This window comes from Carassius gibelio, chromosome B12, assembly GCF_023724105.1.
Source record: "Carassius gibelio isolate Cgi1373 ecotype wild population from Czech Republic chromosome B12, carGib1.2-hapl.c, whole genome shotgun sequence".
In the NCBI taxonomy this organism is placed as follows: Eukaryota; Metazoa; Chordata; class Actinopteri; order Cypriniformes; family Cyprinidae; genus Carassius; species Carassius gibelio.
This window is the reverse complement of record NC_068407.1, coordinates 21,778,337-21,890,824: the sequence shown is the minus strand read 5'-3', so window position 1 is coordinate 21,890,824 and position 112,488 is coordinate 21,778,337. Positions and strand designations below refer to the sequence as shown.

General features: G+C 38.1%; 2 protein-coding genes and 1 long non-coding RNA gene across 3 annotated transcripts; 1 reads left to right on the top strand and 2 right to left on the bottom strand.

Moving 5' to 3' along the window:
* Window positions 1-10,789: 10,789 nt before the first annotated feature.
* LOC127968712 (NXPE family member 3) lies at window positions 10,790-79,133 on the bottom strand. The gene is made up of 9 exons (XM_052570053.1): window positions 78,959-79,133; window positions 27,812-27,920; window positions 27,439-27,509; window positions 26,677-27,081; window positions 26,174-26,589; window positions 26,003-26,079; window positions 25,665-25,868; window positions 13,295-13,632; window positions 10,790-13,201 (listed from the first exon to the last, which is right to left on the bottom strand). Exons 2-9 carry the CDS (start codon window positions 27,846-27,848, stop codon window positions 13,007-13,009), a joined length of 1,743 nt encoding a protein of 580 aa, XP_052426013.1. The 5' UTR covers window positions 27,849-27,920; window positions 78,959-79,133; the 3' UTR covers window positions 10,790-13,006.
* A 6,625-nt stretch (window positions 79,134-85,758) lies between these two features.
* On the bottom strand, window positions 85,759-88,747 carry LOC127969332 (uncharacterized). Its single transcript, XM_052571205.1, has 8 exons — window positions 87,491-88,747; window positions 87,274-87,358; window positions 86,916-87,056; window positions 86,681-86,829; window positions 86,420-86,556; window positions 86,211-86,304; window positions 85,995-86,094; window positions 85,759-85,826 (listed from the first exon to the last, which is right to left on the bottom strand). The coding sequence occupies exons 2-8, from the start codon at window positions 87,353-87,355 to the stop codon at window positions 85,759-85,761; spliced, it is 771 nt and encodes a 256-aa protein (XP_052427165.1). The 5' UTR covers window positions 87,356-87,358; window positions 87,491-88,747.
* Window positions 88,748-90,068: 1,321 nt separating this feature from the next.
* LOC127968735 (uncharacterized) lies at window positions 90,069-93,212 on the top strand. The gene is made up of 3 exons (XR_008156105.1): window positions 90,069-90,632; window positions 91,517-91,551; window positions 91,973-93,212. It is a non-coding gene; the product is annotated as an uncharacterized LOC127968735 (long non-coding RNA).
* Window positions 93,213-112,488: the final 19,276 nt, after the last annotated feature.

Below are 112,488 nucleotides of genomic sequence, written 5' to 3'. Positions count from 1 at the left end.
AGCACTCAGTAGGATACGCTTTACATAACGCTCGCCTCACTTCACTTAAGATTACTGAAATTGAGGACAACAATTTCTAGATATAGCTGAAGAGGCTAGAGAAGAGGCTGAGTGTGAGACAGAGGTGAGGTCTGTCTTCTGGGGGCGTCTTTAATGAGAGAACTTATGTAAGAAACTCAGAGAAACACTCGGCCTGCTGTAATACTCTTTCATCTCAATCCTTCTGGGAAATGTGTAAACAATGATGCAGAAATTTTGTTTTAGAATACGTAGTGGGAGAAAGCAATGAGCTGAATGTTTTGTCGTCCAAGTTGACAAGGCCTTGAAATGATGGAGAGCATTATTGTAGAGCATCTCCTGATTCTTGAATCATTGCTTTCAGATGATAACCGTGTTAATATCCCAGTGATTCTCTCGCTGGTGGGATGTTTAGGGTTGCAGTGGAGATGTTTGTGGCTCATCTGTGTTCTTCTCTGAGTGCACATCCAGATCAGCCGAGGTCTTTGCTAGAACATTTTGTACAGTAGCAGCTGCTTTATTTGTACCTGTATTGTGACAGAATAAAGAAGCTGTTTGGTGTCTACAGTCACTACTGGAAAGGGTTCAAATATATGAAAGAAGCTGGAAAACTGAAGAATCTGCAGGACCTGAAGGATTTTTCTGAGGAACAGTTCTCAGTTTAACTGTTTAGAACAAACAAGGGACTCATGCACAACCATCACAAAACAGAAAGGGGATCATCCTGGTAAAAGCACACAGTATTAAGATCGTCTAGGTTACATATGTAACCCTCGTTCCCTGAAGGAGGGAAAGGAAACTTTATGTCAGAAAGAGACTGACGAATGGGGATCTCGCCCGAGAGCCCAATCACCTTCGAGTGATAACAAAACGAGCCAATGGGACACAGAGTACCTTAGTCTGTGGAATATGCATCGCGAGCTTCGCCCTGTAGAGCGTGTAAATAAGGAGCAGCGCGAGCAACTCGCACTCGAGTCTTTGCTGAGGAGCCGAGCCGAGTGACCCAGCCATTCTGCGGAACCGTGATGTGGCAAAGGAATGTAACGTCTCTGTTCCCTCCTTCAGGGAACAAGGGTTACATACGTAACCTAGACGTTCCCTTTCAGTGGGTCACATTCTACGTTACGTCAGAAAGAGTCTGACAAATGGGGTCCCTTACAAAATGCCACATGGCTGTCTTCCAGTGACTCTTGTGAGTGATAACACCCTGTCATGAGTCCAGCACGAGTGAGGGCCTATACCTGGCACAGAATGCGCTGAGTAGCATGTTCCAGTTGGACGTATGCTAGCAGGCCGCCTGCTCGTAGGAGGACTTACAAAGGAAGGTACCAACCGAGAGGTGGTGATACACATGAACTCTGAGGTACCCAGCCCGCAGGGTGGAAGTTTCAACAACAGAGGTGGCAAGGTGCTTGTCAAAGGGAAAGACACATGCTATGAAGAGACTTACTGTGGAATACACACGTGGGATTGCCCAAAAAGGGGAATCACAACACATGGAGGCACCTAGTCCCACCCAGGGCTGACCGAAGGGCATGCACGCAAGTGCTGGACATCAACAGTGCTGGAGTAAGCCAGGATTCTGAGGGGAATAGAGCACGAATCCAGTCAATGGAGTGGAATGGTGCAGCAAGTGGATTGACACCGAGCAGGTCTTTACTAGCCCGAAGGGTCAAGTACCTTGGAAGACACAGGCTCTACACGGAGTTTATTAAATCTCGCAAATGTGTTAGGTGTCGTCCAGCACGCAGATGTCTGTTGGCAAGGCACCATGCGCCAGTGCCCAGGAGGAAGCTACACTCCTAGTTGAGTTAGCTCTCTCCCCTAAGGGGTATGGCAAGTCTTGAGCCTGATAAGAGCCAGGACAATAGCATCCACTATCCAGTTGGATATCCTCTGCTTGGAGACAGCCTTTCCCTTCTGCTGGCATCGGTAACAAACAAAGAGCTGGTCTGAGGACCTAAGGCACCGACTTTTTGTACACGTACGTCTGGAGCGCACGTACTGGACAGAGCAGCACCATGGCTGGGTCTGCCTCCTCCAAGGGCAGTGCTTGCACGTTCACACCCTGATCTATAGAGGAGTGGTGGGAACATTGGGCAAGTACCCAGGCCGGGGTCTCAATATAACTTGAGTGTTGGCTGGCCCCGAATTCCATGCACGCTTTGTCAACTGAAAATGCCTGCAGGTCCCCGACCCTCTTCTCTGAAGCCATAGCCATCAGGAGCAAACATTTCAATGATAGAAACTTTAGCTCTACTGAGAGCAGGGGTTCGAAGCAGGTCCTTCTGCAGTGCCGATAGAACCACTGTGAGGTACCAAGAGGGAACTTGCTGAGGGCATGGCGGATTGAGCCTCCTGTCCACTCTCCGGAACCTGATGATCAGATCATGCTTCCCAAGAGACTTACCATAAACAGGGTTATGCGGAGCTGAGATGACCCATCCAGAACCCACACATGTAGGTTCCAAAGATCGGGATGTGGGTCCCCTGTCTCTGAGAAAGATGGTCTTTCCTCAGAGGAATTGGCAAGCGAGGGGCTGTTGCGAGGAGTACAAGTTCAGGAAACCAGGTCCTGCTGGGCCCAAAAGGCACAACAATGAGGACGTCTGTGCAAGAAGGCTCACTGGGGGAAACGCATACTTGTGCAGGCCTAGCGGTCAGCTGTGTGCCAGAGCGTCCATGCCAAGGGTGCCCTCGGTCAGGGAGCAAAACAACTGGCAGTGGGAATCTTCTGGAGAGGCAAACATGTCTACCTGAGCATCTCCAAAGCAATCCGTATTGCTAGCAACTCGAAACAATTGACATGCCACTGAAGTCGGGGTCCTGTCCAGGAACCTAACGCAGTATGCCTGTTGTTTAATTAATTTTATTTTGTTGGAACAGCAGCTATGCTAATGATGTCTCTATTTGTTTCTCTGTTTCTGCTGGGATTTACATCCCGTGGTAACTAGGATTTACTCAAGCTCCAGTCTGGATCCAGAACACCTGAGAAGAGATGATGCTAACCCTCAAAGGACCTCAGATGATGCTAACCCTGAATCAACAACAGAACTAACAAATATTGCTACAAGTGTGACTGCATCATATAATAATTGCTGTTAATAATGTTCATCGTCTGGCTGACTACGTCTTGTATTAATTTTTTAATTAATTTCAAACTTACAGTCACCACTTATAAGCTTCTACTAAATATTGTAGAAACGTAAAAAGCGCTTTACAAATAAACTTGAATTGAATTGCGTTGAACTTTACAGAATCTTTTATATTACTGACGATCAAGTGAATCTTGTTTTTCTTGTGTCTCCTGCAATGTATGACAGTAGAATACTGTGCTGTGAGGTTCACGTCTGTCCAGTGTCTGTGTGGGAGTTTGTGTTTTTGCACACCTCAGAAAAGATTGGCTTTGATTAAACGAATCCAGGCCTCCTGTCTGCTTATTACCCACAGCCACAGACCTCTGGAAGCATGTGAAGTGTAACATTTCTTCCACTCGCTCTCGTTTATTAGAAGACTATTTTAAGCCCAAATGAGTCAAATGTCTTTCCTTTTATACCTAGGAGGCAAAACTAAAAACATTTGACATGCTTTTATTATCATACTTCTATAAACCGTGATGTGGTGTCTAATGTACTTAGTGCTAAACTCTGTGCAGTCTTATCAGCTGAACACAATTCTATTAGTTCACTTCTACACTGCCAGTCTTTGCTAGTCTTTTAAAAGGCTGATTTATCCAAAATTAAACGTCTGTCATTTCAACTTTCATAATCTTTCAAACTTATATGAATTTCTTTACCCCTTGAAACAAATGAGAGATTACCATGAAATGAAAATAAAGATGTTCTATTCTCCTATTTATTGTTCCATCCATCTATTATTCTGTTATTCTATTTATCCATCCATCAGTATATCCATTGTTCTGTGTTTCTTTTTATTCATCAATCTGTTCATCGATCCATCTGTCTATCCATCCATCTGTTCATCTGTCCATTGTTCTTCTATTCTATTTATCCATCCATCCATTCCATTCTATTTATCCATCTCTCATCCTTCCATTGTTCTGTTGTTCTGTTATCCATCTATCTGTCCATCCATCCATTCTGTTACTCTATTTATCCATCCATCCATCCATCCATCATCCATTGCTCTTTTGTTCTGTTTATCCATCATCCATCCATCCATTGTTCAGTTATTTTATTTATCCATCTATCTGTTCATCTATCCATCCATTGATCTTTTGTTTTGTTTATCCATCTATCTGTCCATCCATCCATCCATTCATCCATTGTTCTGTTATTCCACCCATCTATCCATCCATTCTATTCTATTTATCCATCTGTCATCCTTCCATTGTCTGTTGTTCTGTTATCCATCTATCTGTCCATCCATCCATCCATCCATTCTGTTATTCTATTTATCCATCCATCCATCCATCTATCCATCATCCATTGTTCTTTTGTTCTGTTTATCCATCATCCATCCATTGTTCTGTTTATCCTTCCATCCATCCATCCATCCATTCTGTTATTATATTAATCCATTTATCTGTCCATCTATCCATCCATTGTTCTTTTGTTCTGTTTATCCATCTATCTGTCCATCCATCCATACATCCATCCATTGTTCTGTTATTCCACCCATCTATCTGTCCATCCATCCATCCATTCATCCTTTGTTGTTATTCCACCCATCTATCCATCCATCCATCCATCCATTGTTCTGTTGTTCTGTTTATCCATCTATCTGTCCATCCATCCATCCATCCGTCCATTGTCCTGTTATTCTGTTTATCCACTCATCCATCCATCCATCCACCCATCCATTTTTCTGTTATTCTATTTATCCACTCATCCATTCATCCATCCATCCATTGTTCTGTTATTCTGTTTATCCATCCATCTATCCATCCATCCATTCATCAATCCCTCCTTCCATCTGTCCATCCATCCATCCTTTGTTCTGTTATTCTATCCATCCGTCCGCCCATCCGTCCATTAATTTATTTTGGTCTTTCTTTTGTTGCAAAAACACCCAGAAATTAAGCAAATTAATGCATTGAAGGGGAAGACTGTAGATTACAAAACTTACTTAAAAAAATAACCTTAAACCTTCAAATCTGTTTTGAAGCTGTCGAAGTTTCAAACAACACACGGCTTATGCAAGCTTAAAAAAAACCTTCAGTTGGTTTTAAAATGTCTAGCAAGGCTTTTACAGTCCGAAATCTTGAAAAACATACTTTGTGAAGTTATGAAACTGAAGTCATAGTGCCTTTGTTATGGTTGTGCCAGAACAGTGACTACCCATTAGCACAGCAGAGCTCTGCAGTGTTTTACCAGAACATGCTGTTCACTGAGCTTCAGTTCATACATACTGGACAGATGTATAGCTCGGATTGGCTGGGAGTTGTTTTATGTGCCAAAGAACACTTTGCTTATCTGATAAATCAGTGACTTGAAGAGCTTGTGCTTTGGTCTTAAATACACCACTTCTCCAAATGTATTTTTAAGAAAGACACAAGGGCTCTATTTGGGTATGCATTTAAAAGGGTTTATTCATTATGATGCATTACATGGCTGTGGCATATAAAAGCTGTTTTTGTAACATCTATTGCAGTGAACTGATTAGATTATGAGTCTTTATGAAGAGAAATGTATTCATAAAATTCCCTAATTATTAATTTTCTTTTAAAATGAACGTGTTTAATTGAATATCTGATGTGTGTTTGGGTATTTATTTATACCTTAATCCAATACTATTATTCAACCTTCATTAAGCCGTTTTTTTTCTCTTTCTCTCTCTCTCTTTTTTTTTTTTTTTTTTTTTTGGTCATGTGGTCACTTATGTCTATAAAGGCAAACAAACAAACATAAACTCTTTAAGAGGTCATGGTGTGAGCAGTATTTTAAGTGAAGACCTTTGTGTTTATTTGGTAGCTTTTATCAAATATTTTTTCTTCCGAAATATCATAAAGCAAACTAACTGCAGAGACAGTCCAGATGAAGTGCCTCACTTAAGGGCACGATGGTGTTGCCTTTATTTCATTTTCTCGTCTCTTCAGAGGTTTTCTGTGCCAAGGGTGAAGTTTCTGAAGTACTGTATGAACTTGCACAAGACTACCACTAATAAACCTCTGTCACTGGTTGGTCTAAGAGTTAGTCCTGCCTCAAACTCACACCATTTGGATGATACAATTTTGCTATTTTTTGCTATTTTTTTTATTATTATTTTTTGGACATGTAATGAAGTGTACAAATGATTTGGACCACTGTTAATAACACTGCACTGTTGTAAAAACATTCTAGTTATGGTTTGTTTTAAACTCCAAACAAACTTCTTTTATAGATGATTTTATGTTATCTTTATTGTAAATGTTATTTATTTATTTATTTTTAAAGAAATCTATGTTTGCAAATCTCCAGTCTTCCCCTTCAATGCATCAGTTTGCTTAATTACGGTTGTTCTTGCAACAAAAAATACATGAATTAATTAATTGATACACAAAAAGGAAAGTGAACTTGAGAAAATGAGAAATTAAATTATTTTACTGATAATATCCACTATCTATTTTGGGATTTGTAAATGTTATGTTTTTAAAAAATTATCTTTGATCTCCATTGACAGAATATTAAGCCTTCAAATGTATGTTTGCCCTTCTACTTTGCATTTATTTGCACACTGAATTGTGACTATTCTTGCATATATTTAACATTTTACAGCTGTCTGTACACTGTGTGGTGACGGCGTTGGTACTTTATTCGAGAACAATCAATAACCAGAGTGGTTATTTACTCTTTTAGCTCTTTTTAAACTTTCCTCTTGGACTGGCAAAGGTGGAGCAGTGCTGATCTACAGCATCTACTACAGCAACATCACATCATGCCTCTCTTAACCTCTGCATGAGCAGGATCCTGCTGCCTCTCAAACACTTTCTTTTGTTCAAATAAGAAGGTATGGATCCATATTTGAGCAGCTCTCTAGTCCAAATCAGGGTTATTATACACTGTCATTTTTTAAGCTCCCTCAGAGCCATGACAAAGACACACAGCAGGATAGCAGCTCTGCCTCTGCTTTTGCAAAACTCTAGAAACATACCTGTTCATGCATTTCACATTTTCCAGCTGGACAATAGTGACAGTAAAACACCTACAACTTTTACTCCTTTTTTGTTTTTTTGTTTGCAAAATTTATGATTTTTTGGCAGTTTCTGCACAATTTCCTTGACCACAGTATGTTATGAAATCAACTTTTACTATAGTGCTTACTTGGTAAATTAATATATTTTAATGTTTGCATTACATAACCAGCTTTTCTTTTTTGTGATCCATTTTTTTCTTTTTCTTTTATACATAAAACAAACAACATCACAACAACCATTCATTACAAAACAAAACAACAACAACAACAAAAGACATTCTCTATATAATCAAGTACTTTAGAAAAAGCACACTGCCAACCATCAACAGTGCCTGGCTCGGCCCCATCAATTCGTACCACTGTACATTAATGAGACATAAGTTTGGTTTAACTGTATAATCTGTTTTAACAAGGATAAAACAAACTTGACATGTGTCCATAGATTATTGAAAGAATAGGACACTCCCCAAACATATGAAGAAAAAGTACCCGCTGACACAGTATTACAGAAATGGCAGTTGTAAATTGGTTGTTGTTTAATTTTGAATCTTTTGCAAGGAGTAAAAGGGTTAGTTCAGCCTAAAAGGAAATTATTTTGTTATCTGGCTCGGCTCGGTGTTCATCTTCAGTTCTCTCTTCACAGCAGTTCAGTCAGTGTACTGTTTGGTATTGGATATTGGTTTGTTTGAACTCAGAGGGAGTGTCAGCCACATTAAAAAAGTTAACAGCTTAAATCATTTGTGGATTAATGCGTATTGGAGATGTGAACCGTTTAAAATGATTCAGTTCAAATTGATGAACTGGTTCAAGAAGATCCGGTTACATCAATCAATCAATCACCTTTATTTATATAGCGCTTTAAACAAAATACATTGCGTCATAGCACTGAACAACATTAATTTGGAAAACAGTGTCTCAATAATGTAAAATGATCGTTAAAGGCAGTTCATCATTGAATTCAGTTATGTCATCTCTGTTCAGTTTAAATAGTGTATGTGCCTTTATTTGCAATCAAGTCAATGATATCGCTGTAGATGAAGTGACCCCAACTAAGCAAGCCAGAGGCGACAGCGGCAAGGAACCGAAACTCCATCGGTGACAGAATGGAGAACAAAACCTTGGGAGAAACCAGGCTCAGTTGGGGGGTCAGTTATCCTCTGACCAGACGAAACCAGTAGTTCAATTCCAGGTTGCAGCAAAGTCAGATTGTGCAGAAGAATCCTCTATTTCCTGTGGTCTTGTCCTGGTGCTCCTCTGAGACAAGGTCTTTACAGGGGATCTGTATCTGGGCTCTAGTTGTCCTGGTCTCCGCTGTCTTTCAGGGCAGTAGAGGTCCTTTCTAGGTGCTGATCCACCATCTGGTCTGGATACGTACTGGATCCGGGTGACTGCAGTGACCCTCTGATCTGGATACAGACTGGATCTGGTGGCTACGGTGACCTCGGAACAAGTACATAGGGTGTTATGTGAAGTGTTTCCGGTTCCAGTTTACCTAATTAATGCAGCCTAAAAATCTTTTAACGGATTTGGATATTAAAAGCATATTAGTATGTTATGTGTATGCCAGGTTAAAAAGATGGGTCTTTAATCTAGATTTAAACTGCAAGAGTGTGTCTGCCTCCCGAACAATGTTAGGTAGGTTATTCTAGAGTTTAGGCGCCAAATAGGAAAAGGATCTGCCGCCCGCAGTTGATTTTGATATTCTAGGTATTATCAAATTGCCTGAGTTTTGAGAACGTAGCGGATGTAGAGGAGTATAATGTAAAAGGAGCTCATTCAAATACTGAGATGCTAAACCATTCAGGGCTTTATAAGTAATAAGCAATATTTTAAAATCTAGACTATGTTTGATAGGGAGCCAGTGCAGTGTTGACAGGACCGGGCTAATATGGTCATACTTCCTGGTTCTAGTAAGAACTCTTGCTGCTGCATTTTGGACTAGCTGTAGTTTGTTTACCAAGCGTGCAGAACAACCACCCAATAAAGCATTACAATAATCTAACCTTGAGGTCATAAATGCATGGATTAACATTTCTGCATTTGACATTGAGGGCATAGGCCGTAATTTAGATATATTTTTTAGATGGAAAAATGCAGTTTTACAAATGCTAGAAACGTGGCTTTCTAAGGAAAGATTGCGATCAAATAGCACACATAGGTTCCTAACTGATGACGAAGAAATGACAGAGCAACCTGTCTTAGACAGTTTTCTAGGTTATTACAAGCAGAGTTTTTTGGTCCTATAATTAACACCTCTGTTTATTCTGAATTTAGCAGTAAGAAATTACTCGTCATCCAATTTTTTATATCGACTATGCATTCCATTAGTTTTTCAAATTGGTGTGTTTCACCGGGCTGCGAAGAAATATAGTGCTGAGTATCATCAGCATAACAGTGAAAGCTAACACCATGTTTCCTGATGATATCACCCAAGGGTAACATATAAAGCGTGAAGAGTAGCGGCCCTAGTACTGAGCCTTGAGGTACTTGTGATCGATATAATACATCTTCATTCACTGCTACGAACTGATGGCGGTCATATAAGTACGATTTAAACCATGCTAATGCACTTCCACTGATGCCAACAAAGTGTTCAAGTCTATGCAATAGAATGCTGTGGTCTATTGTGTCAAACGCAGCACTAAGATCCAATAAAACTAATAGAGAGATACACCCACGATCAGATGATAAGAGCAGATCATTTGTAACTCTAAGGAGAGCAGTTTCAGTACTATGATACGGTCTAAATCCTGACTGGAAATCCTCACATATACCATTTTTCTCTAAGAAGGAATATAATTGTGAGGATACCACCTTTTCTAGTATCTTGGACAGAAAAGGGAGATTCGAGATTGGTCTATAATTAACTAGTTCTTTGGGGTGAAGTTGTTGTTTTTTTTTTGTTTTTTTTTTTATGAGAGGCTTAATAACAGCCAGTTTGAAGGTTTTGGGGACATATCCTAATGACAATGAGGAATTAATAATAGTCAGAAGAGGACCTATAACTTCTGGAAGCACCTCTTTTAGGAGCTTAGATGGTATAGGTTCTAACATACATGTTGTTGGTTTAGATGATTTAACAAGTTTATACAATTCTTCCTCTCCTATAGTAGAGAATGTGTCGAACTGTTCCTCAGGGGGTCTATAGTGGACTGTCTGATGTGATACTGTAGCTGACGGCTGAATGGTTGCAATTTTATCTCTAATAGTATCGATTTTAGAAGTAAAGTAGTTCATAAAGTCATTACTGCTGTGGTGTTGGGAAATGTCAACACTTGTTGAGGCTTTATTTTTTGTTAATTTAGCCACTGAATTGAATAAATACCTGGGGTTATGTTTGTTTTCTTCTAAAAGAGAAGAAAAGTAATCAGATCTAGCAGTTACATCGAGTGATTCGTTCGCGAACCGGATATCACTACACTGCAGCGAACGCGCTCACAACAGACCCTGGAAGAGAAGACAATGCTGAATAAAGTCATAGTTTTTGCAATTTTTGGACCAAAATGTATGCACTCTTCGCTGCCTGGCATCCCACAATCCCAACTACTGGTGTCAACAGCTGTCCTGGGTAGAATACACCCATAACTCCCTTCTGGCCTCTGCCACAGGTATGTCCCCATTCCAGTGTTCTGTTGGATATCAACCTCCCTTGTATCCCACATTGGAACCCAAAGTTGCAGTCCCGTCTGCTTTGGCTTTTGTCCAAAGGTGTCGATGCACCTGCAAGAGGGCTAAGGAGGCCTTGACCCAGGCTAATAGTCGGACCAAATCATAAGGTGTGGCTCTCCACCAAGGACCTGCCTCTCAGGGTAGCCTCACACAAGTTGGCACCCAGGTTCATTGGCCCATACCGGATCACCAAGGTCCTGAGTCCGACAGTGGTGCAGCTCAAGCTCCCTACCACGCTTGGTTGGGTGCACCCTTTTTTCCATGTTTCTAGGGTTAAACCGGTGTTCCATTTCCCTCTTGTTCCCTCTGCCCCCCCCCCCCCCCCCCCCATCTAGTGGATGGCTCCCCGGTCTATATGGTGCGGAAGTTGCTAGATGTCCGATGTAGGGGTCGGGGCTTTCAATATCTTTTGGACTGGGAGGGCTATGGCCCAGAGGAGAGGAGCTGGGTTCCGGCCCGGGACATCTTGGATCAGACACTGGTCGAGGACTTCTACCGGTGACGAGGTGAGCCCCTTCCTGTAGCGCCAGGTGGCGTCCGTCGGAGGGGGGGGGGTCTTGTTATGTCCGCTGTCTGATCACCCTGTTCTTCGGTGTGTGTGTGTTTTTGTATATGTCTGCATTTCATGTACACATGGTGTTTTGTTTTGGTTTTGATCGTTTGTCTTGCACCTATATGTGGTCTCTGCAAGGAGTGAAATGATCTCCTCATGAAATTAACTCCTCAGGAACTCACACAAAACAGATGCCATGCAATAAAACACTAAAACTTAACTGGAGAAGAAATCTCAAAAAAAAGTAAACAACACCTCTCTCCTCGCTCATTTATGAAAGTATAGTAATTATAATTGAAAGTATAGTGAGTCCGGAACAATCAAATATCTAAATTAATATACAATAAATATTTGTGATCATTAAATTTAGGTAATATTTCTAATTAATAACTGATCACTTGAAATTGGAGCCTGATTGAACATGGAGCTAGACTAAAATTTAAACTAAATCCTTATCAATTCAAAAGTGCAAATAAAAGACCAAACACGTATTAAACCTTCGACCTGGCCGCTTGATTCTGCTTTTTTGGGCCGGTGGGTGGATTTCTTTTCTGAGCAACACATTTTTCTGTATAGCTGCATTGGGTAAGATGTGGGTGGCTACAGGAAACAAAACACTGTTGCTCTCATTAAGTAAGAACTGTGCTAATGCCAATGACAAGTCTTACCGATTCATTAAATTTGCAAGTTATAGAAAGAGACACATCATTTACAGAATCTGTGTATGATCATTGGTCCAATCAGAGAACATTCCTGCATGCAACAACTACTATTATTTTCAGCAAAGTGGTAACCACAAAAACGTTACTGAAGTTTTAGAGAACTGAAACATAGGCGATCTGATAGATCTCAGGTACACAAAAATAAAACATTGCATATTACAGCTGAGGCCTGAGCAGCATGCAATGCATCTGCAAGATGAAATGTTCAAAGCGGCCAGTTGATATGTTTTCTATTCTTGAGGTCTGCACAACTTCTTGGTTCTCTAGAAATTGACATGCAAGTAAATAACACCAGTAGGACACCAAATTCCAGTTTAAGGCTATTTTGACTTAGTATTTCATTACTTTGACTTTTAATTTGATGATTATGGTTGTCATAATTTGACTTCTTATATGATAATTTAGCATTTTTATGTGGCAGAAAGAGGCTTCTATATAAATGTCATTACTAAAACAACAATGTGCTCCACGTGTAGGGTGACCATATGAGCCATTTTCCCAGGACGCATCCTTGCCAGGATTTCTATATTGCCTAAAACATCCAAAGTAGTTTGACCAATAACATGCAGGTATGGTACATAATCAACCAATCGTGGTGTGTGAGAAGGTGAGATCTACAGAGAACGATCAGAGCAATGCAAATACACGTACATGTTAGGTGTTTATTCGTTCATTCAACTTGAAGCGTCGCTGTGCACTGATCATTATAAGGCACCAAAGTACGCGTCCTGGAAAAATGGCTCATATGGTCACCCTATCCATGTGTGCTGTGTTGGATGATTATCTTAGCATCCTCTTCATGATCTTTATTAATAAAACAACTTTAAACTTTAAACACTGTCACACAGTATTTCAAGTTTTTTACACATGACCTGGATTTTCAAATGTAGTAAAATTTAGTCATTTAAATTCATTTGGGGCAAATAAAAGAGAGTAAAATGTCAATCTCATTTTTGATGATGACAGGGCCTGGATGGATGTCTTCATCGTTGTAGTGACAGGCAGTCATTTGCCACACATCCAGAATATAAACACCAACATCCTGAAAAGCCCACTGCAGAATTCTGTCCAACTGAAGAGAATACCAGTCACTGCCAAAAATATCCTATTAGAAAGACAGAAACCCAACATCAACCCTAAACTTGGCATCACAGTGTGACCTCCTTGTATGTAGACACTTGATACTGTGTAAGCTTACCTTTCTGCCAGTGTTGACAGTCTTGATTATAACTGTAGTTTCAGGTGCCCGCTGTAACAGTGCTAGAACAGCTTTGCGGATCCTTAACACTCTTTGGGTGAAGAAATCCAGAGGGTAAGTGGTGAAATGAGGCCCCAGATTGAATACAATGACCATGTGGGGTCCTCCAGCCAGGTCATCGATCTCATTACTGATGTAGTGCAGATCGGCAAATGCTGTTTTTCGAGTGCGCAGAGGAACACCGTGAGCTCTCCAGTGTAAGTCAATGTTGTTCTCCACATCCACTGCTAGGAGTGGTCCTGACTGATATTGGACATGCAGATTCATCTGCTTCAGCACTGAAAAACATGAAGTGACACCAATAAATACTGTATGACTCTACAGTTCCTGTATGCATAGCATGCAGAGCTGCCAACTTTGGGTGGGGTGTGTTTTGTTATCAAACACACACATGCAGTTAGCAGATTTTTATTTGACATCCAGATATGCTTTAAAGGCACAGTGACTGGTACAGTTTTTTATTATAGAATTGTGTAAAAGCTGCAAAGCAAATTCCTTTCCACCATAATAAGAATAGCAATGCATAGAGAGAAAATTACAAGATTTACAAGTCATTACTATGGAGCTCCGATTACTACTGCATTCCCTCGATTTACTAATTTGTTCCCTTGATTTGCTGAATTGTGTGCACGGTTTAGCAAATCAAGGGAACACAATAGTAATCATGTGCACATTTTAGTACATTGAGGGAACGTATTAGTAAATCGTGTGCACAATTTATTTATTTTTTCTTGCATGTCATTTGCGGGGTTCCATACATTACTTTTACAAATAATTGCAAAATTAAATCTATCAGTATGCATTTACAATGGGGTCTATTTATCAGATTATATTTATAATCACTTAAAGCTGTTCATTGAAATCTCACAAAGTTATGTTTTAATCAATCAAGCTGGCACAATAGTGAAGTGACATTCAGCCAAGTATGGTGACCCATACTCAGAATTTGTGCTCTGCATTTAACCCATCCGAAATGCACACACACAGATCAGTGAACACACACACACACTGTGAGCACACACCCGGAGTAGTGGGCAGCCATTTATTCTGCGGCGCCTGGGGAGCAGTTGGGGGTTCGATGCCTTGCTCAAGGGCACCTAATTCGTGGTATTGAAGAGTATGTATATATTGTTCCTGTTGTCTACACTTAGTTATATTGAGAGGATTAGCAAACATGCTAATAAGGGTCAAGATCATGTTATCTGCATCTCCTGCGCTCCATCAAGCCACTTCAATAATATCTTTCAGCACTCAAATTAATGCAGCGCCTAGATTAACTGTACAGCATGTAATACACCAATTTACATTTATAAAGTAATTATTACATCACAAATACATTATTCAACAACTAAACCTGGCTATGTCTTGAGGCAAGATGGCGCCTGTGTGTTTGGCATGCCGTCTGCAGCTCACGTGTTTTCTTCTCTTTCCGTTCTGATGGGTCGTTTACCTGCTGTACGCGGCTGGTGTACGCCCGTCAAGCTCTCCTAGACATCCGCATCTCCGTTGGGGATTCATTCGCGAACTTTCACTCCGTGGACGTGGAATGCCCACTTCACAAACCATACGAGCCTCCCCGAACCATCTTCCTGCACGATATCTGGCGGTGGCCGCTAAACACCGTGCGGAGAAAGCAAAGGAGGAAACGAGGTAGCCGCGGAGGTTACATGACGAAACTGAAAGCTTATTTACAAGCTGACATTTCGTTTGGACGCAGATCTGTAGCATGGCACCTGCGGGACGTGGTTTACCGATGTATTCGTCCTGTTTTCCCTCCCATCTGAGTCATGCCACTCAGGTTGATCTCCGCAGTGTTGGCCGACTTGCCCGGCGGAACGGACTAAATCACGGATATCTGTGCTCATTGAGAAAAGCTCCATCATCTCACGTGTCTATTCCTCCACCTAAGTTGGAGCTAATAAACACCTGCTCCGTGGTGAATAAGACCTTTTTATTAAATTACTTCTACTCCTCACACAACTTGGACACAGAATTATGGATAAAGGTCGGTGATTTAACTCCCTTATCAGAACTGGTTCCAGCAAACTGTAAATTTTTTAACTCTCTTCGTCCTAATGGAAGCGGGGTGGGATTTTTGACGGCTGTACTGCGTTTGAGCTCCGTCACTATATTCTTTTCATTGACTATTTTTAACTTAAAAATCAATTTTATACATCATTGTTTCCGTTTATATAACGCGTGAATATATCCTCTATTGTATTCTACAACAAAAACAATCAGAGCGCCTCGCTATCACTAGTTTTATTTTGATCTCCCGGGTCCGCTATTAGCTTTTAGCCAGTTAGCATCAGCAAGCGTGGTTGCTGCTAACTGCGCTTACATTGCTAATACTCTATTCTCACACATTACCACTGCTGTACTCACTGTTACTTGCTTTAATGGCGGATGAATGTCTCCACTCTGTGCAGCTCGAGCTCGAGGCCGTGGGGAAGCAGATTCGCGACCTGGAACATAGGCAGGCCCAGCTGAGAGAGCGGAGAGCCACGCTGGAATCATCCCGGGCTGACACTCACAAGTCCGGGGTAAGTATACAGCGTGCTGTTAACAGTCCCACCACGTCTACTCCGTGTGTTTCTCTGCGCAGGCCCGGTGCACCCAGGACGCGATCTTCCCAGATGTCCTTCACTGCGACGCCGGGACACCACGGACCCTGGGTGCATCCACATTGGAGGACGCGAGCTGGGTCCCGGGCGACGACTTCTCCCCCTCCTGCCTTCGAGATCTCCATCCAGAACCGCTTCGCTCCCCTCCGCGAGACAGAACGCAACGCTGTGATCATCGGAGACTCCATCGTCCGACACGTAAGTGCTACGTTAGCCGACGGTAAAGTGCACACTCATTGTTTGCCTGGTGCTCGTGTTCTCGATGTTTCTGCGCAGATACCCGCGATCCTGAAGGACGGCGAGAGCCCCAGAGCGGTCGTGCTTCACGCCGGGGTTAATGACACCACGCTGCGGCAGACGGAGACGCTGAAGAGGGACTTCAGGAGCCTGATCGAGACGGTTCGCAGCACAACGCCTGCGGCGAAGATCGTCGTGTCAGGACCACTGCCCACGTATCGACGAGGACACGAAAGGTTCAGTAGACTTTTTGCTTTGAATGGTTGTTGTCATGGTGTAAAGAACAGAAACTGCTATTTGTTAATAACTGGAATCTTTTCTGGGAGCGTCCTAGACTGTTTCGCGCTGATGGATTACACCCCAGCAGAATTGGAGCGGAGCTTCTCTCTGACAACATCTCCAGGACACTTCGCTTCATGTGATTAGTAAGACAATTCTCAAATAACCATTATGATGATTTTTGTTCTAACCACTTAAATGCTAAAGGTACTTGCGCTGTAAAACCTATTAAGACTGTGTCTGTTCCCCGAATAGTGAGGTCAAAATATAAATATAATGTAGGATCTAGAAAAAATCTTATCGTAATTAAACCAGAAAAATGTAAAGTAAATGAACAAAAACAATTTTTAAAGTTTGGGCTCATAAATATTAGATCACTCGCACCAAAAGCAGTTATTGTAAATGAAATGATCACAGATAATAGTTTTGATTTACTCTGCTTGACTGAAACCTGGCTAAAACCAAATGATTATTTTGGTCTAAATGAGTCTACTCCACCAAACTACTGTTATAAGCATGAGCCCCGTCAGACTGGTCGTGGCGGGGGTGTTGCAACAATATATAGTGATATTCTCAATGTTACCCAGAAAACAGAATACAGGTTTAACTCTTTTCAAATACTTCTGCTAAATGTTACTCTGTCAGACATGCAAAAGAAATCTAATGTATCTCTTGCTCTGGCTACTGTGTATAGACCACCAGGGCCGTATACAGAATTCCTAAAAGAATTTGCAGATTTCCTCTCAGACCTTCTAGTTACAGTTGATAAAGCGCTAATCATGGGAGATTTTAATATTCACGTTGATAATGCAAATGATACATTAGGACTTGCGTTTACTGACCTAATAAACTCCTTTGGAGTCAAGCAAAATGTCACCGGGCCCACTCATCGTTTTAATCATACACTAGATTTAATTATATCGCATGGAATCGATCTTACTGCTATAGATATTGTACCTCAAAGTGATGATATTACAGACCATTTCCTTGTATCGTGCATGCTGCGTATAACTGATATTAACTATATGTCGCAGCGTTACCGTCTGGGCAGAACTATTGTTCCAGCCACCAAAGAAAGATTCGCAAATAACCTGCCTGATCTATCTCAACTGCTAATTGTACCCAAAAATACACACGAATTAGACGAAATTACTGACAACATGGGCACTATTTTCTCTAATACATTAGAAGCTGTTGCCCCAATCAAATTGAAAAAAGTTAGAGAAAAACGTACTGTACCATGGTATAACAGTAATACTCACTCTCTCAAGAAATTAACTCGTAGTCTTGAACGCAAATGGAGAAAAACTAACTTAGAAGTTTTTAGAATTGCATGGAAAAACAGTATGTCCAGCTATAGACAGGCTCTAAAAACCGCTAGGGCAGAGCATATACACAAACTCATTGAAAATAACCAAAACAATCCAAGGTTTTTATTTAGCACAGTGGCTAAGTTAACAAATTACCAGATGCCACCTGATTCAAATATTCCACCAACGTTAAATAGTAATGACTTTATGAATTTCTTCACTGATAAAATAGATAACATTAGAAATACAATAGCGAATGTAGATTCTACAGCGTCTAACACTTCAGTTTCATCCATAGCACCCAAAGATAAACTGCAGTGCTTTACAACCATAGGACAGGAAGAGCTAAATAAACTTATCACTGTATCTAAACCAACAACATGTTTATTAGATCCTGTACCCTCTAAATTACTGAAAGAGCTGTTACCTGTAGCCGAAGAACCGCTTCTCAATATCATAAACTCGTCGTTAACTTTAGGACACGTCTCAAAACCATTCAAGCTGGCGGTTATCAAGCCTCTTATTAAGAAACCAAAACTAGATCCTAGTGTACTGGCAAATTATAGGCCTATTTCAAATCTTCCATTTATGTCTAAAATTTTAGAGAAAGTTGTGTCTGCTCAATTGAGCAGCTTCCTGCATAAAAATGATATGTATGAAGAATTTCAGTCAGGTTTTAGGCCCCACCATAGCACAGAAACTGCACTTGTTAAAATTACAAATGACCTGCTCCTTGCGTCAGACCAAGGCTGCATCTCATTTCTAGTCTTACTTGATCTTAGTGCTGCGTTCGACACCATAGATCATGACATACTCATAGATCGATTACAAAACTATACAGGTATTCAAGGGCAGGCTCTAAGATGGTTTAGATCCTACCTGTCCGATCGCTACCATTTTGTTTACTTAAATGGGTAGTCATCTCATTTATCATCAGTAAAATATGGAGTGCCACAAGGATCCGTCCTTGGTCCCCTTCTATTTTCAATATATATGTTGCCCCTTGGTAATATTATTAGAAAATACGGAATTAGCTTCCACTGTTATGCTGATGATACTCAGCTATATATCTCAACGAGACCAGATGAAACTTCCCAATTATCTAAGCTAACAGAGTGTGTTAAAAATGTAAAAGATTGGATGACACACAATTTTCTCCAATTAAATTCAGATAAGACAAAGATACTAATTATTGGACCAAAAAACACTACACAGAATCTTGTAGATTACAATCTGCAACTAGACGGATGTACTGTTACTTCCTCTACAGTCAGAAATCTGGGTGTTATATTAGACAGCAATTTGTCTTTTGAAAATCATATTTCCAATGTTACAAAAACTGCATTCTTCCATCTTAGAAACATTGCCAAGCTACGAAACATGTTATCTGTTTCTGATGCAGAAAAGCTAGTTCATGCATTCATGACCTCTAGACTGGACTATTGTAATGCACTTCTAGGTGGTTGTCCTGCTTCTTCAATAAACAAGCTACAGGTAGTCCAAAATGCAGCAGCTAGAGTCCTTACGAGGTCAAGAAAATATGATCATATTACCCCAATTTTACAGTCTCTGCACTGGCTACCTATTAAGTTCCGTATCAGTTACAAATTATCATTACTTACCTATAAGGCCCTAAATGGTTTAGCTCCAGCGTACCTAACTAGCCTTCTACCACGCTACAACCCATCACGCACCCTAAGGTCACAAAACGCTGGACTTTTGGTAGTTCCTAGGATAGCAAAGTCCACTAAAGGAGGTAGAGCTTTCTCACATTTGGCTCCCAAACTATGGAATAGCCTTCCTGATAATGTTCGGGGTTCAGACACACTCTCTCTGTTTAAATCTAGATTAAAAACACATCTCTTTCGCCAAGCATTCGAATAATGTATCTTTTTAATTGTGAGTGTAGTCGCATCTGTTCAAAGGTGCATTTTTATTCATTAGCTTGGGTTAAACTAATTTTACTTAGTTGGATCAGCAGCTATGCTAATGATGTCTGTATTTTGTTTCTATGTTTCACCACGGGATTTACATCCCGTGGTAACTAGGATTTAAACAAGCTCCAGTCTGGATCCAGAACACCTGAGAAGAGATGATGCTGACCCTCAGAGGACCCCAGATGATGCTAACCTTGAATCAACAAACAGAACTAACAATTATTGCTAAATGTGTGACTGAATCATATAATAACTTAATAATATTGATAGTTCATCGTCTAGCTGACTACGTCTTGTATTATTATTATTATTTTTATTTTTTTCTAAAATCCTGTCAAATGTGCACAAACTACTAGCTACTACTAAATATTGTAGAAACATAATTTTCTGTAAAGTTGCTTTGTAACGATTCATTTTGTAAAAAGCGCTATACAAATAAACTTGAATTGAATTGAATTGAATTTTAACTATTTTAAATAACTCTCTCTCCTCATGCTGCCGGCTGGTCCCTGCAACGGCCTTCCCCAGCTTTGAAACTCAGCTTCTCCACCTAGATTGGAATGGTCCCATCTGTATAGGGCTGATATACCACCTTCCACTCTTCACTAAGGATTTTATACTGCAATTCACTGAGTTCATTGGCAACATTGCCACAAACTATGATCGCTTCCTTTTGATGGACGACTTCAATATTCATGTCTGCTGTCATTCAAATTCCCTGTCGCAGGAGTTGCTTGACTTAATAGCTGCTTTTAACCTACTGCAGTGGGTCAAAAACTCTACCCACACTCAGGGCCACACACTTGACCTTGTGTTATCTTATGGGATTGATGTCACTGATATTGTTATCTCTGATTTTCCTCTCTCTGATCACAAGCCTATTTTATTCTCACTGTCTCTTCTGGAGCTTCCTCAACCCATTATTGATCCTGTTATGTCGCGGTTCTATTCTCCTCAGTTCAACACAAACTTCGACTTTTGCTTTACTGAGCTATGCTCTCACTGGCACTAGGACCAACCTTTATCTGACCTGGATGCAGATCAGCATCTTAGCCTTTTAAATTCTGCCTGGCTTAAAGTAGCAAACGTGACTGCTCCTCTTAAGCCTCACAAACCCAAACCAAATTCAGATATGTGGCAAAATCCTGACACTCGTCTCCAAAGACAAATATGTAGGCCAAATAGGCCAAACGCAAATGGAAACGGGACAGGCTTAGTGTCTCCTTCCGCATGTTCAAAGACTCTCTTACAGCATACCAGAACACTGCTAAATCAGCTAAAGCCGCATACTTCTCAAACTTAATTGAATACAATCACTCTAACCCTAAGGTCTTGCTTTCTGTCATTCATTCTGTTTTAAACCCATCTGCTAAATTGTCTGTTGCTTTAGATGCTCTATGTGAAGACTTCCAGAGATTTTTTATTAACAAAATCACTAAATTAAGGAACAGTATCTGCCCCAAATTAACTCTCCCCCCATTATGCCGCGTACCTCCTGTGTTTGGGAGGCTTTTGTTCCCATTAACCTCCAGACACTGAAGGATGTGAGCGACAAGCTCAATACTTCATTCTGCCCAAATGATATCATTCACCCGAGATTTTTAAAATTAATCATCAACTCGGTGGGTACAGGTATGGTATCCCTTATTAACAAGTGTCTAAGCACTGGCTCTGTTCCGGCCAATCTTAAAGTGGCTACGGTCACTCCTCTGCTCAAGAAGCCTTCACTGGATCAATCTTTTTAAAAAAAATTACCAGCCCATCTCTGTCCTACCTTCCATTTCCAAGTTGTTGGAGAAAATCGTATTGGATCAGTTCCAACACTTTTTGTCAAATAACTGTATATTCAACTGTCTTTCAATCTGGGTTTAGGACTGCCCACAGCACTGAGTCCGCTCTCCTGCCAGTGCTAAACAACATTTATCTCTCCACTGACTTTGGAGACACTGTGGTTCTAGTTCTTCTAGATCTGTTGACGGCTTTTGACACCATTGACCACCCTACACTGTTAGCTAGACTGGAGACGTGGGTGGACATAAAAGGCTCTGTCCTGTCATGGTTCCAGTCTTACCTAACTGACAGAAAGTTTTTAGTAAAGATGGGAAACTTTTCCAGCTCCATGGCACCCCTGAGATGTGGTCTTCCACAGGGCTCTATTTTGGCTCCCTCTATATTTTCTCTTTACATGCTACCGCTGGGCACAATTTTTAGGAAACACTGTGTATCATTTCACTTTTATGCAGACGACACCCAAATTTACATTCCAATCAAGCGCAATAATCCTGCAGCATTAAACTCTGTTCATCTATTCTTAGAAGAGGTGAAGGCATGGCTAGCTCAAAATTTCCTATCTCTTAATGATGATAAGACCGAGGTCATTGTTTTCAGCCCGAGTGAAAGGTCCCAGTGCACATGCCCAGACTTGGGGAGTCTATCTCCCTTTAAATCTACAGGAGTGCGGAACTTAGGTGTTCTTGTTGACCAGTCTTTAAAGTTTGATAGACACATCTCATCTGTAGTCAGGTCCGGTTTCTACCAACTTCGCTTACTATCTAAAATCAAGGGCTTTCTCACTCCAATAACTCTGGAAATGGCGGTTCATGCTTTCATCACGTGTCGGCTGGATTATTGCAACTCACTATATTGCGGTATATCAGATTCTCAAATCTCCCGTCTTCAGTTAGTCCAAAATGATGCGGCCAGACTCATCCATAATTGTTGCAAATATAATCATATCTCTCCCATCCTCAGATCTTTACATTGGTCACCAATCTAGAGATCAGAACGGCTCCCAATCTCTCTGTTTTTAAGTCTCTGGTCAAAACGTATTCTCGTTAGCATATTGATTACTTTTCTTAGACTGTTCTTATTATTTTACATTTGTTTCTTTGATTTATAATTAATCTTAGCTTAGTTGTTCTCTATGTGCTTTTGTGAGTTTTGCTGCTTTTATTTTTATATGCTTGTTCTGTAAAGCACTTTGGTCTGTCTAGCGGCTGTTTAAATGAGCTATATAAATAAATAAATTAACTTGAACTATGTCTATAGTGTTGTAGATGATGAATACACATCTTTATAATATTTTTTCAATTATTGTTATTGTAAATTACTGTCCCTGGATCAGTGGGGTACTCTTCTAATAAAGTAGCAGTGGTAGCGGACAGATTTTAAGTATCAGTTCTGCTTACAAAGATGTGATCTAATCATGTTTATGTGGCAGGATCGACTGAATCCAGTCCCTCCTCCCCAATTTGTTACAATGTATTTTATCCTTTCTAGTCGTTTCGCGATTGGCTTGTGGTGTTCTTGGTGGCTGTGGCCGGGGAGGTGTGGTTCAGCGAGGTCTGCGACGGGAGAGCAAGTGAGGAGACGAGCGGTGGTAAGTGGGACAATTGAAAAACGATTAACACCTGGCTCTCGTTGCAGTGATTGGCGTGGGGAACCGGTATTTAGGCTGGCTCAGGACCAGTGAGATCAGAGAGAGCTGGAGACTCGTGGGAGCAAGAAGCTGCTGAGCTGCAACCCAGAGATGAAGACTACAGTAGTGCAAAGTAGACGACCTGCAGGCTGCCCCCGATCTGCCAGGTTGTACCAAATACCTGTGAGTATTAAGTGGGGTCAATATCAGGCCTAGGTGGATTCAGGTTGTAACCAGACCTCCATCCATCAAAGCCTGATACAAGCTGGGGCATTGGATACAGGCCACATGGTTAAGATGAGGTGTGTGCACAGGGTTATAGTGGAATACCCCCGTAAAGGCCATAGCCATCCAATTTAGGGGCCAAAAGCATAATGTGGAGGTGGCTGTTAGTCCGCGCTTCCGGCGCCTGCTAATTTTGGGAACCAATTGGCCAGTGTTTGAGCAGTTATTGGAGTGTTTAAAGGGGGGGTGGAATGCTCGTTTTCACTCAATATCCTGTTAATCTTGAGTACCTATAGAGTAGTACTGCATCCTTCATAACTCCAAAAAGTCTTTAGTTTTATTATATTCATAAGAGAAAGATAGTCTGTACCGATTTTTCCCGGAAAAACACGACCGACTGGAGGCGTGACGTGTGGGCGAAGCTAAAGAATCATGAGCGCCAGTAGGCTTTTGTGTTGAGTGTTTGGAAGCTGTGACTTTACCGTGAGGAAAAACAAACCAAAACAAACCATGGCTAACAGTCAGATTCGGCGTATATTTATGATCCAGAGGCTGAAATTTAACAAGAGCAGCATCAGCAATGACCTCTCTATGTGGTATGTACTGCCCTTACGAAAACTAACCATGGTTTTATTATGGTAAAACTGTAGTAACCCATGGTTTTTTGGCGTGTTGACTACCATTTGTATAACCACAGATTTACTTTAGGTTGCAAGCACGCAGATGGGAACCTTTCCAGCCGCGATGACTTTCCCCTGGAACAGTCCCAGGATGAGACCCTCAAACATGCTTTCAAGCAGGTCCGTGCCATCGCTGGGCAGGTTCTCCACCCTGACCGCGCTCTCTCCCACCCGTATTTTGTCATTATTAAGGACCGGTTGTGTCGAGTGACCCGCGATGTTCAGACCAAGAAAGATACAACCCAAATTGTTAGTACCTCGGAGCCACATTGTACACATTGGCACATTGTAATCCTATGGCAGGGCACTTAGGAGTGACGGCAACACTAAATTGTCTAATGACCCGATTCTTTTGGCCGGGCATTCACGAGAAAGTGCGCAGGTGGTGCGCGTCTTGTCAGGATTGTCAGTTGGTAAACCCACCGGCCACCCCAAAACATGCGGCACAACATGATTGTTTACATGTGGTGTTAACTCTGTAGTAGAGGAGGTTCTCGCAATTCTGCACTGTTTTACCATGCCTGGAAGTTACTGCTGCATTAAAAACTGCTCCAGTACCTCACACGATACATACAACACTTAACACGTCCTGGTTAGATTAGTTATAATGAATGTGTTATGTGATTCAATTGTGATAATTTTAGTGGGTTGTGTGTCTTTGTTTCTTAACATTTATTTCATTTGTCTTGTTTGTTTATTTCATTTATCAGCATTAATGTTGTTTGTAAAGTTATTTCATTTTTTTGTTTCTTTCATTTATTAATATTATTGTTTTGCAATGTCAGTTTATCATTTTCTTTGTGGTCGTTTGTTTGCTTTATCCATACTGTTGTTATTGGTAAAGTTATTTTGTTTTTGGTTCTTGTGGTGTTAGTCTGATTTATGTTGTGAAATTGATCTGTAGTTCATTTGGCTTATTCTGTTTTTGTTTTGTTATATGTTGATGAGCTGAGTGCTGGCGGTGGGGATGGCATGCTCGAGGTGGTGGGCCCTCTTTGGTGTGTAGTGCGGGTACCTTCACCATGTGACCGTTGCTGTGTTGGTTGTGTGGTTGTGCACGCGTGTTGGGGTGGATTGTTTGGATACTCATGCCCGAGTTGCTGGACGCCCACCAGGAGTGTAGTGTTTTAGGAATATGCTGACGTCAGCTTCTGAGTGTTTACTATTTTTGCTGTGAAAATTAATAAATAAAATTTTATCTTTTTTATATGGAACCATTTCTTTGTTTGTTCAGTGCCCGGACCTGATTGCCTAATTCTATAGGAGTCTTGGTGGTTACCTATAGTTCCCCAGGTTCGATAGTCAAATTACAAAACTGCTACATTTACATGAAATAAGCTGCTCCCAAACAGGTTTACATTTACAGACCTGTTGCTATGACAACTCCAGGAGCGTCGAAGGAACCAACCAATCCAAGATCAAATAATCAACAATAAATCCAGCTAACAGAGTTAGCGACATATGAAGAACAGGCCCCAGGGCTACAAAACAACAAACTTTTGATGCTCTCCAGTGGAAACACAAACAGAACATAATAAATTGCCTGTCTCCTCCTGAATTTGTGAGAGCTGGAAGCCCAATAAGTAGCCTTCTATCTCACCTGGTAGTTCATTCACAAAGAACTCAAACCACTGTCTCAGAGTTGAGTCTCCCATCATGTAGATGTCTTTGTCTTTCAGGCACTCTGTTATCTTTTGGGTTGTAAAATGGCGGGTTCTACAGACAAAAGAAGTCCACACATCATTCAGGTAAAAGCCGGCCGGAACTGGAGTGTGTAAACCAGGATGACATTTCTCTGTTACATCTGGAAAAAGAGCAAATTGAGAATGTAAGGTCTGTAAAAAGATGAGTTTTGACTATGTAATTAGCTTCTCTTTTTATGTGCGACACATTTCCCAGCATCTCTATTCCTCTGGGTTAAACTCTTGACCAACATACCAATATTTGTATTTCCATGGGAAGGAACAATTTTGATGATGCTCTTGTCGCCACTGATATCTTTGTTAGTTTGCTTCCTGCCAAAGAGAACACGTTTGTCTGTCATGCTTCCTTCCAGCAATACATTAAATCAATCAAGTATAAATTAAATCAAGAAGCTATTGATCTCACATAAGCATCTTGTCTTTAAAAGTCAAACTGTCTGTATAACCACCCATAGAGTGGTACACAAGGGCACTGCATGGCAGTGATTTGGGTCTCTGGCAGCGCCATGTTTCTCCAGAACGGGGATCGTTGTATTCACAGCAACAGTCTCCAGTTCTTATGCTCTCTAGTCCATTCTTGTCCCACTTCACATTACACTTTACCGTTTCACTCAGTCTGGTCTTATCTGGTCCTGGTCCCTCATAATATCCATTAAAGTACACTCTGTCAGAGTCAGTTTCTCTGTGACGCTTCAGGACCTCCACAGCTTCACTGGAGTGAATCAGACGCACAGCCACCTGAGCTTCACCGACCCACGGCAGGAGGAAACGCACACGGTAGGAGCCATTGCACAGGTCCAGCACCTCCCCAAACACACTGGCCTATGATAGAGGAACATTCTCAGGTGCAGAGCTTAAACACAACAGCTAAGCCGTTCTAGTAAAATAATAATGTGTACAAATACCGACCTTAGATTTAGACCAGAACAGCTTGGCCTGAAAAAAGTCACCTCCATAATGCTTGAATTTGTTGTCAGAGTCCTTCGCGTGTACTGTTACAAAAAGCTCCTCACCAATTTGGTAGCTCTCTTTCAGGTTCTCTATGATGAAAGTGGTGTGGGCTGGACTAGTACTCATGGACACACTTGTGATTGATCTGTCAGGTTCTTCCCAGTAAACAGCCTGCTGTAACCTAGAGTAGGCATCTAAACTGATTCCTAATTCAGAGTAGAAAGAGCTTATTTGTGTATGAAAGTTGATTCCTGCAGGAGACCTGGCGTTTGAAGAGTTGTGGCAACTGTGTTCTACTGAGTGCAGAGACAAAAAGCTGGGTAGAGGGCGTTTCTCTCTTTCTTCTCCCATAAAAGACAAAACCTACAAATACACAGTAGATGGTTATTATCATGCTTGTTGGGAGATCATTGAATTAACATTGTTTTCTAATCATTCAAAGAACTGCATGCATGCATAAAAATAAAAATAAAAGATTTAAATGTTATCTAGAAAGGGCATGCAAGCCAGGACTATATGCATGGGCCTGACCATTGCAGTCGAGTTTCATTCAGCAGATGGTAAAAGTTGCACACCTGCATGCATGTTTTTAGAGAGCCGAAACAGTAGTACTAGCAAACTGTAAAATATCTCAAACCAAAAAACATTCTGGCCTTGTGTACCAGGAAAATACTTCAGATGGTCACACAGCAAGATAAAAATGTATTTTCTTTAACTCACCAGAAAAAACAAGACTACCAGTAGACACAGCCCAGTAAAAAGCTTCCATAAACAAGATCTTTCCTTGTGAACTGTAAAATCAATATTATAGAATAAAGTTTACAAATGTACAAATAATTATATATAAGCCATTTACCCAAAAGACTAAAGGAAAATATAGTCAAATTTGTCTTGCTAACATTCATGAGCTACCATTTAATAAGTTAGTTAAAGTTGGTAAAATGGGAATGCATACTAACTTCATAGAGAAAAAAAAACGACAGCTGAATACAGTTAAATTAATAACGTCATCAGAATCGGCACACTCGTTTGCAAAATGGGTGTTAAAGTGTTAGTTCACCCAAAAATGAAAATTCTGTCGTTAATTACTCACCTTCATGTGATTTCAAACCCATAAGACTTTTTGTCATCTTCGGAACACAGATTAAGATATTTTTGATGAAATCCGAGAGCTCTCTGACCCTCTGTAGACAGCAACTCAACTGTAATGTTCCCAGGTCCAGAAAAGAAGCAAGGACATCGGTAAAATAATCTGTAAAATGTGACATCATTGGCTCAACTGTAACTTTACGAAGCTACAAGAATACTTTTTGTGCGCAGAGAAAATAATTTATTCAACAATTCTTCTCTCCCTTTTTTATTTTATGTAAAATAATTTTCTGTTTTAAATTCATTTTAAATAAGTAATTTTTTTAAATAATTTTTAATAATTTAATTTTTTTAAATTGCTTGTTTTATTCTATTATTATTTTTCTGGTATTATTTTTCTTCAGTATTATTTTACTTTCTTTTATGTAAAGCACTTTGAATTACCATTGTGTACGAAATGTGCTATATAAATAAACGTGCCTTGCCTTGCCTTGATAAAAACATCAGACCAAACATTGGAATGACATAAGGGTGAGTCATTAATAATAGCATTTTTATTTTTGGGTGACCTTTAAGTAATTAAAATGTAATTACTAAAGTGGTAGCCTACTTCAAAACAATGTTGGCAAATTAATAATAAAAAAGTCTCACTTTTTCTTATGTTTCTCATTAAAATTTATTAAGGAATTAGTGTAAGTTGCAGTTATAGTGTCATAGAATATCATAGTTCTAATAATAATGGTGCATATTGTAATGCAGTGTTACAACGTTCCCCACCTTACCTCCTAACTGTCCTATGAATACTACGACCTCGTCTAACATACCCAGTGGCATTAGACAAAGTCTCCACTACAATGGGCTAGGTGCACAAGATGGCGCCAGTGAGCTTCAGTGACGCGAGTGTGTGCATACTTATTTACGGTCCTGCGACGCTCGCATTTACTATAAGGGAAACTTACATACGAAACTTGGCTAGATGTATATAATTAATGTTTTTCAAATTTAACAGCGAATAGTGGTATATCAAAGACACGAGGAAACATCCTCCCTAAATTTTTGCGTACCTCTGTGTGGAAATTAATCAAGATACAACGCGGAGATTGCTTTATTCTTCTGTTGATTATGCAGATCAGCGTCAGTTTCAGGTTTATCAATCCACAGGGATTTCTTCCTTCAAACACAAACCACTCAAATATGCAATACTTTACATTTTCGGAGAGCTGATTTTGTTCTGACTGTTATCTGAGTCATTCCACGAAACCGGTACGATTTGGACTTAAACATTTTTAGATTTTTTACCTATATATATTACTTTTCTGAACACACCACAACATTAATGACATATTCAACTCCCAGAAAAACATATTTTCCCACCTCAGACATCAAATCCCTATTTATTATTAGTTACTATTTTAAAGTAAGGGCACTATTGATCTTCAACCCCGTTATGGACACTATGGGAGCTCTCTGAATATGATTATAAAATTTATTTGTAATGAAATCAACATTTTCCTCTTATTCAGATGTCCCTCACACGTAATTCAATAATTGCAAATATAAAAGTTACATAAAATCTCACTTTTGCTATACTTAAGCCTGAAACGGTCACTTTTTGTGACAGCAACCTCATCATTTTTTTACCAAAGTTGTGGTTTAAATTTAGAATTTGAACTAAAATCAGTATTCTTATTATTGCTCTGAACATTTCAGATTGAGTTCAACAAATATTAAATTACTTTATCATAAACGTAAAAAAATAATTAATAAAAACTTAAGTGTAACAGGGTTGAGACTAGGGTAACGGGGTTGAAGATGGTAACAGTTTAACTTATAAATAGTTGTTTTTTACTCAAATTCACTGTAAGATTTTCTATAAACACTGCATTTCAATATGTTACCAAGAAAGACAACAAATATAAATTACAATTGAACTGAGTTTTATTAACCCGACTGCAGGAAAAACAACAATAACAGCTACAATAGAACATTATAAACTGACAAATCGGACTGATCTGGTTCTCAACTTGTCACTTTTGCAGTTAGATGTCTATCCCTTTCTTTGTTGGTCTGCTGATATTGGTTACTGATGTCTTTAATTAGTGATTGGTGATACAGCAACATCGTCCTGATTCTGGGGTTTACAGGGCAATTTGCTGTTAGCTCATTCACCTTTGACCGAGGTGAATCAGAATTCTTCTTTAAACGTTGGCACCTTTTTTTGTATTTTTCTTTCTGTTTTCTTTCTTTTTCCAGGCTTTCCTGAAGTTCTTCTATTTTCTTCTTCAGCCTGTTGCTTTCTTTTCTTATTTTTTTCTTCCCATCAACATGTTGCCTACAAACAAAATCTATATAATGGTCAATAATGATGAGAAATGGATATGATAAGGTTAATTGGGGAAATAACGCTGGGAAAAGGATGAAAGAAATCAGGGCTCTGTTGAAGGGTAAAAAGTCTTGACAAATCTTTATCCATTTGAAGGATACCAAAACAGCAAGCAGCCATAAATCTGATGGTTTTTTTTTTCAGTCTATCACATGCAAACTAAATTAACTTCACTTTTTTCTAAAGTGTTCAATTTTTCCAAAACTTTCTACCACTCAGCCTAGTCAATTTTTAAACTCTTAAAGGGTTAGTTCACCCAGATAGCAAATTTATGTAATTAATAACTCACCCTCATGTTGTTTCAAACCCGTAAGACCTCCGCTTATCTTCTGAACAAAGTTTAAGATGTTTTAGATTTAGTCCGAGAGCTCTCAGTCCCTCCATTGAAGCTGTGTGTACGGTATACTGTCCATGTCCAGAAACGTAAGAAAAACATCATCAAAGTAGTCCATGTGACATCAGAGGGTCAGTTAGAATTTTCTGAAGCATCGAAAATACATTTTGGTTCACAAAATGGCAAAAATGACGACTTTATTCAGCATTTTCTTCTGTTCCATGTCTGTTGTAAGAGAGAGTTCAAAACATAGCAGTCTGGACATCCGGTTCGCGAACAAATCATTCAGTTCACCAAATCGAACTGAATAGTTTTAAATGGTTCGCATCTCTAATACGCATTAATCCACAAATTACTTAAGCTTTTAACTTTTTTAATGTGGCTGACACTCCCTCTGAGTTCAAACAAACCAACATCCCGGAGTAATTCATGTACTCAAACAGTACACTGACTGAACTGCTGTGAAGATGAACAGCGCTGTTGTCGTTGCTATCACAGACTCATACATTAGATGTCTGTAGATGTTTAAATTGATATTGTAACATGAGGGTTCGGTATGTGGTGGTAGATCACTCTTTATAATAATGAACAGCAGAATGGAGACAGAAGACTTCAGTCAAGCGGCACTTTTACTGAACACCGTCACAACAACAACGCTTCCTTCCACACGGCCTTTCACGTCACATCACTAACCAATCAGAAGCAAGGACTTAGACTGAGATAAACGTGAGTGAATCAGATAGGCAGATTCAGCAGAATATCCTTACTGCATTAAATATGTAAACACATAAAGGTGTAAATAATTAACTGACTAAACATTGTAAATATACTTCTAGTATATTAACTCAAATATAAATCATATTAAATTCTAAACATTACAACTTTCCAACATGAAATATGACCTCCACTTCTAAACCTTACATTTCCTCCCCCACCCACAAAAGAAATGTCCCCGTTTCCCATCAAATAAAAAAGTAACATTCACCACAGCAATAAACCAACTGTATCAGTTCAGAACATAGTCCTTAAGTAATCTTGGAGGTCTAACTGAACGTTTCCCAGGGCGTAGCAAAGAACCAGACGCCTGAGGAGTGGAGCGGACAGTGTCAAACTGGCTTACTGGGCCAAAGGAGGGAGCTGAGCAAGACTGAGTCAGGGGAGAGCGGGATTGGGGCTGTGGTCGGGGTTGTGGATGGCCAGTGGGAGGGACTAATGAGGGAGTGTTGCCCTGGCCAGATAAGGTGTTACTCCTCGTGGCTGCAAACTTTAAAGGCTTAAAGGGCAAAGCACCTGATAATGCAGTCAAATGAGGGAGTTGAGACTGCAAAAAGTCACGTGTAGGTGTCTCATGTCCACAATCTGGCACATGAGCATAGTAGGGTCTGAGACGGTTGTAGTGGACAATCTGGGACTTATCAGACTGATCCAGGAGATAGTGAATCCTGTATGTCACTCCAGGAGAATCCACATCAGATCCTAGGCACTCTAATATTTCAAAGGGGCCTTTCCAGTGAGGAGCAAGTTTTTGTTTTGCTGTAGTGGGGTCATTTAACCAGACAAGGTCTCCCGGAACATAGGGAGTGTGCTTAACACTCTTGTCATACTGTCGTTTCTGCTGATTGTGGGCATAATCTCTGTTCCATGCAGCAGAACTGAAAGCGGACTGAAGTTTCTGTGTCAATTGTGCAACATAGTCAGCAGGAGAACCCGTAATAGACAAAGATGGTGTGTTGTTAGGTAACAGCATGTTGACAGGCATCCTGGCTTCATGACCATGTGTGAGGAAGAATGGTGTGAATCCTGTTGTAGAGTGTGGGTTGGTATTGTAAGCCAAAGCAACTTGGTTTAGGCAGCCATCCCATTCCCCAGACTGCTGAAGAAGTGTCTTGGCTAACTGATCAATAAGTGTCCTGTTGAACCTCTCAATCATGCCGTCACACTGAGGATGATATGGGCTGGTTCGTGTTTTCTGCACGCACAGCAGGTCACACAGATGTTTCACCAGGTCAGATTCAAACTGACGTCCCTGAACAGTGTGAAGCATTTCCGGAATACCATGCTCACAGATGAAGTTTTCAAACAGACATTTCGCTACTTTTATGGCGCGCTGGTCTGGAATGGCATAGAGGTTGACATACTTGGAGAAATAATCTTGGACAACAAGCACATACCTGTTGCCACGACTCGTGATGGGGAGCTCAAGTATGTCAGCTGCGACCTTTTGGAATGGCTCAGTAGCAACAATTGTTTTCATTGGAGCTCTCTGATAAGGTGTGGGACTCCGTCTGGCGTCACATGGAGTACATTGCTTGCACCACATCTTGATGTCACGTGACATAAAGGGCCAGTAGCACAGCTGTTGAGCACGTTTCAGGACCTTATCAGCAGATGAATGACCAGTTACAGGATTTCCATGCAGCATCTGAAGAACAGTGTCTTTCAAAGCATGAGGGACAATCAGTTGATGGAGCACTGATGTTGTGGATGGGTTGAAAACTTTACGGCAGAGCACACCATTATGAAAAGTAAGTCTGTGGAATTCTTGCCAAAATGCTTTCTCAACAAGTGTGCGTTTTTTCATGCGCCAGTATGGGGGTTTCTGTCCCTTAACTGTCCAGCTAATAACCTCTAACAGTACGGGGTCTCGCTGTTGTTCCTTTTTAAAATCCTCTTCAGGGAACTGCAGCACAAATGTGGAGGAGACAGACTGTTGAACACACCGTGAGGAGGTCGGAGGAGATTGTGGTCCAGTCAGGTTACAGCAAACTGGCTTTGTATCAGTACTGCAGACACAGTACAAAACTGACCGGACTAGACAGACTCACAGGACTCAGATTAGAATGTCTCTTGTCAGAGTGCGGATTACCAAAAGCACTGGAGGAGGTGCTCTGCTCAGTTGGTCTGATGTCAGCAGGGCGACGTGACATTGCATCTGCATTGAGGTGACTGTGGCCATCCTTGTAAATTACAGTCCATTCAAAAGGATCAAGTTCAAGGGCCCAGCGTGCACGGCGACCAGTTCTGTCATTGTCAATGGGTATTTTCCTGAGACCCAGGAGAGGTTTGTGATCAGTTACAATAACAAAGGGCTGTTTGTAAAGGTAGTGGCGAAAATGTCGCACGGCCCAGACAATGGCCCAGAGTTCTCTGTCATATGTTGACCATTTACTTTCTGCTTTTGTGAGAACATGACTAGCATAAGCAACCACTTTTTCTTGATCCCCTTGCCTCTGAGCAAGCACAGCACCAATTGCAGAGCCTGAAGCATCTGTGTAGAGGGAGAATGGCACAGTAAAGTCAGGGAAAGAAACCACTGGAGGGTTTGTGAGTGCATGTTTCAGGTAAGTGAATGCATCCTGACATTGAGAAGTCCATTGGAAAGGTGCATTCTTCTCTGTGAGAGCATGTAGAGGAACACTGTGATGTGCAAAGCTTCGGATGAATTTGCGGTAATATGAACAAAGTCCCAGAAATGCTCTTACTTCTGTAGCTGACCGTGGAGTAGGCCAGTCTTGGACACTTTTCACATTCCGCGGGTCTGGCTGAATGTCGTCTTTGGATACAACATGACCCAGAAACTGTACTTGATCCCTGGCAAAACAGCATTTTGAGGGATTCAGCTTCAGGCCACTTGACTGGAATCTGGAGAGAATTTCTTCCAGGTGCTGGAGATGTTCACTGAAAGAGCGGCTGTAGATGAGGACATCATCCAAATACACTAGGCATGTTCTCCATGGGAGGCCACGAAGTACCATTTCCATCAAACGCTGGCATGTGGCTGGAGCGTTGGTGAAACCCATTGGCATAACTTTAAAGTGATAAAGGCCACTACTTGTTGTGAATGCTGTTTTTTCACGGTCTTCCTCCTGCAGCTCGACTTGCCAATAGCCATGTTGTAGGTCCATTGTGGAGAACCAGGCAGAGCCCGACAAAGCATCCAGTGCGTCATCGACTCTCGGAAGAGGGTGGGAATCTTTGATTGTCACTGTATTAAGTTTTCTATAGTCTAGGCAGAAACGCCATGTGCCATTTTTCTTGCGCACCAAAACAACTGGCGCAGCCCAGGGACTGTAGCTTTCTTCAATGACATCTGCCTTTAACAGGTTGTCAACTTGAGTCTGTATTTCAGCTCTCTGTTCTGGTGTCACTCTGTAGGCTCTCTGTTTAATTGGTGTGGCCTCACCAGTGCGGATTTGATGCTTGATGATGCTCGTGCGACCTCTGTCCTCTGAGTGTTTACTGAATACTGCTGAGTATTTCTGAAGCAGTGATTTCAGAGACTGAACTTGGGAAGGGGACAGGTCGCTGTCATTTATCTGGACAGGTGGAGCTATATCATGCACAGGGGAGGTTGCACACCCTGTCCCTTCCCCTGATATGACGTCAACAGATGAAACTGAATGAAACTCACCCAGGTGTTGACCTGAATGCAGCTCAACGTCATCTCGGGAGGGATTTAAGATTCGAACCACAGTAGTACCATTCTGAACCTCACTGAGAGAATGTGCCACAATGATGTCACACAATGGGTTGGGCATGAGAACACCATAATAGTCAGTTGGCATGGGAGAAGCAGGTGTAGCTGCTGACACACAGGCTGTGATGAGAGTTTCACTCATAACTGGAATCTTAGTGGGCGCTAGCACAGATACATTACAGCAGGCGGCCACTTCATGTCCTTTGGGCAGGAGAGGAATTTTCATGTCCCAAAGTTGCAGCATTTTGTTGTTTATGTCAAGGAGGGCATTGTGTTTCCGTAGAAAATCAAACCCAAGAATGACTGGCTGGCAAGCACCTCTGAGAATTTCAAAGTCCTGTTGCCATACCTGATGTCCAAGTCTGATACCAATCGTTAACTTGCCTAAAATGTCCAGGCACTGTCCATCGACTGAGCGAGCTGGCAGAGAGGAGGGTGTCATGGGGCGTTTTTTCAATGCTGGGTGAGAGTTACGAAAATCTTCGCTCACAATGGAAACAGTAGAACCAGAGTCAATTAAAGTGCACACTTCAATGCCCTCAAAAATAGCCAAGATTGTAGAAGAGACAGAATCATCAGAGTGTGAGTCATTTTAGTCAGGCATTAACTTGGGAAAATCCTTTTGGGGCAGTGAGACAGTAGCTGATGTTTGCCCCTCAACAGCAGCTAATGGAAGTTTCCCTGACGGTTGGAATCAGAGTGCGAATATCGTTCAGGAAATTTGAAGCGAACACTACCTCTAGCATGTGGACTGGCATCCCTGTTTCCCTGTGGAGCAGGACTAGGGCTGCGTCTGTATCTGTTCGTATCATCCTTGTCATGGCGACCATACCTGGAGTACTGATAGGACTGGCGTGAGGGAGAGCGATGACGGTCACGTCTGTCATTGTCATGCCATTGACGGTCTCTCTGAGTAACAGGGGAAGGAGGACAACGGTCATAGCAGGACCCTGGATCACGACCATGATACTGCTCAGGTGAGTAATTGTCTCTGCGGTGTTGTCTGTTATAATAGGGTTGTGGAGAGACACTGCGTGCACTGTATCGAGCATCATCAGAGGAAAACCTTTCAGTTTGGGAGTCCAGACGCTGAGCTAGGTGGCTGTGTTTCTCTCTTAATAGGTGTACTTCACTTTGTAAACTGTTGACAGTAAGAGTCAGCTGCTCAACTGCATGCAGAAGCTTATCATCAGTAGATTTAGGACGAACCATAGCTACCTGCTCTGAAGCGTGAGAGTGTGGAGACCCTACAGTTGTCAGTTGGAGTGCTGCACGCGCCCTCTCACACCGGCTGGCGATACGCAGGGCATCCTCAAGATCCTCTGCACCCATCTCATGGACTTTTGACTGAAGATTTGGGTCCAAGCCAGCAACAAAGCGGCAAAATTTTTCACCTTCCAGTGCATTGTGGTCATAGTTTGGAAAGGCTTCTAATACAAGACGAGTGATGTCAGCACTGTACACATCCAAACTTTCACCTGGTCGACGAGGTTGAGCATTCACATGTGTCTGGAAGAATGGCAGGGAGTATATTGGTCCAAAAACGTCCCTGAGTTTCTCCTTTACTGAATCATAGTCCTTCTGGATAGAAGAAGGAAGGCTGTCCCAATACAGAAATGCAGCATCTGCTAGGCGAGTAGGGAGGACAGAAGCCATCACCGTATACAGATCTGTATCAGTTGAACTCATAGCCTGCACTGCCACTTCAAAACGTCGAGACCAACTTGTGAATGATTCAGTCCCATCTCCTTTAAAAGCAGGTGGAAGATCAATTTTTAGGGCACTGGAGACAGCACATGTGGCTAGAGAAACAGCACCTGTTGATGTAACGTTAGCATCGCGCCGTCGTCGCGTGGGGGAAGACTGCAGCCCAGTTTCACTTTCATCAGCCGACATGGTGACAAAATATCCAGTCCCAAAACTCACAAAAAGCACGTAAAGTGGAAAAATAAATAAGTAAACAAATACCGCAATAGTCCCTTAATATCTCCACAGTAGTTGTTAGTAAATCCACTGTTCACAAAGAGTGTAAAATCCAGATAGCGCGCAAAAAAAAAAAAAAAAACCGCATCCACAGTTCGTAGGAATAAAACCACCAAAATAACACCACACTGCCACCAAATGTAACGTGAGGGTTCGGTATGTGGTGGTAGATCACTCTTTATAATAATGAACAGCAGAATGGAGACAGAAGTCTTCAGTCAAGCAGCACTTTTACTGAACACCGTCACAACAACAACGCTTCCTTCCACACGGCCTTTCACGTCACATCACTAACCAATCAGAAGCAAGGACTTAGACTGAGATAAACGTGAGTGAATCAGATAGGCAGATTCAGCAGAATATCCTTACTGCATTAAATATGTAAACACATAAAGGTGTAAATAATTAACTGACTAAACATTGTAAATATACTTCTAGTATATTAACTCAAATATAAATCATATTAAATTCTCAACATTACAACTTTCCAACATGAAATATGACCTCCACTTCTAAACCTCACAATATCATTAAATAAAAAATTTTTTCAGAGGAATTTACTTAACAATGAGGTGTGAAAATCTAGGCAGTAATATATTAATTCATTTAAATTACTGGTAACGTCAGAACCAAAGACTTAAAAACACAACCCCATCACAATCTCACTACCCCGTTAATATTAAATAAGTAACGGGGTTGAGTGTGACGGGGTTGTGATTTTTTGCTCAAAATGGCCACTGCTCTACATGTAGTGAATGATAGGGTAGTACATGGCATGCTTGATTTTAAGAAATTGTGTATATTGTTGAAATAACAAAGATAATTTTCACAAGTAATAGTTATCTTATAGTTATCTTTATTTGATGTAACAGGGTTGAGTCGTTAAGCTTGACAACAACAATATCACAATATAAATAAGTTATAATTAGAAAAGATGGTGGTAATTCGCCTGTGTTTGCTCACAATGTTGGTCAGAAGACTTTAATGGTGTCACTTCCTGTTATTGATACCAGATAAGGATCAGTTCATTATTTTTATGGGGGGAGAATGATATGCGTAATGGGGTTGAGGGGTTACTGAGGGACGGTACTAAATAATGTAATTTTAATGAATAATCATGAACTTATTTAGAAAAAAATCATTAACAGCAAATAAGCACAGACAGATATTTATGGGAAAGGCAAAATGTATGGACTTTTATTTTATTTTATTTTATTGTTCATATTCCAAGTACACTTTCATAGAAGGCCACGAGGGACATGAAAAAATAGGTGGTGTCAACTGAAAAAAAACAAGATAATTTCTAATTTAAAGATAAAATGTATATCATGTTTTCAAACTTTATTAAAGGAGACATTTCAATTGATACAAAAAACTTTTAAAAATAGATTTTGGTGACCCAATAGATAAAATACACTTGAAAAGGTCAGAGAGACTCAAATCGTACCAGTTTCGTGGAATGACTCATCTATAAGATCATAAGGTATCTGACTGTCAAACGAGACAGATATTTCTGATAAAGTATGTATGTTTTATTAACTTTATTTGATAACAGTTTATAACTGTGTACAATTTAACGTAATTATTTATATGGTAGGTTTGCATTAATTAAAAGATCGCTGTTTGCATTCATGTGTGTTTTTATCAATGTTTATCTGTTTTGTAAAATATCTGCAGCATAAATAATTTTGTCTAAGCAGCACATGTATTTTGTTACAAATTCTTCAGATAAAACAAATATTAAAATTAGTCATGTGTTAGTTGTATTATTTTACAGCCCGTTTTTTTTTTTTTTTTTTCATTTTTCTGGAACTTTCGGTGGCGGAAGAGAGAATAAAGGGTGGGTTGTCTCCGACAATTTGATTGATGAGGGTCATAAAAGCCATCTGTTCTGGACACCTGTTTGTACACCCCCTCCCCTCGCTGTACACCCCGGTGACCTAGATATGAACTTATGAACCTAAGATGAACTTACGAACCTAAGAAGGAATTTCGGTGAGGGAGGGTGAAAATGTGTTGGTATCTATGTGCTTTTTTGTTAAACTCTGAAAAGGGTGAAATCATGAAAATGGTATAAGGGGATTTTTTATTAAGGTTTTAAGTACACAGTGCATTTCAAGAAAAAGCTTATAAACACATACGAGGTGGAAACGATGTAATGATTGTTTTCGTAGTTGGAAAAGTGTAAAACGTTGTTAAAGTTGTAACAAATTTAAGAAAACTATTGGTTATTTATCTAAAACAACTAAACAAGTCAAAACTATCAGATGTGTTTTCGTTAAGCAACACGTGAAAAGATGTGAGAGCTTGTAAAAATTTAAAAAGGTGTTTTGTTACCAGCTAGAAAAGAAAGCATTTAGCATTTGTACCTTACCTCAAACTAAAAAAGAAACGAATGTAAAGCGACGATACAAACCAGAAAACTTGGCGTTTGTCATAATGTGAGAAAAAGTTAAAACAAAAGAAAAAAGATGGAAGGCATTACGCGATCTAAAATAAAATCCATCAGACAAGAAAACTTGTCAAATCTATGTTGTACTTTACCACTAACCACCATTTTAAAAATCTAGACTGTTAGTGACAGAGAGTTAGATGAAAGAAAAAAAGATCTCACAGCAAAGTGTCAAGGCATCTCTGTTGAGTGATCCTGACAGCATCGCAGACACACTTAGAATGAGGCTCGGGGAATGCTCCGGAAAAAAACACGCCTCCAGCGCTAGAGACTGCCCCGCTGTAGACTGATAACAGCATCAAATAGATTTAAATGTTAAAATAATTAAACTAAGTAGTTTTTAATAAATAGACATCAATCCTTAATTAGTGAAAACTTTATATCCATTTAAACATAAGATCAATTTGTACTTTTAAATGATGTAGCTTTATGTGATTTTTATTTACTTTTAGTCTTAAAAAATACAAAATAAAAAAAATAATAATAAAAACAGCATTGAAAAAGCATTATTTGTTTTTTAATGTATTAAGTTAATTAATCTACGACTAGTCTAAATTTAGACTATTGCCGTCGATATATCTTTTATTTTTGTCAAGCTTAATTTCTCAAGCTATGACAATTAACACACAAACACACTTTCCATCTGGCCAGTTTGTAAGTTTGTGTTGTGTTATCTAGTAAATAAAACAGACATATGTAGTTAGAAGTAGTCGGTTTAACAATATGGCAGGAAAGAGATGTCATCTCAACATCAAAACGTGACCGGGTCGGGCATCTGGTGCCTGTGTGATTACTGGTACCTGCATATTAGTAAGACATCGAACGCCTGTAAAAACATCGTTTTTGGGGGTTTGCAACTCAACTGTAATCTAATTAGTTTTCCGGGGGTTCTGGTGTTGTAAATGTGCGCTACAGGTCAACTAAAGTTAAAAAATTGTACGTACTCAATGATCAAAGGGGCGACAATTTAAACTTTATGGCTTAGGCCTGTGATCGTGAGGTTATCTGACAGTTCATTTACTGGTCAAATGGATGTGAAATCTTTTAACAAGTCAGACCATATAGGAATATGTAGTTTAATTCGAGTTAATTTAGTTTATTTTAGTTACATTTATAATTTTTATTAACCCCTAGATCTTTCAACCTCAACATAAACGTACCGAGAATGCAAACAAGTACACAAACACAACCACACAATCATAAACACACACACACACACACACACACTTTCCTTCTGCCGAGTTTGTGTCGTGTTATCTAGTAATTAAACCATACATATGTAGTTAAAAGTATCACCCATTTAACAATATGACAGGTAAGAAATATCTCGTCTCAGATTGAAACGTGACAAACTTAGTAGTGATTCTTTAAATCCTGTTTATCAACTCTTTGAGATACTTAATCATTGAAACATTTCTATAGTCACATCTTTATTTAACATTTTCTAAAATGAGGAAGATTCAGGAAGATCACATTTAACACAAAGTCCAGACACATGTTTTTCCTCTTATAAATAATGACTGATTAAGTGCAATGTGTCCAATTCTATGGCGAGAGCTTCCTTTCTATCCCCAAAATTCTCCTTTCATTAAATTTGATGTCTGACATTTTAATGTTTTTATCGGATCCACTACCTTCTATTCCTATATGTGCAGGTATCTATACAAAATAAATATTTGTTTTTGGTTGTATTCTGAACAAACTCTGTAAAATGAATGACAAATTGTCTTGTTGAAGATTCGCCACACTTTAAACTTGGTAGTACTGCAAATGAGTCTGAACATATGACTACTTTAGGTATATTAATGTGTTCAACCCACTGAAGAGCCAAAAATATGACAATCATTTATGTAGTATAAACAGACGCATGATTAGATGTTCTTTCAGGTATTCTATATCTACCCACTTGGAACATATGTGTCCTGTTTCAGGATCTTTAGATACATCTATGTATATGATTACTTTAAAACTATATGCTCTTTATTTTTCATCTAAACAAAAGTCCTTGATGTTTTATTTTATTTTAATAAGCCACTCACACTTACTTTAGTAACCTAAATCATTGAATATGTCTTTTATTTTGTCAATATTAACTTCTGGCACAAAATTCTACATTCATAAATGTATGTTTTTCAAAATCCTCACGTTTAGTGGCATTTAAAGAGGAATTTGTGATGTATTTGGAGACGTTAAAAGAAATGAAAAGTCTCAAAGCAAGATTTTTGTATTCTTCATTAAAGGACTTTGGTTTTTCTTAATGTGAAAATCTGTTACTCCCCTACTTTTTCGTTCTTTATCTTTTTCTTCAGTGTTGTTTTATTTATTTTACATTTTATTTTGTTTTATGATGTACAGAGTGTGAACGAAAATTGAGTGTAATCTCAGACCGTATTTGTAAATCTACCAGTAATGTACGCCTTTATGTTTTTAATGTTTAAAGCATCGAATAAAAAAGAAAAAACACCCACTAACACATCCCCCTAACACCTCCCTAATAACGTTGGTCACAAAGGTTTAAATGTATGTTAAAAGAGTTAAACAAAGTAACGTTTTTAATAAAAACACATCAGTTCTTATTTGATGAAAACATTCTACCTGGTTTTAATATTAGACCGATGTTTTTACTTTAAAATTAGGTTAACCTATACCATTTTATTTTCATCTCAACAAAAATTCCTTGTTGGAAATTTTTTTTGTGTGTTTTATTTCATTTTAATAAGTCACTCACACATACTTTAATAGTCTAAATCCTTGAATACGTCTTTTATTTTGTCAGTATTAACTTCTATCATTGCTATATCGTTGCTATATCAATTAAAACATGCGTTTAGGCATACACAAATCTAACTGGAATAAAATGTTTTGGAATGTCTTTGATTTTCTTGCCAAAGAAACTTTAACAACATTACAGGAGAGGCTAAATATTTCATCTCAAGTAGTGCGTAGAAACGCGTCTGGTGTCTGGAATCTGATGTCTTTGTGTTTACTGTTACGACCATGTCAGCGAAGATTGTAAAACATCTAAAGGTTTTTGGGGTTTCCAACTCAACTGTTATCTAATTAGTTTTCCGGGGGGTTCTGGTGTTGTAAATGGTCTGCTGCAGGTCAGCTAAAGTTTAAAAATGTTATGTATTCACTTATCAAAGGGGTACAATTTAAACTTTATGGTTTAGGCCTGTGATCGTGAGGTTAGCTAAAAGTTCATTTACTGGTCAAATGGACGTGAAATCTTTTAACAAGTCAGACCATATAGGAATATGTAGTTTAATTCGAGTTAATTTAGTTTATTTTAGTTACATTTATAATTTTTATTAACCCCTAGATCTTTCAACCTCAACATAAATGTACCGAGAATGCAAACAAGTACACAAACACAACCATACAATCATAAACACACACACACACACACAAATGTAAACATTACAGAAAACATGAACATGAAAACTAAATAAATACTAATATACACTCAAACAAGTACAAAAATACACAAACAAACAAAATAGGTCACAAACACGAACATATCTACAGTATTGTTCAAAATAATAGCAGTACAATGTGACTAACCAGAATAATCAAGGTTTTTCGTATATTTTTTTATTGCTACGTGGCAAACAAGTTACCAGTAGGTTCAGTAGATTCTCAGAAAACAAATGAGACCCAGCATTCATGATATGCACGCTCTTAAGGCTGTGCAATTGGGCAATTAGTTGAATTAGTTGAAAGGGGTGTGTTCAAAAAAATAGCAGTGTGGCATTCAATCACTGAGGTCATCAATTTTGTGAAGAAACAGGTGTGAATCAGGTGGCCCCTATTTAAGGATGAAGCCAACACTTGTTGAACATGCATTTGAAAGCTGAGGAAAATGGGTCGTTCAAGACATTGTTCAGAAGAACAGCGTACTTTGATTAAAAAGTTGATTAGAGAGGGGAAAACCTATAAAGAGGTGCAAAAAATGATAGGCTGTTCAGCTAAAATGATCTCCAATGCCTTAAAATGGAGAGCAAAACCAGAGAGACGTGGAAGAAAACGGAAGACAACCATCAAAATGGATAGAAGAATAACCAGAATGGCAAAGGCTCAGCCAATGATCCAGGATGATCAAAGACAGTCTGGAGTTACCTGTAAGTACTGTGACAGTTAGAAGACGTCTGTGTGAAGCTAATCTATTTTCAAGAATCCCCCGCAAAGTCCCTCTGTTAAAAAAAAGGCATGTGCAGAAGAGGTTACAATTTGCCAAAGAACACATCAACTGGCCTAAAGAGAAATGGAGGAACATTTTGTGGACTGATGAGAGTAAAATTGTTCTTTTTGGGTCCAAGGGCCACAGGCAGTTTGTGTGACGACCCCCAAACTCTGAATTCAAGCCACAGTACACAGTGAAGACAGTGAAGCATGGAGGTGCAAGCATCATGATATGGGCCTGTTTCTCCTACTATGGTGTTGGGCCTATTTATCGCATACCAGGGATCATGGATCAGTTTGCATATGTTAAAATACTTGAAGAGGTCATGTTGCCCTATGCTGAAGAGGACATGCCCTTGAAATGGTTGTTTCAACAAGACAATGACCCAAAACACACTAGTAAACGGGCAAAGTCTTGGTTCCAAACCAACAAAATTAATGTTATGGAGTGGCCAGCCCAATCTCCAGACCTTAATCCAATTGAGAACTTGTGGGGTGATATCAAAAATGCTGTTTCTGAAGCAAAACCAAGAAATGTGAATGAATTGTGGAATGCTGTTAAAGAATCATGGAGTGGAATAACAGCTGAGAGGTGCCACAAGTTGGTTGACTCCATGCCACACAGATGTCAAGCAGTTTTAAAAAACTGTGGTCATACAACTAAATATTAGTTTAGTGATTCACAGGATTGCTAAATCCTAGAAAAAAAAAAATGTTTGTACAAAATAGTTTTGAGTTTGTACAGTCAAAGGTAGACACTGCTATTTTTTTTGAACACACCCCTTTCAACTAATCGCCCAATTGCACAGCCTTAAGAGCGTGCATATCATGAATGCTGGGTCTTGTTTGTTTTCTGACAATCTACTGAACCTACTGGTAACTTGTTTGCCACGTAGCAATAAAAAATATACTAAAAACCTTGATTATTCTGGTTAGTCACATTGTACTGCTATTATTTTGAACAATACTGTATATAAGATTGAAAATGAGTTGTCCTAAGTTTTCTTTGAAACCAAAAGTGTTTGTTGGTACAAATGTCTGACAGAAATGTATACAATAGATTAGACGTCCTTTCTCACTTTCCAAATGGTGTTCTTAACCATGATGTTTAAAATAGTTTTAAAAAAGTATTATTTTTTAGCTTTCATGCAGGATTCATGTCAGCACTCAAGTGTTTTAACAAGAGTCCAGAGACAGATGAAAATAGATGTGTGAAGAAAAAAAAATGTAAGAGGTTTTTAAGGATAGACTAAATGGTTTAGATTGTTTAAAACAATTGAGTTTACGCATTTCTCTTGAATGTGTGTATGGTAACCGTTGCATACATGAAGCAGAACAAATACATAACTCATAAACACATTGTGGTTAATAAAAAATACTTATTTATCTATCAATCAATCACCTTTATTTATATAGTGCTTTAAACAAAATACATTGCGCCAAAGCACTGAACAACATTCATTTGGAAAACAGTGTCTCAATAATGCAAAATGATAGTTAAAGGCAGTTCATCATTGAATTCATTGATGTCATCTCTGTTCAGTTGAAATAGTGTCTGTTTTAATTTGCAATCAAGTCAACGATATCGCTGTAGATGAAGTGACCCCAACTAAGCAAGCCAGAGGCGACAGCGGCAAGGAACCGAAACTCCATCGGTGACAGAATGGAGAAAAAAAACCTTGGGAGAAACCAGGCTCAGTTGGGGGGCCAGTTCTCCTCTGACCAGACGAAACCAGTAGTTCAATTCCAGGCTGCAGCAAAGTCAGATTGTGCAGAAGAATCATCTGTTTCCTGTGGTCTTGTCCTGGTGCTCCTCTGAGACAAGGTCTTTACAGGGGATCTGTATCTGGGGCTCTAGTTGTCCTGGTCTCCGCTGTCTTTCAGGGCAGTAGAGGTCCTTTCTAGGTGCTGATCCACCATCTGGTCTGGATACGTACTGGATCCGGGTGACTGCAGTGACCCTCTGATCTGGACACAGACTGGATCTGGTGGCCACGGTGACCTCGGAACAAGAGAGAAACAGACAAATATTAGCGTAGATGCCATTCTTCTAATGATGTAGAAAGTACGGTGTTATGTGAAGTGTTCCGGTTCCAGTTTACCTAATTAATGCAGCCTAAAAATCCTTTAACGGATTTGGATATTAAAAGCATATTAGTATGTTATGTGTATGCCAGGTTAAAGAGATGGATCTTTAATCTAGATTTAAACTGCAAGAGTGTGTCTGCCTCCCGAACAATGTTAGGTAGGTTATTCCAGAGTTTAGGCGCCAAATAGGAAAAGGATCTGCCGCCCGCAGTTGATTTTGATATTCTAGGTATTATCAAATTGCCTGAGTTTTGAGAACGTAGCGGACGTAGAGGAGTATAATGTAAAAGGAGCTCATTCAAATACTGAGGTGCTAAACCATTCAGGGCTTTATAAGTAATAAGCAATATTTTAAAATCTATACGATGTTTGATAGGGAGCCAGTGCAGTGTGGACAGGACCGGGCTAATATGGTCATACTTCCTGGTTCTAGTAAGAACTCTTGCTGCTGCATTTTGGACTAGCTGTAGTTTGTTTACCAAGCGTGCAGAACAACCACCCAATAAAGCATTACAGTAGTCTAACCTTGAAGTCATAAATGCATGGATTAACATTTCTGCATTTGACATTGAGAGCATAGGCCGTAATTTAGATATATTTTTGAGATGGAAAAATGCAGTTTTACAAATGCTAGAAACGTGGCTTTCTAAGGAAAGATTGCGATCAAGTAGCACACCTAGGTTCCTAACTGATGACGAAGAATTGACAGAGCAACCATCAAGTCTTAGACAGTGTTCTAGGTTATTACAAGTAGAGTTTTTAGGCCCTATGATTAACACCTCTGTTTTTTCTGAATTTAGCAGTAAGAAATTACTCGTCATCCAATTTTTTATATCGACTATGCATTCCATTAGTTTTTCAAATTGGTGTGTTTCACCGGGCTGCGAGGAAATATAGAGCTGCGTATCATCAGCATAACAGTGAAAGCTAACACCATGTTTCCTGATGATATCTCCCAAGGGTAACATATAAAGCGTGAAGAGTAGCGGCCCTAGAACTGAGCCTTGAGGTACTCCATACTGCACTTGTGATCGATATGATACATCTTCATTCACTGCTACGAACTGATGGCGGTCATATAAGTACGATTTAAACCATGCTAATGCACTTCCACTGATGCCAACAAAGTGTTCAAGTCTATGCAAAAGAATGTTGTGGTCAATTGTGTCAAACGCAGCACTAAGATCCAATAAAACTAATAGAGAGATACACCCACGATCAGATGATAAGAGCAGATCATTTGTAACTCTAAGGAGAGCAGTTTCAGTACTATGATACGGTCTAAATCCTGACTGGAAATCCTCACATATACCATTTTTCTCTAAGAAGGAATATAATTGTGAGGATACCACCTTTTCTAGTATCTTGGACAGAAAAGGGAGATTCGAGATTGGTCTATAATTAAGTAGTTCTCTGGGGTCAAGTTGTGGCTTTTTTATGAGAGGCTTAATAACAGCCAGTTTGAAGGTTTTGGGGACATATCCTAATGACAATGAGGAATTAATAATAGTCAGAAGAGGACCTATGACTTCTGGAAGCACCTCTTTTAAGAGCTTAGATGGTATAGGGTCTAACATGTTGTAAGTTTAGATGATTTAACAAGTTTATACAATTCTTCCTCTCCTATAGTAGAGAATGAGTGGAACTGTTCCTCAGGGGGTCTATAGTGCACTGTCTGATGCGAAACTGTAGCTGACGGCTGAATGGTTGCAATTTTATCTCTAATAGTATCGATTTTAGAAGTAAAGTAGTTCATAAAGTCATTACTGCTGTGGTGTTGGGAAATGTTAACACTTGTTGAGGCTTTATTTTTCGTTAATTTAGCCACTGTATTGAATAAATACCTGGGGTTATGTTTGTTTTCTTCTAAAAGAGAAGAAAAGTAATCAGATCTAGCAGTTTTTAATGCTTTTCGGTAGGATATGCTACTTTCCCGCCAAGCAATACGAAATACCTCTAGTTTTGTTTTCCTCCAGCTGCGCTCCATTTTTTGGGCTGCTCTCTTTAGGGTGCGAGTATGCTCATTATACCATGGTGTCAAACTGTTTTCCTTAACCTTTCTTAAGCGTAAAGGAGCAACTGTATTTAAAGTGCTAGAAAAGAGAGAGTCCATAGTTTCTGTTACATCATCAAGTTGTTCTGAGGTTTTGGATATGCTAAGGAATTCGGATACATCAGGAAGATAACTTAAAAAGCAGTCTTTTGTGGTAGAAGTGATGGTTCTTCGATACTTGTAACAAGAAGTAGAATTTACAATTTTGGCTATATGAAGTTTACACAGAACTAAATAATGATCTGAGATATCATCACTTGGCTGAATAATTTCAACACTATCAACATCAATTCCATGTGACAGTATTAAATCTAGGGTATGATTTCGACAATGAGTAGGTCCTGAAAAGTGTTGTCTAACACCAATAGAGTTCAGAATGTCTATAAATGCTGATCCCAATACATCTTTTTCATTATCGACATGGATATTAAAATCACCAACTATTAAGACTTTATCTGCAGCCAGAACTAACTCGGATGTAAAATCACCAAACTCTTTAATAAAGTCTCTATGGTGCCCTGGTGGCCTGTATACAGTAGCCAGTACAAACATAACAGGGGATTTATCATTAACATTGGTTTCTCTGGATAATGTTATATGAAGCACCATTACTTCAAACGAGTTATACTTGAAGCCTGCCCTCTGAGAAATCCTGAAAACGTTATTATAAATTGAAGCAACACCTCCCCCTTTGCCTTTTAGACGCGGCTCGTGTTTATAACAATAATCTTGGGGGGTGGACTCATTTAAAATAATGTAATCATCAGGTTTTAGCCAGGTTTCTGTCAAGCAGAGCACATCTATATTATGATCAGTTATCATATTATTTACAAAAAGTGTTTTCGTAGAAATGGATCTGATATTCAATAAGCCAATCTTTATCATTTGTTTATCCATATTGCATTTGTTTTTTATTTGTTGAACCTCAATTAAATTGTTAACCTTAACTTGGTTTGGATGTTTTTTGTATTTTCTAGTTCGTGGAACAGACACAGTCTCTATAGTGTGATATCTAGGTGAAAGAGTCTCTATGTGCTGAGAATTAACTGACCTCTGTGACGGGAGGCAGCTAGCAGACGGTCGGTTTAGCCAGTCTGTCTGCTTCCTGACCTGGGCCCCAGTTAGTCAAGTATAAACACTAAGACTATTTGCCATATTTCTAGACAGAAGAGTGGCGCCACCCCAGGAGGGATGAAGACCATCTCTTTTAAACAGGTCAGGTCTGCCCCAAAAGCTCGTCCAATTGTCTATATAACCTATGTTATTCTGTGGGCACCACTTAGACATCCAGCCATTGAGTGATGACAATCTGCTATGCATCTCATCACCACGGTAAGCAGGGAGGGGACCAGAGCATATTACAGTGTCTGACATCGTGCTTGCAAGTTCACACACCTCTTTAAAGTTATTTTTAGTGATCTCCGACTGGCGAAGTCGAACATCATTAGCGCCGGCATGAATAACAATCTTACTGTATTTACGTTTAGCATTAGCCAGCACTTTTAAATTTGCCAAGATGTCAGGCGCTCTGGCTCCCGGTAAACATTTGACTATGGTGGCTGGTGTCTCTATATTCACGTTCCGTACAATAGAATCGCCAATAACTAGAGCACTTTCATCAGGTTTCTCAGTGGGTGCATCACTGAGTGGGGAGAACCTGTTTAATGTTTTGATCGGAACAGAAGAGCGGTGTTTTGACCCACGACTACGCTGCCTCACCGTCACCCAGTTGCCCTGCTGCAGGGGCTCTGCTGGAACCGGACAATGTACAGGAATCCCTGAGCTAGACGCATCCAAAGCCATATCTAGAGCCCTAACATTCTTACTGTCCTCAATTAAAGTTTGGATGCGTGTCTCTAATTCTGAAATCTTCTCTGTCAGCCTAACTGTTTCCCTGCATTTATCACATGTGAATCCCTCATCAGCGACAGAGATAGATAAACTGTACATGTGGCAAGAGTTGCAAATAACAATTGTAGGAGAAGCCATTACTCACCGTGCTTGATGAAATATTCTTACTGCGGTTGTTTGATGAACTTGTGGAAAACTGCAGCGTGAGAGAGGAGAGGAGAGGAGAAAAGAAAACGCTAATGACAAGCTAACGAGTGCTAACGCTTTGCAGGTGTGCTGCAGTCACGGAAGAGTGAACGATCAAAGTTAATCTGATAAGATTGATCGGTAATATCAGAAATATGGTGTGAATTAAGTTATATTTTACAATTAAAAAAAAACAAACAAACAGACAGTGATAGTAAGAAAGATTATAGAGAAAAAATATAAAATAAAAACAGCTACATGGAGCTATGATTAGCTACAGAAGGCCAACAGGAAGTAGAGAAAACACTGTCCAACAGCGACACCAACCTAGCATAACTATCTAGCATAACTTACTTTCTTTTCATAACAATAAACATTCTTACGACTTTAACAACTGCAAACAAACGGTTTGGTTGGAAAATAAAAAAATAAATAAAAACATATTGTGTTTTCTTAGTTAGAATGCTTATAGTTTGTAGTAAAATCGCATATATAAGCTAAAAAAAATTTCTACCAAACCATGCTGCTTTCACACACACACACACACACACACGCATACACACACACACACACACACACCTCAAAAAACTGTCAACAAGGACCTTAAGTTTTTGTTATAACGTTTAGCTGTAGCTGAGACCTTGGTGGAATTATTTTACACAGTTTTGGGGAGGTTACTATGAACGTTGTAATAGGTTATAGATCACAAATTAACCCATTTAAAATCTAAAAGTTTAAAAAGTAATGTAACTGATAACATTTGATTACATGTTTTAAGACTTGTAATGTTTTCAACCGTTAATCTTTTGAAACGTGTAAACAGGACAGGGGTTAACATTAGAGTACTCAACAACTAATGACCGTCAGACTTTTCAAATCCTTCATCACTTAAATTAGGATTGTGATCATTTCATTTTAAAGCACAACCACCACGAAATCAGATTTGCTTGGAGATTAAATACATATTTAAAAACACAACAAGAAAGTTTAACAGCTATGATACTGTTTTTAAATCAGGTTTTTGCACACCTATGAAGGGAAATGCCATGTCATCTAACAACGGTTGGTAAATCGGTTCAATTTAACAAATAAATATACATCGGCCAAATAGGAAATAAGCATACGTCTTTAACTCATGAAACATCTGACTCATATTTTAGAGTATTTAAGGTGGTTTATAAAATATATCAATGAAATCTGTAATCTGTAAAAATATTCAGATGTAACATTTTCATAATTAACCGCAATTTAATTATTTTTCTCACTGATTGTAACTGATTACATTTATTTTTAATCAAATGATATAATATAGCTATATGTAACTAGTTGACCCCCTAACACTGATTATGCGTTCTAACAAGAATAGTTGTTGAAAGAGTTCATTACCCTCTTTAACTTAAAAAATGCGTACAATGTCCACAAACAAGGGTTTGCTCTTAAAACAAGCCCCAGACACCGACTTGGAAGCACCGTAACAAGTATAGCCATTGCAGAAATTTGTTATAGAGATTCAGTAAGTTAAACTCTGGATGCACGATTAACCGACTTACGTTTGCCATATTATTACTTTTTCTAAAGATAAAGACAATTATTTGGTTTCAGGACACACGAATCCTTACGCCCAATGGTTCACAAGATAACATGACAACGGTTGCTCCATTACAGCATAGTCAACCCATTTTAGCCTGTTTTAGCACATGTATATTGTATTATTGTTGAATATAGTCGTCTGGTCTAAATATGTGTTAACAGTTATTTTATTGTTGTTATATGTATTATATGTTCTTGTTTTACAAATTTAATATGTTTACCTAATACCTCATTCAAGCTATGTAGATCTTCAGGTCAGGGAACTACAATACCCATCACACACCTCAGGCTTCAAACATGCCCGTCGTGAATACATACTCATATTGTATGTGGCAACGCTCTAAATCATTGGACATCTGATTAAACGCATACGCAGATAACCTAAATAAAAAGACTCATATTCTTTTCTGTGATCTGTTTTAGCGATGCAAAGTTCGATTCACTTCTGAAAAATTATTTATTTGGACAGTTTGGTTCAATGAACCGATTCATAGGGTCCTTAAGTCATTTTCGCAGTTACGTAGTACACTTTTTTTTTCTTCTAACAACTGAAGAGTCATTTTTATTTCTGTGAATCATCTAAATAAATGTAATTGTGTGAACACATATTGTTGGTTATTATCTTTTGTTCATTTAAGTTAATTCTGAATCATCTAAATAAAGTTAACTGTGTGAACACACATTAGCGGCTATTGTCTTTTGTTCATTTAAGTTAATTCTGAATCATCTAAAAAAAAAAAAAAAAAAAAAAAAAAAGTTAATTGTGTGAACACATATTGGTGGTTATTATCATTTGTTAATTTAAGTTAGTGATGTTTGTGTTTGCAGTTTTATGCACAGTGTCTCTGTCTTTGTTTAGCTTAAACATCAGCTTTTAGTCAGTTACAAAAGTGTCAGGCATTAAGTTTTTGTATTTTTAATTCACCTAATTATGACAGAGTTACAGGTTTCGGGTGTTTTTGAAAGTGTAAGCGGTGAAAACTTAAATGTGACCGTCGAGTAACGTTAGCTACTCAAACGAAGACAAATTGTGTAAGTGTTCATTAAGATGCAGAAATTAAAATAAGCGTACAAATATTCGTCTGGTCAGAGGAGAACTGGCCCCCCAACTGAGCCTGGTTTCTCCCAAGGTTTTTTTCTCCATTCTGTCACCGATGGAGTTTCGGTTCCTTGCCGCTGTCGCCTCTGGCTTGCTTAGTTGGGGTCACTTCATCTACAGCGATATCATTGACTTGATTGCAAATTAAAACAGACACTATTTCAACTGAACAGAGATGACATAACTAAATTCAATGATGAACTGCCTTTAACTATCATTCTGCATTATTGAGACACTGTTTTCCAAATGAATGTTGTTCAGTGCTTTGGCGCAATGTATTTTGTTTAAAGCACTATATAAATAAAGGTGATTGATTGATTGATTGATTCATAATGACAAGTACAATATAACCTAAAAACACTATAGCCCCCTGCTAAGTATACCTAAAATTTTCTAGAGCGGTGAGATATTTACATTTACTGTACATTTATTCATTTAGCAGACGCTTTTATCCAAAGTGACTTACAGATGAGGACGGTGGAAGCAATCAAAAAACAACAAAAAGAGCAATGATATATAAATGTTTTAACAAGTCTCAGTTAGGTTAACACAGTACACGTACCATGGGATTTTAAATAATATCATAAATAAAAAGAAAACCGATTGAATAAAAAAAGAATAGAGCAAGCTAGTGTTAGAGGTCTTTACACACACACACGCACACACACGCATAAATAGATATAAACCGCAATGTTTTTCATAGCGTTACACTTTGAACGATATGTTTCCATGACATTGTTAGCTCTTTCTGTTTGAATCTATTTACAGCAGTTTTCACCATCCTAATTGTAATGGTTTGGTCTTATGCTTAGGGCCTTATACGTTGTATTTTCTAGTTTTTGCTCTCGTGTTAGTGGGTCTCTTTGTTCATACAAATCAATATTTCTGTGGATTTGGGTATTAAAATATTGCTTTAAACATCGTCTTCATTCCAGACGTTTACTTAACAAACATGTTAATCTGCAGAGATTTTCTATTCTGGTTAGATTGCCTGTAATGTCATGAGTAGCCTACTATTTGTTTTTAATGACAATTTGATAATTTTCTTCACTACATCGATATATATTCAACAATATAGTGTTGAAATAAAAGATTGATCCACTCCACTCGCTATTCTGTTCTCTGAGTTCAGCAACTTTTTTGTTTGTTAACAATTAACAATAATAATTAATAATCAACATATCTTATATCTGATATAAACTTGGATGATATAAAGATGTTAAGTAAACGTCTGGAATGAAGACGATGTTTAAAGCAATATTTTAATACCCAAATCCACAGAAATATTGATTTGTATGAACAAAGAGACCCACTAACACGAGAGCAAAAACTAGAAAATACAACGTATAAGGCCCTAAGCATAAGACCAAACCATTACAATTAGGATGGTGAAAACTGCTGTAAATAGATTCAAACAGAAAGAGCTAACAATGTCATGGAAACATATTGTTCAAAGTGTAACGCTATGAAAAACATTGCGGTTTATATCTATTTATGTGTGTGTGTGCGTGTGTGTGTGTAAAGACCTCTAACACTAGCTTGCTCTATTCTTTTTTTATTCAATCGGTTTTCTTTTTATTTATGATATTATTTAAAATCCCATGGTACGTGTACTGTGTTAACCTAACTGAGACTTGTTAAAACATTTATATATCATTGCTCTTTTTGTTGTTTTTTGATTGCTTCCACCGTCCTCATCTGTAAGTCACTTTGGATAAAAGCCTCTGCTAAATGAATAAATGTACAGTAAATGTAAATATCTCACCGCTCTAGAAAATGTTAGGTATACTTAGCAGGGGGCTATAGGGTTTTTAGGTTATATTGTACTTGTCATTATGAATATTTGTACGCTTATTTTAATTTCTGCATCTTAATGAACACTTACACAATTTGTCTTCGTTTGAGTAGCTAACGTTACTCGACGGTCACATTTAAGTTTTCACCGCTTACACTTTCAAAAACACCCGAAACCTGTAACTCTGTCATAATTAGGTAAATTAACAATACAAAAACTTAATGCCTGACACTTTTGTAACTGACTAAAAACTGATGTTTAAGCTAAACAACGACAGAGACACTGTGCATAAAACTGCAAACACAAACATCACTAACTTAAATTAAAAAAAGATAATAACCACCAATATGTGTTCACACAATTAACTTTTTTTTTTTATTTTTTTTTTTTTTTTAGATGATTCAGAATTAACTTAAATGAACAAAAGACAATAACCAACAATATGTGTTCACACAATTACATTTATTTAGATGATTCACAGAAATAAAAATGACTCTTCAGTTGTTAGAAGAAAAAAAAAGTGTACTACGTAACTGCGAAAATGACTTAAGGACCCTATGAATCGGTTCATTGAACCAAACTGTCCAAATAAATAATTTTTCAGAAGTGAATCGAACTTTGCATCGCTAAAACAGATCACAGAAAAGAATATGAGTCTTTTTATTTAGGTTATCTGCGTATGCGTTTAATCAGATGTCCAATGATTTAGAGCGTTGCCACATACAATATGAGTATGTATTCACGACGGGCATGTTTGAAGCCTGAGGTGTGTGATGGGTATTGTAGTTCCCTGACCTGAAGATCTACATAGCTTGAATGAGGTATTAGGTAAACATATTAAATTTTTAAAACAAGAACATATAATACATATAACGACAATAAAATAACTGTTAACACATATTTAGACCAAACGACTATATTCAACAATAATACAATATACATGTGCTAAAACAGGCTAAAATGGGTTGACTATGCTGTAATGGAGTAACCGTTGTCATGTTATCTTGTGAACCATTGGGCGTTAGGATTCGTGTGTCCTGAAACCAAATAATTGTCTTTATCTTTAGAAAAAGTAATAATATGGCAAACTTAAGTCGGTCAATCGTGCATCCAGAGTTTAACTTACTGAATCTCTATAACAAATTTCTGCAATGGCTATACTTGTTACGGTGCTTCCAAGTCGGTGTCTGGGGCTTGTTTTAAGAGCAAACCCTTGTTTGTGGACATTGTACGCATTTTTTTAAGTTAAAGAGGGTAATGAACTCTTTCACCAACTATTCTTGTTAGAACGCATAATCAGTGTTAGGGGGTCAACTAGTTACATATAGCTAAATTATATCATTTGATTAAAAATAAATATAATCAGTTACAATCAGTGAGAAAAATAATTAAATTGCGGTTAATTATGAAAATGTTACATCTGAATATTTTTACAGATTACAGATTTCATTGATATATTTCATAAACCACCTTAAATACTCTAAAATATGAGTCAGATGTTTCATGAGTTAAAGACGTATGCTTATTTCCTATTTGGCCGATGTATATTTATTTGTTAAATTGAACCGATTTACCAACCGTTGTTAGATGCCATGGCATTTCCCTTCATAGGTGTGCAAAAACCTGATTTAAAAACAGTATCATAGCTGTTAAACTTTCTTGTTGTGTTTTTAAATATGTATTTAATCTCCAAGCAAATCTGATTTCGTGGTGGTTGTGCTTTAAAATGAAATGATCACAATCCTAATTTAAGTGATGAAGGATTTGAAAAGTCTGACGGTCATTAGTTGTTGAGTACTCTAATGTTAACCCCTGTCCTGTTTACACGTTTCAAAAGATTAACGGTTGAAAACATTACAAGTCTTAAAACATGTAATCAAATGTTATCAGTTACATTACTTTTTAAACTTTTAGATTTTAAATGGGTTAATTTGTGATCTATAACCTATTACAACGTTCATAGTAACCTCCCCAAAACTGTGTAAAATAATTCCACCAAGGTCTCAGCTACAGCTAAACGTTATAACAAAAACTTAAGGTCCTTGTTGACAGTTTTTTGAGGTGTGTGTGTGTGTGTGTGTGTGTATGTGTGTGTGTGTGTGTGTGTGTGTGTGTGAAAGCAGCATGGTTTGGAAGAATTTTTTTTTAGCTTATATATGTGATTTTACTACAAACTATAAGCATTCTAACTAAGAAAACACAATATGTTTTTATTTATTTTTTTATTTTCCAACCAAACCGTTTGTTTGCAGTTGTTAAAGTCGTAAGAATGTTTATTGTTATGAAAAGAAAGTAAGTTATGCTAGATAAATAAGTATTTTTTATTAACCACAATGTGTTTATGAGTTATGTATTTGTTCTGCTTCATGTATGCAACGGTTACCGTACACACATTCAAGAGAAATGCATAAACTCAATTGTTTTAAACAATCTAAACCATTTAGTCTATCCTTAAAAACCTCTTACATTTTTTTTTCTTCACACATCTATTTTCATCTGTCTCTGGACTCTTGTTAAAACACTTGAGTGCTGACATGAATCCTGCATGAAAGCTAAAAAATAATACTTTTTTAAAACTATTTTAAACATCATGGTTAAGAACACCATTTGGAAAGTGAGAAAGGATGTCTAATCTATTGTATACATTTCTGTCAGACATTTGTACCAACAAACACTTTTGGTTTCAAAGAAAACTTAGGACAACTCATTTTCAATCTTATATAGATATGTTCGTGTTTGTGACCTATTTTGTTTGTTTGTGTATTTTTGTACTTGTTTGAGTGTATATTAGTATTTATTTAGTTTTCATGTTCATGTTTTCTGTAATGTTTACATTTGTGTGTGTGTGTGTGTGTGTGTGTGTGTTTATGATTGTATGGTTGTGTTTGTGTACTTGTTTGCATTCTCGGTACATTTATGTTGAGGTTGAAAGATCTAGGGGTTAATAAAAATTATAAATGTAACTAAAATAAACTAAATTAACTCGAATTAAACTACATATTCCTATATGGTTTGACTTGTTAAAAGATTTCACGTCCATTTGACCAGTAAATGAACTTTTAGCTAACCTCACGATCACAGGCCTAAACCATAAAGTTTAAATTGTACCCCTTTGATAAGTGAATACATAAAATGTTTTAACTTTAGCTGACCTGCAGCAGACCATTTACAACACCAGAACCCCCCGGAAAACTAATTAGATAACAGTTGAGTTGGAAACCCCAAAAACCTTTAGATGTTTTACAATCTTCGCTGACATTGTCATAACAGTAAACACAAAGACATCAGATTCCAGACACCAGACGCGTTTCTACGCACTACTTGAGATGAAATATTTAGCCTCTCCTGTAATGTTGTTAAAGTTTCTTTGGCAAGAAAATCAAAGACATTCCAAAACATTTTATTCCAGTTAGATTTGTGTATGCCTAAACGCATGTTTTAATTGATATAGCAACGATATAGCAATGATAGAAGTTAATACTGACAAAATAAAAGACGTATTCAAGGATTTAGACTATTAAAGTATGTGTGAGTGACTTATTAAAATGAAATAAAACAAAAAAAAAATTTCCAACAAGGAATTTTTGTTGAGATGAAAATAAAATGGTATAGGTTAACCTAATTTTAAAGTAAAAACATCGGTCTAATATTAAAACCAGGTAGAATGTTTTCATCAAATAAGAACTGATGTGTTTTTATTAAAAACGTTACTTTGTTTAACTCTTTTAACATACCTTTAAACCTTTGTGACCAACGTTATTAGGGAGGTGTTAGGGGGATGTGTTAGTGGGTGTTTTTTCTTTTTTATTCGATGCTTTAAACATTAAAAACATAAAGGCGTACATTACTGGTAGATTTACAAATACGGTCTGAGATTACACTCAATTTTGGTTCACACTCTGTACATCATAAAACAAAATAAAATGTAAAATAAATAAAACAACACTGAAGAAAAAGATAAAGAACGAAAAAGTAGGGGAGTAACAGATTTTCACATTAAGAAAAACCAAAGTCCTTTAATGAAGAATACAAAAATCTTGCTTTGAGACTTTTCATTTCTTTTAACGTCTCCAAATACATCACAAATTCCTCTTTAAATGCCACTAAACGTGAGGATTTTGAAAAACATACATTTATGAATGTAGAATTTTGTGCCAGAAGTTAATATTGACAAAATAAAAGACATATTCAATGATTTTGGTTACTAAAGTAAGTGTGAGTGGCTTATTAAAATAAAATAAAACATCAAGGACTTTTGTTTAGATGAAAAATAAAGAGCATATAGTTTTAAAGTAACTCATATACATAGATGTATCTAAAGATCCTGAAACAGGACACATATGTTCCAAGTGGGTAGATATAGAATACCTGAAAGAACATCTAATCATGCGTCTGTTTATACTACATAAATGATTGTCATATTTTTGGCTCTTCAGTGGGTTGAACACATTAATATACCTAAAGTAGTCATATGTTCAGACTCATTTGCAGTACTACCAAGTTTAAAGTGTGGCGAATCTTCAACAAGACAATTTGTCATTCATTTTACAGAGTTTGTTCAGAATACAACCAAAAACAAATATTTATTTTGTATAGATACCTGCACATATAGGAATAGAAGGTAGTGGATCAGATAAAAACATTAAAATGTCAGACATCAAATTTAATGAAAGGAGAATTTTGGGGATAGAAAGGAAGCTCTCGCCATAGAATTGGACACATTGCACTTAATCAGTCATTATTTATAAGAGGAAAAACATGTGTCTGGACTTTGTGTTAAATGTGATCTTCCTGAATCAGTTGAACCTATTTTAATAAAATGTAAAAGATATGACAACGAAAAAATACAACTTACTTACACTTAATATAGAAATAAACCAGATCTCATTTTAGAAAATGTTAAATAAAGATGTGACTATAGAAATATTTCAATGATTAAGTATCTCAAAGAGTTGATAAACAGGATTTAAAGAATCACTACTAAGTTTGTCACGTTTCAATCTGAGACGAGATATTTACGATGTTTTTACAGGCGTTCGATGTCTTACTAATATGCAGGTACCAGTAATCACACAGACACCAGATGCCCGACCCGGTCACGTTTTGATGTTGAGATGACATCTCTTTCCTGCCATATTGTTAAACCGACTACTTTTAACTACATATGTCTGTTTTATTTACTAGATTACACAACACAAACTTACAAACTGGCCAGATGGAAAGTGTGTTTGTGTGTTAATTGTCATAGCTTGAGAAATTAAGCTTGACAAAAATAAAAGATATATCGACGGCAATAGTCTAAATTTAGACTAGTCGTAGATTAATTAACTTAATACATTAAAAAACAAATAATGCTTTTTCAATGCTGTTTTTATTATTATTTTTTTTTATTTTGTATTTTTTAAGACTAAAAGTAAATAAAAATCACATAAAGCTACATCATTTAAAAGTACAAATTGATCTTATGTTTAAACGGATATAAAGTTTTCACTAATTAAGGATTGATGTCTATTTATTAAAAACTACTTAGTTTAATTATTTTAACATTTAAATCTATTTGATGCTGTTATCAGTCTACAGCGGGGCAGTCTCTAGCGCTGGAGGCGTGGTTTTTTTCCGGAGCATTCCCCGAGCCTCATTCTAAGTGTGTCTGCGATGCTGTCAGGATCGCTCAACAGAGATGCCTTGACACTTTGCTGTGAGATCTTTTTTTCTTTCGTCTAACTCTCTGTCACTAACAGTCTAGATTTTTAAAATGGTGGTTAGTGGTAAAGTACAACATAGATTCGACAAGTTTTCTTGTCTGATGGATTTTATTTTAGATCGCGTAATGCCTTCCATCTTTTTTCTTTTGTTTTAACTTTTTCTCACATTATGACAAACGCCAAGTTTTCTGGTTTGTATCGTCGCTTAACATTCGTTTCTTTTTTAGTTTGAGGTAAGGTACAAATGCTAAATGCTTTCTTTTCTAGCTGGTAACAAAACACCTTTTTCAATTTTTACAAGCTCTCACATCTTTTCACGTGTTGCTTAACGAAAACACATCTGATAGTTTTGACTTGTTTAGTTATTTTAGATAAATAACCAATAGTTTTCTTAAATTTGTTACAACTTTAACAACGTTTTACACTTTTCCAACTACGAAAACAATCATTACATCGTTTCCACCTCGTATGTGTTTATAAGCTTTTTCTTGAAATGCACTGTGTACTTAAAACCTTAATAAAAAATCCCCTTATACCATTTTCATGATTTCACCCTTTTCAGAGTTTAACAAAAAAGCACATAGATACCAACACATTTTCACCCTCCCTCACCGAAATTCCTTCTTAGGTTCGTAAGTTCATCTTAGGTTCATAAGTTCATATCTAGGTCACCGGGGTGTACAGCGAGGGGAGGGGGTGTACAAACAGGTGTCCAGAACAGATGGCTTTTATGACCCTCATCAATCAAATTGTCGGAGACAACCCACCCTTTATTCTCTCTGGCGGAACTTTGGCGCTATACATGCTGTTCAATCAGGACCACTTCCGTCAAGTATATTTAATGACAATTATAATTGCATACAGTTAGTGTTGGCGTTATGGTTATGTTCTGGGCAACACTCCACACGCCTGTTCATGCAGCTATGCTTGGACAGAGCGGGGAAAGCAGCAAGACAAACCCCCCTGGGGTACAGAACAGAACCATAAGCATACATAATTACAATTCTCAATTACATGAGTTGTAAACAACGAACAAAAGAAACAACAAGTTATATCAGATTACAGGTTCAGTTGGTGGAGTTGGAGGAGGGAGTTAATTGCAAGCAGCAATGCGATGGAGAGACACTGAATAATGGGAATTTAAATAGACCGCAGGAGATAGGTGTCAAGACTGGATTGGTACACGTCAGGAACAGCTGACTGTCAGCTGATGCAAGCGTGACTCACATGACCTGACTGAACTAACGCAATGCTCGATATTGGTTGAGTTCACCATTAGAGTACCATTTATTCGGATCAACATTTTCAAAATATTACTGTTATTGTGTCATGAAATGTAATTTTAAAAGTATTTCAGGCGTGAATGTAGTTGTTTAAAACTCAAATCTGTTGTTTATTTATAAAGACAGCGCCTATTTAAAAATATGTTTCGCCGATCTCAGAGACGGTGAGCTCCACTCGATCAGCGGGAGCTCAGTCCTCATGTATCCACCGAGAGCAGCCTCACCTCGGCTAGACCTTCTGATATGTGCCGCTGGCTCTGATGTCTCTTTAGTGGTTAAACATAACATATAATTCAGCTGCTGGGTAAATCTAACAGGTTTTCTTTGGTCTGTATTCAATTTATCTATATGTTAAAATGAAAATAAAAAAGGCAAGTCTATATAATACTTCGTTTCATTGTAATGGCTCTATATAACGTTACACATATCCCTGAACTAAGTACATTTCTGCAGCTGTTATTATGTTTAAATGAAAACGAATGGAGGCAGTGGTATTTTATATCCTATTTCGTTTTATTGTAAATATACAGAGGGGAAAATCGCAGTAGCCAAAGCGATCTGAGTTCACGCAGCATTGGTTGAGTTTAAACACTATTTATTCGGATCATTTTCAAATATTTCTGTTATGGTGTATGTAACTTTAAAAGTATTTCAGGCTGTTGTGTATTTAATACTGTTGTGTGTTATGCTGAGAGACCTCTGATAAAGTTAAGAAACGCGTGCCTTGCCTCGTTATTAAAGTACATCACATAATTGGCAACGAGGTAAAATGGATTAGTTCGTGAAAATGGCACACTTTTCCCAAAGACCGGATGAGTTTAAGCCGGAGCACGAAATGTGGTCTGCCTACGTTGAACGCATGGAGTTGCTGTTCGAGGCTCATGATGTCGACGACGGGTAGAAAGTTCCCGTATTGTTGAGTTCAGTCGGCGCAGCAACATATGGTCTTCTACGCAAATTACTCTCGGAGGATAGACTGACTTTTGCGAGAGCTGTGGAGCTTGCTGTTAACATGGAGACAACCCACCGAGATGCACAGCAGTTGCGGAAAGGTGATGATGTCACCGCTGTTCACAAGGTAAAGGGGAGACAGCGATCGCCTTCAAAACAAGAAGGGTGCCATAGATGTAAAGGAAAGAATCATAGCGCCAGTGATTGTTATTACAAAAATTTAAAGTGTCATAAGTGTGGCAAAATCGGGCATATTCAGAAGGCATGCAGGACTGGGGGGCAGACACGTGAGAGGCAGGAGAAAAGAGGAAAGAAAAACAGTGAGCGAAAAGAAAAAAAAAATGACTGTCTACGTACAAGCTGACGAAATAGAAGATGAAATTCTGATGTTTTCTGTGTTCAGTGCAAGTGATTCTGGCCGACGGCCATATAGGGCAATTTTTGATGTAAATGGAAAAAAAGTGCCGATGGAAATTGACACAGGAGCAGGCAGGAGTCAGCATTATCTCGGAAAATGTGTATGAGCAGTCATTCTCACATGTGCCACTGGAGGGCAGCAGCGTCACACTGAAGGGCTATACAGGAGAGACCATTCCAGTGAAAGGACAGTTTATTGCAAAAGTGATTTATGGAAATCAGATTGCTGATCTACCACTCATAGTAGTGGCTAGAGAAGGTCCTTCGCTGTGTGGACTTGCATGGCTGGATAAAATCAAACTGAACTGTAAAATGATTTAAAAAGTCACAGAAAATGTCACACACCTAACAACTAAACCTAAGTCAATCCAAGATGTGTTGGATAAATATGTTGATGTTTTCAAAAATGAGTTGGCAACATTAAAAGGTATTAAAGCAGCAATTTCTGTGAAGCCTGACGCAGTTCCAAGGTTCCAGAAAGCCTGTGTCCTGCCCTTCGCAATGAAAGAAAGGGTAGAAAAAGAACTGGAGCGCCTGGAAAAAGATGGTGTCATCAGCCCTGTGAAGCACAGCGAGTGGGCTGCTCCAGTGGTCCCTGTAACCAAGCGGGACGGTGGACTCCACTTGTGCCGCGACTATAAGGTAACTGTGAACATGGCTACAAACACTGAAAAATACCCACTACCACGCATTGAAGGGGTTCTGGCCGCATTGTGTGGGGGGAAAATATTTTCCAAAATTGACCTGGCAGCCGCCTACCAACAAGTCCTTTTAGATGATGAGTCAAAAAAGTATACAACGGTGAACACGCATAAAGGACTGTTTGTGTACAATCGGCTTTGTTTTGGCATTAATTCTGCTGTCAGTATTTTCCAAAGGATCATGGAGAACGTGATGAAGGACCTCAATGTAGTGGTCTATTTGGATGACCTGCTGGTGATGGGCAGGGACGAAACTGAGCATCTGATGAACCTGGACAGAGTTCTACAGCGGCTGCAAGAAAATGGCCTGAGAGTAAAAAAGGCAAAGTGTGACTTGGGGAAAACACAAATCGAGTACCTAGGTCACATGTTGGATGGAAAAGGAGTCTATCCTTCTAAAGATAAGGTCAGAGCTGTGCATGATGCTCCACCACCCACAAACATCAAAGAGCTCAGAGCTTTCCTGGGGTTGGTAAACTATTATGGTCATTTTTTACCGCAGCAAAGTACAGTTTTGGCCCCGCTTTACAGACTGCTGAAAGAGCAAACAAAATGGGGGTGGAGTAAAGTGGAACAGAACACTTTCGATAGGTGCAAAGAAATGTTAGCCAGTGACAAGGTGTTAGTTCACTATGATCCGAACCTGCCGCTTTCTCTCGCATTTGACGCTTCAGCGTACGGAATTGGAGCCGTTATTCAGCACACAACACCTGATGGACAAGAACATCCAACAGCCTATGCTTCTCGTACGCTCTCACCTGTGGAAAAGAACTATTCGCAAATTGAAAAGGAGGCATTGAGTCTGGTGTATGGAGTGAAGAAATTCCATCAGTATCTGTGGGGGCGGAAATTCAATTTAATCACAGACCATAAACCCCTGCTCACGCTGTTTGGAGAACATAAAGGACTTCCAACAATGGCAGCAGCGCGTATACAGAGATGGGCTATTATACTGTCGGCCTATGACTACCACATAATCTATCGCCAGTCAGAAGAACACGGCACGCAGATGGTCTGTCTCGTGTCCCTCTGCCGGAAACTACAGATGCAGGAACAGAGGCAATGACGGCATACCTACATGCACTAATCTGTGAACACCTGGAAGATGCACCACTAAGTGCAAAACAGATTTCCAATGCAACACGTAAGGATGTGGAGCTATCTAGGCTGCACAGATACATCATGGAAGGGTGGCCAAAAGACGTATCGGAAGAACTGAAAGTGTACTACAAAAAAGAGGAACTATCTGTTGAGCAAGGTTGTGTTCTATGGAGAACAAGAGTAGTGGTGCCGACAAAGCTGAGAACAGCAGTGCTTAATGAGATCCACAGCGGACACCCTGGCATTGTGAAGATGAAGACCATTGCAAGGCAATATGTCTGGTGGCCACATGTAGACATGGACGTTGAAAAAACCTGTAAACAGTGTGATAGGTGCCAGTTGGAGCAGCGTATGCCACGTCTAGTCCCTCTGCACCCCTGGGAGTTTCCAGGAGATGTTTGGAAAAGGCTCCACATTGACTTTGCTGGGCCGTTCATGGGTCACATGTTTATGATAGTTGTCGATGCATATTCTAAGTGGCTGGAAGTTTTCAAGATGCCACAAATAACATCCTCCGCAACCATTTCGAGACTTCGGAGACTTTTTGCGTCATATGGATTGCCAGAGCAAGTTGTCACAGACAACGCCACGACTTTCACATCTAGGGCTGTAGTACTCGAGTCCGGTCTTGGACTCGAGTCCGGACTCGAGACATTTTTCTGTCGTCTCTGACTTGTCTCGGACTCGTTGAATTTGCACTCGGACTTGTCTCGGACTTGGCCATTGGACTCGCCAAGTCTTCTAGTTGGTCTCGACCGAGTCCAGCAAAAAAATAAAATAAAAAATTTCTCCTTCAATACAAAACCACATTTGCATGATGTCGCGACTGAAAACGTGTGGAAAACGTTAGGCGCGCCGCTCTCCTTATTTCCAAAGCACTCTGTAGCCTGCGCTTGCGCTCCAGTGGCGTCTGCTGTTGCTGGGCAACCATGACCCGCTCTCCATGATGACGCAGAAGTTTCAGCAAAGAATAAATGGAATTCCAGCACTTAAAATCACTTGCAGTAGCTCTGCTAATAGATTCATTTAAAAAATGGCTATCCTTGTACAACTATGATCATCTGTTTCTCCATCTTGGCTTTGCTTTCAGTATTGTTCCGGGAAAGGATGGGCATGACCAGTGGTGCACTTACTGCGACCTGAAAAGTTTAGATGTTTCTAATTTAATTTTCTACCTGTTAGATTGTGTTTTATTTACGTCTACACCTAGATAGCCTTTTTTTAATCAATAAACGCGTATTAATGTATAGCCTTATGCAACAATTACATATGTAAATTTTAAAAACTTTATATATGACATTACATATTTACATTTTCATGTAACAGCCAGTATTTGTATCTGTAACAATCACAAAATTTTTCCTATCTGCATTCGGATACAATATCGTACAGTTACTTGATAAGACTGTTATGACTTTTTATATATTTTTTCGTAGTTATCACTGAACAAGTATGTCGTGTTAAACTGAAATAATTATTAATTTCTAAAATAATATTTATCATGCAAGCAGAGAGATGTCATGACAAACGTTTAGTGATCATTTGAACATGACTGAATCCATTCAATGCGCACATTCTCATTACGCAGAACACTTTAAGCTAGTCTTAATGTTAATGAACTTCACTAAACAGATGTGTGTGTTCCGCGCAAACCAGCAAAAGGTAAAGATGCAAACATGTAGGACAAGTAGACAATGTATCCGTATCTAAGCTGATCATTAGCCTACTCTTGAGAGAGAACTGATTTGGTTTTTGAGAGACTGAGACGCGCAGCGCGGCCGTTTGATTGGTGAGCGCGCTGTGCTTATTCCATTCATTCGTATCATGGTAGCCTAAGCTTTCAATATTTGCCTTTTAAATATATACAAATAATATAACGTGTAGCTATGATGTATTATTATAGGTAAAATTACTCTTGCAACGCTCTGATTTCTGAGAGATAAACAGAGAGGCGACAACAATGCGGTGTTTGATTTGCTCTCTTTTCACTCATAAAGATTACATTCATTCACTTCTGGCGCTGATGCCCTGACTCACCTGTTATCTAGCAAACACCAGACTGTGTCAGCTCCAGCCGAGTATTCAGGCAGAATTATTCCTTGTGCGTTATTCGTTTTTTAAGCCATTATCCGTGCCATTCCGATTAAGGTATTCGGCTTCAGGCACAACCCTAACTATTACATTACATATTTTATTTTTACTTGTAACATAGATAAGGTCATATAGTAACAGCTCCACGCAATATTGTAATTCTAAAATTCACGTCGTACTTGCAAACACTTTGTATGCGTTATGGTTAATGCATGCTGGAGTAGTCGATTGTTTCCGACAGAGCTAGACTAGTCTATGCAAGCACAAGCACAGTATGACAAAAATTTCGCTGTATTTATGTGCGCATGTCCAGTAGAGCCAAACATATCCATTCTAGCCTTGCTGCGCGCATTTGTCATATCCCGAGCTTTGCGTGTGTCTGTGCACTGTGCCAAGGCATCAGTCATATACATTTTTGACCACAGATATAATGTCAACAAAAAATAAAGTACATAAAAATTATTTGACCTTACAGTTCCAAACTTTGTTTGTTTATCCAAGTTTAGCTCCCAGGGTCGGACTGGGGGTAAAACCAGTACTCATTACCAGGGCCCCAAAGGAAGAGAGGGCCCTTGAAAAGTATGAATCTGAAATATATATTTTTTACCTGGATATTTTCATGGGTGGGGGCCATGGGGGCCCATCAGGACTGCCTATGCATAGGGCCCAGGATCTTGTTTACGCCCCTGTTAGCTTTAACCCTAATTATACACACTTGAACCTAATCAAGCTCTTACTAGACACACTAATCTTCCAGGTGTTTTAAGGCCAGTTGGAGCTAAACTTTTCAGGACATTGCCATCCAGGATGTAGTTTGGAGACCCCTGTCCTACAGAGTTGTTACTTTGCACATGCTTTTTGATCATTACAAATAATAATGTAAAATGATTTTCTTAGAATAGGAGATATGCCTTCTCTCGCATCACAAACATTATCAGTAGTTAAGTGTGTGGTCTTGAAGAGGACCCTTTTTCCTTTCATTTAGACTCGGTCTTGGACTTGGACTCGAAACTTTTGGACTTGGACTTGACTTGGACTCGAACCTCTTTGGACTCGGTCTTGACTCGGTCTCGACTAGTCCTGGACTTGGACTTGACTTGGACTCGACAAAGCCGGACTTGACTACAGCTCTATTCACATCAGATGAGATTCAGCTGTTCATGAAAAGGAACGGGATCCTTCAAACTACTGGTGCACCGAGGCATCCAGCTACTAATGGCCTCGCTGAGAGGTATGTTGCCACATTCAAAGCAGGCATGAGGAAGCTAAATGGAGAGGATTTGAGTGTTGAGGACAAAATCTCACATTTCCTACTGCGATATCGCACAACCCCCAATAGAGCAACAGGAGAGACACCCGCAGATTTGCATTTGAAGAGACATGTGCGTTCGCGATTGGACTTCCCAAAGCCAAACATCGCCATGAAGGTGAGGAGGAGGCAGTATCAGCAGAAGGAACATGAACATGAGAGACAGTTTGATGGGATGATCCTGTGTATCTAAGCAATACTGCAGGGGATCAACCCAAATGGATCCCTGGAGTAGTTACACAACAGACAGGTCCAGTGTCGTACTGGGTGCAGGGAGAGTTAACTGACCAAGTGACCAAATTTTTCACAACCTTTCATTTTTCTCCAAGTGGTATATTAGGGAACTGCATGTCCAAAATTATCCTTCTTTTTGTAATAACTTTCTACAGCAGGGAGACAGAGACATGAAACCACTGTCAATCAATAGAGGGGGAGAGTGGACATTTTTCACAACCTTTAATTTTACCCCTACTGGTAAAAAAGGGAATTGCATGTCCAAAATAAACCTTCTTTTTGTAATAACTTTCTTCAGCAGTAAGACAGGTACATGAAACCAGTGTAAATCAGTAGAGGGAGAGAGTGGACATTTTTCACAACCCTGAATTTTACCCCTACTGGTAGAAAAGGGAATTGCATGTCCAAAATGAACCTTCTTTTTGTAATAACTTTCTACAGCAGGGAGACAGAGACATGAAACCACTGTCAATCAACAGAGAGGGACAGTGGACATTTTTCACAACCTTTCATTTTACCCCAAGTGGCTTATTATGGAATTGCATGTCCAAAATTAACCTTCTTTTTGTAATCACTTTCTACAGCAGTGAGACAGATACATGAAACCAGTGTCAATCAGTAGAGAGAGGGAGTGGACATTTTTCACAACCTTTAATTTTACCCCAATTGGCAAATTAGGGAACTGCATGTCCAAAATTAACATTATTTTTGTAATAACTTTCTACAGCAGTGAGACAGAGACATGAAACCAGTGTCAATCAATAGAGGGGAAAAGTGGACATTTTTCACAACCTTTCTTTTTCCCCCTTCTGGTAGAAAAGGGATTTGCATGTCCAAAATTAGCCTACTTTTTGTAATAACTTTCTACAGCAGTGAGACAGAGACATGAAACCACTGTCAATCAGTAGAGGGAGAGAGTGGACATTTTTCACAACCTTTCATTTTACCCCAAGTGGCTGATTAGGGAACTGCATGTCCAAAATTATCCTTCTTTTTGTAATAACTTTCTACAGCAGGGAGACAGAGACATGAAACCACTGTCAATCAGTAGAGGGAGAGAGTGGACATTTTTCACAACCTTTCATTTTACCCCAAGTGGCTGATTAGGGAACTGCATGTCCAAAATGATCCTTCTTTTTGTAATAACTTTCTACAGCAGGGAGACAGAGACATGAAACCACTGTCAATCAGTAGAGGGAGAGAGTGGACATTTTTCACAACCTTTCATTTTACCCCAAGTGGCTGATTAGGGAACTGCATGTCCAAAATTATCCTTCTTTTTGTAATAACTTTCTACAGCAGGGAGACAGAGACATGAAACCACTGTCAATCAATAGAGGGAGAGAGTGGACATTTTTCACAACCTTTCGTTTTACCCCAAGTGGCTGATTAGGGAACTGCATGTCCAAAATTATCCTTCTTTTTGTAATAACTTTCTACAGCAGGGAGACAGACACATGAAACCAGTGTCAATCAATAGAAGGGGACAGTGGACATTTTTCACAACCTTATTTTTACCCCTTAATGACTTTTCTTCAACAGTTTTGATTCAACATACTGGTTGATCAAAACATACTTTAACATTACGACAGAAATTTTTATTTAGTTATATTAATAAAAAATTTTTTATTAATTTTTTTTTTTTGCAACACATTATTTATATTTATTAATTTATTATCTGGAAAATTGCATTTGTGTGTATGTGTGTGTCTATATGTATATGATAAGATTTTTTTATGTGTATGTTTTAAGATTTTCAAATCATGTACCTCAAACTTATGGGACATATCTAATCAAAATGTAGCTATGTAAGAGAGAGGGACACATTAATATTCCCTGTTCATAAATGTAGGGGTGTAGTTAAAATCAATCTCGACCAATACAGCAAAACATTTGCAAATTTACAAATAAAATATAAAAGATAAACACACACGCACACACACACACACACACACACACACACACACATATTTATATATATTTGAACATCACTATTAAAAGAAAAAAATCCAAAATTTGTTTTTAAAATAAAAAATTAATTAACATTTAACATTTATTTTATAACATGAAATTTAGAGGTAACGGTTCGGGGCAGCCACCAGCCATTGGAAAGTACCCAAAAAATTATAATTATGATACAGTTTTAAGCTTACTAATATTTTACATTTTATGGGGGGGGGGGGGGGGGGTTAAATAAATAACACAAGGATCTTGGTAAATATCTAATGTTTGAATAACTAAATGCATTTTTCAATTGTTTTTTGGTTGTGGGACATTGCTTGGCACCAATCCTGTGCTGCTCATATTCATATCAGACATTTTAGTTGACAGATGAAGGCTGTGATACTGTAGGTGTTCACTAGATGGATAGTATAATAAATGTGAGCAAGGTCCTGCTAAATTCAAGAAGATACAATGACCAACAAATACATAAATTATGTTAGTATGTACTGTAAGTATAGTATTATTTCTGCACTACTAGATCATTAAAATAATTAAAATAATGTTTTTACATAATTACAAGTTTTGGTAGTATTTTAAAAATAGGTCTAATTTGTTAACACTATTTAATGCATTACTATACATTAACTGAATATGAACAATATATATTTTTAGAGCATTTATCAATCTTTTAATGTTTTAATGTTACTTGATTTATTTTTGTTCATTTTGATTCACGGTACATTAACTTATGTAAACAGATACACAAATGAAAGTTAATAATGTATATTTAGTATGCAATTATAGAATTAATACTATAAAACATATTGTTCAAGTTAACATGCACAGTACTGTTAACATATTAAAGGAACATTCCACTTTTTTGGAAATAGGCTCATTCTCAAACTCCCAGTTTATACCATTTTTAAATCCATTCAGCCGATATCAGGTTTTGAGACCAGCAGCATGGCATTCAGAAATGACCAAAGAGTATGGATATACACAGAAATGTTTTGTTTACTTTAACAACTTTTATAAATACACATTTCTCTGTACATTAGGTCATGGAGAACTATAAAAATTACTTATAGTTTATATATATATATATATATATATATATATATATATATATATATATATATATATATATATATATAAAGTAGATATATCTTGACATACAGCACGATCTAAGTTAGGTTATGGTTAAGTAGTACTGTTATTTTTAATCTCTACATTGTTAATACATCAAATAAATGTATGCATATATACTAACAGTACAGACCAAAAGTTTGGACACACCTTCTCATTAGAAGAGTTTTCTTTATTTTCATGACTATGAAAATTGTAGAGTCACACTGAAGGCATCAAGAGCTATTTGACCAAGAAGGAGAGTGAAGGGGTGCTGCGCCAGATGACCTGGCCTCCACAGTCACCGGACCTGAACCCAATCGAGAAGGTTTAGGGGTGAGCTGGACCGCAGACAGAAGGCAAAAGGCCAACAAGTGCTAAGCATCTCTCGGGGAACTCCTTCAAGACTGTTGGAAGACCATTTCAGGTGACTACCTCTTGAAGCTCATCAAGAGAAAGCCAAGAGCGTGCAAAGCAGTAATCAAAGCAAAAGGTGGCTACTTTGAAGAACCGAGAATATGACATATTTTCAGTTTTTTCACAATATTTTGTTATGTATATAATTCCATATATAATTCCACATTTGTTAATTCATAGTTTTGATGCCTTCAGTGTGAATCTACAATTGTCATAGTCATGAAAATAAAGAAAACTCTTTGAATGAGAAGGTGTGTCCAAACTTTTGGTCTGTACTGTACATTAAATAGATATAAAAATAAATATAAAATAGGTACATATAAATAGTGTTCTTTTTAGTGGATAGCATGTTCTATCCACTAAATCAGAAAGATGTATTTTAATGTTGTCTCATAACATTTTTTTTTCAGGTACCTTTATTTGTAATTGCATAGACATAAAACCATACATTGTTGACAAGGATTGTGCTATATGTAGTGAAGTGAAGTAAAGCAACATGATGGTGAAGTATAATAATAACAAATACTTGGAATTTGTGGAGTTTATCCCATCCACATGCACCTGGCATATACTTTGTATATTTACACATTACTCCTGTCATTGTGTCAACAGTGTATGGTTTATGTCTATCCTTTATGTTTTTGTAAGCATAATGAACTCTTAACTCTACTTATCACAATTTTGTTAGTTTGGACTTAGTCTGTCTTTCATACTTTGTCATTTGACCTATATTTTGTCTCACATTTTGATTACATAAGTTCACCTGTGGTGTTGCTAATTATTTCATTTGTTCTGTCTACGTTACGTTCTTGTCCTTTTAGTTTGACTTTGTCTGGTAATGTTTTAGACCTCATGACTGCTATCTGTGGATACCCTTTTCCTATGTCATGTGGAATAAATACCTTCTGAATCTTCTCCTATGTGCACCTTTTTCTACATCCTAGCTTCAGTGTGAAACTACAAAATATAAGGTTCTTTAAAAGTTTAAAATCTTAAGAACTGAATATGCAGTAACCAAACCACAATAAAATAAAATAACTATTCACTCATGCAAATTAAATACATGTAATTAATTAAAATAATTAGTAACACTATATTTCAGAGTCTATTAACTAGTTGCTTATAAGTATGCATATTTATAGAATATTAGCCATTTATTAGTAGTAAGCACATATTAACAGAGGTGTAAAATAATTGAGTAATTTTACTTGAGGCAGCAAAAAAGTTGCGTTTCCCCCGCAAAAAAAGTTTTGATAGAGCCAGTAGCTATGATAAACTGAATGCACAAAATAGTGCAAATAAAATCTGTGATGAAAATTTAAATACTATTAATATTTTTGTGGGACTTTTTTTCACATGAATCTAATTAGTCACAAATAACAATTTATCAATATTTGCTAGGAAAAAACTATAAATGCCCAAAATAAAAATTGAAAAGATTAATTGTCCTTTTAGACAGTGAAGCTGAATAGACAACACAAATAAAGTGGACTTTAAAAACGTTAACGTTGTTTGTATTAATTCTGTGACTCTACTCATTAATTGAACACATTCTTGTATTCTGTTTCGAATATATTTCTAGCCTCTCCATCACATCTTGCTCTTCTGTCACTGTCTTTTGTGAGTGTTGTGTTTGTTTGGTGCCATGTGCTCTCTCCTGTCTTTTTCTGATCCCACCCACCTTGTTACCTCATTATTGTTTAGTTGCTCCACCTGTGTTTCTCAATTGCTCCCGGACTCATTACCTTCACTCCGCACAGCTGTTTCATCCACTCACACACTTACACACACACACACCTGGTGCCCATTGTCAATGAGTATATATTCTCCACTCTCTAACCACTCTGTCAGGCTGTATTAATTGTGTAATGTAAATTGTGATTTGTAAGTGTTCCTGGATACTCATGTTTTTGCATCTTGGCTGCGTCTGCTCTTGTCTCCGTGATTTGTTTCTGTTTTGTTTTGCCTTGTTGGCCTTTTTGTTCTCATTTATTAAAAAGTAATTTATTCCCTGCACTTGGACCCTGACCCTGTTTTTTCCACTGCTCCGTTTCTACCATGCCCTGACATCTTCAAAGGGATAGTTCACCCATAAATGAAAATTATATCACCATTTACTGACCTCTGTCATCCCAGATGTTTATGACTTTCTTTCTTCACATGAACACAAGCAAATAATTTTTATTTTTATTTTGAACATGCAATTCTCTAATCACCCACTAAAATGAAAAGTTGTGAAAAATGTCCATTGATTGACACTGGTTTCATGTCTCTATCTTCCTGCTGTAGAATGTTACTACAAAAAGAATTCTTCAGGACATCTGAATTCCATCGTGAAGCCTCAGAATATAACGCACGAGTCATACGGAAAAATATCCCCCCTCTCTCTCTATATAGATTAACAGTGGTTTCATGTCTCTGTGTCCCTGCTGTAGAAAGTTATTACAAAGAGAAGGTTAATTTTGGGCATACAATTCCCTTTTCTACCAGTAGGGGTAAAAAGAAAGCTTGTGAAAAATGTCCACTCTCCCCCTCTATTGATTGACAGTGGTTTCATGTCTCTGTCTCCCTGCTGTAGAAAGTTATTACAAAAAGAAGGTTAATTTTTTACATGCAATTCCCTTTTTTACCAGTAGGGGTACAAAGAAAGGTTGTGAAAAATGTCCACTGTCCCCCTCTATTGCTTGACACTGGTTTCATGTCTCTGTCTCACTGCTGTAGAAAGTTATTACAAAAAGAAGGTTCATTTTGGACATGCAGTTCCCTAATCAGCCACTTGGGGTAAAATGAAAGGTTGTGAGAAATGTCCACTCTCTCCCTCTATTGACTGACAGTGGTTTCATGTCTCTGTCTCCCTGCTGTAGAAAGTTATTACAAAAAGAAGGTTAATTTTGGACATGCAATTCCCTTTTTTTACCAGTAGGGGTAAAAAGAAAGGTTGTGAAAAATGTCCACTGTCTCCGACTATTGATTGACACTGGTTTCATGTATCTGTCTCTTTGCTGTAGAAAGTTATTACAAAACGAAGGTTAATTTTGGACATGCAATTACCTTTTTTACCAGTAGGGGTAAAAAGAAAGGTTGTGAAAATTGACAACTGTCGCCCTCTATTGATTGACACTGGTTTCATGTCTCTGCGTCCCAGCTGTAGAAAGTTATTACAAAAAGAAGGTTAAATTTGGACATGCAATTCCCTTATCAGCCACTTGGGGTAAAATGAAAGGATGTGAAAAATGTCCACTGTCCGCCACTATTGATTGACACTCGTTTCATTTCTCTGTCTCACTGCTGTAGAAAGTTATTACAAAAAGAAGGTTAAATTTGGACATCTAATTCCCTTATCAGCCACTTGGGGTAAAATGAAAGGATGTGAAAAATATCCACTCTCTCCCTCTATTGATTGACACTGGTTTCATCTCTCTATCTTCCTTCTGTAGAAAGTTATTACAAAAAAAAGGTTAATTTTGGACATGCAATTCCCTTTTCTACGAGTAGTGGTAAAAAGAAAGGTTGTGAAAAATGTCCATTCTCTCTCTCTACTAATTGACACTGGTTTCATGTATCTGTCTCACTGCTGTAGAAAGTTATTACAAAAAGAATGTCAATTTTGGACATGCAATTCCCCTTTCTACCAGTAGGGGTAAAATTCAGGGTTGTGAAAAATGTCCACTCTCTCCCTCTACTGATTGACACTGGTTTCATGTACCTGTCTCACTGCTGTAGAAAGTTATTACAAAAAGAAGGTTTATTTTGGACATGCAATTCCCTTTTTTACCAGTAGGGGTAAAAAGAAAGGTTGTGAAAAATGTCCACTCTCGCCCTCTATTGATTGACAGTGGTTTCATGTCTCTGTCTCCCTGCTGTAGAAAGTTATTACAAAAAGAAGGTTAATTTTTGAAATGCAATTCCCTTTTTTACCAGTAGGGGTAAAAAGAAAGGTTGTGAAAAATGTCCACTGTCCCCCTCTATTGCTTGACACTGGTTTCATGTCTCTGTCTCACTGCTGTAGAAAGTTATTACAAATAGAAGGTAAATTTTGGACATGCAGTTCCCTAATCAGCCACTTGGGGTAAAATTAAAGGTTGTGAAAAATGTCCACTCTCTCTCTCTACTAATTGACACTGGTTTCATGTATCTGTCTCACTGCTGTAGAAAGTTATTGCAAAAAGAAGGTTAATTTTGGACATGCAATTCCCTAATAAGCCACTTGGGGAAAAACGAAAGGTTGTGAAAAATGTCCACTTTTCCCTTTCTATTGATTGAAACTGGTTTCATGTCTCTGTCTCACTGCTGTAGAAAGTTATTACAAATAGAAGGTTAATTTTGGACATGCAATTCCCTAATAAGCAACTTGGGGTAAAACGAAAGGTTGTGAAAAATGTCCACTCTCTCACTCTATTGATTGACACTGGTTTCATGTCTCTGTCTCCCTGCTGTAGAAAGTTATTACAAAAAGAAGGTTAAATTTGGACATGCAACTCCCTTATCAGCCACTTGGGGTAAAATAAAAGGATGTGAAAAATGTCCACTGTCCGCCACTATTGATTGACACTCGTTTCATGTCTCTGTCTCACTGCTGTAGAAAGTTATTACAAAAAGAAGGTTAAATTTGGACATCTAATTCCCTTATCAGCCACTTGGGGTAAAATGAAAGGATGTGAAAAATATCCACTCTCTCCCTCTATTGATTGACACTGGTTTCATCTCTCTATCTTCTTTCTGTAGAAAGTTATTACAAAAAGAAGGTTAATTTTGGACATGCAATTCCCTTTTCTACCAGTAGTGGTAAAAAGAAAGGTTGTTAAAAATGTCCACTGTCCCCCTCTATTGATTGACAGTGGTTTCATGTCTCTGTCTCCCTGCTGTAGAAAGTTATTACAAAAAGAAGGTTCATTTTGGACATGCAATTCCCTTTTTTACCAGTAGGGGTAAAATTCAGGGTTGTGAAAAATGTCCATTCTCTCCCTCTACTGATTGACACTGGTTTCATGTACCTGTCTCACTGCTGTAGAAAGTTATTACAAAAAGAAAGTTTATTTTGGACATGCAATTCCCTTTTTTACCAGTAGGGGTAAAAAGAAAGGTTGTGAAAAATGTCCACTCTCGCCCTCTATTGATTGACAGTGGTTTCATGTCTCTGTCTCCCTGCTGTAGAAAGTTATTACAAAAGAAGGTTAATTTTTGAAATGCAATTCCCTTTTTTACCAGTAGGGGTAAAAAGAAAGGTTGTGAAAAATGTCCACTGTCCCCCTCTATTGCTTGACACTGGTTTCATGTCTCTGTCTCACTGCTGTAGAAAGTTATTACAAATAGAAGGTAAATTTTGGACATGCAATTCCCTAATAAGCAACTTGGGGTAAAACGAAAGGTTGTGAAAAATGTCCACTCTCCCACTCTATTGATTGACACTGGTTTCATGTCTCTGTCTCCCTGCTGTAGAAAGTTATTACAAAAAGAAGGTTAAATTTGGACATGCAACTCCCTTATCAGCCACTTGGGGTAAAATAAAAGGATGTGAAAAATGTCCACTGTCCGCCACTATTGATTGACACTCGTTTCATGTCTCTGTCTCACTGCTGTAGAAAGTTATTACAAAAAGAAGGTTAAATTTGGACATCTAATTCCCTTATCAGCCACTTGGGGTAAAATGAAAGGATGTGAAAAATATCCACTCTCTCCCTCTATTGATTGACAGTGGTTTCATGTCTCTGTCTCCCTGCTGTAGAAAGTTATTACAAAAAGAAGAATAATTTGGGACATGCAATTCCCTAATCAGCCACTTGGGGTAAAATGAAAGGTTGTGAAAAATGTCCACTCTCTCCCTCTATTGATTGACACTGGTTTCATGTCTCTGTCTCACTGCTGTAGAAAGTTATTACAAAAAGAAGGTTAATTTTGGACATGCAATTCCCTTTTTTACCAGTAGGGGTAAAAAAAAAAAAAGGTTGTGAAAAATGTCCACTGTCCCCCTCTATTGATTGACAGTGGTTTCATGTATCTGTCTCTTTGCTGTAGAAAGTTATTACAAAACGAAGGTTAATTTTGGACATGCAATTCCCTTTTTTACCAGTAGGGGTAAAAAAAAAAAAAAAGGTTGTGAAAAATGTCCACTGTCCCCCTCTATTGATTGACAGTGGTTTCATGTATCTGTCTCTTTGCTGTAGAAAGTTATTACAAAACGAAGGTTAATTTTGGACATGCAATTACCTTTTTTACCAGTAGGGGTAAAAAGAAAGGTTATGAAAAATGACAACTGTCGCCCTCTATTGATTGACACTGGTTTCATGTCTCTGTGTCCCTGCTGTAGAAAGTTATTACAAAAAGAAGGTTAAATTTGGACATGCAATTCCCTTATCAGGCACTTGGGGTAAAAAGAAAGGTTGTTAAAAATGTCCACTGTCCCCCACTATTGATTGACACTGGTTTCATGTCTATATGCCCTTTATCTAAAAAGCTATTACAAAAACACCTACTGAGCTATAGCAAAAAACGAAGAAAGTTTGCACTTTCTCCACGGTCCCTAACTGAAGGCTCTGCTGAGAGCGTTCTCTCCCGTCTTTTTGCACGTTGCGACGGATTGCACGGGGCCGTGCTTATTATATCGAGGGAAAATATAGAAAAAGAAGGATGTGAAACATGATCAGCTTTGCCCTTTTGGCGGTCACACTAAAAGTTTTTTTTTTTTTCGCACTGATTCAATGCGCTCTAGCTCGAAGATTTTGTATGACGTTTTTTTGAGTCAGAGATGAAGTATTACATGTCTGCTATCTGGTGCAGGGGAGATTTTTTTTGACACCCTATTTGACAAAATCGGCCGTTTTATTCAGTGCCGCATCTTGTCGAGTAAACTCGACCGTGGCGCCAAGAGGGTTAAACAGATAGTTCTGCTAGTAAGTGAAGCATTAAAGCCACCTGAACTGCTAAATAACAGATTTGAGATTAAAGTAATAGCAGATCTGTCTTATTTAAGTAAACGCAAACAAATTGAGATGGAAATGTACTTTAACCACAAATTTTCTTCTACTTGTTTAATTAAATGTTAAGCAATATCTTTAAAAGATTTAAAATTCTGACACAGTTTTGTCTCTAAAGAGTGTTGATGTGACAACTAGATAGCATACATTTTGTTATGCAGCATAGCAGAAATGTTTGAACCATGTGGGTTACAACTAATGCTGCTTTAGTTTGTTTCCCACGCAACCCCCATATCTTCCTGCGCATGCTTAAACCAATTGCAATTCAAAAGTAAAAACACTGTATATATATATATATATATATATATATATATATATATATATATATATATATATATATATATATCGTACATAACGTATATACACACAAACTATATGCACGTAATTTTTTAGCAAACAAATTAATGAAATGTTTTTGAAACTTACAGTGCTGTTGCTGAATTTCAATATCCATTTTTTGAGGTCATGTTTTTGAAAGCATGCAGTTGTTAAGTCCCAGGAAGTTTTTATTTGATGCCTAATTGTTTGTGCATTTCAGCCTTCCAGTGTACATCTTGCTTTGTACCTTCTTTTCGTATGTCTTTTCCTTTTCTTGGCAGTCCCACCCACAAAATACTGGACCCTATGTGAACAAAGTGAAAGTAAAAAAAAAAAGCTAAATATGTTGTCTCTGAGAGCTAAATATTCTCTCAGAGACAACAGATCTACTTCAACATATGCTGATAACAGTCAAACGGTCTCGGTTTTAGTGAGGCACATTATGGCGTGGAGATAAAGGAATCTTTTGAATAAACTTACACACATAGACCATTCAAATAACATTAATCCAAGACAAGGAACTGAATGACACCGAAGACTTTTAAAGAAGGGGAAACACAAGAAGCAAACTAGTCAGTCTCTCCACGATTTTGCCGAACTCTTTTCTGATTTTTGTGGCCAAAAATGACTGATTTTGCTGCGGCTTTTCTCAAAAATTGTGGTAATGTTTGCGACATTTCTTATTGTTTTGCAGTGAAAATATAGCACAGACCACATTCTTCTAACACTGTTATGACTTTTCTGACTTCAAGAACCACTGTAGGGCTCCAGACTAACATTTGAGGACACCAGCACCAGTGCCATAAAGTTCTAAAAGAAAGACTCGGGAGGTGAAGATAAACTCAAAAGTATTTATTTACAAAGCCAATACAAAGAAAATAATTATTTTGTCGTAGGCCCCATCTGTAGTTTGAAATCAGACGTTGTATTTTCCAGCTAATCCTGCCGAAGATGAAGGGGGTTAACCTGGAGGTATTGGGGAGGATGGAGGGAAACGTTGTGGCAATATCTGCAAACAACAACAACAACCTTTATTTATAAAGCACATTTAACACAATAAAAATCGATTCAAAGTGCTGTACATAGTGCAGTAAAAAGAAAAATGAACAAAAAATTATACATTTCCAAAAGCTAAAGAATAAAAATTTGTTTTTAGGCTCTGAAAATCTATCCACTTTTGACCAAAACATTTGTTACTTTATGTGAATGTATACATTTTTAAATGGTTTCTAAACAAATGTCCTTTGTAAATTTGGCCCAAAGTAACCAGTGATAAACACTATATGCTACTATGTTTTCATCTGCTTATTTATTATAGTCAAAATAATCCGGCAATTATGTTTTTTAGTAATTGAATTCAAGATGTATAAGATCAGATCAATGAGGCTAACTTGTGTGCCATATATGCAGAAATTATTAGTAGTATTTCTACTGTCTGGCCATGTGCGAGCGAGGGCTATAATCAGCCCAAAGTAGTGATTGAGCGCTTACACTATACCATTGAGCTAGAGGTTGACAAACGATAAATCGGGCCGATATTTGTCCTTTTTTTTATATATATCAGCATCGGCAGATAGGACACTGTTGAACACAGGGCGCAGGAGTCTCGTCCTCTTTCTGCATTGCGCCGGCGTGTTTAGTAGCTACGATTTAAAGTGGAGTGGAAAGTGCTTCTGCCGCATGTGAAGGACCCCGTGCCAAAACTTTTGGAAGATTCAACAACAGTCCTGGGAGATAAAGGTAGTCAGAGAATTTCACTCTGTAAATGGGGTGGAGAAGTTGGCAGCTCTCACAAACACTGCAGCGTTACTCCGTTATTGTGTTATATTCGGTTCCCGTGAAAAACTGTTCCCGTGGGTGGAGTTTACATGAATATTCATTAGTCCCCTAATCAGTACATGCTCCTCAAATTGCTACTTGGATTATTTTGAAAAGGTAACGAAGTGTCTATGTTAAGCAATGAAGCAGTGTAACAGTGTCAAAACAATGCAGTTTGTGTAATATTAATTGTCTGTAAGCTGATTTGATTGATTGATTGCAGGCACACAGAAAAAAACAATAAGCGCATTACCTATGCTAACCTTGGGATATATAGTTTCTTAATCATATTGTTTTATGTGTTTAGCTTTTTATACATTGCATTTGTGGGGCATTAATTGCTGTTTGAATAGTATGATTAGCTAAGTTAGGCTACTGGTGACTATTACTGCAGTGTATTCATGACAATGCTTGAAACACATATATCTGCAGCCTAATAAATATAGCTATAGGCTAGCTATCCTGTGTCATTTATAAAAGTTTAGTTTGTATGTAGCCAGTGTTTCTGTTACCCAAATAAGTCACATACATAGGCTACTGAAAACAATTTTCTTGCAGTGAAAATGTCAATATTGTAATCAATCTGATATGAAATAGATTATATAAAAAGGTGAATAAACCTTAAAGTATTGTTCTGATGCAGTCTTCTTGGACATAGGTCAGCAGCTACTCCAAGAATATTATTTTTACATTTGGATAAGAAATCATGTGTCTCATCATCACCAATGTTATGATATGGCTTTGATTTGCTTTTGTGATGTTTTCACATATATTGATCCTCATGTAAAGTCCCTGTCTGTTTCAGACTGGATGAGAGAGCTGAAGTCACTGGTACAGTAGCTGATCATTGTATGAACTGGACATACATGGAAGCTGTTCTCAACGAGAGACAATAAATATCTCAGACACTCACCTCATTTTGCATTGCTTCATTCCATGCATACTTTCACACAACTTTCCTTGTCTTTTCAATTTGAGTTAAATTCATACACAGTAAATTTTGCAGTGTTAAATTAACTCTTTAAGAGTTAAATTTAACACTGGACCCGAGTGTATTTGGTCCCACTCAGAATTAGTGATAAAATGACTCTCGTCACAGTGTTCAATTTTCAGAGTAAAATTAACTCTTTTTGGAGTTAAAAATTAACACTGCTTAACACTGAATAGTGTTGTTACAATTTAACACTGAAGGAAACTAACTCTGAATAGTGTCACCACAATTTAACACTAAACTAATTTAACTCTGAATAGTGTCACCACAATTTAACACTAAACTAATTTAACTCTGAATAGTGTCACCACAATTTAACACTAAACTAATTTAACTCTGAATAGTGTTACCACAATTTAACACTTAGGGGAAATTAACACCAATTAGTGTTATTATTTCACTTTTGTAGAGTTTATTTAAATTTTCTTAGTGAAAAACTAATCCCACTTAGTGAGTACACTTTTAAAACCCATTTGGTGTCGCTATAGGTTAAAATGCTGATCAAATAACTCCAGAGAACAGAACAGAAAACAACTTCAACGTACCATTTAAAACATTTATTAAAACATGGTCAGGTTTAAAATACATTCACAAAAAAACATCACATCTGCATAAAATGGCAATAGGGCACTATATGCAGCGCAGAATCTGTTGTACCATACTTCATTTGGAGATCAAATTTTTTGAAATAAGACAGCTCATTAACATTCACTGACTTTAGAATTCTGTCTGGATGCATTCTGACTGTAAATGCATGGTAATGGTCATCAAAACAGAGTGTTTCCATCAATGTTCCACATAAAAGTACATTTTCATCTTTCACAGCAATAGTCTTGATCTTATAAAACACTGGCATCTCACATGCTACTTCAGTACAGATAATAAAATCAGGGCGATACTCTGTGCCATGATGTTTGATCCATTTTACAGAATAGACACTTTCTGATATATCCACTCCTAGTTTGGAAGCCATCTCCATGCCACCTTTAAGTTCATCGAGTTCCACCATCTTCCCTGGACCAAGAGTCAATCTGTACTGGCTAAAAGACTCCCAGTGCATTGCCATACAACTCTGGTGCTTGTTGGCCAATGTTTTGGTGATGTTTTTGAAGCTTTTTAATTGAGTTTTAAAAAATTTGTGTTTAGCTTCATAACGCATGCACCACATGTGCAGAATTGGTCCAATTTTTCTTATACACTGTGGGTAATGTATCATTATGTGATGCTTTGGTAAAAGATTTTTTTCAGGAAATAATTTTTTGAATAACTGGTGATGTTCTATTATTAAATGTTTAAGATAAATGGTCATGCCTTCTGTTAGGACTGGTGAGAATACAATGTTAACAATCTGCAGAAGTAAAAGCAAAAGACACCAGTGTTTATCATCTCTCTGCACTAAATCACCAAATAACAGTGGCATGTTGCGCAACAAGCACCAAGATTGTATGGCATTTAAACCCAAATCATTGCTTCCACCAAACAATTTGACTGACGGAGGACGGTTCTTCTGCTGATTGTAACCATAATCAAAAGCATGTATTCTACCAGCAAGATCATCAGCACCCAGAAAATTATGCTGAATGTACTGCAAAACAAGTTTTACCTCTAGCTGAGCGACACCTTCGAGAATGTCATGCATTATATCCACAGCAAAATTGTTGGCTGTGTTGAAATACTTCAGTGAATTTAACAAACAGACCCGTTTGACGCCATAAACATGAGGGAGTGTAGAGTCGTCCTGTAATCTTTTACAGTGCAGAGCATGCATCTCAGTTGTTCTTAGTACAACCTCAGGGTTATCTTCAGAAAACACAAACTGAAAGCGATCTTTTTCAAGAACACAGAAACGACAGCAATATTGAGCCCCAAATGACTCCAGAAACCCTAATAAGCTGTGTAAGCCAAGGTTATCCCCTGTGACTTGAACAATTGTACCCCTAATACAACTTCCACATAATGGATTCTTAACTCCCTCAATCTCAAGCACTTTTAGATCATTTACTAAAGGCTCGATTATAGAATTAAAACCATACCGTCTTATATCCTGTGCATGAAAGAGAGCACATAAATGAATATTATCTAATGATGAGTTAAAAATGGGGGGGAAATTCCTTAATGTAAAATAGATAGCACCCAATTTGTGTATACCTTTTTTGGAACCCAAAGGGTTAGCGGTCTCAAAATCATCATAAAATAACTGAATTTGTAAGGCATCTTTGTCTGTGTAAATTAAAGGATTACTTTTGAAATGTGCTGCATCACTCAAGTCAAAATAAACGCCTTCCTTTGGAACATGCCTGGGTTTAAACAAATCAGTAAGATGCCGATTTTGTAAAATGGCCTTTAGGGTTTCTAAAATGGGAATATAAGCAAATTTATCTGTTACAACAACTTGATCAAATGTTCCTGTGGTTTTGTTTCTTCTGCTGTCAAATCTTGTGCCAAGCACTATTTCAGTTGGTTCAACATTTCTCTGTAAAGAGTCTCTTTCGTTTGGCTTCCGAATTCAAGAAAGTGAATGGATTTTCCAAATGTTCAATTGAATTTTCTATTTTCCTTTTAGTAGCAATGTCATGTGGAGGCAGACAGAGCAAAGCTGCATCCTTGGCCTGACTGTGAATCTCAAAAACAATTTCCTCCATAGATGAAACAAAACCACTTACAGCAGACTGACTTAACCCAGCAACTTTTAGTTCCGCAACAGCCGAAGCACACATATCCAAAGTGCTCTTATTTGACATTAACAATACAGATGTTGTGGCTACCTCTCCAACACTGCCAATCTGATCAAATGTTTGAGAACTAATTTGTTCTTCTTCCTCAGCAGTCTCACTGTTGTCAATGGTATCAGAATTCTGGTCACTTTGCTCAGTATGATTTATATGCAAATGTTTCCTAAAACCTGAAAAAGTACCAAACACAGAACTACATCCTGTCTCTACACATTTAAGGCGAAGATTCTTTCCAGGAACAAAACCATGAACTAATCTTAGATGCCTGAGAAGTATTTTTGAACCAGATAACTCAGCCTGACAAACAAAACACTTCATGAGGGCAGAAAAACTTTAGGCCTAACTAAGCAACCTTGCTCTAACCTCAGCAACACGAGGACTCTCTTTCACTTTGCCAACATCTATGTTGTACACAGTGGTCTGAATGAAAGTGTACATGTTGTGTAGCATAATGTTGTAAGAGGTGCCAAAAACAAAGTGTGCCTTAAACAGCTCGTCAAAAGCACCAAGAGAAGAGGCTGACTTGCATGGAATGGCATGCTGATCAAGAACGATGAAGTACTGGTGAATTGAACTCTTCTGAGGTCCCACGGCCAGGAGGTAGGGCTGAGCAATAGCTGCAATTTCTCGAAGATGCTCCTCAATGTTTGTTCCACTCTGAGAAAACCAAGCAAATGCAAGAGAACTATCACCAATGTGTTAAAAATTAAACCGAAGAACAAAGTAAAGAAGAAAACAAAAACAAACCTTCTTAAAGACAACAAGGTGTTTCTCTGCTTGAGAGGCAGATACCTTTCCTGGTCTTTTCCGGCCTTGGGCAGAATGTGGGATCAGATGCAACAGAAGTATAATTGAAGCGAGTTCACTGTCCCAAACTGTTTAAACACACATTATGTAAGAAAAATTTGTACACTAATACAAACTGGAAGTTTGAGAACATAAAAAAAAAGGAAAAAAAAAAGTATGGGGACTAAATCGTTCACTTTCAAGTTCCTTGGAAAATTTGTTCAATACTATTTCAAATTAATATTCACGCATCCAGTGTGTCCTGACCGGCCTAATGATGCCCGGGTGTTGGCTGTTGAGATTACAACAACGAGGTTGTACTTGAAGTATATCTAAGCACTGTATTGCAATACTTGCATTTTGCCCCGTCACTCGTATTAGCCCGCTTCATATTAGAAAAATGACTTCTTCTTGTGGACATTACAAATGTCTGGGAGCGCTCTGGCGGTCTCTGGTGGTGCAAAAATGTATTACAACTAAATTCAATTCACGCCATTGACGTCACTTAACCGAGCAAAATGTTTCACTCGGTTACACAATTTTTAACGGTTAATCGGTTAACCGGTTAACCATGGACACCCCTACTCTGAATTAAACTCTGACTGCCGTCTTACAGTTGGTCCACCAGACCCCCCTTCAGTAGACGTTCCTTTTGACGAACAACAAAACATTTTAAAAGCTTCAACACTGCTTAAAGAATGATAAACGAAGTTTAATCTTACAAAGGAAACTTCGTAGCAACAGAACTCCCATGAAAGATGACAAAAAAATATATTTATAAAAAAAAAAAAAAAGGTAGGAGATTTTCAACCTGTACCTTCAAATGATGCACGTCGTTCTTTAGCTAAGCCTCTCTGTATAGTTTTGATTCTCCATGCCAAGTACCCAGTACCGCTTTCGCCATCATAGTAATGTTCCTTAGAAAGAGAAAAATCAAGATAAAAAGTATATAAATTCAACAGCAAAATACACCACCTGTCCCGAAGTATGAAAAAATTTCAACACAGAATTAGAATTCAAAGCGGACACTAACGTAGCCATTTTTGGAAAAGGGGTCACTGAGGTACGGGAACAAAGCCACAATTCCTCTGGCATATTTTTCTTTCACCTGCCTTGTTGGTGACGTACTGCAGTAAAAAATAAAATAAATAAAATTTGTGTCTTTTGCCTGACTTTAAACAACATCAAGACATTTTAAAACTAGAGACCATTAATACACCAGGTGATGATTATGAACAATACCCATTCTTTTCTGTCATGTGAGCTGCCAAGATATTAACCATTTTCCTCCTTGTTTCATCCCCCAAAGACTTAGTTCGGTTGTACTCCGTTATTATACACTCCCCACCAGATTTCTGGACAAGAATGGTTTCCACCAACTTAAAGATTATAATAAAAACATATATATAAATTAGTTTTCAAAATTGTAAGTCTCATTGATCAACTTAAATCAATAATAAATATCCCCAAAAATATAAAAGTAAAAAAAAATTTGATACCCACCTTTTTAGCTTCTTCGTCTAGCCTCATTCGTTTACTTGAAGAAGTTTCTTCAATAATGACTGTGTCCTGTGAGTCACTGGAGTCCACGGATGGAGTGCGGGACCGATTTGACTGCTCATGAGAGGCTTGTGGAGAAGCAGAATCCAAGTCTGGTTGCAGATACATTTTTATGGGGAATTATTGTAAATTAGAAGTATTAAATACATTCCAAACATGTAATGAAATAAATACAAACCTGCACCATGTTTTATGGTAAGAACTCCAACTGAGGGATCTCTGACTATATCCTCAAAAACATCACCATCCACCTCAGTCCCTGACTCATCAAAAACCTTCACATTCTCTGGTACAGCTGGGACACCAAACTTTAAAAATGCTGTTAAAAGAAAAAAATATATATATGCAATTTTATGAGAAAGGATATATGACTTAAAAGGTTTTACATAGCGAAGATGAACTTTGAACATCAGGGCACATGCAACATTTGACTATTCTTATATAAAATTATAGCCATCCATCAAGTAACATTTAAATAATACAAAAAAAAAAAAAAAAATCATAAAATAATACAATGAAAGTATATATTTATTTACCAGCAGATAGAAATTCCTCCAGGCTCAGCTCTGTTATCTTGACAAATTTTGGGGCATCCCCAAGTTTCACCTTAACCAGCATGATCTGTAAGAAGTGAGAGTTCTGTACAGATTACGGTGTAAAATGGTTACCTCAGTATCAGTTTATATGATTAGATTTAGAATAAGTCATACAAGGTAGCAAAAATATTTCACAAATACTTTAGTAAATACTTACATTGGTTAGTGTTTTAGTTTTCACTAAGTATTGGCATACATTTACTGATCCAAGTTGCCTAAAATAGAGAATTAAAACATCGACAATACATCAATGACACGCCAACTATACCAACTAACTTACACGCAGTTTAAAAATTAAAGCGCATTTTCATTATTTTCTAACGAAACATACAGCGTTTGAACACCGTCAATCCTTAAAATAGGTTGAGGATCACTTTAAACACCTAACATGTTACCGCTCAGGTCAGCTAATTGTGTCTAACAGCAATAACAAACTTTAATACCGAAAAAATTAAGGAAGGTTCCAGAAACAATTTAGCGGGTGTTTTTTTCCTTCGTTGAACAGCGTTGCATCAGCACCATCTCTACGCCCATAGCGCCATCTAACGTGACTTATAAATGCGATGGTGGTGATCAAATAAATGTCCTCACAAAAAGTTTAAAATTTCGTTGGACACATTTAATTTGCGAACTGAACTTTTGCAAAAATAGTTTATATAAAATTAAAACAGTTTATATATTATGTTATCATATTTATTGACTTTATCAAACGTCGTAATATATGTTCAAAAATGACCTACGTCACATCATCAACAATTTTACATGAATTACACGTTAAACATTGTCATATATGATACAAACATCCACAACCTAAGCTGGAACATCTCAATTTCAACCATCCAACACATAAAAATGTTGATGCCTCGTTGTGACTGTTGGATAATTCAACGTTAAAATAACTAAATCATATTAATGGCATATAACAGTGCCAAATGCAACTGACGGGAAGAAAAAAATTAAGTTAGATTATTGGCATAATTTAAGCTTTTCCATTAGCGCTACAGTGTGACGAAAACAACTCTCCAACGTATCAACTTGCCACAAAGGTACCTAATCGGTATTCCCGAAATCAAAATAACAAAACTACACAAATTGCATCAAAATATATCCTATGCAGTAATGTAAGCATATTTATTCACATAAAACATCAAAACTACGTTTTAGTATGTTACTTAAAAGAGCTTACCTGTCTGTTGGAGCAAAAAGAAAATGGCGATTAGAAAACTACTCCAGTCCTGTTCAGATCTTCGCAGGGGGTAGATTGAGGGGCGGAGCTTAACAGAGTAAAGTTAACGACGCAGAATTTAACTCTGATCATTTTCACCAACACTAGGGGGTATCTTTCACCAATTGTTGTTGAGTTTACTCTTTAAGAGTAAAGATAGAATAACACTGCTCGATTAACACTGCTGATTTTACTGTGTAAAGCAATTACTTGTGTACTTGTCATAGTAACATTTAATGAATGTAATATTTATGTGATCTACAATATCATTTTTTGAGTATAATTTTAAACAGTAAACATACTTAAAGATAACATGTTATTTCTTAAACTGCATGCCATTACTATTAATACACAGAGAACTGTCAACATTAAAGAGTGTTGTTAAATTATTGAAATATTAACTTTAATTAATCTCAGAGGATATTAATTTCGGTAAGTGACAGGAGAGCAGAGTTTGGCTGACAAAGAAACATTCGGGTTTCATTGTATGTAATAGTTGTAAAATGTGAAAAACTATTTTGAATAAGATTTTCAAATAATAAACATTATTTACACAAAGGATCTCTATTCACTATTCTTAAACATGACATGATGAGATTGTTGTTCAGTGCCTATGGTCAAAGAACAGACACATTGTATGCTTAGACATACAGATACAATGCATGCAATGTATGCTTTATTCATTATTATTATATTTATTATCAGTAGTTCTTTCTCAGATTGTCTAAACCGTTCAGCTCTGTATTTGACTGTTATCTCAATGCAATAAAGAAAAATGTGTCCATTTTAAAAAGACTTTCATTTAAATATAAAAATTAACTCACATGTTGTTTTAATGTTGCATGACTCACTCTGTAAAAGATACTTTAAAACCTTAGTAATAGGAAAAAATATGTGACAGAAGTAAATTTGCATTTATAATCATAAATACACTGATGGGGCTGTGAAGGCTGGTAAAAACTGGTTATAAAAAGAAAGCATGACACAGGATGCTCACACCGATTTTATTTAGACACAGATACATTTGTAGTGGTTTGTTTCAGGTTTTGTAAACAAATTGTACTAGTCTCTCTCCAATGGCAACTATGTAGTCTAATCAAAGCAAACTATTGAAAACAAAGCCCCCCCAGCCGGCACATGACCGACCTTCAACGTTGAAATATGGTTGAAATAAGGTCAGTTGTGGTTTCAACGTTGAAACAACGTTGATTCAACGTTTAAAGCTGAATGGTTGAAAAACATCCAGCACATGACCAACTTTCAATGTTGAAATATGGTTGAAATAAGGTCAGTTGTGGTTTCAACGTTGAAACAACGTTGATTCAACGTTTAAAGCTGAATGGTTGAAAAACATCCAGCACATGACCAACTTTCAATGTTGAAATATGGTTGAAAAAAGGTCTGTTGTTGTTTCAACGTTGAAACAATGTTGATTCAACGTTTAAAGATGAACTGTTGAAAAACTTCCAGCACATGACCAACTTTCAACATTGAAATATGGCTGAAATAAGGTCAGTTGTTTTAATGAAACAACTTTAAAAATGTTTAATGCTAAATGGTAGAAAAAGGTTAACAAGCTTTTAAATTATTTATATTAAATTATTTAAATTAATTATTTTAATAGCATTTTAAAATATTTTAGTCATGATACCTATTCTAAAATCTAAAGGTATATGTTAAATATTATTATCATTAACAACAATAAAACTATATACATTTCGCTGCTTTATCACACTGAAACAACTCCCATTGGTAGTTTTATTTTATTACTTCTATCATGATTGGTTAATCTGGCTGTCATTCAGGAAACTGGACAATGAATCGGTTCGCGCCTTTCTACATTTAAAAATATGACCGTTATTGTCGTCTTTCTGTGAGTGAGGCGGCTAACTGTGAGCTGCTGCTCGTTATAACTGACTGCTCTATCGGTCCCGAATTATTTCATATTTGCCTGTACATTTTTTATTTATTTTGAGCAAATTTGAGTCGTGACATGTCAATGGAGAACAAAAACTGTGAACACAAGAAGGGTCAGGTGTTCTGCGAGGTCCTGAAAACATCCTGGCAAAATGAGGTAAGAAAATCACTAACTTTATCTTTATTATCTTTTGAAAATAGTAAAGTATTACCAGAGTTTACAAATGGGTAGTTTAAAGGACATGTAACCTGCAGATAAATAAATACCCGTGTGTCTATTTTTGCATTGCTTTATCACAGCTGATCAAGTTAGATGGTTTAGAGATTTTCCCATATTTTCCTGATATGAATCCCATGCATTAGGTGTGTTATATATGTTTGTATTCTTATAATAGTTTCAAAGTGTTTTCTGAAACATGTAAGTGCAAATGTCGGTATTTAAATAATATAATTTTAATGAATTAATGAAAATGAATAAATAAATAAAAGGATTGTTTAAAGCCATGGTTCTCAAAGTGTCAGGCCCCCTCTAGTTGTTATGCAGGTGAATCACTAAATTAAACTAATTAATGTTAATACATTTTAACTTAATCTTTGAGTAAGTTTTTTTTTTTTTGCACATTTAAGTATGTTAGAGTTAAAGTACAGTAAAGCTTTGTGACTTTTGTTACATAATTACATTTAAAATTACATTTTAATTTAAACTTTTTTTTATTTACCTGTGTATGTAAGCACAGTTGTAGTGTTAATGTTCAAACTGTATTTACCATGGTAAAGTGTCTGACAACAATTAATATTCTTATTAGAATAAAACTGCCTCATTTTTTTAACTGTAGACCTGTAGCTGAATAGTTTGGCCTACTACGCTGCTGAAATGTAATGTTGGTCATTATGGTGCAACTTAATATTTAATAACAAATATTTTCTGAAGTGGTACTTGGTATAAAAAGTTTGAGAACCAGTGGTTTAAAGAAATGGTATAATATGAAATCCTGCTTTTTAAGAACTTTTCAGTAAACCATTTCTTCTTTCCCCTTGTAGAGTCATCGAGGATCCAGCTTGTTCTTGAAACATTGGTAAGAAATTGTTCATCTGCTACATTGCACTGTCACTTCTGCTAGAGATGCTTTGAACTTTTGTGATAGGTTTTGATTGTACTTAGTTTATTAAAAATTTACTGAATTAGATTTTATTTGTTTTACTACACTGTATTACTAGTGTTTTGATTAAAACAGTGTAACTGGGGGTTCTGAAAACACTGCTTGTGAATAATTTGTTAATATTGTAAATTTTCATCTGAATACATTAAATAAGTGTTTAATGAATAGTGTTGTCCACTTTGTTTCCAACCTCACTGTCACTGAACTGTAAAGTGAAAATATTGTGTGATTTATTTTGCATTCAGTTTTCAGTTAAATATATTTCACAATATCAAAGTTATTGTGAAACATTGTGGACACACCTAAACTCATTGGTTAAATCTTATGTTCCCTCCAGAAGTTTGCACTCTGCAAGTGAACGACGCCTTGTGGTGCCATCCCAAAGAGGTTCAAAATCACTCTCTCGGACCTTTTCCTGGACTGTGTCCAGCTGGTGGAATCACCTCCCAATCTCAATCCGAACTGCTGAGTCTTTACTCATTTTCAAGAAACATTTTAAGACTCATCTTTTTCACCGGAACTTACCCAACTAATGCTAGCACTTTTCCTTCTTTTCTTGTCTTTCATAAAAAAAAAAAAAAAACCTGGCTATGCGTTCTGTACTAGACTAACTGAGACTTGTCATGGCACTTGTATACTGTTGTTGTTCGCTTGTACACCTGACTGCTTCTGTTCTTCTCATTCGTAAGTCGCTTTGGATAAATTAGTCTGTTAAATGATTAAATGTAAATGTTTATACAGGACGGTACAGAAAGTGCACAAGTGGGAGAGAGTGGAGGGGACGGCGTCAGAATGGACCTAGCGCTGGGACTCTTTCAAGGATCACCCGAAGCACAACCACACTGTATACACTAAGGCTGCTGGTTCTAACATTTTAGAGTGCCCTGCGGTAGAAATCTCATTCTGCATTCCCCACGGTAAAGAAGACACAGTCCGGGGGGGTTCCCATTAGAAATCAACTGGTTGAAGGTTCCCTGCTCGTACTGTGCAACACATTTTCACTGCACAAACGTACACAACTCTTGTAATGAGACACATTACTAAAACATGTTTTTGACAGAAACTGTAGTTTTCCACCAAAATAAAAGATCCACTGGTTTCAGTCATAAAGGTACAAGGGTTTGTCTTGTAAGTGCTGCAAAAAATATGCATTTTTGTGCCGAATTATTTTACAAAAACCTTTAAATATTATTGTATTTGGATTGTTCTACTAAATGTTTTTAGCATTACCTCCATGCATACTCTGCATAATAAAGTGTGGGATTATTTTCATCTGTTTTATACAGTATGTTTCCAAAATTTAACCGCTGTTTGACAATTTTGAGCATGTGGTAGTTTATTGAAGTTGTTTGTAAAGCCATTGCTGCCAGTCATTAGATTTTTAGCCTTGCATGTACATTGTTGATCTAAATGCCAACTAGGATCTAGGTGTATTTATACACGGTGCAAGGTACGACGGGGAAACAACGTCGTGTTATCAACGCTGATTAACTTTTCAAAATCAACACCTCATTCAGCTTTCATCCCAGGTCTGCAGCACGACCCTAATTCACCCATAATGCAGGTAAGACGGTGAAACAGCGTCGCGATTTCAACGGTGATCCAATTTGCAAAATCGAAAAGTTATTCAACGTTGATTCAACGTCGGGATTTCAACAGTGAATCAGCGTCGTGATTTCAACCATACATCAACGTCACGATTTCAACGGTGAATCAACGTCGTGATTTTAACGTTGATCCAATTTGCAAAATCGAAAGGTTTTTCAACGTTGATTCAACCATGGTACCTGACGTTGTTTCAACGTTGAATCAACGTTGAAATGCCGGCTGGGCCACAAATGAAATGTTTTAAATGTTTTAAATGAAAGTTAAGTACACCAAACAGTAAAAACTATATTAGGTCAGATAGGTTAAATTAGCTTATTGACTGTTTTTCTGTGTGCCTGTAATCAATCAAGCAAAACATGAAAGACAATTTATCATATTACACAAACTATCCATTGTTTTGGCACTGTTGTAGTTAATCCTAATTAACGCTTAACATTGACACTTCGTTACCTGTTCAAAATAATCCATTAAATCAAATAGAGATTTGACGAGCGTGCACTGATATTTTCAGTTCCATTCATTTGCACGTTGTTTCAAGGACACGCCCATAATAAGGGAACTAATGAATATGCATGTAAACTCCACCCACGGGAACATTTTTTTACGGGAACCGAAAACCGTCACCGTCCCGCTCACAGACAGCACCGTGCTCGGAGAGACAGCTGTCCTGGAGCGGCCCAGAACCGTGAATCACATTTGTTTGGAAGCATGGTTTGATGCAGACAATAACCAGGTTCCCATCCAACTTATTTACATTTAGGGATGTCAATATTCGATAATTTCCATGATCGATCGTCAATTAAATTAACGATCAACTAATAACCTTAATGCTGCAAAATGCGTCTGGAGCGGTATTATTATTATTATGTGCAAAAGCTTGGGAAACAAAAAAGCTTTCTCATCCGAATTAAAGGGATTTTAGTCTGAATAAAATGCTAGTAGCAGGACTGTAAAATGAATAGATGTGATTATGATCATTTGATGAAATGAAGAGAGCGCGCCATTGAGATCATTTTAATATGTTGATTGTTTCCCGTCAAGGAGACCACTGAATGTGCCTCTTTAAATGTTTTCGTGGTGCTCGTTGTTTGTTATATTTTAAAACGCAATTTCAATGTTTTCAAATGACACTTAGTATTAAAAATAAAATGATCCCATTCCCAAACGTAACTGTGGCGCTTGTGGCTGTGCTGCGCAGTCAATGAACCTCTTTTTCACATCAAACATTTTATGCAAGTATTATGACCAGTACTGTTTTGTTTGATCCTGTTCTGCAAAATATTCGATTTTGAATTTTTGCATTCCGCTAAGGCCTATTTGTTTTACAAAATCAGGCATTAACAGTACCTTAGTGCATGAGTGCTTGCATATAGCGCCTCGAGTTTGACTAGATTTGGAGGTTATTGCTCACCTCTCGTTCTGCACATATCCAAATGTTTCCATATTCGGAATGTATCTGAATGTTAAACTATGACACACACACACACACACACACATGTATATATTTTAATGTAAACTAGATGGAAAATATCATCCTCTTCACATGAGCAAAAACGTCCTTGGCATAACAGCAGAGTGGACCTGTATACTACGGTCTATTTAAACTGACCAGTGTAACCTTTTAAATGTTTGGTTTACTGTACTTTATTTTAATAATGAGCAGACTGCGATGTAAGTTTGAAATTAGAATGCACTTTAGATGTTTTGTGTCATTTATACCAAACACAAATGCTGCTGGTTGCTAGTGTGTTTGCAGCACTATTATTTTTTATTTTTTATATTTTTCAGTTTAATCGATTTTTATTAATAAAATTATATTTTATTTAAAAGTATATTTAAGTTTACATTTATGTTCCTACAAACTTGACAAATTCTGCTTGATAAATGCTCTAAAACTTTTATGTAAATTATTGACTTATCTATCTATCTATCCATCTATCTATATATGTGAAAATGGCTGTATCAACAGCACTGCGCGCAATACTTTTTTTTTTTTTTTGCATGTATTTGAATGATTTTTCAGTGTACTTCTATTCAAAGTTATTATTATTAATATTATTATAATTAGAAAACGGAATTAATTATTTTAGTTTAAAAAGAAAAGAAAGAAAAATCACTGGCGACCCATTTTTTAATTCTCGCGACCCAGGGTTTGAAAACCACTGGCATAGGCTATAGAAATACCCATATCGGTCGATCACTACATTGAGCGATTAAAAAGTGAAAGTGAAGTGACATTCAGCCAAGTATGGTGACCCATACTCAGAATTTGTGCTCTGCATTTAACCCATCCGAAATGCACACACACAGAGCAGTGAACACACACACACACACACACACACTGTGAGCACACACCCGGAGCAGTGGGCATCATTTATGCTGCGGCGCCCGGGGAGCAGTTGGGGGTTCGATGCCTTGCTCAAGGGCACCTAAGTCTTGGTATTGAAGGTGGAGAGAGAGCTGTACATGCACTACCCCCACCCACAATTCCGTCCGGCCCGAGACTAGAACCCACAACCCTTCAATTGGGAGTCCAACCCTCTAACCATTAGGCCACGACTTCCCCCACGACTACCAATAGAGAACGCTAATGTGTCGTCATCATGATGTATTCCCAGTGGTGAACGCAAAGCATTTTGGGAATCCGCTGCACAAACATAACGCGCCAGACTTATTTGCATGGAGGGAAGAACGCAGTGTTCAAGATGCCGTCTACCTGCTTTGTTATAAACTGCAACAGTCGTTCTCACGATAGAAGTGGCATAAAGATTAAGAACGGAATATACTTTTATTGTTTTCCAGCGTGGAAAAATAATAGTACAAGCCATGTTTCAGAGGTGACAAAAAGGTGATGAATGGCATGGATAGCAGCGATAAGGAGGCCAAGATTACCTTCGATAACACTCCACCACACATGATGGTGTGTTCAAACCATTTTCACAAAGGTAAGTTACAATTATTCTCTGTAAATGTTAAAGGGGGGGTGAAATGCCCATTTTCACTCAATCTCCTGTTAATCTTGAGTACATATTGAGTAGTACTGCATCTCCAAAAAGTCTTTAGTTTTATTATATTTATAAGAGAAAAATAGTCTGTGCCGATTTTTTCCGGAGAAACACGAGCGTCTGGAGGCGTGACGTGTGGGCGGAGCTAAAGAATCACGAACGCGAGTAGGCTTTTGCATTGAGAGCGTTTGGAAGTTGTGACATTACCGTGAGGAAAAAAAAAACATCCAAAACAAACCATGGCTAACAGTCAGATTCAGCCGCTTATTTATGATCCAGAATCAGATCCAGAGGCTGAAACTGAATGCGAGCAGCAGCAGCAATGACTACAGAAGGACGTCTCTATGTGGTATGTGATGTGTTGATGTGCTTACGCGCTGATAGCTAAGTTAACAACACAGAGATACTTGAAGCAGTTTTACTCACCGCATCCGGTTCCAACACACGATCGTGACCCTTTTTCGTTGGGACTGCATTATCCTTAAAAAATAAACGATACGCAAATCCGGCGTCAAACTGGGCCTTGTTTGTAAAACAAGCATCTTCGAAATGCAGGGAACAAACAAAAACACTTGCACAACTCCGTCGATGCTCTGTAAAAATAAACTCCATCCACTGGTCCTTTAATGCTTTTTTTTTTTTTGGTAATCTGTGCAGGGTTGTTTTGCTCTGGCAACCAAAAACACACTTCTTTTGTGACATTTCGCGACGCTCTCGCTCTGATCAGTGAATGTCTCTGCCCTGCTCTGCTCTACGGCAGACGTGCCCTTAGGACCCATATAAGGAAATTCCGCTCCATTTAACGTCATACAGACCCATACTCGAAAAAAAAAAAAAACTTTCCGAAACTTGTGACAAACCGGAAGGAGTATTTTTGGAACAAAAATACTCCTTCAAACGTACAACTTAATTTTTGAAACTTTGTCCATGTTTAGCATGGGAATCAAACTCTTTAAGTGTAAAAAACTCAGTATTCATGAAATAGCATTTCACCCCTCCTTTAACTAGCATGAAATGGCTAGAAAATGAGCTTAAGTTACCAATGTACTAAAGCGATATGTAACCCGCGTCTCAGGTTAATGTAACTGATAACTAATTTAAGTAGTAAAAGATTAAAGCTGGGCTAATATCAGAAACTCTAGGTTCGACTACGGAGCCTGAAATAGTACAAGGTCAGCAGAGAACAGACAACACAAAACAGGTTAATTTGAGAAATGTATTAAACAAAATGAATGGTAGTTATTTACATTCCCTGCCTACCTACGCCGGCTTCCTGCCTGCACAGCGCACAATACACCCAAAATAAATAACCTCAAATAAAAAAAAAGGAGGCCATAAAAGTTCTTGGTGTGTGTGTGTTTCTTGGAGTATGCATGTTCTTTTCACTACCCGGGTAGGTTTACGTGTGTTCTTATCTGTATTTTAAATGAAGGCACAGGATGATGATGGTTCCAAAGATGCCACGGCTGGCCACACCAGGCTCTTGGTCCGTTCACTTCTGCGGTTGGCTCGCCACTGACCACCAGGGTCAGATTCAGATGATCTATCCATTTCTTAAACCAATCTATACATACAGTACAGAATGCATTAATTACAATTGCCTCATTTCTGTTCAAATCTAATCAACATTTCTCCATTCAAATGTCAAATCAATTATAACCAAATTGTAAAGGATATAAATACTCTAATCATTATGCAAATGAATAGGTACACATCACACCATATAACATTAGTCAGTTCCAATGAACAACAATCATTCAATCAATCATTGTACTTCTATCTCTCAGTATAGAAATAAAATCATGAGACTTCTAAAACAAGGTATTTATGTTTTTAAGCTTTTAAATCTATTTATGCATCTTAATAACATTTTAAACATCACATTTTAATATATTTATCATTTTAACAGTTAAGATGAACTTCTGCTCCTCATATACATATCAAACATGTATATTGGCAATTAAATGAACTAAATCACCCTTCTCTTACATATGAAAACAAGAGGATAAATAAGTCAACAAAACAGTATAAAAGCACCTTTAGCGGTGTGAATACGATCAAAGATCTGCTACAGTGGTGACTAGCTTATCTGAACTAACCAAGGGGCAAGGAAGTCGACCGGAAGTTGAAGTCGGGTGGGGGCTGCCATCTTGTAGCAGAACTTCACTTGCGTTAGCATTCCCATTGACTCCCATTCATTTTGGCGTCACTTTGACAGCGAATAACTTTACATCTGAGGCGTTTAAAGACTCTGTTTGTCCATTATTTATTTCTAAAGATACACGAAAATGTATAAAGGGCTCCATTACATTCTATGTTACATTATGGCCCCGTATAAACAGTTTTTGTAAAAAATAGGCTAACGATTGCGTCATAACCACTCGTCTCTCTGTCGCATTACCGTACAGACGGGAGGTCATCAGGTCATCAGTATCTGCTTGTTCTTCCGCCTCAATCTCCTCTTCTCCTTCATTTTCAAGAACATTTTTCTCATCACATTCAGGCATGTTGGAGAGGACTGAAAGTTGTTCAGGACAATCCTCATACGGGCCTTTCACAAGGTTGCCGCTGTCAGATAAGTTTGTCTCTCTTTTCACAGATTCACTTCCAGGTAGGTCTTCTATTTCCACAGGTTCATTTCCAGGTAAGTTCAGGTTTGGTGTTACTTTGTTGACAGGAGCAACATCATGTAGGCTACTCTCATTAGCTGGAACATCATCGGTCTCCTTGTTGAGGTTTGTCGTCAGATTTTCTTGCGAATGGCTTGGACCATGGTGTCTTGGAACATCTCTCGAGACAATATATCTGGTTACTTCTGGGACTTGTTCTTTTTGTGACCAGGTAACAGGAATGATATGTTCTGGCGTGTCTTGCGGCGCTCGAGTGGTTTGGGTTGTTCTTCTGGTGTTACATGGAGGAACCCAAATGGGAGTAAGAGGTCTCTATGCAGTGTGCGCCAGGGCCCTTCTCCGGTCTCTGGTTTTACTGTATAGACAGGAAGGTCTCCAGCTTTCCTCCCCACATGGACGGTGGACTCCCATTTATCAGCAAGCTTGTGCTTTCCACGAATGCATATGCTCCTGACCAGAGCCGGCCAAACCAATTGCAATTGCAAAGGGCCCCGTGGCCAGCAGAGGGCCCCTTTGAGTCACTGCTATATAGTGGGTGAAAAAAATCATACATAAAAAGTAACATAAAATAAATAAATAAAAAGAAATGGGCCTACAGCGCTCTTTATCAGGCATCATGATACCCTGCTAACAACATTACGTAACTGTTACGTAACTGCAACGTAATCTGGTGACCAAAGTTAGGCAACCGGAAAAGTGAAAGGTGCGTATACGTCGCCACAACGTAACTTTGTGACGTTGCCAGTAAGTAACTGCACGTCGTGACAACGTCGAGGATCGGTGGTCGTGTGCTGGTAATCAGTTGGTCATTTTTTTATTATTATTCTATGGGCGGACATGCAGTACTTGAACCTAATTTATGTCCTCATATGCCCAAACTAATTTAAAAGGATGTTTCAGCAGCTGTGAATGATGAAAACATAATCGAAATGAATTCAGTTAATTTATTAACAAGCAAATATCAACAGTAATACACCCAGATTATTAATAAAAACAGGATATACAGCGAAATACAGCGAAATGAAAGCATTCAGCCCATACAGAAGCACATAGATTGAGATATATTAATAATAAATACATTTCCATATATTTAAATATCTATACCCTTCTGTAAGCATCCAGGGTCAAAACATTATGCACAAACATGCACGTCTTAGTAAGCACTCAGGACATTGCCTTTAAATATTATCATTAACAATGCACACATTCATCAACTAATCACAAGCTCCCACAATAATATCTCAGCTAATCACACCCTTAACCAAACCACTACAAATAATTAATTGAATATAATATGCAATGGCTTATGAACAGATGTATTATAGCAAATCAAGTTTAATGAATCTCACACCTATCATACAGCATTATGGCCAGTTCACACTGCCACAAAAATATATCTATATATCTATCTATCTATCTATCTATCTATCTATCTATCTATCTATATATATATATATATATATATATGTTTAAGCAATTAACATTCAATTCTAAAATCTTAAGTAATTCTTACTATTCTTTCAATATTCAAGTGTTCGTGTCCCTGAATAATATCTGCATCTGCCGAAGTCTGAAGAGAACACAATATGCTAGTAGACAGCAATCCTCGTGAGAGGGAGGTCTGGTGTGGAGGTGGATCTGGAACTGACTTCTCTTGATTATCTGTCTTCACAAACTGCCCTGAAATACAATTCAAACATTAACAATGATTGTTATAAATGTATTGTAAGGCTCTTACATTCATAATGCTCATTTTGGAAATATAGTTAATATCAGTAATATGCAGCATGCACGGTACAAGGAAGTGGTCAGTAACTACACTTTGAGGTATGATATCTATATCAGTAAGACTACATTTAAGAAAAAACAAAATGAATAAATTAAGTTGTGTTATGCATTCAAATAGTTAGAAATGCTAAAATACAGAATTTGTTAACAATAATAATAAAAAATAATAAAAATTAAACATTTCATAGGGCCCTAAACATGTTTTTTTTAATTACTTTTAATAAATTGATGTGAAAATGTATGTACTACGAAAAAGGAGTAGAGAAAAATGAAATATTTATTTTATCATTGAGGATTTCTTTAAAAATACAAAAATCTCATCTCGCTCTCATGAACCCAGTCTCGCGTCTCGTCTCGTCTTGTGGGATAAGTGTCTCGTCACACCCCTAGTAGCCAGAGCAAGAGATACATTAGATTTCATTAGCATGTCTGACAGAGTAACATTAAGCAGAAGTATTTTGAAAGAGTTAAACCTGTATCCTGTTTTCTGGGTAACATTGAGAATATCACTATATATTGTTGACCAGTCTGACGAGGCTCATGCTTATAACAGTAGTTTGGTGGAGTTTAGACTAATGCTAAATCAAAAATGCCTGTCAAAATTAACACTGGAACAAACACAATCTTTATTGATTGGACAGCACAAGTACTTCTATTTCAGCGTGTAGAACAAAAGTAATCATAACAGTTATTTGAGAATTGGCTTACTAGTCATATGGAGCGAAGTGTCCTGGAGATGTTGTCCAACAGGAGATCTAAAAAGCCTAGGACGCTCCCAGAAAAGATTCCAATTATTAACAAAAAGCAGTTTCTGTTCTTTACACCATGACTATAACCATTCGTTTAAAGCAAAATGTCTGCTGAACCTTTCATGTCCTCATCTATATGTGGGAAGTGGTCCTGCGCCACAGCGTGTTGTCGTTAACCCCAGCATGAAGCACGTCTGCTCCGATGCTCCCCTCACCCTTCAGGATCGCGAGAATCTGTGCAGAAATATCAAGAACATGAGCACCAGGGAAACCGTGAGTGTGGACTTTACTTTCAGCTAATATAGCACGAACGTGCCGGACGATGGAGTCTCACAGCATTGTGTTCTGTCTCGCGAAGGAGCGAATCGGGTTCTGGTGGAGATCCTGAAGACCAGAGGTGGTGGATGGAGAGAGGTCGTCGGCCAGGGCCTGGTTCATGTCTTACACTGTTAAATTGGGTGAAGGACATCTGGGAATATCGCATCCTGGGTACACCGGGCCTTTGCAGAGAACCACACAGAGTAGAGGTGGTAGTAGGGTTAGCTGTATACTTACCCTGGACTTACGAGCATCAACCCCTGAATATTTCCAGCACAGCTCTCCACTCGCTCAGCTGGGCCTGCTTCCCCACAATATCATGGAACTGTTTCTTCACGGCCTCCAGCTCCTTATTAGAAATAAACAAACTAGAGAATAGGGGAAATGCAGAAAAGAAAAATAGTAATATGGAAAATATACAAAACTATCTTAAGATACCAGAATTCACATGTTTAGATTTTACAGATGCATGATGATATATTGTAAAAAATAAATATGAAGTTATTTAATAAGCTTTGTAGCATCACCTGTGTTTTCTATCTCTGTCCGCAGCTCCCATTAGACATTTTCTTGGAACTGCCCCTCTGTTTTAGAGGATTTTTAAGACACTCCTGAAATCACTGTACAATTTTTTTTATCAATATTTGTTTACAAAGAAAAATCAGAACAAGCTTGAAACAGTGGTTTGAAATGGTTTCATCCCATTTTAGACCGCAAGTGACGTCACTGATAGACTCTACAGTGCAGACTTTTAGGTTAAATTAATTATCTTAACTTTACTTCATTTATCTATTGACAAATTACCATCAAAAACATTTACAAAGCAATCAAAACCGATCCTTTACGCATAAGATGTAATTAAAAGCCCAAACTTTCATTAATAAGAGCTCAAATCTAATATGCTATAACGTTAATTATGTTTCTATGCTAGCGTAATACTTGATAGCAGACATTTCAGGAAAAATACCATAATCACAGAGGTATAAATATTAACAAAAAGTACTTAAAGTAGACTGTGGATAATATTAACGTGTTACTTAACAAATCTGTCACAGTTGTTGGCCTTTTCTTTGGTATAACTGACGAGAAACAGAGAAAATGTCAGAGACCTCTCCTCTCCAGCAGCTGATGTGTACGCGGTTGCCATGGCAAAAAGGCTAATAAAAAAAAAAAAAAAAAGGTTTTAGCGACGTTAGACGTTTGTTTTTACTTTGTTTTATACATTTTATCAACCTGCTTATTTATTATAAATTTTAAGACTCACCTCAGAAAAGCCAATTCTCCTTTCAGGCACAGTTGAAGTGAAAAGTGCCTCAAACAAACGCACTGTCCTTCTGATACAGCAGTCTCTGCTGCAGATGAGATGGTGTGTAGCCAGTCTGTGTCACTATTTCACGTTATAACTCCTTACGAGATTTCACAACTCTTTTCTTGTCAATACTGTGCGCGCGGTGCGTTACGTCACTATATATTAAAAGCACATATTAAAAGAAACATATTTTATCTTTAAGGAACGTTTAATATTGTGTCTGAAGTTTAATTACACTTTTTAAATAGCTCTATATTCAGAGAGCATATAAAAGAACGTACAAAAATATGGTAATGATATTACGTGCATACGACGTTGTAGTTACGTTGCCAGTAAGTCATGAAGTTACCAATATATTACCAATAGAGGATCTATCTGGGACGTTCTTGGTTATCTGGTCACGTTGGAAGGACGTACTGACGACGTTGTGAGTTGGTAATGTGATGGTAATAAAATTACGGGCATGCGACGTTGTCAATTGGTAAGTCATGGAATTACCAAAAATTACCAGTACGTTACGTAACTGTTACGTCGTGTGTTAGCAGGGTAAGCACAGTTGTTTTTTATTTAGTTCTTTATTATGGCGAGTTCCCCGCAAATCTTGACCCTATGATGTCACTCGTCACCCGGTCAGTGTCTGTCAGTCAGTTACTCCAGCGTCGACGATGTCTGACAAGAAACGAAAATATCTTTCTGGCCATGAAAAACGACAAAAGAAAAGGCTGGAAGAAGAGAAGAAGCAAAAAAGATAAAGGTACGTAAACCTGTAGGCTTAATTTTCCGATACCTGTATAGATAATCTGCAGTCTAAGAGTCTTATATTGGGATGCAAACACTTACAGCGCGCTTTTCGGCGCCTCACGCTTTTTTTCTCATCATTTTGGGTGACTTGGATCTGAGAGGGTCCGTCTGATTATAATTTCACGAAGTCATCTGAAGCCATTCCATAGCTTAATGTGAGGGACAGAAGACTATTTACATCATTAAATTAAAGTTTACGGAAACTCGTTTTTCCTCGTCAATCATTCTCCATTCAGCAATGTTATTCAAACAGCGCGCGCGACTCGTGCATGGTAAAACTCTCTTCAATATATGATATATTCACATTATAATGCTTGATATGTAGATAAAAGGCTGTGGGTTTGCATGAGATGACTTTATTTTGTGTATTTGTATTTTATGTTTGTTGCTGTTTTTAAACGACTCGCTACCGTGTGTAGTGATAGATCACGGACACATCACAGTGACTATGAAAAGGCATCAAACTCACAATAACTGGAATTTAAAACTGTGAAGAAACAAATGATCAATAAACTGTTGGACAGATATACATTAGGATTTGTGCGCTCTACATTTCTTCGCTTTGTGCCGTGAACTTTTAAAAGCGCACTTGAGCAGTGCAGCGCTGCACACTGTGACTCCATGTTAAAGTAAATAGTCCGCTCTGCGGCCATAGCAACGCCCTGTTTTTCATGGCAATGGTGTGTTCTACTTCGCAGCGGTCTGTTATTTAGAAATAACAAACCGCATTCTACATTGGGATTCAACCAAGCCATGTAATAAATGCTAATAACATGATGCTTAAAATTGGTTTAGTATTATACATTTGCTGTGATGTTAAAGCATTTAACAGAACAATATAAACCCAGTTTGGCTTCTACACTAAAGGGCTAACATTAATTTACTCCTTATGTCCCCTTTCCAGAGGCACTATTAAAGTATATGCTGCCAGTAAGCAAACCTCCATCTGTTGGTGAGTATAAAGGGGCTGTAAAATGATAACCTTCTGCATTTTAAAAATTAAGTCTAACTTTATGTATAATTATTTTCTTTATTTCATTGCAGCTCCATCAACAACTACTTTTCCTGGTTCACAACACAGTCATGTCACCCAAGAAGCTGGCGATGCTGGTAAATTCTGTGTTTTAGTTTAACCTATAGCGATAGATACATGTCCCACTTGTTGTAGTGTCCTGTCCTTTGCTCATAAATGAAATCTGTCATGAGACGAGCGTGTAGTAGCTGTTTTTAAGGACTGATTATTCAGCAAAATTATGGAGTTTCCTCCAAAGCTGCTAATGTTGAAAAGACATTTTATCTAAAGTAACTTTTTTAAAAGAAGATGGCATCAAACTCTTGCAGATTATTTTGCATTTTAAGATTCTCTAAGTTTGATGCTAAGAACACAGGTAATTTCATTATTTTATTTTGATTTTTTCATTAGCATGCCCATCGACCTCTACCTCCAGCTCTGGTGTCACCCAAGAAGCTGACAATGCTGGTAAGTTTACTCCTACATCGACAATAAATTTACAATTATTCACTGCTAGGAAAACTAACATCCAACATATGTCAACTTACTAAATTTTTGAATTTTGGTGTTAAACTTCCCCATAGGTCTTTCTCGTGTTGAAGTGGAGAGCAGTACCCCCATGCCTTCCACCACACCTTTTATTCAATTTTTTGTTTTTTAGCAAATTACTTTTTTCCAAAGAGAACATGTATGCATGTGCGCGCACACAAATACACAAGTTTGGATTTGAATAGTTCTATTAAAATGTTACCTAATTCTTATTATTGGTACTATTAATCTTGTTTGTGGTGTTTTAGATGTTATTGTTAATTTTGTTTATTTGAAAAATGCAAACATTTAAATGTTCTATTTATTATTATATATAATATTTTATTTAAATGTTATTCTATTTGCTCTATTTCATTTAAATTCTATATAAAGGCTTTTGTTTGTGCCTCTTAAACTCTGGTGTCAATTAAAAATGTTACTTTTATGGTCAGTGAAAATCACTTTATCAGTCTTTTTATTCAGCAAGTTCATCAGTGTGTTCGTTGCACTGCGCTGCCATTCAGCTCAGTGGTATCATAATTTTCCTGTTAGACATCAAACATGGAACTCAACTCAAGAACTCAAGGTCTTTTATTGTCATTCTGTACATGTTTCCACATAAGAACGAAATACTTACTCAGGGCCAACAGCGTAAAAAAGATAATTATCATACAGCATACATAGAATAATTAAAACATAATTTAATAGACTAAAAAAATTTAAAATAACAGTAGATATAATATGTACAGTATAGTTACAAGGTAGTCATTAATTTCTGTAGGCCTTACTTAAAACGGTCAAAGAGGCCTCCAACCAATTTTGCTTAGGGCCCCCAAAGGTCTAGGGCCGGCTCTGCTCCTGACAAGTACTCTGTCTCCAATGTCAAGAGCAGAAGGAGTCACACGCTTGTCAAACCTTGTTTTGTTCTTTTCAGCTACCTTGGCAGCACTCCTTGTAGCTATTTTGTAGCTCTCCTCGAGGTGGGATTTGAGGTGCTTTCCATACTGGGAGTGTGACTTCTGTTGCTCTTCTTTGACAGGTAAGCCAAATGCAAGGTCAACTGGCAGGCATGGCTGGTGTCCGAACATTAACTCATATGGGGTGAACCCAGTCACTTCACTTCTGGTACAATTGTACACATGGACCAAAGGCTTCACAAAATCCTTCCAGTGTGACCAAATCTGGTCAACTCTCTCAACAACAGAGGTAGGTCTGGAAGCAAGGCTCTCACAGCGGGCGGTGGTTTCTCGTCACGCTCAATCTGGGAGATTACATGTTTAATGCACTGGTCAGCTCTCTGTTTGTTTCTGATATCTGCCTCTGAAAGGTGTGGGATGATGGGAAGCCCTCCAAACTCATCTTCCTGCTCAAAACTGTCAGGTAAGGCATCCCCAGAGATGGCAAGGCTCTCGACAAGGGAGATACTTCCATCTCTTCCCATTCCATCATTGGCACAATAAATAAGTTGTCTCTCACAGATGGCTCGGACCACCCCCTGATCCACAGCCTCAATGTTATCTGAATTTAATAGATGATGTTGTGTGAACTGGAAGATCCTGTCCCAATCTTTTTGAGATGAGGGGTCATCATGCAGGTTGCCATGGGGACGTCTCCATTCTGCTTTCCTGGCCGGTACTGGAGTTTAAAGGAGAAGGTAGAGAGAGCAGCTAACCACCTGTAGCTGGTTGCATCGAGTTTGGCTGAGGTAAGTATGTAGGTAAGGGGATTGCTGTCAGTGACTACTCTGAACTGATTCCCATAGAGGTAGTCACTGAACTTCTCCGTTACAGACCATTTCAGGGCTAAAAACTTAAGCTTGTGAGCTGGATAATGGGACTCACTATGTGATAACCCTCTGCTTGCATAGGCGATGACACGCAGCTGTCCCTCCTGCTCCTGATATAAGGCCGCTCTGAGGCCGGTGGAACTTGCATCCGTGTGAAGGATGTAAGGGAGTGCAGGATTTGTGAAGGCCAGAACTGGGGACGTTGTCAACTTGTCGATGATCATCTCGAATGCCTGTTGGCAGGCGGGAGTCCAACGGTTCAGAAATGGTTCTTTGGGGTGGTAGTATTGGCCACTCTTTTCCTTGGACTTTGGGTGCTTCCTTGGAGGTGGGTAGCCAGATGTTAAGTCATTCAGCGGTTTCATTATACTTGAATAGCCTTTAATGAACTTTCTATAATACCCGAAGAATCCAAGGAAAGCTTTCAGCTCTTTTAGATGCTGAGGTACTGGTCAGGTCTTTAGCGCTGCAATCTTTTCCGGGTCAGTCTCTACTCCGTGCTCTGAGACCACATGCCCCAAGTATCAGACTGAGGACTGGAAGAATCTACATTTTTCCGGGGACAACTTGAGCCCATACTCCTTCAGGTGGTTTAGAACCTTGGTGAGTCTGGCTTCATGATCTTCTAAAGTTTTAGAGAAGACTATCAAGTCATCCAGGAAAACGACAACTTCCTTCAAGTTCATGTCATCCATGCACTTTTCCATCAGTCTCTGGAAGGTACTTGGGGCGTTTGTCACTCCGTGAGGCATGCGATTAAACTCCCAGAAACCAAGTGGGCATACGAAGGCGGTCGTTGGGTTGTCAACCTCGTCGACTTCGATCTGATAGTAGCCAGACTTTAGATCGTGGACGCTGAACCACTTGGAACTGGAGAGTGCTGTGAAGGTGTCATCCATCCTCGGAAGTGCATAGGCGTCTTTCACCGTCTGCAGGTTCAGTTTCCTGTAGTCAATACAAAGGCGTACCTGGCCATTCTTCTTCCTGACTACAAAGATTGGAGAGAAGAATGGAGACTCACTTTCACGAGTGAAAAGTACTCCATGATAGCAGACCTCTCAGTATGGAACTCTTTAACTGATGCCACCCCCTCCAGAACAACTGTTCCTCCAGCTGGAAAGAGTTTTCTGTCTCTGCCTTGCATCCTCACCAGTCCGATGTTACTGTCATGGCTTTGTTCCTGTCTCAGTTGAAGTACTTTCAGCACCATTCTGTAGCCATTTGGGACAGGATGGTAGCTTGCTGATCTTTTCTCTCTGCACATGTCATATGCTACATCGATTGTGTTTGTACCAACAAGTATCTGGTACCCTGAAGTGCCGCTGTCTGGAACAACCAAGGCCAATGTTGGGACTTCATATTCAGCTCCAAGGAACTGTTTTGGGAAGGTTATTGTGACTTTAACATATCCAAGGTAGGGCACAGATTGACCATTGGCCCCTTCAACTTCCAGAAGGTTATAGAGTGGTTCGATCTGTTGCTCATGTAGGTATTCGTCATAGAAGGACTTGGTGACTGTGGTTACTTGTGAACCTGTGACAAGGAGACAGCTGAACTGTTTGCCTAGGATGGTAACTTGGCCTGTGCTTTTCGTGCCTATAAGTTTGTGCGGAACTATGAAGGGGTGTTTTCTAACATTAGATTGGTTCAAGGCAGCACTGAACTTGGGTTTAGTATCACTTTTATCCTTAGCAGGGCATTGGTGAACTGCTCCAGCCTCAGTTTGCCCTGCAACTGAGACTCCATCTAAAAATCCCTATTGTCTGGTGAGGGTTCTCTAGCCTCCCAGAGGTGCTGCTTTTCTTTCAATTGATCTCTTTTTTCATTGACAAGAGTGGGGTTTGAATTGTTGCTGCAAGCTGAGGAAATGTGACCGTCCTCACCGCAGTTGAAACAATACCAAGGTATCGGCCGGGTGCTCTGGGATCAAGTTTAGATGCTGGCCCACCTGATTGATGCTCAGTGTTCCCCTTGGTCTTTGGGACCTTCTTGGCTTTCTTGGACATAAGTGTGGTGAGCTGGCTTCCAAGGTGCTTCTTCATACGTGTGGCTTTAGCTGCCTGCCTATCCTCCTCAGTGCGGATTAATAACAGGAGCTCTGAAAATGCTGGTGGGTGACTTTTCTTTTCTTCGAGGTTGAGGTCAGAGAGCAAAGGATTGTCCCAACAACCGTGACAAAACTGTTTGAGAATGTGTCTATCTGCTTCTCCAGCAGCAGCTCCTCCTCTCTTAACAGCAAGGTTCAGGGCAGCTTGAAGGCGGCAGAGGTAAGTAGAGGCCTTTTCACCAGGATCCTGAAGAGTATTCATAAACTGGGCGAAAAGCTCCTCGCCGTCCTCAACGGTTCCAAAGGCTGCATCCAGCAGTTGCAGGTAGGTTTCAGGAGTAGCTTCAGGGGTTAGTCTTTTGACAATATCTGCTGCAGGGGAGAGCAAACTTTCAAAGATTTTCCGTGATTTCTGAAGATTAGACAGGGTGGGGTCTTTCCTGAGAAGCTCAACATGTGAACGCCATGTGTCGTAGTCTGTCTCACTATTGGGTCTGGGGAGCTTGCCTGAGAATGAAGGAAGCTTGATGGGAAAGTGTGAATGTGTGTTAAATTCATCTCTCCTCACAATGTGCTCAACAATGACCTTTTGAATTTCAGGTGGATTCAGATAGCTCTCCACAACAGACAGATTTAGCTTCACATGAGCTGGTGGGGATGGCTCAGCAACACTATGAATTAACCTTTCCCGAGAAGAATCTGGGAGCAGCTGGGGGTGTGGGGGTTTAAATGTGTCAAGAGACGTGTTGAGCTGTCTGGCTCCAAACTCATTATCGTCACTGCCATCGGTTTCGATTGTCTCACTGATCTCTGACATCATGTCTTTCATCACCTCTTCGAAGCCTCGTCCACTTAGTTTCGCTAACTTCTTTATCTCATCAAGGTAGGCTTTGGTAACACTGCAGCCAATTTTTGTTTTTTACACACTTGCCATAGCTTGAACGTAGTATTTTACATCTGGATTGTCCTTAAGTTCATGTGGGTAGGGCAGAAGAGGGGCTAAGGCTTCAATAGCAATGCCATCTTGATACTCAATAATCAGGTTTTTATAAAACTCTGAGTTAATGTCAGTAACTGGGACAACTCTCATGGAGCCATACTTCTTAAGGAAGTCTATGATCTCATTATCTTCTATTGATTCAAGCAAACCACACACCATTACTGCATTGGGGACCTTTAATACCTGAGCTCGTTATGAACTCCATGCTTGGTAAAGAGTGATCTATAAACGTGACAAATAGCTCACACACTTGAAAATAGTTTCACACACACGTGTAATGTGGTTCACTGCTAACACATAACCAGACTCCTGGCTGGCTCGCCACTTGTAACCCGCATCTCAGGTTAATGTAACTGATAACTAATTTAAGTAGTAAAAGATTAAAGCTGGGCTAATATCAGAAACTCTAGGTTCGACTACGGAGCCTGAAATAGTACAAGGTCAGCAGAGAACAGACAACACAAAACAGGTTAATTTGAGAAATGTATTAAACAAAATGAATGGTAGTTATTTACATTCCCTGCCTACCTACGCCGGCTTCCTGCCTGCACAGCGCACAATACACCCAAAATAAATAACCTCAAATAAAAAAAAAGGAGGCCATAAAAGTTCTTGGTGTGTGTGTGTTTCTTGGAGTATGCATGTTCTTTTCACTACCCGGGTAGGTTTACGTGTGTTCTTATCTGTATTTTAAATGAAGGCACAGGATGATGATGGTTCCAAAGATGCCACGGCTGGCCACACCAGGCTCTTGGTCCGTTCACTTCTGCGGTTGGCTCGCCACTGACCACCAGGGTCAGATTCAGATGATCTATCCATTTCTTAAACCAATCTATACATACAGTACAGAATGCATTAATTACAATTGCCTCATTTCTGTTCAAATCTAATCAACATTTCTCCATTCAAATGTCAAATCAATTATAACCAAATTGTAAAGGATATAAATACTCTAATCATTATGCAAATGAATAGGTACACATCACACCATATAACATTAGTCAGTTCCAATGAACAACAATCATTCAATCAATCATTGTACTTCTATCTCTCAGTATAGAAATAAAATCATGAGACTTCTAAAACAAGGTATTTATGTTTTTAAGCTTTTAAATCTATTTATGCATCTTAATAACATTTTAAACATCACATTTTAATATATTTATCATTTTAACAGTTAAGATGAACTTCTGCTCCTCATATACATATCAAACATGTATATTGGCAATTAAATGAACTAAATCACCCTTCTCTTACATATGAAAACAAGAGGATAAATAAGTCAACAAAACAGTATAAAAGCACCTTTAGCGGTGTGAATACGATCAAAGATCTGCTACAGTGGTGACTAGCTTATCTGAACTAACATAAACAAATCATAACATTTGTATTTAAATGTTAACAATTAGCATGCGGCTAGCGTGATTAGCCATCTTTTATGAGCATCTCAAACAACATAAAACAATCTGAATCAGTTTCTATATGGTATCAAACAGCAAGAATCAGGTTCACAACTCCGATTGGTTTTAAAAGATTGGTTTTTCATACCAGTCCTTGTTGCTTTCTAGCAGCGTCTTCACCGGAAGAAAGGCGTGTTTTTGTTTAATAGTAAATCTCCTGAGGTTTACGCGCCACCCACAGGTAGAGTAAAGAGTCGCACTCCAGTAACCTTGTGCGGGTTACAGATACGTTAATCAGTTTTAAATGTTGTACATCTAGGCTACATTGCAATTTATTTGGTGACTGTGTTTGCAGTCAAACCTGCCTATTAAATGTTGGAGTGTGATCCTGCTTTGATTACAGGAATAAAATAGTTTAAAATATATTAAAATAGGAATGTCATTTTAAATTGTCATAATATTTCACAATATTACGGTTTTATTATTATTTTTTTAATCAAATAAATGCAGCCTTCGTGAGCAGAAGATGCTTCTTTTAAAAACATTTACAAATCTTACTGACCACAAACTTTTGAACGTTAGTGTATGTTGCCCCCTGTGTATAGCTAATCTGGATTCCTTAGGAATAGAGGTTGTGATATGACACAATTTCTTTATATTGTTCCTGTCAGACACTACACCTGCACCTGAGATGGAAGTTCCTGTGAATCCACCTCCATCACCGGACACTGTCCACACCACTCATGAGACTGAGCTGAAGACTTTGCTGGATAAAATTGTGGTTGTGTGCTGTGCTTTGACCAATATGTGTCCAAGTATTGTTGTGAAGGCGTCATGTTAGAATTATACACCATGCTCACATCTAATATGTA

Bases quoted from the DNA above. Each gene is read 5' to 3' on its own strand.
- LOC127969332 (XM_052571205.1), bottom strand. From the start codon at position 87,355: ATGCTGGTTAAGGTGAAACTTGGGGATGCCCCAAAATTTGTCAAGATA. The intron at 86,305-86,419 runs GTATTGTTCATA...TTTTTACTGCAG, and splicing joins CACATGACAGAAAAGAATGG to TACGTCACCAACAAGGCAGG. The intron at 85,827-85,994 runs GTACAGGTTGAA...GTTCGTCAAAAG, and splicing joins ACGACGTGCATCATTTGAAG to GAACGTCTACTGAAGGGGGG.
- LOC127968712 (XM_052570053.1), bottom strand. From the start codon at position 27,848: ATGACAAAAAGTCTTATGGGTTTGAAATCACATGAAG. The intron at 27,082-27,438 runs GTGAGTTAAAGA...GTGTATTTGTAG, and splicing joins TGGTAGTCTTGTTTTTTCTG to GTTTTGTCTTTTATGGGAGA. The intron at 13,633-25,664 runs GTGAGATAGAAG...CATGTTTTTCAG, and splicing joins CTTTGTGAATGAACTACCAG to TGCTGAAGCAGATGAATCTG.